General features: G+C 43.0%; 1 protein-coding gene, 1 long non-coding RNA gene and 1 pseudogene across 6 annotated transcripts; 1 reads left to right on the top strand and 2 right to left on the bottom strand.

Moving 5' to 3' along the window:
• Window positions 1-3215: 3215 nt before the first annotated feature.
• JAM2 (junctional adhesion molecule 2) lies at window positions 3216-115945 on the bottom strand. 2 transcript variants are annotated; one of them, XM_077294009.1, is made up of 10 exons: window positions 115669-115826; window positions 49194-49259; window positions 43815-43931; window positions 41356-41505; window positions 31584-31774; window positions 28201-28303; window positions 27249-27356; window positions 14203-14215; window positions 12291-12324; window positions 4936-5106 (listed from the first exon to the last, which is right to left on the bottom strand). In XM_077294009.1, exons 1-10 carry the CDS (start codon window positions 115718-115720, stop codon window positions 5074-5076), a joined length of 867 nt encoding a protein of 288 aa, XP_077150124.1. In that variant the 5' UTR covers window positions 115721-115826; the 3' UTR covers window positions 4936-5073. The 2 variants fall into 2 exon arrangements, with proteins under 2 accessions (XP_077150125.1, XP_077150124.1); XM_077294010.1 differs by lacking the exon at window positions 14203-14215 and having other exon boundaries at window positions 3216-5106; window positions 27238-27356; window positions 115669-115945.
• LOC143815119 (uncharacterized) lies at window positions 65457-113720 on the top strand. Of its 4 annotated transcripts, none has more exons than XR_013223679.1 (4): window positions 65457-65583; window positions 99652-99757; window positions 109272-109341; window positions 113172-113720. It is a non-coding gene; the product is annotated as an uncharacterized LOC143815119 (long non-coding RNA). The 4 variants fall into 4 exon arrangements; XR_013223678.1 differs by lacking the exon at window positions 65457-65583 and adding an exon at window positions 65684-65747; XR_013223680.1 differs by lacking the exons at window positions 65457-65583; window positions 109272-109341; window positions 113172-113720 and adding an exon at window positions 74079-74622 and having other exon boundaries at window positions 99652-99874.
• On the bottom strand, window positions 66998-67781 carry LOC143815118 (protein LBH pseudogene; annotated as a pseudogene).
• Window positions 115946-121896: the final 5951 nt, after the last annotated feature.

Genomic DNA, 121896 nt, shown 5'->3' on the forward strand with positions numbered 1-121896 from the left:
AGTATGACTTTGGAGTGTAGGAGGAAACCGGAGAACCTGGAGGAAACCCACGCAAACACGGGGGAACATACAAACTCCTGGCAGATGTGGTCCTTGGTTGGACCCCAGCGCTGCAAAGCTACACTGCTAACCACTGAGCCACTGTGCTGCCTTTGGATGTCACTTACACATTCACTCAAGTGTAGGTATAAAACATGTGTCCGGTTCTTCAGTAATCCACGCCACGGCCACCATCTGGTTTTATGTGCCTCCTGTCTCACCTATCGCAAAATAAGATAAATGGGGGAGGAGGTCCTGCTGGTAGAAAAGCTCCATGAAAATTAGCTGACTGCAAGAAAGTTTCTATTATATCCACAGAGTAAAAACTTGCTACAATATGCATATAAAATCGTGCCAGACTCAAGTGTTTCGCCATTGCGGTTTCTTCAAAGAGCATGAAACCATCTTCATATAAATACCAAAAATTCTTCCAACACTAAAGGTGTTTACAAACTCTTGTCATGGGACACTTGCTCAAATATTCTAATAACCAACAGAATTAAAAAGGTAGAAATAAAAATAATTATAAAATAAATTCATGTGTATTTTAAAAAAGGATACACTAGAAACAACTTGTTAAATAAGAGTCAGTCTCTCTGCTGACCTATTTGCTTTCCTTGAAGTTCCGTCTTACTGGGATCTAAACTCACGACCTCCAGTCAGGCAGGCAGGCAGCAGCTTTAGCATTGAGGCACACGCTGCACTGATCACCAGCACTTAGTCCTGCAGCTGATCTCACCGTATGTGCATTGTAACGAGTTTTTAGGCTTTGAGTACAATATAAAGCTTTTTTGTGAATAACTAATTTCCAGTGAGCTTCACCATCTAGAGGATGTGTCGCCTTTCATCATCTTTTGCGATAGATGAGACGGGAAGAACCGGAAACTAGATGGTGGATGGGGCGCGGATTAATGAAGAACTGATCGCCTATTTTAGGCTTACACTTGAGTAAAGGTGTGAACGAGATCAAACAAGTCCCAATTACTCGAAAATAGAGGACTGGGAAGATAAGTTCTAATTTGCGCACATTGCATCTTACATTTAATAAGTTTATCTAACTTGAGACTTCTAGCCCCCGCAGTCACAACTAGAGGGTCATTAAAGGTCTAGAAGAGGCTATGGGGGCTCTTCACCTGACATAACAGACTTAACAATGGAAGAACATATGGTGTGGCAGAAGACAACCCCGAAATTCACTGACTGTAAATCGGGTCTGTGTGAAATGAAGTTCTTGTTCTTTATAGTTATAGGTCTAATTTTCAGAGATGGGCCCCAAGTACCCAGTCCAACTCTACACACTTAGCTTGGTTCTGACAACTAGTCGAACTTAAAGAGTAACCCTCGCTTTAATTTTTTTCTAAACCATAAACACATGAAAACGGACGAGGAGGCAATGGGTGGAGGAAAGGCAATTACGGCAACTAAACAGGAAAGAGTTCTTTCCAGTTAGAGCAGTCAAGACTGTGGAATGCCCGACCGTAAGAGGTAGTAATGGCCGACACTGGAACAGCTTTTATACAAGGTAAATCATAAGTTTCCAAACCACAATACACCCACAGCAATATGTTATAGGAGTGCCAGGATAAGTAAAGGTTCGGTGCATCTAACATGAGCAAAACCAAAAAGAACAATGAAGCACCAAGAGAACCAAAATCATAGAAAGTCTTTATTATTAAAAGAGAAATAACAAATGTTGATAAAAACACAGGAAAAGACAGGAACACATCACAGAAAGGGTGGCAAGGTGGACACCATTAGGCAAACAAATGTCAGTGAGCAGATGTTAATAACCATGAGCAAGCATACACAAGTAACCATGGGCAAGTCAAAACTAAAGTGTATATCTATAAATCATTACACCGTGTACTAAGTAAGATATGCCCACAAGTCATAGGCAAAAAAGATGCCAATAGGTAGAAAAAGTGCGCAGCCATGATAAAGAAGGGGGAAGTAATAACTCAGTTTACCTGTAGTGCCACGATGCCACCCACCCCAACGCGCGTTTCGGCGCCGTGCCTTCTTCCGGGGGTATGGCATCATGGGAGAAATGTGCTTTTTATAGTACGAGTGGCCAATCAGATAGTGAACCCAGCGCCGTATATCGGCGCATGCGCAGTCGGATCGCAACCTGCAGCCGGAACAACACCAGCGACGTCAAGGCCAAGAAGCGGAAGCGCCGCCAGTCCCCGCCCACGCAGGTGACGTGAGCGGAGAAGGCGACGCGAACCACAACAGAGTCCTGTGTTTTTATCAACATTTGTTATTTCTCTTTTAATAATAAAGACTTTCTATGATTTTGGTTCTCTTGGTGCTTCATTGTTCTTTTTGGTTTAGCTTTTATACAAGGGCTGGAAGCTTTTCTCAGAACAAAATGGCATTATAGTTCATAAATAATCTAGATAGAGGATATACAAATGGTGGGGAAAGGTTGAACTTGATGCACTAGAGGTTTTTTTTTCAACCTATATATTGCTAAAATTAGAAACTTTTAAATAAATATCTTAAAACTCTGCTTTTTTTTCCTCCTTGAGTGATTTTCATGATCAATATTCTTAATTCATGGGTAATATTGGTACATGGGAGATGCAGTTGGTGCTTATAAAGCTCTATGGGGCTTATAGCTCCTCCTCTCTGGGAAAGTAATCTGCTCACTGAATACAGATGTTGTACCTGAATTGAGAGCGAAATATCAGTCCAAGAGGGGAAAGAAGCAGAGTTTTTTTATTATTTTCATGTGAACTATTGATTTATGAAATAAAAAGTAAAATGACGGTTACTCTTTAAGACTGGGGTTGGGGAACACTGCTCTGAGGGATCATGCACACAACCCTACTGTGGATAGGTTTCATCTGAGGCCAATGTAGGACTGCCATGGAGGCAGCATGTGACGCCTCTACATTGCCCCCAATTTCATATGAAGGCACAAAGAAAATTTTTGCTGTAGAATTCAACACATACGAAACAGAGCAAATGGTGGATGGATACAAGAGTTTTTGGGAAGATCCAAACTGAAGACCAAACTTCAGGTTCTTCATCGTAATTAAACATAGGACTAGTTACATGAAATATTAATCCAAAAAAGTGTAGTTGTCCAGAAAATTGTCATAATGTATGGTCTATACTCCATATTATTTTTTTCACAATGGAACAAAAAAACACAATCTTCATGTCCATAGCAGGTGGGTCAGTCATAATGATGAGCAAATTTATTGCGATGGGTAAAAAAAATAAAAAATAAAACCCAAGGCCCTCGACCTTCTAAAAATCATATATATGTTACAATACCAAAATTCAGAACAGAAATCAAATTATGATCAGACTTTGTTGATTTTTGTTTAGGGTTTTGAAGCCCACAGACATAGGAAAATAAAAATATGAACGACGCCAGTAGGACATTTTTTATGCATATGAGATGGCAGTAAACGGAGGTATAGAAGAGGCCACGTGAATCTCTTTGGACCATCCGTGGTTCTCCTCACTCAAAGTCAACCGTCTCTTAGGTACAATGCCGTAGAGACACCGTGGACCCATGGACTGTTGGTCGGACGTCTGAACTCAGCCAAACCTAAAATGTTTGTTGTGAGCACCGTGGTTATGAATGCACATGGCCACTTTTACTAACACTGTAACAGGGATGGTCTACTACTGCGCCCCGGCTACACCTGCACAGAAGAATCCCAATAATGCACAAGAGCCATTTTTGCGAGTCTCACCTCATAGGCACAAAATTCTTCAGGGTCAAAATAGGAAATGAAAAAAAAAAAAAAATAGTACCACAAAAAAGTGGTGTTGCTAGTGCCGTAGATCCAGGGCAGTCCACATAATCTAGACTTCCTCCCCGGGGCCTCAAGCCTCCAGACAAGGGCTACTTCAAACTTTATAGTCATCAACATGACGCTGATGAAGGTCAGTCCTGAGGTACGGCAGGAAGCTATATGTTCCCTGCCCCACCACTTCCTGTCCGGTAGGCCGCAGTCTTCAGTAGGACTATGGCCTATAAGACATGAACGTCCCAGCGCAGGACTATATTGTACCACATGTAATATGGTTTATTAGCCCCATCACAATCCATCTGATTACTGATTATTTTCCAAAGCAGGAAAAAATGATAGCTGGGTAAGGTAAGAGACGTAGCGACAGAGGCGGAGAGACTTGGCGCCTGAGAGTGCCCAAAGCACTCTTAACCAAACCGGAAAACGGGTGAGATGTATGCAAAACCTGCCCCAAAAAGTGGGCATTACTGGTTGTTTTTGGTGGTCTTGGGGGGGAACGGGTGTAACCTAAATGTCCCAATTTGGGGCATTGAAATGTTAGTAAAAACGTCCACCACGTAAGAAGGCACCATTATTATAAGGGGCACATGGTGGTTGTGGCCTTCACGTCACACTTCTGGAGTTGGGATCTCCATATTTTTTTATTTTTTTTTACAGTCACTTGTTCTATACTTAGGCCCAAAACGTTTTCAGCTATTTTAAGGCAGACAACATTATGTAGAACTGATGTAAATAATGTCATCTTTTTCTAGTAAATTGCCCAGTAAAATATCTATTTTTTTTTTCTTGCTAGGGTTAAACATCTACTACACGTTCAGCGGGGCGTCTGTTCTATGTTAGGCCACACAATATGATATAGCAATAAATTGCTTTATATACACATACGACATTTCCTTTAACATTCATGCACTGTTTAGCCTGTGTAAAAATAGCTACTAGTACAATACGAGCCTAGGATGCCATTCCCGGCAGATACGTTTCCAGGAGACGGGGTGATATCTTTTGCCTCCATAATGGCAGAAGTCTCAGCAGGAAGATACTCAATAGGTTACAGTTGAACTTCTTCAACCCCATCCGGATTAAAGCACAAAAAAAAAAAAAAATCTTTTTTTTTGTTTGTTTTTTTCTCCCCACAGAATATGTTCGATTACATTTCTTTCATGTAAAAATAGATACTTTTTAAAGTCAATCTTTTTCTCAATAGAGTGTGCCATCTAGGCAAAATAGTAGACCAAAAAGGCCACCATCGCAGATTATCTTCTCAGATCACAAACGACTTTGTGTGCTTGAAATCCTGTAAAAAAAAAAAAACAATTGAAAAATACATAGAGAAGCTTTATAAAAATTCATTTTTAACTGTATTTTTTTTACAATTTCTATATAGGAAGTACCGTATTTTCCGGCGTAGAAGACAACTTTTTAACCCGTGAAAATCGTCTCAAAAGTCGGGGGTCGTCTTAGGCCGGTGTCACACTAGCGAGTTTTAAGGACGTATGAGAGGCGCAGAAAACACGGATTGCATACGGTACAATGATTCTCTATGGCCCAGCTCCTATCTGCCGTATTTTACGGATCCGTATTACACGGTCTTGTACGGCCGTAGAAAATCGCAGCATGCTGCGTTTGTCAGCGTATTGCGCAAAAAATCCGCCAATAAAAGTCTATGGGGGCGAGAAAAATACGGATTATACACGGACCATCGTGTGACTTGCGAGAAATACGCAGCGGTGTTCTCTAGAAAAGCCGGTAATTCAGTGCAGTGTACAGTAAAATCACACTGACAGAATAGAATACAATAGGTAGAATAAATGTGTACACATAGAATAGGTATATATATATATATATATATATATATATATATATATATATATATATATATATATATATATATATACACTCACTGGCCACTTTATTAGGTACACCTGTCCAACTTCTTGTTAACACTTAATTTCTAATCAGCCAATCACATGGCGGCAACTCAGTGCATTTAGGCATGTAGACATGGTCAAGACAATCTCCTGCAGTTCAAACCGAGCATCAGTATGGGGAAGAAAGGTGATTTGAGTGCCTTTGAACGTGGCATGGTTGTTGGTGCCAGAAGGGCTGGTCTGAGTATTTCAGAAACTGCTGATCTACTGGGATTTTCACGCACAACCATCTCTAGGGTTTACAGAGAATGGTCCGAAAAAGAAAAAAAATCCAGTGAGCGGCAGTTCTGTGGGCGGAAATGCCTTGTTGATGCCAGAGGTCAGAGGAGAATGGGCAGACTGGTTCGAGCTGATAGAAAGGCAACAGTGACTCAAATCGCCACCCGTTACAACCAAGGTAGGCCTAAGAGCATCTCTGAACGCACAGTGCGTCGAACTTTGAGGCAGATGGGCTACAGCAGCAGAAGACCACACCGGGTACCACTCCTTTCAGCTAAGAACAGGAAACTGAGGCTACAATTTGCACAAGCTCATCGAAATTGGACAGTAGAAGATTGGAAAAACGTTGCTTGGTCTGATGAGTCTCGATTTCTGCTGCGACATTTGGATGGTAGGGTCAGAATTTGGCGTAAACAACATGAAAGCATGGATCCATCCTGCCTTGTATGGAGCATCTTTGGGATGTGCAGCCGACAAATCTGCGGCAACTGTGTGATGCCATCATGTCAATATGGACCAAAATCTCTGAGGAATGCTTCCAGCACCTTGTTGAATCTATGCCACGAAGAATTGAGGCAGTTCTGAAGGCAAAAGGGGGTCCAACCCGTTACTAGCATGGTGTACCTAATAAAGTGGCCGGTGAGTGTATATATATATGTCAGTGAGATATATAGATATATATATATATATATATATATATATATAGATATAGATATATATATATATATATATATATATATATATATATATATATATATATATATATATATATTTCATATAGCGCTAGATGGCATAAAAGCCGGTAATTCAATTGCCGGCTTTTGCTCTCTCCTTCACAAACCTGACAGGATATGAGACATGGTTACATACAGTAAACCATCTCATATCCCTTCTTTTATTACATATTCCTCTTTACTAATGTAACACGTGTCTCTGTGTAAAATTTGGGGTCTCTAGCTATTACATTAAAGGGTTAAATCCTGGAAAAAACTGGTGTGGGCTCCGGCGCAATTTTCTCCGCCAGAGTGGCAAAGCCAGTGACTGAGGGCAGATATTAATAGCCTAGAGAGTGTCCATGGTTATTGGCCCCCCCTGGCTAAAAACATCTGCCCCCAGCCACCCCAGAAAAGGCACATCTGGAAGATGTGCCTATTCTGGCACTTGGCCACTCTCTTCCCACTCCCGTTAATAAGGTTAATAATGGAGAGGTGTCAATTATGACACCTATCCATTATTAATCCAATAGAATGAAATGGTTAATAAAACACACACACATTATTAATAAGTATTTTAATGAAATAAAGACACATGTTGTTTTAATATTTTATTATACTCTTAATCCACCTGAAGACCCTTGTCGCCTGAAATAAAGTTAAACAAAACAAACAACAATATTCCATACCTTCCGTCATTCAGTCTTGTCCCACGCTGTAAATCCATCTGAAGGGGTTAAATCATTTTACACCCAGCTCAGCTAATGCAGCTGTGCTCCTGTCTGTAAAACTTGGTGAATGAATGGAATGCAGGGGAATGTCCTGTAGTTACCTCGAGTCGCGGTGATGCGCCCTCTGCTGGATGAACTCAAGCCTGGGAACTTTTCAGAATATTTTCTCACGCTCGAGTTCATATGAATTCATCCAGCAGAGGGCGCATCACCGCGACTCGAGGTAACTACAGGACATTCCCCTGCATTCCATTAATTCACCAAGTTTTACAGACAGGAGCACAGCTGCATTAGCAGAGCTACTGGGTGTAAAATGATTTAACCCCTTCAGATGGATTTACAGCGTGGGACAAGACTGAACGACGGAAGGTATGGAATATTGTTGTTTGTTTTGTTTAACTTTATTTCAGGCGAGAAGGGTCTTCAGGTGGATTAAGAGTATAATAAAATATTAAAACAACATGTGTCTTTATTTCATTAAAAAACTTTTTAATAATGTGTGTGTGTGTTTTATTAACCATTTCGTACTATTGGATTAATAATGGATAGGTGTCATAATTGACGCCTCTCCATTATTAACCTGGCTTAATGTCACCTTACAATAGCAAGGTGACATTAACCCTTCATTACCCCATATCCCACCGCTACACGGGAGTGGGAAGAGAGAGGCTAAGTGCCAGAATAGGCGCATCTTCCAGATGTGCCTTTTCTGGGGTGGCTGGGGGCAGGTGTTTTTAGCCGGGTGGGGGGGGGGACACAATATCCATGGTCCCTCCCAAGGCTATTAATATCTGCCCTCAGTCACTGGCTTTCCCACTCTGGCGGAGAAAATTGCGCGGGAGCCCACGCCAGTTTTTTCCGCGATTTAACCCTTTAATTTAATAGCTAGAGCCCCCAAATTTGACACCAATACACTTGTTACATTAGTAAAGAGGAATATGTAATAAAAGAAGGGATATGAGATGGTTTACTGTATGTAAACCGTGTCTTATATCATGTCGGGTTTGTGAAGGAGAGAGGAAATGCCGGCAATTGAATTACCGGCTTTTCTGCTATCTAGCGTTGAATTAAAATATAAATACAGTATATATATATATATATATATATATATATATATATATATATGTCTCACTGACAGAGAGAGAGAGAGAGACTGTATATATGTTTTAAAGAATATTTGAGCCCATGGATCCATTGTATGTCGATTTTGCAAGCCTGCGAGAAAATATCGCAGTACGGATGCCGTACGGATTACATACGGAGGATGACATGCGCAAAATACGCTGCCACACCCTGCCTACGGATGACATAAGGATCACTATTTTGGGAACATTTCTGCGTATTACGGCCGTAAACGTAAAAAACGGAACCGTATTTTCATACGCCGGGTGCGGCGTGTGCAGGGAGTGGTCCTGGATGGTTCCCAAGGTCAGGAGGAGAGGAGACTCTCCTTCAGGCCCTGGGATCCATATTCATGGAAAAAAAAAAAAAAAAGACGCTCAATGCATCCTTAGGAACGGAAGCTGCCTCTTGCACCGCTGAGAGCCGGGGGCCGTCGGAGGGTAAGTATATCCATATTTTTTATTTTTATTCTTTTTTTTTTTTTACATGAATATGGATCCCAGGGCCTGAAGGAGAGTCTCCTCTCCTCCAGACCCTGGGAACCATCCGGACCGCACACGCCGTATAAGATGACTGGGAGTATAAGATGACCCCCGTCTTATACGGCGAGTACATCCCAAACTCCATATTTTATATGGAAAAGTTGGGGGTCGTCTTATACGCCCAGTCGTCTTATACACTAGAAAATATGGTAACTCTATTTTTTTGTTGTTTTTATACAGTTTTTGCACTGATAATTGTTTATTATGAACAAAACTGGGCAGAAAGTCATCTATTTCTTTACTACACCACCACAAGGGTAAAGAAGCCTTCCCGACTGAGCACATTAGAATATGCCTGGACATATTGGACCAGATTCATCAGAAATCTGTCATAAAATTTTTTTGAAAAGTTGCAAAATTTTGGCGCAAGGTGAGGATGTGCATACAATTTTGCTGCTTATGGCGATCTCATCCTACTTTAATAAAGTGTTAGGACAAAAGTGTGGCAACTGCTGCATGTCAATTCATGACTAGCAGCAACGTTCCTTAAAACACAAATCATACTCCAGTCCCTGACTGGAGTAGGATTACTGGCGAGGCAAACGCAACTTGTCAGATGCTCCTGATTCAATAAGTGGCGTGTTTCTTAACGTATCAGGAGAGTCTGACTCCAGCACACCCTGTCATCAAGACGGGTATGAACCACCTCAGTCTTGACAAATTGGGGCCATTGGGTTTTCCTGAGCAAGAGAAAAATCATTGGGACCTTCCTCGGAATTCTCTAGTAGAATGTTTGTAAATTGGAATTATAAATCAGACACAGCACACGGTGCTGACGCCCTCCAGTCCTTCACCTAGATAAGCTATAGAATACGCCCACCAGTCCGTCACCTAGATAAGCTATAGAATACGCCCTCCAGTCCTTCACCTAGATAAGCTATAGAATACGCCCACCAGTCCTTCACCTAGATAAGCTATAGAATACGCCCACCAGTCCTTCACCTAGATAAGCTATAGAATACGCCCACCAGTCCTTCACCTAGATAAGCTATAGAATACGCCCACCAGTCCTTCACCTAGATAAGCTATAGAATACGACCTCCAGTCCTTCACCTAGATAAACTATAGAATACGCCCACCAGTCCTTCACCTAGATAAGCTATAGAATACGCCCTCCAGTCCTTCACCTAGATAAGCTATAGAATAGGCCCTCCAGTCCTTCACCAAGATAAACTATAGAATACGCCCACCAGTCCTTCACCTAGATTAGCTATAGAATACGCCCACCAGTCCTTCACCTAGATAAGCTATAGAATACGACCTCCAGTCCTTCACCTAGATAAACTATAGAATACGCCCACCAGTCCTTCAACTAGATAAGCTATAGAATACGCCCACCAGTCCTTCACCTAGATAAGCTATAGAATACGCCCACCAGTCCTTCACCTAGATAAGCTATAGAATAGGCCCTCCAGTCCTTCACCAAGATAAACTATAGAATACGCCCACCAGTCCTTCACCTTGATAAGCTATAGAATACGCCCACCAATCCTTCACCTAGATAAGCTATAGAATACGCCCTCCAGTCCTTCACCTAGATAAGCTATAGAATACGCCCACCAGTCCATCACCTAGATAAGTTATAGAATATGACCACCAGTCCTTCCCCTCGATAAGCTATAGAATACGCCCACCAGTCCTTCACCTAGATAAGCTATAGAATACGCCCACCAGTCCATCACTTAGATAAGCTATAGAATACGCCCACCAGTCCTTCACCTAGATAAGCTATAGAATACGCCCTCCAGTCCTTCACCTAGATAAGCTATAGAATACGCCCACCAGTCCTTCACCTAGATTAGCTATAGAATGCGCCCACCAGTCCTTCACCTAGATTAGCTATAGAATACGCCCACCAGTCCTTCACCTAGATAAGCTATAGGATACGACCTCCAGTCCTTCACCTAGATAAGCTATAGAATACGACCTCCAGTCCTTCACCTAGATAAGCTATAGAATACGCCCTCCAGTCCTTCACCTAGATAAGCTATAGAATACGCCCACCAGTCCTTCACCTAGATAAGCTATAGAATACGCCCACCAGTCCTTCACCTAGATAAGCTATAGAATAGGCCCTCCAGTCCTTCACCAAGATAAACTATAAAATATGCCCACCAGTCCTTCACCTAGATAAGCTATAGAATACGCCCTCCAGTCCTTCACCTAGATAAGCTATAGAATACGCCCACCAGTCCTTCACCTAGATAAGCTATAGAATACGCCCATCAGTCCTTCACCTAGATAAGCTATAGAATACGCCCTCCAGTCCTTCACCTAGATAAGCTATAGAATACGCCCACCAGTCCTTCACCTAGATAAGCTATAGAATACGCCCACCAGTCCTTCACCTAGATAAGCTATAGAATAGGCCCTCCAGTCCTTCACCAAGATAAACTATAAAATACGCCCACCAGTCCTTCACCTAGATAAGCTATAGAATACGCCCTCCAGTCCTTCACCTAGATAAGCTATAGAATACGCCCACCAGTCCTTCACCTAGATAAGCTATAGAATACGCCCATCAGTCCTTCACCTAGATAAGCTATAGAATACGCCCACCAGTCCTTCACCTAGATAAGCTATAGAATACGCCCTCCAGTCCTTCACCTAGATAAGCTATAGAATAGGCCCTCCAGTCCTTCACCAAGATAAACTATAGAATACGCCCACCAGTCCTTCACCTAGATTAGCTATAGAATACGCCCACCAGTCCTTCACCTAGATAAGCTATAGAATACGCCCACCAGTCCTTCACCTAGATAAGCTATAGGATATGACCTCCAGTCCTTCACCTAGATAAGCTATAGAATACGACCTCCAGTCCTTCACCTAGATAAACTATAGAATACGCCCACCAGTCCTTCACCTAGATAAGGTATAGAATACGCCCACCAGTCCTTCACCTAGATAAGCTATAGGATACGACCTTCAGTCCTTCACCTAGATAAACTATAGAATACGCCCACCAGTCCTTCACCTAGATAAGCTATAGAATACGCCCACCAGTCCTTCACCTAGATAAGCTACAGAATACGCCCACCAGTCCTTCACCTAGATAAGCTATAGAATAGGCCCTCCAGTCCTTCACCAAGATAAACTATAAAATACGCCCACCAGTCCTTCACCTAGATAAGCTATAGAATACGCCCACCAGTCCTTCACCTATATAAGTTATAGAATATGACCACCAGTCCTTCCCCTCGATAAGCTATAGAATACTTACACTTTCTGCCTGTGATGCTGAATTGTGTTCCTTCCTGCAAGACAAAAGAGAAAATTACGGTAAATACTAGACCCTAAACATCCACAGTTTGTACAATAGCTAGAAAATACCATTCTACCATTACTACATGAAAGTATTCAGCAACTAGAATTTCCCCGTCTTTTTCCCCTCACCAGAGACGTTTAATTACAATCTTATGGCTACTGATATGTATACACTGAAGACCACCCCAACTCGGCACCTAATCCAAGCCCTCCTTATAGGGAACCTGTCATGTTGAAAATGGTATGTGATCTGCAGGCAGGATGTTGTAGAGGCTGATCAAATTGATAGACTTTTCTGTGGGAACATTTTCAGTATAACTTCCCCCCTTTTTTGTATATATGTATGTGTCCAGTGGGAGTTTCTACTCAGTGATTGACAGTACTCCCCATATAACTGTTGGGAGATAGTTGTCAGTCACTGAGTAGGACCGCCCTCTTGACTCCTATGCATAGTCACTGAGTAGGACCGCCCACTGGATGCCTGTGCATAGAGTCACTGAGTAGGACCACCCACTGGACTCCTGTGAATACAGTCACTTAGTAGGAAAACCCACTGGACTCCTATGCATACAGTCACTTAGTAGAACACCCACTGGACTCCTATGCATACTATCACTGAGTAGGACTGCCCACTGGACTCCTATGCATACAGTCACAAAATAGGACCGCCCACTGGACTCCTATGCATAGTCACTTAGTAGGAACACCCACTGGACTCCTTTGCATACAATCACTGAGTAGGACTGCCCACTGGACTCCTATGCATACAGTCACTGAGTAGGACTGCCCACTGTACTCCTATGCATACAATCACTAAGTAGGACCACCCACTGGACTCCTATGCATACAATCACTGAGTAGGACTGCCCACTGGACTCCTATGCATATAGTCACTGAATAGGACCGCCCACTGGACTCCTATGCATACAGTCATGAGTAGGACCACCCACTGGACTCCTATGCATACAATCAGTAAGTAGGACCACCAACTGGACTCCTATGCATACAATCACTGAGTAGGACTGCCCACTGGGCTCCTATGCATACAGTCACTGAGTAGGACCGCCCACTGGACTCCTGTGCATTCAAACATAAGAGATTTCAATGAATAAAATTGAAGTGATAATACTGAATGTTTTCCAACAAACCTCTATATCACTCTGTTCAGTTTCTTCGCTTTACTGTGCTGTCCACATATCAGATTGCAGGTACAACGTGACAGGTTCCCTTTAAAATATATGTGACCACCACTGCAATCATTTTATTAATTCCTCCAATTGATAAAAAAAAAAAACCCTCTGCAAATAGTCTTTTTTCAAACATACTCGCCATCCACGCCCCAATTTGCTATGCCTGGTTCCTGTCCGTGTCCCAACAAAGTAGGTGTCAAGGTGAGCGGCTTCCTTTGAACAACTGGAAGACTTTTGCCAACTCTTCCAAGAGAGGGGGCAGTGGTTACAAATAAACCATTGTTTGTCTGCAGCTCCTAGAAAAAGGTCTGTTTCCATGGATACAGACTACAAACAAACCTTGTGTTGTCTGACCCTGCAGTCTTTTGTTACTCCCTTCCTTTCATCGAACCCTCCGTTAATGTACATAATGCACTTTATAACCACTGTTCATTGTACTTAGAGCACACAAGCTTCTGTCGTTCATCCCCATCTTCCTCCGCTCATAACAGAGGAATGAATAGCAGCCACATCCACGTTCCTCCATACGTCTAGTATCCTTTTATTTTCACATATCGTTTATACTGTAGACATAGCCTTGGACCATGCACATATAGTGACTGGGGTACACCTTTTATATGGAAGAGTATTTCCTAATTATAACCCAATCAATAAAGGAAATAAAAAAAGAATACTTACTTAGATTTTCCACCTGTAAGGGGACAAAGAAAAAAAAAGTTACAGGGGACAGATGTCACAACCTATAAAACAGCATTATTGATAAAGTATAAATAGTGAAACATTACACAAATACTGAAAAAAAACATAATACCGATATATAAGAATCTGATTATAAAATGTGACAACTCTACAAGTAAGGCAGGGGTCACACTAGACCGTAATACGGACGAGTGCTATGCGATAAAAAATCGCATAGCACTCGGCCCAATGTTAATCTATGGTGCAGCTCCCATCATCCGATATTTTCTCCACCGTATTTCGGATCCGAGGGAACTCGCATCAGGCTGCGATTGTCAGCGTATCTCGGCCGAGACTCGCCAATGCAAGTCTATGGGTGCGAGAAAAAATCGGATTACACACGGACCATGCGTGTGCATTGCGAGAAATACGCAGCGGTGTTCTATAGAAAAGCCGGTAATTCAATTGCCGGCTTTTCATTTCTCCTGCACAAACCCGAAAGGATATGAGACATGGTTACATACAGTAAACCATCTCATATCCCTTTTTTTTGCATATTCCACACTACTAATGTTAGTAGTGTGTATGTGCAAAATTTCAGCGCTGTAGCTGCTAAAATAAAGGGTTAAATGGCGGAAAAAATTGGCGTGGGCTCCCGCGCAATTTTCTCCGCCAGAATGGTAAAGCCAGTGACTGAGGGCAGATATTAATAGCCAGGAGAGGGTCCATGGTTATTGGCCCCCCCGTGGCTAAAAACATCTGCCCCCAGCCACCCCAGAAAAGGCACCTCTGGAAGATGCGCCTATTCTGGCACTTGGCCTCTCTCTTCCCATTCCCGTGTAGCGGTGGGATATGGGGTAATGAAGGGTTAATGCCACCTTGCTATTGTAAGGTGACATTAAGCCAGATTAATAATGGAGAGGCGTCAATTATGTCACCTATCCATTATTAATCCAATTGTATGAAAGGGTTAAAAAAAACACACACACATGATTTAAAAGTATTTTAATGAAATAAACACAGAGGTTGTTTTAATAATTTATTGCTCTCTCAATCCATCCGGAACACCCTCGCTTGGAAAAATAATAAACGCACAAGATACATACCTTCTGATGTCCTATCACGTCCAACGAGGTAATCCATCTGAAGGGGTTAACTAATATTACAGGCACGAGCTGCGATAAACCACTCGCTCGTGCCTGTAATCCCCGGGTGCTGAAAGGAAAGCAGAGTGATCTGTACTTACATTGAGTCGCGGTGATGCGCCCCTGCTGGATGTTCTCATGAACTGCAGCCTGGGAACTTTTTCCCACGCTCCAGGTCATATGAGGACATCCACCAGGGGGCGCATCACCGCGACTGTAGGAAATGTAGGTCAATGACCTACATTTCCTTCATTCGCCGGGGATTACAGGCACGGAGCACAGCTGCATTTGCAGGGCTCCTGCCTGTAAAATAATTAACCCCTTCAGATCATGGATTACCTCGTGGGATGTGACGGTTCAGCTGAGGGTATGTATCTTGTGCGTTTATTATTTTTCCAAGCGAGGGTGTTGCTGATGGATTGAGAGAGGAATAAAATACTGAAACAACCGCTGTGTTTATTTCATTAAAATAATTTTTAATAATGTGTGTGTGTGTTTTTTAACCCTTTCAGACAATTGGATTAATAATGGATAGGTGACATAATTTACGCCTCTCCATTATTAATCTGGCTTAATGTCACCTTTCAATAGCAAGGTGGCATTAACCCTTCATTACCCCATATCCCAGCGCTACAGGGAGTGGGAAGAGAGTGGCCAAGTGCCAGAATAGGCGCATCTTCCAGATGTGCCTTTTCTGGGGTGGCTGGGGGCAGATGTTTGTAGCCAGGGGGGCCAATAACCATGGACCCTCTCCTGGCTATTAATATCTGCCGTCCGTCACTGGCTTTACCACTCTGGCGGAGAAAATTGCGCGGGAGCCCACGCCAATTTTTTCCGCCATTTAACCCTTTATTTTAGCAGCTACAGCGCTGAAATTTTGCACATACACACTACTAACATTAGTAGTGTGGAATATGCAAAAAAAAGGGATATGAGATGGTTTACTGTATGAAAACCATGTCTCATATCCTGTCGGGCTTGTGCAGGAGAAATGCAAAGCCGGCAATTGAATTACCGGCTTTTCACAGATATCGCGCTGAATGAAATATAAATACAGAATATATATATATATGTGTCTCAATGACATATATATATATATATATATATATATATATATATATATATATATATATATATATATACTGTATATATGTTTTCCCGAACATTTGAGCACATAAATCCATTAGATGTCGGTTTTGCAAGCTTGCGAGAAAATCTCGGCATACGAATGCCATACGGATGCCACACGGATGTCACACGGATCATTTGATGCGAGGAAATCGCATCCTCGCACTGCACACGGATCACTGTTTTTGAAACATTTGTGCGATTCTCGGCCGTGAAAAACGGACTGTTTTTTTATACGTTAAGTGTGTCCCCGGCCTAAGAAAGAGGCGGAATGGAGCCATGAAGTGAGCAGAGATGATTGATTCTTTAATACTTTAATGCATTATTTCAGCTTTGTTTGGTGTCATTTATGTGCACTATGTGTAGGTATTATCTTTTTGCACTTTATGGTGTATTGTGGACACTTTAGAAGTTAATTTTAGGGCAATCTATGGTGGTGCTATTGTATTATTTGAACACTGAATGGTGTCATTTATGCACAATATACGAAGGTATTATTTTATTCACTCTCTGGTTTTGGACACTGAGTTTCAATTTTGGGCACTCGGTGGTGGTCCTATTCAGAACTATGTGGTGATATTATTTAGATACTTTTGGCTTGTTTTTGCACATTGTGTGTGGGGTGTAGTATTGTGGTTTTATTTTAACACTGTATGGAAGTATTATATGGCACTGTATATGGCACTGTTATTTCAACATTTTAGAGTTTTCTTTGGCATTATACAATGGGGAAAAAAATAAGTATTTGATACACTGCTGATTTTTCCCACCTACAAAGAATGGAGAGATCTGTAATTTTTATCGTATGTACAAATTCACCTGTGAGAGTCAGAATCTTAAAAATCATATAATGTGAGTTTCTGGTTTTTTTTTAACTTAATTAATTTGCACTTTATTGCATGAAATAAATATTTGATACAATAGAAAAAAGAAACTAATATTTTGTACAGAAACCTTTGTTTGCAATTACAGAGGTCAGACGTTTCCTGTAGTTCTTGACCAAGTTTGCACACACTGCAGCAGGGATTTTGGCCCACTCCTCCATACAGATCTTCTCCAGATCTTTCAGGTTTCAGAGCTGTCGTTGGGTAACATTGAGTTTCAGCTCCCTCCAAACATTTTATATTGGGTTTAGGTCTGGAGACTGGCTAGGCCACTCCAGGACCTTGAAATGCTTCTTTCTGATCCACTCCTTAGTTGCCCTGGCTGTGAGATTCGGGACATTGTCATGCTGGGAGACCCAGCCACGACCCATCTTCAATGCTCTTACTGAGGGAAGGAGGTTGTTGGCCAATATCTCACAATACATGACCCCATCCATCCTCCCTTCAATATGGTGCAGTCGTCCTGTTCCCTTTGCAAAAAAGCACCCCCAAAGTTTGATGTTTCCCCCACCATGCTTCATGGTTGGGACGGTGTTCTTGGGGTTGTATTCATCCTCCTTCATCCTTTAAACACGCGAGTGGAGTTGATACCAAAAAGTTCTTTTTTGGTCTCATCTGACCACATGACCTTCGCCCAGGCCTCCTCTGGATCATCCAGATGGTCATTGACAAACTTCAAACAGGCCTGGACATGTGCTGGCGTGAGCAGAGGGACCTTGCATGCCCTGCAGGATCTTAATCCATGACAGCGTAGTGTGTTACTAACAGTAATGTTTGAAACTGTGGTCCCAGCTCTCTTCAGGTCATTGACCAGGTCCTTCCATGTAGTTCTGGGCTGATTCTTGACCTCTCAGAATCATACTTACCCCACAAGGCGAAATCCTGCATGGAGCCCCAGACCAAGGAAAATTAACACTCACCTTGTGTTTCTTCCATTTTCTAATAATTGTGCCAACATTGGTTGACTTCTCCCCAAGCTGCTTGCCTAGTGTCCTGCAGTGAATCCCAGCCTTCTGCAGGTCTACAATTCTGTCCATGGTGTCTTTAGACAGCTCTTTGGTCTTGGCCATGGTGGAGAGGTTGGAGTGTGATTGATTGAGTGTGTGGACAGGTGTCTTTAATACACGTAACAAGTTCAAACAGGTGCAATTAATAAAAGGTAATGAGTGCAGAGTAGGAGGCTTCTTATAAAAAAAAACTAACAGTTCTGTGAGAGTCAGAATTCTTGTTGGTTGGTCGGTGATCAAATACTTATTTCATGCAATAGAATGAAATTTCATTATTTTAAAAATCGTACAATGTGATATTCTGTTTTTTATTGTTAGATTCTGTCTCTCACAGGTGAAGTGTACCTACAATAACATTAAAATATTAAAACAATAAAAATTACATTCCTCTCCATTCTTTGTAGGGGGGAAAACTTGCAAAATTGGTAGAGTATCAAATACTTATTTTCCCCACTGTATGTGTTATTATATGGACAGTATATCATGTTTTCATTTTAATGCTCTTCTGTTATTTTTGCTTTGTATGTCAAGGCAATTATATTATTTTTCTAAAATGAACAAAAACAGTACAATTCTTTATTTATTTTACATTTTTTGCCCAGGAAGATGTGAAGTAGTCCGGATTTTTGTCTGGCATTGTGTCGTCTCCAGCAGGGGACTCCTGACGGAACGCAGCACCTTAATCACACATTTCTATATTGCCTCGCTGGACTAGTCAATTTGTCAATGAGGTTCATCGCTGTCCAGGATAAGAAAGAAATCCCCTTTTTTATGGCCCTAATGATCATGGGGAGCACTCTACTGTTTATTCGGGGCACATTACTGGCACTTTGGTCCACTGGAACTGATAAGTATCAGGATGCACAATTCTGGCACTGTTAAACCTGATACCAACCAAGTGTCCTGAATGTATGGTGGTGCTTGGTCCTGGGTTTTCACCCCAGGCTCTTGTAAATTTAGCGGGTAACGTTTCTCCTCATGGAGAGTGACATGTGAAGCCTGACATGCTAAGGTGAGGAGACTTAAGCCGCAATACTCCTCTGGGAAATATGCAAATTGTCTCTTCAGAGAGGACGCGGACTAGAACTCGAGTGCCTCCTATCGGAAGTAGAAATCCTACCTGTCAATATCGACTGTCTAACGATCCTTGTCACATGACTTAGAATAAAAGCCAAAACCAAAATCTCAATTTGCACTGTGCTTCGGCATACTGCCTCTCGTCAGTGCAAAGTGTGAGATCTGGTTTTCGCATTGCGGTTTAAAAAAAGTCTCCTCACGTTGGCATGTCAGGCTTGACATGTCACTCAACACAGGGAGAAATGTTACCCCTTGGATCCCGGTCAGACGCCTCTCACACAGCCAAACCAGATCTCACACTTTGCACTGATGAGGGGCAATACCCTGTAACACAGTGTTTGCAAATTGAGATTTTGGCTTTTATCGTAAACCATGTGACAAGGCTCGTTAGAGAATCAATATTAACTTTTAGGATTTCTACTTTCTATAGGTGGCACTAGAGTTCTGGTCCTCTTCCTCTCTGAAGAGACAACTTGTAAATTTATGGCACAGGGTTAATTAAAGCTTCTGTTCTTGCAATGTAGGAGGAGCAGGTCAGGGCTCCGGCTGTAAGACATTTATTACCACTTCTGCCTTCTCTTTTTCTTGCTACATAGCTTCCAATGAACGCTATGCAGAAGCATCAGCAGTATAGGAACCGGCTGATCATATGATCGCATATGACCCATATCAGCATGTCACTGTAGTGGACTCCAGTGGATTTAAAAAAAAAAAAAAAAAAGATGCTCCTTAGAGATCCTTTATGCATTTTTTTTTCAGTGGACAAATAAAAATATAAAAAAGTAATAGAAGTATAACAAATCCCCACTGCAAAAACAAAAAAAATATATTTTTTTAACATGCATACAACAAAAAAACTACATATCTGGTATCGACAAGGCAAAAATAAAGAGGGAAGTTCATTCAATAGGTAAAAAAAAAAAAAATACTATGTAAATTGCACAGGCACCCCACAACAGGGCTAAAAAAAAAAAGAAAAAAAAAAAAAAGTTTGCCCCATATAAAACAAAGCCTCATACACCCACATCAGTGAGAAATCAAAAAAGTTCTCTCTGCTGAGTGGAAAGGAGAAAACAAAAACCACAAAAATTAGCTGGTAATTAAGACTCTTTCAGGCCGCGTCATTAAGGGGTAAAAACTTTGGGAAACTGTTGATATTCCCTGCTTGCTCTGTTCACATGGGGCACTTTGCTGGCACTACTACTACTTATGAGGGGATTCTGCTGGCTGGGATGAAGAGTAAAAACTCTTAAAAAACATTCCACAAGTTACATCCACAAGTCCTGATTGGTGGGAATCGGGCTCCTCGTCGATGCTTTGAGGCTCATTAGGGATCCGCATGCTGAGAAACCATCAATTAAAACTTCTAAGGCTGTAACATGAAAAGTTTTTAAAAAGTTGAGTTACCCTTTTAACTTTTCAGAGTATTTTCTATGATTTTATAGTGTTGGCTGCACTTTGGTACGTCAGCAGACATGATATTTATAGCTTGAATTATGGGTGGACCATGGGGCGTTAGTGATCCTGAGAAGTACCGTAAATCTACGGGATTTTTTCTCTGTAGACAATTAACTGAAACCATGTTTCTGTCATGTACAAGATCCAAACTCTTCCCCTTGTCTGGTAGAAGTATTCCTGCTCTGAGGGCTCGCAGGGCACACACGGACCTCCCTCGTAATGCAGGGGATGCGGCCCGCTGAGCTGACACTCAGTCACTTCCTACAGCACGCACTCATTGACTGCTCGCCTGCCGTTTCCTGCCTTTGTGTTTGGTTTGACATCACTTCTGACTCTCAGGGCGTCAACGTGTTTTGCTTTTTCTAGTTTGCTTTTTTTTTTCTCCAGGAACACAAGCTATGGCCTACGGGCATAGGACATAGTCAGCAGAGGGCCCCTGTTTAACGTGGCTCAGAGCGGCAGCCGTGGGTGAGGTACGCTACATGACAATGGGGGTCCTGGCCAGGTGTCTGGACATTAGCCGTGATGGTGAGACACTCCTGGAGACCACATGGGGTTGTTGTTGTTTTCGGCCGGCCAGGACCAGGTCTTGCAGAGTTCAATGAGAGAGGCCATAGTCCATAATTAAACATATTTTTACTGAAAAATCAGTTCTGAAGAACTATATACAGCAGATGGTAGGCATTCATCTTCATGGACGTTTCAGTTATGACAGGTACATTATCTCACACTTCTTCCCTTCTCTTTCTGGAGGGACTGTAGCTTTCCACTTCTCTTAGCTCTAATGTCTCAAAACAGCCCAGCACACTACCCGGGAGTCTCCGCAGCCCCCAATAACGACACTACAGTCCAGCAACCAGAGTCCTATACTTTCACCCACCGTTCCACATCTTACTCCCCCCCTTAGGAGAGTTTTGATGCCAATATGGCTGCTACTTAGCTTCTCGCTCTATTGACAGCTCTGGACCACAACACGGGGCTTTTCTCCAAGTCTCGCTCGTCCATCCTTCTCTGTCTTGTTATCCGACTGACCGACAACTCTGCATCAGCTCCATAGTACAACTCCCTTCTTCGTAGGAACGTACTATCTGCTCAGTCATTTCTCCCTCTTTTGCCTCAGGACACCCACTGCACGTTTCTGCTGCTCAATCAGACCTGAGGTCTGCTACTGCCACAGACTCCTCCCTATCTGCCATTCTACCCGGAAACTCTCCATTGTCCCGCACTAAGCTCCTCCCGCCTGGGCTAGTCCCACTTGTTAACTCAGTCTCTCCCTGTAGGTTACCTAGTGCTGGGCAGAACACAATAAATGGGCCCTTGATTCACAATAGCTCATCATCAAACAGCTCATTATGTCTTAACAATCCGACTGCATTTAGGAAGCAAATTAAAAGCTTCCAAGGTAATGAACTGCAAAATTAAAGAGTAACTAAATGTTGAACAGGTTTTTTTTCTTAATATTCTTTTCGGGCTTTTTATTTCCCTGTAGATCATTTGGGGTCCAGGTCCTTTAATGCCCACCAATTGCTCAAAAGACCACTGTGAAACCTATGACGTTCTATTGAATCCATACACCACTCTGTGTGCTTCTGCCTCATGGGCTGCTCACTCCTCAGTGGTCTATTGAGGGATCGGTAAGTGTCTAAAGTCCCAGACCCCACCAATCCACAAGTGCATATTGCATGAAAAAAATGTTCAAACTCTAGTTACTCTTTAAAGAAGTACTTCCATCAAAAATGTATTCTCTAAATATATTGCAATCATCATATTATATAGCACTCTGTACTTACAATTGCTCATTTTGCCTTTTTACCCAGCTAATTCTTCTCTTTTCCATTAGGTCTATGACATCATGTGATTAAAAACAAACTAGCTGAATCCTTCTAAACTATGTAGAAACAGGAGATCAATCTTCCCTGCATGAGTCATAGTCACTGCAAAAGTCCCTGGAGGGGTGGAGGCGCAGCAGTTAGTCCAGGAGTTGAAGAGGGGAATGATACATGCACTGACAAGAGACCTGTTTCTACATAGAGCAGAGAAAAGAGAACAATTAACTGAGTATAAAGGATAAATGAGCAATTGTAATTACACAGCTATATAATATGATGGTTGCAATATATTAAGAGGTTAAAAACTTTGTTGGAAGGAGTGCTTCTTTAAGCAACTTTCTAAATGGTTCATTAAAATTTTTCTACCATTTTGCTGCTGCAGAGTTTCTGCTACTCATTGATATAGCGAAGTGATCTGCAAAAACACAACAAATCAGTTAAATCTGCCCAATCCCTTCTTTTGGTGCTAAAGATTACAAGAGAGCAGGTTGTACACATATTTGAGCTACATGGGGAGAAAGTATCCAAAGTTTTTGGGAGAGCAGAAAAAAACAGGCTATAAACAAGGCAGAAAGCAGGATAGAAGATGTGCTGATATCAGCTACTGAAGACAATAGCACCCTGGATACACACAGACCTCACATCCAGCCTACACTACTGGGAAAGACACTCTAATAAGAGAAAGATCAAAAACTTGAAATATCATGGGGAAACACTACCTTCCAAGAGGGTTCAGCATCGCCTACGAAATCTGTCAACTCTTCTGGGAGTCCTGGAGGTCTCTCCTATCTGTAGGAGTATCCCAGAGATTCCAGGAGAGTTGGTAAGTAACATACAGCTGCTTATCACAAAATTAGAATATCATCAAAAAGTTAATTTATTTCAGTTCTTCAATACAAAAAGTGAAACTCTTATATAGAGTCATTACAAACAGAGTGATCTATTTCAAGTGTTTATTTCTGTGAATGTTGATGATTATGGCTTACAGCCAATGAAAACCCAAAAGTCATTATCTCAGTAAATTAGAATACTTTATAACACCAGCTTGAAAAATGATTTTAAAATCCGAAATGTTGGCCTACTAAAATGTATGTTCAGTAAGTGCACTCAGTACTTGGTCGGGGCTCCTTTTGCATCAATGCGGCGTGGCATGGAGGCATCAGCCTGTGGCACTGCTGAGGTGTTATGGAAGCCCAGGTTGCTTTGATAGCAGCCTTCAGCTCGTCTGCATTGTTGGGTCTGGTGTCTCCCATCTTCCTCTGACAATTCCCCATAGATTCTCTATGGGGTTAAGGTCAGGTGAGTTTGCTGGCCAATAAAGCACAGTGATTCTGCTGTTTTTAAACCAGGTATTGGTACTTTTGGCGGTGTGGACAGGGGCCAAGTCCTGCTGGAGAATGACATTTCCATCTCCAAAAAGCTTGTCGGCAGAGGGAAGCATGAAGTGCTCTAAAATTTCCTGGTAGACTTTGGTCTTGATAAAACACAGTGGACCTACACCAGCAGATGACATGGCTCCCCAAACCATCACTGATTGTGGAAACTTCACACTAGACCTCAAGCAGCTTGGATTGTGGCCTCTCCACTCTTCCTCCAGACTCTGGGACCTTGATTTCCAAATGAAATGCAAAATTTACTTTCCTTGTGGACTGTGTCAGTGACCGCCTTCTGGACATCTGTCAAGTCAGTAGTCTTCCCCATGATTGTGGAGCTACTGAAACTAACCAAGGGAACTTTTTAAATGCTTAGGAAGCCTTTGCAGGTGTTTTTTTCTGTTAATTTTTCTAATTTACTGAGATAATGACTTTTGGGTTTTCATTGGCTGTAAGCCATAATCATCAACATCAACAGAAATACACACTTGAAATAGATCACTCTGTTTGCAATGACTCTATATAAATATATATGAGTTTCACTTTTTGTGTTAAAGAACTGAAATAAATTAACTTTTTGATGATATTCTAATTTTGTGAGAAGCACCTGTACATGTACTGCTGAGCAAGATGCCTCCATGATGGAGGAAGGAAATGTGCTATCTCCCCACCTCAGTGTGGCTCCTCTAGGGGGAATATAACAAATCTTGCAAACAGACTTTTTTTTTATCTGCAGATCCATATTTCTTGAGTCTTTGCCCAAAGAGTCTAATTTCTCGGCCAAGTGACCTGTCATGCCCTGCCGCCATCTCCCGAGCCAGAAGTGGAATGCTTACTCAGCAGTTCTGGACCACATCCCAACAATGGAGTTTCTCGGGGCTCGGCCTCTTCACTATCTATTACCAATGATATAGTTAATTTATAGAAAAGAGCAGCCAATTCATTACCAGACAGAGCTCTTCTCTCTCTGGCAATCGGCCATTGTGAAATTATGAATAATGAGGATTCTACAGATGGGACATTCGCATCCAGCTGAACTACTTCTCCAAGTGAGATACTAAGTCTGAAAGGGCTGGAGAGATGTCTGACACAGCTCCAAACCAAATGTGTCCTGAGCAAGGGGTGAGTGAGGACCTCCAGGACACAGATACGACCATCCATCACTGTGATACCTTACAGGCTATGTCCACCATTGCCATTAAATATTTCTAGTGTCCCAGCTCATCGAAAGTGAAAAATGAAGCAACTTTACAATAGACCTTTCTTAGACATTCCTTATCGTTTCCATTATAATAGACGACAAACACAACTTTATTTCATCTTTTTCCAACCTTCTGTTAATATACATTCAGTCGGTTACCAACAAGTTGGGGACTGATGGAAGAAAGTGTGAAATACGGGGTGGGTCAGACTACACTGGGTTTATTTGTTGTCTGTTGCCATGGAGACACAGATATGCCTCCAGGCTGTATGAACAGAATGATAAAGACCAAATCGCAGAGTTACATGTCGACAATTGTAAAAATGTTTGTGAAGGTGGATAAAACCTTTGAAATGGTTTCTTTAGGTTTCTAAAACAGCGCCAATTCCATAGATGCAGGAACACACGAAATCACCATTTCTGAACAATTTCGGCAGGGCCCTGAGGATCTGCCAACACTTCCAGGAACCTGGAAGTTCTTTCCCAATCTCTGGGAGAGTTGGCCAGTGTCTATGTGGGCTTCCGTCTGGGTTTTGGGCCTATTCAGATGAAAAATAAATGGCGCAGTCTGCAGCACTCTCCTAGACGTCAAAAATACCGTGGTTGATATTATACAAAAACTAACATGAAAGACATAGATGTGCCTAGACAATGAGGAGTCTTCCAGGTCTGTGGTGCATTATTTTTATTATTTTGGTTCCCCATACTCTTTATATGACCTCGCTTCATTACAATGCACAATGTGAGTTACACGGAAACCTCTCAAAACACATTTTATTTTCCAATACTATTAATACAGCTGGCCGCACCCTGCTCCCCGGGTAATGCTATCTGCAACTAATTATAGCGCTGGAACATTATGTGTAGCTGCTCCCTCCATACAATAAGTGCCCACCCCTGCCTATCACAGCAGAAGAGGGCTAAGATTATAAAACAATAACTATAACTGAATGTCAGAGTCATGCGATCTAAAGAAAGAGTAAAAGATCCATCTAATTTATTTATGGCACTATCTTTTTAGGGTGTTTGATCTGGGGTCTGTGAGTGTTTGGGGGGTTTGGTGTTCTGTCATTACTTTTTTTTTGGTGTGAGGAAGGTGGTTATATGTGCTATTTGTTAGGGTTTACGTGTATAACTCGGACGAGTGCTATCCAATTTTTATGGGACAGCACTGGGACAAGTGTTCTACTATGGGGTAGTGCTGATCTGCGTTTTTTTTTTCTCATGCCAATTCGAATCACCCGCACCCATTTGCTATGCAAATTGGATCACAAAAAAAACATTCAAGTATATCGGTGCGTGGAAATCATCCCACTGCACTTGGATGACATGTGAGTGCAGTCCGACATTGAGGGACACACACAATGAAGAAGATGGAGAAATCTTGTTCTCCATCTTCTCACTTGTGCTGCAATTCTCTCCTTTGAGAGAATCAGATCACACTATGCTGAAACTCGGCTCAGACTATGATCAATGTGTCATTAGTAGTGATGAGCGAGTATACTCGTTGCTCGGGTTTTCCCGAGCACGCTCAGGTGATCTCCGAGTATTTGTTAGTGTTCGGAGATTAAGTTTTCATTGCCGCAGCTGAATGATTTACAGCTATTAGCCAGCTTGATTACATGTGGGGATTCCCTAGCAACCAGGAAACCCCCACATGTACTCAGCCTGGCTAGTAGCTGTAAATCATTCAGCTGAGGCGATGAAAACTTAATCTCCGAACACTAACAAATACTCGGAGGTCACCTGAAAACCCGAGCAACGAGTATACTCGCTCATCACTAGACATTAGCATAATCGGCCTGATTCTCTCAGAGGAGATAATATATGCTAGTGTTACCCCAGACTTATTCAAATGCTTTATTTGTTTATATTTTTTGGTTGTGAGGGGATTATACTTCCTTAATGTCCAGTCTCAAAAATTGGCAAAAACTTATGACTTACCTGAGAAATATCCCCTCCGGTGTGCGTAGCAGACCCCGCAGCCGCATAGGACAACGACCAGACAGACGATGACTACGGCCGATATGATCCCGGCCAAATTCAAGTCATCTGTGTGACAGAAAAGAAACACAGTGAGGGCCCCTCATGTCCAAATGTTGGGCAGACAGTGAAATCCACACTCCTTACATCTCCCGTACAAATCTGTCAGTGGCCCCCAGGCTGTTCGATGGCGGTCTCAGACTATGGCTGCCTGCAGACTGCTGACAGATTTGCCACACAGAAATAAAACCTTAATAGCCATGAATGTTATTAGTAGAGTGCTACAATAATAGCATCATACCTTCATGGGGGTGTATACTTCTGTCTACAGCTCAGTGCAGACCTTTCTTCTTATAGACTGCGAACGTACCCTGAGTATAGTCTGTTCCTGTAGTCATGAACTTACACTCTGCCATCAAGGGCGGACACAGACAAAGGAGATGGCTCCTCCTGCCCCTGCAACCTTCATCTTTGAATATCTTAACAAAATCATCTTCTCTACCTTGGTAGTCTAAGGTAATAAAAGGGTTAAAAAGGATTCTCCCAATGTCACGAGTTATCCTCTATCCTTTGGCTGATCGCTGGGAGTCCGACTGTTGGATAGGAGCTGTATACACAAACCGGTCAATGTGTAGTCAAGTTGTGCAAAGTCTCTTCAGGTTTTGCTTATTAATATAAATCAGGATTGTCTGTCTATCTATCTATCTATCTATCTATCTATCTATCTATCTATCCATCCATCCGTGTGTCAATTTAATTTGACCTCAATGGGTGCAAAATCATCAGATATTCTGGATTACCAGATACTAATCAGAAAGAGGATAAAATGCACATGTATGAAAAGAAAAAGCTCCAAGGACAATAAAAACCCCCTCCCAATTTACAGACATCGGGCTGGCGGCGGGCTACTTACCCACTTGCATTCTCTTTGCCGGACACCTCTGCGGTTTTCCGATCTTATTACTGGCCTCGCAGTAATATTCTCCTGTATCCTCCTTTGTGACTGTGTTGAAGTGCTGAAAGAAGAGTCAGATTGTGACTTCCACAGATCAATAGTCGCTGGCGCTAATTAATATGGTGACATGTCAATTAGGGACTGTGTATTAACGGCGGATGCTGATGGCTTCCAAACTGTGGCGGTCTATGGATACATACGGTACTTCATAATGGCTTCAGGCTACGCGGATTTTCATTGTGGCTCAGACGTCACCATAAGGTCAGGTGTAGCGGTTATGTGGAGGTAAAATTGGGTTCATTATTATTCTGTTTTCTTCTATTAAATCAACTGAAATGTGTTCCTTAAAAAAAAAAATATTTTTTTTTTTACATTTTGGGGAACAGCACCACTCAAGTGAATGGCTGCTTTTGGTATTGCAGCCTAATCTTGTAAAACTTTAAAAGGATTTTCTGATTTTGGAAAATGCCTCCCCCCAGTTATGGGAACAAGGGTCATACATGATAAAAGAATTTGGCAGATGAAAGTTGTGTGACAACGTCAGCAGGAGAGGAGTCTGGAGGTCACTTATAGGGGGGCTGATGCTGATTGGTCTTTGGGCTGTGTCTCCTATCCCTATTAAAGGGGTTAGACAGTTTCAGAAAATCCTGCCCCCAGCTGCAATCGGTTTCAAAAAGAAAAACAGAATGTCAGGTACTTTACTCACCCTCGGCTAGTCCAGCACGGAGTCTCAGCCGCTGCTCCTGGTGCCTGCTGATGCCGGCAGCTGCAATCAGTGAGTTCAGTGATTCTGACCAAGCAGATGGGCACAAGCCTTCACAGACGCCGAGCTCACCGATTGTCTGCAGTGCTGTCAACGTGACGTCAGCGCTGCAGCCAATAGCGGACACCGGCAGCAGCGGAGGAGACTCAGTGTTCCCGATGTGGGTGAGTAGAGCACAGTCCGTTTTTATTTTTAAAAAAATGGAAAACATCTGTCTCCCTGCTGCAGTTAAACATGTAAAACCCCTTTAATAGGGAAGACAGAGCCCATAGGCCAACTATCCGCAACCCCAGACTCCTCTCCTGCTGATGGTCCCAGAAAGACACAAAGACAGGTAAATCCATCATGTGTGACCTGTGCTCCAATTCTGTAAGCTCACCTGACCAATGTGAAAATTGTCCAGATCTAATACTGAACGTCACTGGCCATCTTTAGGTTATGTTCACACTGAGGGTTTTTTGCTGCATTTTATTTTGTGCAGATCAGCTCCAAAATCCTTCATGAGAACCTGTTCAAGAACACTTTGAAAAAACTCTTTCCTATTCATTTTGATAGGAAATCCAGTTTACCGTCTGTATATTCAGTCTTTTAAAGAGGTTTTGAAAACGTCTGTTGCAGGAAAAAAAAGTGCAGATTACGTCTTTGAAGTGGCTTCTAATAGAATCCATTCCAAATAAAGCACTCCCCAATCAGAAGGCTGCAAAAAGATGAAAAAAAAAAGGAAAAGTTTCAGGAAAAGCCTTGTCCAAAACATTTCGGAAAACAAGAGGATTTCACTTTAAAAACATGTGTTTTTGAAAGCCTTGAAAAAAACTGTGTGTGAACAGAGCCTAAAGACTTCTTCTCACATGGATCCTTGGCGGCTATCCATACCTTTAATCCTTCATAATAAAGTGATTTTCTGTGGCCAGTGTTAGCCAAGCAAGGATACAGATCTGACTTCTGTCAGTGATAGCCTTGCCTTTCTGCTACAGTGCCTACTGCAGGTGGAAATGTTGTATTACACGTCATCCGCCATTCCAGTGATTGGCCATCCATGGAGAACAGGGATAGGTTGGGCCAAGGAGAGAGCTGCAGATACATAGAAAGTCTCCACTGTGGCTCATAGGGTCCGGGGAAGAGACCCCCTCAAGTAATGCAAGGCATATGGAAAAAGAAAAAAAAAAACTCAGTGGGACAAATCCTTTAGCGTTGATTAGTCAGTCAACTACAAGTAACATGAAGAATTCATATCACACTGTGGCTGCCATGGAGAAGACCTGAGAGGAGGCAACTGGCCACATAGGACAAGAAGATCCCAGTTCCAGCACCCTGTAAGCAATGTAATAAATATATCTAGTTATGTGAGTCGCTCATGATATGTTCTTCTCAACTTTGTTCTTTAATTTAGTTCTTGCCAGTTGTTCTGTATCTTCTGCCTCACCCTACCGTCTTCGCGTAGCCGTGGGTGGAGGTCAAAAATAAACTTTTAGATTCTCCAGTGTTTAAGATCTGTATTACCAGTTCCATGATCCGGTCACGCATTTATAATGGTGACGGCCATTCTGTGGATTGTGATAACATTTGTATTTAATACATGGAGTATCGGATGAAAAACTTTATGAAGTTCTTTCCTATGGACTCGGGGAAAAACCATTTATTTTGGGTCATTGTCACAGTTCCCTCTAGAGCCGTAACATGAAGCCACAAGGTCCCGATTCATGATCTGCACTAGAGTTAATGTGAATCAATCCATCGTCCAGTTCTGACGGCCACGTCGGTAATCTGCGGCTGCTGGATGGGAGCCCTGAGAACGTCCCCATACCTGGAGGCATCTGCAGCTCTTCGTTTGGTTAGCTAGTATAGTGGTGACATCACATGTCCATCACACCCCAACGATGTTGATGCACCAGGCCAGCTAACCAAAAGTACAGCCAGGAGGAGGATCTCAGGAGTCCAGATTACTCAGGTGACTGAGGGACTCTGACCTGCAAATCGATTCACACCAACCATGACTCCACAATCATTACATGGTACTTGTAGGACTGATTTCCAATGTTGGATCTTTAATATAGGCCACCAATAACAAGGGACAACCCCTTTCAGGACATTATTGTAAAAAAAAGTCACAGCCCTGACTCCTTAGACACAAGACCTACACAGAAGCCAACATGGATGTCATAGGAAGGTTCAGGACCCTAACAGTTGGAACAGAGATCCCCCTCCATAAGAGCATCTCCCACTTTGGTGGATACAAGCTACGTATGTATTACATGATGGCCGGCAATCTATCTGAACAGGTGCCATGTAACGCTTGCCAGAAAAAGCTTGGCTGGCATCTTGTTGGTGGTGTTGGGAGCAGAACCGACCAAGATCAGCAGACTGCTGCCATCTGAAAGGGCTTTTACTAGTGAAGGGTGCTCCTACACAAACATGGAAAGTGCTCTCCTCAGCCTCTGGTCACTGATTTGGAGAGTTTGGTTAAAATATTTCCACCCACTAATCAATAAGGAGCCTTCCTGGTGACAGTTTCAATCCAGCATCCTAGCCGCCTCTAGTCTGTGAAGATGACAGGTGCATAGGTGACGGGAGAACTTACCAGCGTGCCGGTGGCTTTATCCACCTTGTATGTGGTGTTGGTGGCTTTAACACTTAGTTCTAGGGCGAAGCCATTCTTAAACCACCGGTACTCCGATGCCGGATTTCCTTCTTTCTCTCGACATTTGAGTTCCACCGCACTACCGCTCATGGCGGAGCTTGGAATGTCGCACGCTGGGACGCTAGGGGCCACTGTGCATAAAGAAAATACTGATGTTACTTCTAGTAATATTTTCACATTCTCTACAGGTGATAACTGCATTATTACAGGGGTTGTCCAGGTTTGGGATGAAAGTCTGCAGTCACTATGTGCCCGCTCTCACCGCCGGCACAGGATACTTCTGACAGCGTGCGGTGTGCACACTGTAAGGATTCAGAAGTATGCAGTCACATACAGTGCAGACTTTCATCCCAAACCTGGACAACCCTTTTAGGATAGAGGAAAAATATTAAAACAGAAACTTGGATGTGCGTCCCAGTGGTCGGACTCTCAATAATCTAACATTTATCACCTATTAAATGTTAAAAGCATTGTCTATGCCACTCATTTTTTTTGTTAAATGAGTGGCATATCCCCAATATTAAGCTGATCTCAGGGTGTCCTTAACCTGGGAACCTCAGAAATCAGCTGCAGTCTAGAAAGGAACTGGGCAGCAAGTGTTCAATTTCACTACAGCACCCCCACAGGAGAAGAGAAGCATTACATGATCTTCAAAACGGTGTCCCCCAGGTAATCTGTGGTTACACTGAGCCTCTCTTTTTAGTCAATTTCTGGTCTGGGTAGATGGGTGATTTGAATGACGGCATACCTACTGAAATACCCAAATATATATAATATTATATATATACATACATACATATACACACACACACACATATATATATATATATATATATATATATATATATATATATATATATATATATATTATATATATATTTTTTAAAGCACACAGTCCATGAAAAGGAATCTGACCACTTGAGATGAGATCAGGTACCCTAAAGTCTCCTGTGTGAGCGGAGAAGTAGTGAGCATGTGCGACCATCACTGCTATGGACAATGAATAGAACAGTGGTCGCGCATGCTCAGTACCGCTCCATTCACCAGATGATTTTTGGGATTCACATGACTGGCTGTAGTCTCAGCAGCCAGGCCGCAGTGTTAGAGGGCATATAAGGAATATATTGGTATTATAGTTCAACAAAAGTAGAATACATGTCAGAATCCTGAAATTAAAAGATGTTAAAAAAATGTACATATCGAAAGAGTAAAATGTTGGGAAAACACAAAAAACAGGTGGGATGGAATAATACTGAAAATAAACTGAGCCTTGGGGAATCATGGCCGTAAGCGTTGTCCTCATCTACCTACACTTCTCTTTGCTTTCTATTACAGCGGTCTACCCTAACACCTTAATGCTGTCAATTACTGTGGATTTTCCATCTGGATTTTAATTGGGCACAAATTTCTTGTGGATTTTCCCCATTGAAATCACAGGGGACATATAAAAAAGGGCAAAATTCTCCAGTCCTGAAAAAAGGTTTCTACAAAGTTTATAATAAAGAAAAAAAACTTACTCACTATACCGTGTGTTCACCTCGTCTGACGCTTTCATGGCTTCTCTTGCGCAGTCTCTTTACAACCTGGCCTCCGGCGATCGCCCTATCTGACCACTGCAGCCAATCACATAGGGAGAGGCGTCATTGCAGGAGGCTGGGTTGTACAAGGACAGGCAGAGGAGCCACAAAATCACCAGGGGAGGCAAGTACAATATATATATATATTCTATTTGTATACTTTTCACAGGAAGATCAACAGCAAAATCTGCTTCATTTGGTGTGGATTTGTAGTTGTGGAATTCCCTGAACTTCTTTATTGAAAAGCGGTCGACATTTTAAGACGCGATTCTGCTATATGTGCACATATCAACTAATGTATTTATGCAACTGGTTTAATTAAAGGCGTTTTCCAATAGATCATAAAACAAACAGCTGGAAATACCATAAAAATAACCTGAAAAATACATTACTCCCTTAGGCGTTCCTGTCCGGCACGTGACCACTGTTTACTGTGTTTTTTTCTGACACCGGCAGCTGTTTTTTTACTATTTCGACAATCTGTTATTTATTTTTTATGAATTCACATTTTAAGTGAAATAATTCACATTTATTAATGCCGTCGAGTTCCTGAATGCTTTAGAAATCAGTCAATATTGAGCAGAGTTTTCACATCAGACCTAGCGTACAGACTACACATCCCAGAATACCAATCCCTGCAGACACTGAACCAGCGAGGAGTGCCAGAAGATGTGAGCTCAGAACTAGGAAGAGCAGAGCACAATGTTGGGATAATACAACTTGTAATTCACGATTAAGTATTAGGAATAGAATTGAGAAAATCTCCCGAAAATGTATTTTGGTCAGATTCGCTCGAATCTGTCCTAATTGACGTTTAGTTCATCTGAAGCCTCTCCAGTCCCCAAAGCATGAAAAACAGAGGGCTGGGAAGTTGTTAAAAATGTAATGAAACATTATAGTAGATTGTTACAGGCCCACCACAGACATGTATGGTTACTGCAGGTGTTTCCCTCGCTTCAGATCGGTCTTCTGGCACCGAGTAGACCTCACGTCGTCACTTGGACAACAATGCCCATCAAAGATGTGTGTGACGCCCCTCGTGACCACGTGAGGCCAGAAGATCCAGATCTGTGTGGTGACGAAAAACAGATTGGGGACCAGCTGGGGAGTTGTTGTGGCAACCACACACATACACATTTATAAAATTAAAAAAAAGAAAAGACAAACACTTTCCTGACACTTGAGAGAATAAAGCAAAATGGCTGAACCTGGAAAAATTCATTTTCAATTTTTAATCACAATAGTGTTATCTCAGTGCCCTATGCCATTACTTGCACTAATACTATTTACCTACTACAGGGTATTTGCTCATTGGTTTTTTCTTGGGTTTTGCCTGTGAATTGGCCACAGTGTGAACGTACCCCTACACCATAAAAGTATACCAGCTTATGCCCCAGCGCTGTTCTTTGCTTTTACCCTTTATATGCCAACGTTCCGTCCTGACAGCATTTCCCTCCGTGCAATGATTGCTATTTCTCTCGTTCCGGATGCCGCTCCAAAAGAAAATATTTGTTCATCTGAAAATAATATTTGTAAAAGACCCAAGAGATAAATGACGGTCGGCCCTGTGATGTCTCTGCAGGCTCCCTATGAAGAATGGCCGAGCCTTCATCAGTCTGGTATGTTTAGATTTTCAAAAACATATCTCCCCTCTTTTATTTGTAGAGAATGGCTTCCTCTCCAGCTCATGAACAAGCAGCTGGCAGCATAAATATTTATTGTAAGATGGATTTAGTCAAAATCACACTGAGCTCTATGCCTGTAAACCATCAGTGGGAAAACAATAGATAAAAGTACAAATATGGCAGCCGGCGTACGGTAAGAAACCACTGCCAGCAATGATTAAAGGGATTAGGTAAATTTTTTTAGGGAAAGAGTGCAACCCCCCATAACACCACAGGTTAAAAAATAGCTTAAATAGCGATTCCTTAAAATATTACCCCCCATAGTCTCACTTTTGCCAGCAGCTTCCCCATGTCCTCAATTTGGGCTCCATTCTGGCATCACACAGAGGTTTCAGAAAGACTTGCCAACTCGTCAGGAGGTATTCCCTATTTTCAGGAGACTTCTGGTCAGTCTTGGGCAAGTTGGCAAATATTTGCTTAGTCAGTGAACCCAGCCTAGGTCGGCCCCATCCTGTCTGCTATAGGTCTCCCATTTTTACTTTTTCAAAAAGGTGGTGGGGAATTAGCCACATGGCAAAACCTATTGTTACTACTCTGTTGTCAGGAGACCCAGAACCAGGGGCTCCTTCCCTGTCCCTAATGCTAGGGGACATCCTAGCTCACCCTGTTCCCCGGGTTACTTCTTAAGGTGAAGATGCCGAGGCCGCGTACCTTGCCTTATCTCCTGAATCCGCCCTCTGTCTGTACTTTTCCTCCACCCAGGGAAGAGAGGAGTAGCAGTGCACTGTAGTACACCAGCCAGACGAACAAGGTAACACAAACAGGGGTAAAGGAAAATACCAGGCATACAAATATAAATTTACATATAACAGAGGAATGCACTGGGGAGTGGACGATGGGGAAAAAAGTAGGAGAAGGAAAGGGAACTATCACACTCACAAAACCAAATAGTCACAGATAAATCCACCAAACACCTACTCTTATAACCACCAACTACTACCCTCCAAGCCATGCAGCATAGGCTAGCTCTGACAATGTGTGTCTGTCAGGACCAAAATTTTATAGGTAATAGGAGTAGCGAACAGTGCTTAGATGAGCGCCTTAGCTCCCAGGGCTCTCAACATGGCAGATTAATCCCTGCACTGCCAAAAGAAATTGACACCATTTAAAAAGATGGTGACATGCCTCTATTCAGGGCAGGAGTAGGAGAACTCAGACGCTGCGGTCTTCTGGCTCCTCTCTCTCTGTTGTGGTAAACCTGTGACACCTTATCCCCTTTATGAGGACTCGTGAAGGCTGAAGTTAGCGTATTGGTGAACTTTAAATCTTCTTGCATCACCAGCATTTTTTTCTTCTAAGAAAGGATGATAGGTAATTTCCTTTCTGCTTGAACTGCCAGCATTTCCATTATGTAATGACATGCTCTTCTGTTTTTGGAAGGGTCACTGTACAAGTAACAGATTGTTAGTTGACATCTGTAATTGAATTTAGCATTGTATAGCAGTTACTAAGAACATTGCTTCTTGTAAATATTTATTTAATGGACACTACGTGTCATGTAATATTACTTATTCTCAGTTACATCCTGTATTATACCCCAGAGCTGCACTCACTATTCTGCTGGTGCAGTCACAGTGTACAGACATTACATTACTGATCCTGAGTTACATCCTGTATTATACCCCAGAGCTGCACTCACTATTCTGCTGGTGAAGTTACTGTGTACATACATTACATTAATGATCCTGAGATACATCCTGTATTATACTCCAGAGCTGCACTCACTATTCTGCTGGTGCAGTCACTGTGCACATACATTACATTACTGATCCTGAGTTACATCCTGTATTATATACTCCAGAGCTGCACTCACTATTCTGCTGGTGCAGTCACTGTGCACATACATTACAATACTGATCCTGAGTTACATCCTGTATTATACCCCAGAGCTGCATTCACTATTCTGCTGGTGCAGTCACTGTGTACATACATTACATTACTGATCCCGAGTTACATCCTGTATTATACCCCAGAGCTGCATTCACTATTCTGCTTGTGCAGTCACTGTGTACATACATTACATTACTGATCCCGTGTTACATCCTGTATTATACCCCAGAGCTGCATTCACTATTCTGCTTGTGCAGTCACTGTGTACATACATTACATTACTGATCCTGAGTTATATCCTGTATTATACTCCAGAGCTGCACTCACTATTCTGCTGGTGCAGTCACTGTGTACATACATTACTGATCCTGAGTTACATCCTGTATTATACTCCAGAGCTGCACTCACTATTCTGCTGGTGGAGTCACTGTGTACATACATTACATTACTGATCCTGAGTTACATCCTGTATTATACCCCAGAGCTGCATTCACTATTCTGCTGGTGCAGTCTCTGTGTACATACATACATTACTGATCCTGAGTTACATCCTGTATTATATACTCCAGAGCTGCACTCACTATTCTGCTGGTGCAATCACTGTGCACATACATTACAATACTGATCCTGAGTTACATCCTGTATTATACCCCAGAGCTGCATTCACTATTCTGCTGGTGCAGTCACTGTGTACATACATTACATTACTGATCCCGAGTTACATCCTGTATTATACCCCAGAGCTGCATTCACTATTCTGCTGGTGCAGTCACTGTGTACATACATTACATTACTGATCCCGTGTTACATCCTGTATTATACCCCAGAGCTGCATTCACTATTCTGCTGGTGCAGTCACTGTGTACATACATTACATTACTGATCCTGAGTTATATCCTGTATTATACTCCAGAGCTGCACTCACTATTCTGCTGGTGCAGTCACTGTGTACATACATTACTGATCCTGAGTTACATCCTGTATTATACTCCAGAGCTGCACTCACTATTCTGCTGGTGGAGTCACTGTGTACATACATTACATTACTGATCCTGAGTTTCTTCCTGTATTATACCCCAGAGCTGCACTCACTATTCTGCTGGTGCAGTCACTGTGTACATACCTTACATTACTGATCCTGAGTTACATCCGGTATTATACCCCAGAGCTGCACTCACTATTCTGCTGGTGCAGTCACTGTGTACATACCTTACATTACTGATCCTGAGTTACATCCGGTATTATACCCCAGAGCTGCACTCACTATTCTGCTGGTGCAGTCACTGTGTACATATTTTACATTACTGATCCTGAGTTACATCCGGTATTATACCCCAGAGCTGCACTCACTATTCTGCTGGTGCAGTCACTGTGTACATACATTACATTACTGATCCGGAGTTACATCCTGTATTATACCCCAGAGCTGCACTCACTATTCTGCTGGTGCAGTCACTGTGTACATACATTACATTACTGATCCTGAGTTACATCCTGTATTATACCCCAGAGCTGCACTCACTATTCTGCTGGTGCAGTCACTGTGTACATACATTACATTACTGATCCTGAGTTACCTCCTGTATTATACCCCAGAGCTGCACTCACTATTCTGCTGGTGCAGTCACTGTGTACATACATTATATTACTGATCCTAAGTTACATCCTGTATTATACTCCAGAGATGCACTCACTATTCTGCTGGTGCAGTCACTGTGTACATACATTACATTACTGATCCTGAGTTACATCCTGTATTATACCCCAGAGCTGCACTCACTATTCTGCTGGTGCAGTCACTGTGTACATACCTTACATTACTGATCCTGAGTTACATCCGGTATTATACCCCAGAGCTGCACTCACTATTCTGCTGGTGCAGTCACTGTGTACATACCTTACATTACTGATCCTGAGTTACATCCGGTATTATACCCCAGAGCTGCACTCACTATTCTGCTGGTGCAGTCACTGTGTACATACATTACATTACTGATCCTGAGTAACATCCTGTATTATACCCCAGAGCTGCACTCACTATTCTGCTGGTGCAGTCACTGTGTACATACATACATTACTGATCCTGAGTTACCTCCTGTATTATACCCCAGAGCTGCACTCACTATTCTATGTTGCAGTCACTGTGTACATACATTACATTACTGATCCTGAGTAACATCCTGTATTATACCCCAGAGCTGCACTCACTATTCTGCTGGTGCAGTCACTGTGTACATACATTACATTACTGATCCTGAGATACTGTACATCCTGTATTATACCCCAGAGCTGCGCTCACTATTCTGCTGGTGCAGTCACTGTGTACAGACATTACTGATCCCGAGTTACATCCTGTGTTTAGTAAAAACGCAGAACGTGAACAAGTCCTAGAGTTTTTGCCGCAGATAACAAATGCAGCATACAGTACCAGAAGAGTGCCTGGGATTTGTGAGGTCTCGCGCTCACGCTGCTGATTTTTTCCTTATGGATTTGACCCATTGGAGTGTTTTTTCCATATGTGCTGCATTGTCAATTCTTTCAGAGTTTTTCATCTATTTCAAATGAATGGGAAAAATAATTTCATGTAAATACCGCACACATTTTACACAGCGTTTCTCCTGCAGAAAAATCTGCTACGAATACTCAACGTGTGCACATACTCCAGAGCTGCATTTATAATTCAGTCACAATGCTAGTCTACAGGCAGCTGAGCTCATATCATGTACTCTGACAGTGAGGTCTTCTCTAAACCTAGACTGGGAGATTTTGGCCATGAAGCCGAAATAATGGGCTACATAATAGAGGCTGAAGCTCGGGATCTCTGCTGGACCTATTTACATCATTTTACTGACCAAGAGAATGACAAATGCTGGGAGTTGGGCATGATGGGAGTTGTAGTGTCACAACAGCTGCAGGAACGCACAGGCAGCAGACAACTGTAGGAAGTCATGTGAAGGAATGATTATATTTACTTGTCCAAAATGTTAAAAGGGAGATTAACAACAACAAAAAAATTTCCTGGAAAGGAGGCAAAACGGAAAATTGCCAACCTGAGGAATAAGCCAGATTAGATTTCACATATTTTAAGACAAAAAAAAAAGTAAGCTGTAAAGCCTTTCAGATGTTATAAAACCGGAGAACCGTCATTGTACTGTGTCACATAAAAAACGCGAGAAGTACCGAGGTTTAATGGCGGAACACGCTGTACTCCGACGCTTTTATGGGAAACCTCCGCCGAGTTAACAAATGCAGGATCCAAATAATGCAGAGATGGAGGCGACATAAATAAGCTCGCTCTACAGTCAAAGCAGATCATCACCAGATTCTACCATAAAAACCGCATACATATAATTACTAGAGCTCTTATACCTGATGAAGCTGGTGTACTTACAGAATTGCTGTATAATCCTGCTAGTAATATCAGGTTATGTTTTTTAATACTAGGCAGGGAAATCTGGCGACAGATCCACTTTAAACAGAATCTGTCACCAGGTTTTTGTTAGGTTATCGGACATGATGTAGGGACAGAGACCCTGATTTCAGCGATGTATCACTTACTGGTTGGCTTGGTGAAGTTTCGGTGAAATCCCTGTTTTATCTGTTGCAGATCTAGCAGTTGCTAAGCCCTGAGTAACCCGCCCAGACAACTGATTGGCAGCTCTCTGCCAATCAGTGGTGGGGGCGTGGTTACAGAGAGCAGGAGAACTACCATATATGGCATAAGACGACTAGCCTTGTAGTGATAATCTCCTGGAGATAAAACATTGATTTTATTGAAACTGCAACAAGCAGCCCAGTAAGTGAAACATCGCTGGAATCAGGTTCCCTGTCCCTACATCATGCTGCTCTAAAATTAAATAGCAAAACCTTGCTAATAGATTCTCTCTTAGAAAAATTAGGAATGCCCTTTCCTTAACGTGAGTATTTATTTAATCTCAAGTCATCCTTAAATATTTCGAACAATTTTCAAATTTGATTTCTTTTTTTTCTATGTGAATCCAATGGTGGGCTAATTATTTGCTAAAAGATAGCCCAAAGCATTGGAGGGGCACCAGACTCAAACTGAACTATATAGCAATATGTTCTAAGAAGTCAGAGTTCAATAAAGATCATCTTGTTTTATTTCGCAGTTGTCAGTCGGTATGCGTCCTTAGGAGCCAGTTTGTCCAAGATTACTTAGCTTGAAGGCTCATGCAGACAATCGTATTATCGGTCCGACTGAGATCAGACAAAACATTGGATCTTACTCGGACCAATGTAATTTTATAGGGTTGTGAAGGTCAGATTGCAGCATGTCCGAATTTGATTCAAGATTTGGATCACACTCGGCCGTGCAAGTCAATGAGTCCATAAAAAATATGAAACTGCACCCGGATGGCATCTGAGTGCAGTTTGATTGCCATGGACTAACAATGGAGAAGATGGAGATTTTTATTCTCCATCTTATCTGTATCTGAGAGAATCAGATCATACTCTGATCAAAGTGTGGTTTGCCTAATCTAGCAGATTCTCTCGGATGAGAAAACATACGGTCCTCTGCACCTGCCCTGAGGCAGATTTATCACTAAGCTGGACTGAAACGACTGTTTTCTCTTTTTATACATCGTAGACAGCACTCACCTAACACCGCTAAATTAATGATGATTTCTTGGAAGTTCTTTTTGTCTTGAGGCGCACTGACTTCACAGCGATATTGTCCTGAATCTCCTCTGCTGAGATTCCGGAACCGGATACTGGGGCCCATCATCTCCGCTCGCTTCTGTAAATCAGCTGTTGGCACAAGATAAATGCAAATAATGAATATACTAAAAATAAGAATGTGTTGGTCACAAGTCATCCCATCTGGATTATTTTTATTTTACTCTCCCACCATGAAAGTGCCAATCTTCTGCTTGGCATGTTTTATTGGCCAGTTAGTTGTGCCAGTCCTATATATGGGACTTATGAGATCTTTTCCTTTGCACCCAAGAGATCAAATGGTCTAGCTGACGTCTTGTCTGACTTATCCTGGCCATACCTATGAGATATCTGGCAGATGGCTCCCGACTCCTCCATCCACAGGAGCGCTCAAATCTGCAGAGCATTCCTATACATTTTGTACTGAGAGATGAGAGAGAGGCGCTGCCAGACATCTTTGGCGGCGGCTTATCTCCCCCTGAAAACAAAATGATAGGGCATTGAAATTTCAACTGCTTGATCCTTCTCTCCTCAAGATGATCTGCTGGGAAACCGAAGGAAGATGCCCATACACATTAGATGAACTGGTCAGCTCATCCCACTGAGAAATTAGCAGGATCAGCTGTGTTTTATAGTGGCTGTTTGGAATATCCCTTTAAGGAGGATTTATCTCTAGTTCCAAGATCCCATCCCAATATGTAGAAGGTGTAATAATAATAATAATATTATTAGCAAATACCTCCAAGTAGAGATGTAGTATAGTTCTTCTGATTTGCTATGTTGCTCACCCCATGTGCAGGGTATTGCAGTAGCTTAGGTATCCAAGTTAGTTAGTTGTTTATGGTTGTAACTATGGATATCTAAGCTACCGCAATGACCTGCACATGGAGTAAGCGACATAGCAAATCAGAAGAACTATACTACATCTCTAATTGGAGGTATTTGCTAATATTATTATTATTACTATTACACCTACTACATATTGGGATAGGATCATGGAGATGGGAATACCCCTTTAAGGCCAGGGTCACACTTGCAAGTTCAATGCAAGAAACTCGCGGGAGTCTCTCGCATGAATTCCCAGCACTGCCGCTGGCACTCAGGAACGGAGCGCGTTCAGCTGCATAGAAATACATGCAGCACGCTCCGGTCCCGAGTGCCGGCAGCAGTGCTGGGAATTCATGCGTGAGTTTCTTGCATTGAACTCGCAAGTGTGATCCCAGCCTAAGCCTGTATTACAACCTCGGGTAAGTAAGGATATTAGACACTGGGGTCAATGAGACACAAAGTCATGTTTTCTAAGAGACACAACGGTGATGGTCACAGATAATAATTTACAAAAATAAAAGAGAAAAAAACACGCCAGGAATTCTCCTCCAATAAAGAAAAAAATGCAGAAGACTCCGCCCATGAGTAAAACTCGAGAGGGAGGCTCCTCCCATGAAAGAGAAGACATTATAGAAGATTGCTGTGTGATGACACAAGGCGTTTAGTTAGATTGATAAAGGAGTGTTCTTTATGGAGGATTTATACAGAAAATAGATTTTTCTAGTACTGATAGTGCATATGGCAGTTCTGTGACATGTACAGGAAGGAATAAATTTTTGTTAGGTCTCTGTCACACATCCTGATATTACCGGTACTGGAAAGAAACAGAAGTGGTGCTACCCGTGTCCATGTGTCACATCTGTGTTGCATCCGTCTGCTGCCCGTGTGCACCATCAGTGTGACACGTACTGGCATCTGGGAAAAGGTAGTACAATTAGCGCTGTTCCCAGGCGCTGAATCAAACACTTATCATTGTCGCCTGGTCTCCCTACGATCAGCGAGACTAGGAGACGCTGATGAGACTTGTAGTCAGCGCCAGCAGTCTGTGTATCAGCGTATAAATAAATAAGAAAAACATTGCGAGGTCCCCATTAATTTTCCTAACCAGCTGATGGAAAGCTGACAGCTGTGCTCTATTATTAATCTGGGAAGGGGCCAATATCCATAAAAGTTCCAAGCCCATTAATAACGGCTCATGGCTGTTGGCCTAGCCTTTACTGGTAAAAAGGGGGACCCAAAAAGAAAAATGACGTGAGGTCCCCCTATATTTACTGTCCAGCAAAAGCTAAACAGATGGTGTGTGCCGCCGACTACTACTACTGTCATCAATGTCGCCTGGTCTCACTGACAGCAGGAAGAGCAGGCAATAATGACGAGAGCTGGATTCAGCACCCAGCGCCTGGGAACAGCGCTAACTGTACTGCTTTTCACAGACGTCGGTACGTGTCACACTGATGTCACACAAATGTCATCCATGTGTCATCAGTGTGCACAGGTGGTTCTCTATTGGTCCTAAGGGTGGATTGTGACACATTCTTTTAAATAAAAAAATAAATAAATTATGAAACGTTTACCTGCCAGCGAGTTATTAAAGAAGACAAAAGAAACTTCTCCATTGAGAGCCACTTTTTTCCATTCTAACCGGACGACTTGTTCTTTTTCCAGTCGGTATTTGCAGGTAAGAATTGTCTCTGTGGGAAATAAAGAGAGCCATAGCTAGAAAGAACGATACACAACTTCAACCTAAAATATACAAGGGGGCAAGAACTTTGTAATGCCCTAAGGGCCCCTGGATCACTGTCTTCAGTTGTCTCCATCAGTACCATAGACAATGAATGAAGCACATAGTTGTCAACATTTCTGGTGACGTTTACGCCACACCATACGCTATGACTTGGACCAATAAGTAACACTTTTGGGCAGGTTTTAGATAAGCCACAGCCCCTTGTGGCTTGGGAGATCCAGGACAGCTGCAGAGTATAAGAGCAGCAGGATGCACATGAGACTACGTTGTTGCATTCAATCCTAATTGAAGAAAAGAATAACAGGGGATCAGGACCCCTTTCCTTATCATTGGTGTGGGTTCCGATGGTGGGACCCCCAGCAATCAGACAATTATGCATAATTTTAGATGTGTCATTTATAGGGAAAGCCCCTTTAAAGTCCTACTTATTCCTGTGGCAGCAATGCCTTGTGGCAGTGGGCGCCAACTTGTTCCCCAGAACTAGGGAGTGCTCTAGTCTATACCTGTCCCCTGGATTACTTCTGAATGTGGAGATGTCTGATTCATGTGACTTGCTATGCTCCTATATCAACCCTTATCTGTCCCCTCCTCCACCCATGGAGATCGGAAACCAAAGTGTCTAGGATAACACTAACCAGACAAACAAGAGAAGACTGCCAGGGATAAATGAAAATCACAGTCATACAAAATACACTCATCAAACAACACAGTGGAACACCGGGAAGTAAAAGAAAGAAAAAACAAATAGGAGATAAAGAGGATGTGCAAACAAACAAAACTCCAAGCAACAATCTCCTGAACAAATCTCCAAACACCCAACTCCAACCGCAAACTACACCTCTAACTCCAAACCAGGCAGCAAGAACTAACACTGGCAATTCTTAAATGCCAGAGGTAAGCATATATAGCAGAGGGGAGTGGCCAACTCTGAACAGCTGAGACAATCTAGGTAGGAGAGCTCCAGGAGCTGCAACTGAAGAGATTATATCTTATACAAAAAAACGCACTGTTTAATAATATGGTGAAGTACTTCTAACCAGTGCAGGAGTTCGGGTAACCAGACGCAGCGATCTTTTGTTCTCTCTCTGTCTTGGAAGTCCCGTGACAATGGCAACATAAACAGACCCTGAGCTTTTAGTTTTCAGCTCTTCACCAGAGTCAAGGTTACCACTCCACCCCAAAATGTATACCCTCCTAGTCCTCACCGAACCCGGGATCCACCTTGTAGCACGCTCAGGTCCTGCCCAGGAAATAACTCTGCGCCTCCAGTAACCAGACAAGTGGGAAGAGGGTGAGCGCCTCATGGCTTGTCCACTTGGGACATGATATGATGCCATGGTTTTTATGTTTATTTCACAAGGTTATGACATTTTAATGAAAAAAAGAAGTTTAGATCCAATGCAATGCATGGCAGGTGGGGCATATGATACATAAAATGTAACGCCTCTGTGATTAATAAGAAAATCAATCCAAATATATTAATAATAAGAAGAGAGTAACAAGAACCTCCACACCGTGTCCTATAATTATGTAACCAAGTCCCTGGCGTCTAGAACTGTCTCTCCTGGGTCACCCAGCGGAAATGTGTTCCGTGGAGTTTCTGCGGCAGGCAGCCTGACCTTGCTGTTATATCACTGCTGACATAGAGGAATTGTTCTGCAAGGAGACAACAGAAATAGGCTGAAGGTTTCCTGAAGTATAAATATGAATTAATAAATCTGGACTCCTGGAAAGTGACCCAGCATTCTCGCTGCAGTTCCTGCCTAGGTAAGCGAGCCATGTCTAGGAGTAGGTGTTATGGGGCAGAGGATATAGTCGCACCTAGATCATGGGGCCAGAAGGGCGAGGACAAACGTGTGATTGCCATCAGGGCAGGACAAAGGGTAGGCAGAGGTAGCAATCCACCTAAGGCGCTGCTTCACACCACCTTGAGGGAATGGACACAATTAGGAAAAAAAAAAAAAGAGATCATTAGGGCTCATTCACACGTCCGATTGTCTCGTACGAGTACTATCCTTACTAGGAGTTCCATGGACATCGTAACTATGATATTCTCTTTCGCTGCGAAAAATCGCGGTGTCATGTTGGATTTTGAACCGAGGGTCGGATGAAAAAAAAATCGGCAATGCAAGGCAACGGCCCCATAAAGAAACTTGGATCACACTCGGATAAGATGGACTGTCAGAATGGAGAAGGTGGGGACATTTTTTTCCCCTACTGATGACACTCGGACCATACTGTGATCAAAATAATCGGCTCATGTTTCTCGTACGTGGAAAAATCGGGTGTGTGAATGAGCCCTTAATGTCTGCCCGCACCCCTGGCCGTCACTGGCAAACAGCAGAGCACCCGGGAGTTGGGACATTCTGACAGCTTCTTCTTTACCGCTGGGCAGCACCGGTGAGGCCGGGATCCGGCTCCTGCATCCAAAGTTGCCGATACATTGACTTGCCCCCTACGTACTGACCAGCTGAATAAGTCAGCACGGTGGAGCTGTGCGCTCCATTTTGACGTAGACAGTGAGATGATGTACCCTGGCCGGTAGAGCCCAAGTCTCCTAGAAGACCGAGACGGGTGGGAAGGTCCGATGCCCTCAACACAAGGAGGAACCCTCCCCAGGGTTAGCTTACCAACAAGAACCAGGTCATCCACATTCTCAATGATAGGGGTTACTAGAAGGCATATTTAGCAACCTTTCTAAGCCCCAAAATGGACACCCTGGACCATCGAGGAATGCCCCCCAAATGCCAACGACACATCTCCAAATGCCCCCTTTGGTGCACAGCTTGCATAAGCTCAAACCCGTTCTGAATTGGGTTGTAGGATTGTCCTGGCAGAAAATGGTGCCATTGCCAATAAGGTTTAGATGTGTGCCAAAAAACAAACATACTGAAAAAAAACCAACAACTTTAATATTAAAGTGTTGAGTTTTTTACATTTTTATTCTTCTCCTTCTATCTTATTTTGGGAAAATCTGAGCAATAACCAACATTGGTGCCAATACATCTTCCATAGTACTTTTAATGTCTCCCCAGTTATGTTATGATGCAGGAGCAATATTAATAGGGCACAGTAATAGAAGACTTATAGTAATGGGCATTTTGGTATTTCTTTTTGATAACGCATTTTGGCAGGAGACATATTCCTTGTCCGCACTGTAGCAATAAGTACGAAGCACTTAGGAAATAGAACCTATATTGATTTCCAAGTGGTTGATTTATGGAGCTTAATAAATTGTCTTGAATACTGTAAAGTCAATGCTGTTTTTCCCATAAACACATGTAGATAAACCCTTTATAGTGCACACCCGTGTGGCTCCAATGCTACGAAATATTGTGGGTTTTTTCCTCTCCTTGGATGGTGGGTAAATGGTGTAGGGATGGTAGACTGGAAGAACTTGACTGTCCCGTCTGGTAATCCACTTTTTAGTGTATTTTTTATCAGTACTAAATGTGTAAATACTTTGCTTCACCTATCTGGTAATGAACCTGAGATTAATAATGTATGGTACTCCAGAGCTGCATTTATAATTCTGCTAATTAGAAGAGGATTGTGATCAGACACCACCATAACAGATGGGCTGAGATTTGGGGAGCATTTATCACCTACATCAGATTTCTCCGCAGTAGCTGACGTAAAAATTATGCTCCCAACACTTCATATCACAGAAGGAAGCTCTGAGCGGACACTGAACAAGAAGGGAGTGCTGGAGGTAAGGGGCTGTCCAACTCAGAGCAGTTATCCATAAAATACATTGCTGATTGCATAGTTCTATAGACAGTGAATTTAACAACTGCATGCAGGCTCGACCACCGCTCCGCTCTAGCACCGAAATTAAGGTTGTCTGCATGAGCCCTAAGGGGTCAACCCCATGTTATTGAATGAGGCCATAAACATATCCCCCCAAAAAAATATCGCAGCTGCACTATTTGTCCCGATAATCAGAAGGCACTCGCCCATTCATGTCTCTGGGTTTGTGGAAGATCTCGGACTGCACTTGAATGACATCCGAGTGCAGACCAATTTTCACAGACAGGCGAATGGAGAAACTTTTTTTTCCTCTCCGCCTCTTTGAAAATCGGATTACATTCTGATCAGAGGGGAATCAGAGTTTGATTAGCAAAATTGACATTGTTGTATGATATATCACTGGTGATAAATGTATCTAGTGGAAAAAAAATCATTAAACTCTGAAGCCTGTAGACTTGTGAATGCAGCTCTGAAGTATAACATAAAATGATATCACCTGGGATCTCCAGATGAGGCATGACTATAACCCCAAGCATCAGCACGTTGTGCTGCCTTTAGGAAACCGGGGTAACAAATGATATGGTTGCGATTACAGCTCATAATAAGGTTGTCAATCAGTTTTCCCGGATTCTTAGCTAAATGTTTTCTCTGTTTTACAGCACATAATATGTAAAGGGATAATGAGCCATTGACAATGATGCAAACATTAATCGCTATCTGCCATGAATCTGTTGTTGGGTGACCCTGTAACAGGGGCTTCTTCCCTGTCCCTAACGCTAGGGGCGCCCTAGTTTGCCCAGTTCCCCAACTTACTTCTGATGGTGAAGATGCCGGGGCCACATACTTTGCCTTAGCTCCTGAATCCACCTTCAGTCTGTACACTTTCCCCACCCAGGGGAGAGGGCAGTAGTAGTGTACTGTAGTACACTAACCAGATTAAAAGGTAATAAGACCAGGAATAAAGGAAAATACCAAACAAACAAATATACTCACATAAAAAACAGAGGAATACTCCAGGGACTGGAGGATGGGGAAAAATCAAAGTAGGAGAAGAAGGGGAATTATCACACACTCAAAACCTAGCAACAGTTTCACATAAATCCAACAAACGCCTCCTCAAACAACAACAACCACAAACCACCATCTCCAACCATGCAGCACAATCTAACTCTGACAATGAGTGCTAGCCAGGAATCAGATTATATAGGAGAGGGTAGTGGCTAACTGTGAACAGCTGAGAGCCTTAATGCAGGAAAGCTTCCAAGAGCTCTCATCTGAGCAGATTAACCCCTGCACTGCTAAAAGAAACCTGCACCATTTAATATGAAGGTGACATGCTCCTAAACAGAGCAGGAATAGGAGAAATCAGACGCTGCGGTCTTCTGACTCCTCTCTGTCACAGTAAACCCGTGACACTATCATTATAGAGGTGACATAATTCACAATCATTTTATAGTACCTCCAAATTCAAGTTCCTTTACATCGTAGTTCTCGGACTCCACGGTCACTGCAGACACTTCCCAAACTGTGAAATACAAGAAGACAACAGATGATGAGTTACTCCATACATGTCACACAACCAAGTAGCAATTGTTAGCCGGCAATCACGGCAATAGTGGACATGTGCCAAAGGTGGGGTCTACAGAATTCTAGGTTTGTCAAGCCAGCTAATGATGGATTTATTAAGACCGCAGATAGAATTTGTAAACTATTACCTCTAGTAAAAGGTTATTCCCATCTTTGTGAATGGGTATTGTTGGATAATGCTTGTAAATACTTTTGCAGTTTACTGCTTATTAAAATTTTCATCCATTCTTGAGATATTAACATTTTTTTGTTTGCAGTTTGTTGCCTTGAAGACCGACCACCTCTGCTAAACAGCTAGAACGTGGACAGCGCTTACAAGCTCTACTCTACTGAGCATATAAGCAGTGTTTTGAAGCTTGTCAGGCTTGCTGGACCTCGTTGTTACCTCTTAATCCTGGCCAGCTTCAGCACAGTGTTTACAAGCCAAACAGCAGCGGTGGTCGGTCTCCTAAACGACGAGTGTAAATACACTCCTTAACATTTTCACAACATCTCAGTTAAATCAGTATCAAGCATGAGCACCACGGAAATACCTTAGGATAATAATGGTTGTCTTAAGAATGTTTTGCTGCTCAAGTGCATTCAGTGTAGCAGATCATCAAATTCCTCCTCTGCCAGCTCCTGTGCAAAAAATGCTGAATAATGACGGCCCAGATGTGCTCTATGAGGGACAGTCGGAAACTATGCAGGCCATGTTTTAGGCCACTCAGACTGCCTACAATAGTACGCGCAATATGCTACCTGGCATTGTCCTGCTGAAGAACGGCTCTTGGGACACTTTCATGTTGACAAGGTGGTCTCCAGACCAAACTCTGGCTATCATTGGGTTCCAAGACAAACTTGGGACTCATCGCTGAGCAATAAAAGCGGATGAACCTCATTTCCAGCCTCCATTGTCAACTTGCTCTACGCTATGATAACCTTTGAGTGTGGTGGTGTGAGGTCAATGGAACATCTGTAGGTGGACGTCTGGCTTGTAGGCCATATGTCAGGCAAATGTCTTTAATTATGCAGATACTGTTTAACGCCTTAGGTTTGGTATGTAATGTCCAATTTCATAGAAGGGATCAGCACATGCCATTTTTCAAATCTTATGAGACCACATGGACAACGCCACAAAGGTCTTCATGGGGAGACGCCATACTGGTCCTACTCCAGTGATTATGGTGTGGAGTGGCATAATGTTTGTGCACTGGACCTCTCTAGTCTTCATAATGTCCTAAATGTGCTACCATAGCCTGCAGCGTCTCCAGACTTGTCTCACATCCAAGCATCTGGGATGTCATTGGTCGGCAATTGCAAAAAGAGCTGGCAGCAGTGGATCTTGATGATTTGCCCAAGTGCATTCAGAACATTTCCCAGTCAACCACTGATAACCTCACTGATAGAAACCAAGCTGTGTAAGTGCGGGGATTTCTGCACGTAGCGCTCATACCCCCATCCTGAGTAAATTGAGATGTTTTGGCAACTTTATTTCCATTTTTTTGTCATTTGTATTTCTATAAATCAGTGACTTTTCCTTCTTGGTGGTGCAATTTCAATGTTGAGGCGTGTAACTCAAGAACGGGTGCAAGTTTTATGAAGCAGGACATTGTAAAAGTGATTGTTTTTCCAAGCATGATCCAACAATATCCTTCTATGAAGATCATCTGGCTGTAACAGTTTTAAAAAAAAAAAAAAAATTCAAGGCCATAAGAACTTTACGTACCAGGTCTCATTATGTGGGCACGTTAGCGATTTCGCCTGCTAGCTCCTAGATCAGAATCTGTGAACATAGCGCCAGTAGCCGTCAGCACACGCTGCTATTCTGGACGGCCAACACTCAATGCACAAATAGAGACATTCCATTCCCCCACAACACTAAACATGCCATCTGCCCAACAACAGGTCCCTTCCTTCATACTTGACATTGTACAGCCGCATTTACCCTAATTATGGCCGAAGCACCTGGATCTCCCATAGTTCAGCTGCTTAGTGCAGCCACTATTTGGCCACCTAAATGTCTGGAGAGTTTTCAGTTGTATTATACATAATATTATAGATAGTGATCACTAAAAGGTGATAATAATGTAGGCACAGATATTGCTGTAGTCTGTCTCTTTCTGCAAATACAGCAGCCATAGAAAGTACCGACTCATTGCTTCTCCCGGTGCATAAAGTAGGAAAATGTAGTTCTTCCACCCGGTCTCTCCGGGTAAATAAAATAACCACACTTAGAACTACTCCACTTTTTCTATAAGTAATGTTGCCCCAAACAGTACTGCTTCCTTGTCTCTGACTCCATGTCACAAAGATACACACAGTACTGTCTATTATTAACTGTAATCCATATAGGCACAGATAGTATTGCCTCCTGGTCTCTATGTACATGATATAGGAATATATCGCACTCCCATCCCTCTCTTTATGTAAATTATGACAGTGCAGACATATCTGTACTCAGAGTTTGCTAGTACAGTCCCTGAAAATTTAGGTTTTTTGGGGTCCAAAGGGATAGGGGAATTAGCAGGAGGGTAGTACTTTTAAATTCCTTAGTCCCTTAACAAAAATAATAAAATGTGCAGACAGTCCTGCTTCCTGGTCTCTATGAAAATTTTGTAGACCCAGATAACACTGCCTCATTATCTCTATATACAAATGATGTAGGAACAGATAGTACTGCATCCCTGTCTTTGTGTATATTATGTAAGAGTGGATATCACTGCCTCCCTGTGTCTATGAAACTAATTTGGATAGTACTGTTACCTGTCAGTTCATGTAAATTATGAAACTGAAGATAAAGATCGGGAGGCAGTACTATGTAAATGATGTCGGAACAGAGTACTGCCTTATAGAAGTTATTTAGGGACAGATAGTACTGCCTCTCTGTAAATAATATGGATAGTACTGCCTACCTGTCACTAGCTGTAAATAATGAATGTTTAGATAGCACTTGCTCCCTGCCTCCATGCAAATAATGTAGGAACAGATAGCGCTGCCTCTCGGTCTCTTGAGTAAATTATATGGATAGCACTACCTACTGTCATTACGTGTAAACAATGTAGGCAGAGATAATACTGCTCCCCTTTCTCTTAAGTAAATGATATAGACATAGATCGAGACGGGAAAATGGCTGTCCACCAACGTTCACCATCCAACCTGACGGAACTGGAGAGGATCTGCAAGGAAGAATGGCCGAGGATCCCTAAATCCAGGGGTGAAAAACTTGTTGCTTCATTCCCAAGAAGAGTCATGGCTGTACTAGCTCAAAAGGGGATTCTCCTCAATACTGAGCAACGGGTCTGAATACTTATGACCATGTGATAGTTCAGCTTTTATTTTTTAATAAATTTGCAAAAATGTCTACAATTCTATTATTATTCAATGAAGATGGGGTGCAGAGTGTACATTACTGAGAAAAAAAATGAACTTTTTTGAATTTACCAAATGGCTGCAATTAAACAGAGTGAAAAATGTAAAGAGGTCTGAATACTTTCCTTACCCACTGTAGATGGTACTGCTCCCCTATCTGTAAGTAAAGGATGTAGGCATAGATAGTGCTGCTCCTGTCTCTTAAGTAAAGGATGTAGACATAGATAGTGCTGCTCCTGTCTCTTAAGTAAAGGATGTAGACATAGATAGTGCTGCTCCTGTCTCTTAAGTAAAGGATGTAGACATAGATAGTGCTGCTCCTGTCTCTTGAGTAAATGATGTAGGCGTAGATAGTGCTGTGTTCCAGTAGTCTCCGTCAGGGAGGGCGTATCAACAAATATGATATCTAATAGAATTATGGGGTAAATTGCTTTTCGTTTCTTCTTTTTCATGTTTCCAAGTTCACCCTCTATGACAGAGACTACTGGAACACAGCACTATCTATGCCTACATCCTTTACTTAGAGACAGGGGAGCAGCACTATCTATACCTACATCATTTACTTAGAGAAAGGGGAGCGGAACCATCTATGCCTACATCATTTACTTAGAGACAGGGGAGCAGCACTATCTATGCCTACATCATTTACTGAGGCAGGGGAGCAGCACTATCTATATCTACATCCTTCACTTAGAGACAGGGGAGCAGCACTATCTATATCTACATCCTTTACTTACAGACAGGGGAGCAGCACTATCTATGCCTACATCATCTACTTAGAGACAGGGGAGCAGCACTATCTATGCCTACATCATTTACTGAGGCAGGGGAGCAGTACTATCTATATCTACATCATTTACTTACAGACAGGGGAGCAGCACTATCTATACCTACATCATTTACTTACAGACAGGGGAGCAGCACTATCTATGCCTACATCATCTACTTAGAGACAGGGGAGCAGCACTATCTATGCCTACATCATTTACTGAGGCAGGGGAGCAGTACTATCTATATCTACATCATTTACTTACAGACAGGGGAGCAGCACTATCTATACCTACATCATTTACTTACAGACAGGGGAGCAGCACTATCTATGCCTACATCATCTACTTAGAGACAGGGGAGCAGCACTATCTATGCCTACATCATTTACTTAGAGAAAGGGGAGAGGAACCATCTATGCCTACATCATTTACTTAGAGACAGGGGAGCAGTACCATCTATGCCTACATCCTTTACTTAAGAGACAGGAGCAGCACTATCTACAGTGGGTACATAAAGTATTCAGACCCCTTTACATTTTTCACTCTTTGTGTCATTGCAGCCATTTGGTAAATTCAAAAAAGTTCATTTTTTTATCAGTAACGTACACTCTGCACCCCATCTCCTGCTGCTCCTGTCTCTTAAGTAAATTATGTAGGCATAGATAGTGCTGCTCCTGTCTCTTGAGTAAATGATGTAGGTATAGATAGTGCTGCTCCCATCTCTAAGTAAGTTATGTAGGTATAGATGGTACTGCTCCCCTGCCTCAGTAAAGGATGTAGATATAGATAGTGCTGCTCCTGTCTCTTGAGTAAATGATGTAGGCGTAGATAGTGCTGCTCTCCTGTCTCTTGTGTAAAGGATGTAGGTATAGATAGTACTGCTCCCCTGCCTCAGTAAATGATGTAGGCATAGATAGTGCTGCTCCCCTGTCTCTAAGTAAAGGATGTAGATATAGATAGTGCTGCTCCCCTGTCTCTAAGTAAAGGATGTACATATAGATAGTGCTGCTCCTGTCTCTTGAGTAAATGATGTAGGTATAGATAGTACTGCTCCCCTGCCTCAGTAAATGATGTAGGTATAGATAGTGCTGCTCTCCTGTCTCTTGAGTAAATGATGTAGATATAGATAGTGCTGCTCTCCTGTCTCTAAGTAAAGGATGTAGGCATAGATAGTGCTGCTCCTGTCTCTTGAGTAAATTATGTAGACATAGATAGTACTGTGTTCCAGTAGTCTCTGTCAGGGAGGGCTATCAACAAATATAATTTCTAATAGAATTATGGGGTAAATTGCTTTTCGTTTCTTCTTTTTCATGTTTCCAAGTTCACATGCTAGAACATTTGTCTGCTGTCCATGCTCTAATGGAGCGATTTGTGTTAGTTCAGTAGCCGGAAACATAGCCCCAGGCCACAACAAATCTGGTACTCAATGACCCCACACTATGAGGGGACACTGCTAACTAATGCTGGGGCTGTTATTTAACCCTCTGCACAGTCAGAGAGGGTCGTAAAATCCGCCAGAAGTTTAATTAGGATGTTCAAGCAATTATCCTACAGGGATTAGGCCGGCATGCAGGACTTTGAGTTTTGGCTCTGAATCTCTGTGGTAAAATTTGCAGAGATGTAGATAATTGATTTAAGAGGGACACCAAATAAAATGTTCATGCTTCATAAGCCTCCAAGCAAGCATGTGATCAGATTAACTAGACTCGTCTCTCACAAAATCCGCCGTGTAAACTAGCCATGCATCATCACTTTGGGAACTTTCTTAACATACGAGTTCTTCCTTTTGAAGTATAGCTGTGAGTTAAATAAATGGTAAAATACAAACATGGACGTCATGTAATAAGAAATGATGAAACCAATCTCCATGACTGATTACTGTAGAGGCCTATAGCACAATATAGATAGTTGTGGTAACCGATGAAACGTTACTAAATGATGTATATATATAGCAGGGGTGGCCGGCTAGCTCCATACTTGGCGCTCGGATTTGGGGCTTCTACCAGCAAAAAACAATGGACAAGTTTAGTTTGTATCTACGTCATACTTGGCAACTCTGCCAGTAGGTTTAGGTGGCTCCTAGAAGAAGAAGAGACCTCCCTAACTCCTGGACAAGTTGGCAAGTTTCACAGGCGCCACTGAAACCTCCAATAAAGCAGAGCTTCTGGAAAGTTTCTATCCCCCTTAGAGGGTGTAAAAGAGGGATGCCACAACACAAAAAGTGGGTGGTGTGTTGTCTCACGGAGTGTCTAGATCTGAGAGCCTCAGGCAGATGATTCATTAATACTGATTATCCTCCTCCGATATCTGTTCCTGAATCTTAAGGTACCGCAACACTCAGCGACGCTGCGGCGATATAGACATCGAGCCGACCTAAACTAGATCGCTGCAGCGTCGCTGTTTAGGTCGCTGTAGAGAGGTCAAACACAGCAACTCCAGAACGATGCAGGAGCGATCCAGTGACGTAACGGCGACTCACTTCTCGTTCTCGCTGGTTGTTAGCTCCATGTCAAACAGCCGGAGTGTACCGACTGACTAGAAGGAGACGCTGCGACGCCCCCTATGCTCGTTGCTGGCGTCGTTGCGTTTGATGTCAAACATGACGATACACGCCGACCTGGCGACAAAATAAAGTTCTGGACTTCTAGCTCCGACCAGCGATGGCACAGCGGGATCCAGATCGCTGCTGCGTGTCAAACACAACGAGATCGCTATCCAGGACGCTGCAACGTCACGGATTGTTGTCGTTCTCTTTGCAAAGTTGCTGAGTGTGACGGTACCTTTAGTCTTTCAGTCAGAGTGCACATTGTCCAGCTTCTCCATGTGAGGGTCTCCGCTGCCTTGTCCACTACAATCCCACACATGTCCTAGTCCTGATGCCCCAACATACCTAGGATTGAGATTCCTGGCAAAAGAAGAGGTTCCAATCCAAGAAGGAAGTTCTCTAATCCCATCCATTATTTTTTTTTGGACACAAACCTAAATACATCTGTGTTTTCAGAGGCGAGAAAAATGACCCAGGCACATAAGGAGCCCCTGGATTGTGCCAGTAGTAATACCTCCAAGAAGACATGTTGCCACACTTGTGCTACACAGCACTGCAGCCATTTCTCAAGCCACATAGTCCCAAAATTAATATGCTGACCATGAGGTTCTATTAGCCCATTCTGTACCTTGTACAGTAATGTACGCACTTCCTTAGGATGGGAACAAATCACATCTGTGTCCCTGCCCAGAACGCAGTCTGGGGCTTGCATCTGAATACCCGAAATTTGTGATATTGATGTACCCCCAAAAGAGCCATTGATGTCAATGAGTCTATAAAGATGGACACAGTCAGGAGGGGAGGTCAAATGATGTCCAAAGTTTAATATTTCAGACTACACTGACGTCAATGGCTCTGTCGGGGGTTACGCATGAATCCAGATTTTCAGGGATTTATGCAAAAGTCCCAGAGACAAAGTCATCATTAAGTGCACAGCCAGCTCCATGATTCTGTAATTTATTTTCATGGTGGAGAACATCTCACCATGACTAAAATAAGACATACTTCTATTCCAAATGCAGATACAATATATTAGACCATGGGGGCAATAACGAGTATGACAGACATGGCAGCTGCTATGGAGTCTGGCTGAACCTGGGGCCATCTCTTCCCACAGGTAATAGTTAGTGATCACTGGGAATACTGAGGAAGTGGAATACAGATTGGTGACCAAAACAAAGGAGAACGAAGAATGGAGGAAAGGCAACAGGGTTGTCAGTGAGTGCGGTCATGGTGGAGCCAGGCCCCCTTGACTGCATGACTATGGAGCCCCATTATAACTTGCTATGCCCCTAAATTCAACGTCACTGAACTAAATGTACCCATATATTGGAGCCATTAGGTAGAACTGTTTGTCATTTCTATTGTTTTTTAATGGAAATTTCTCATCTATTTTTGCATTCTCGTGAATTTTCTGGGATCCAAGGGGTAACGTTTCTCCTTGCGGAGAGTGACATACCAAACATGCCGAGGTGAGGAGACTTTTAAGCCGCAATTCTCCTCTGTGAAAATATGCAAATTGTCTCTTCAGAGAGGAAAAGCACTAGAACTCTAGTGCCGCATATAAGAAGTAGCAATCTTAAAGTCAAGATCGACTCTCCAACAAGAATTGTCTTTCATCTCTATACAGAAGCTTCACCTACAGATTTCCCTCCATGACCCTCTCCGTGAATCGCAGATCAATTACACTGTGACCGCGTTACTCATTTACACGTAAACACAAAGGCGCCGGAGCAGATGTTCCAATAGCTGGCAGTGGGTCCGGATAGTGGAAGACTAATCTGCGGAGAACCGACCTGCAAGCACGAGCGAGGGACGTGTTATTCCAGTGTCCTCCCAGAATAAATCCTGTCTGCGCCAGTCCAATGTTCTCATTTTTTCAGGAGCACAGTAAATAAATGCGTACAGTGCGTGTGAGAGGACGGGACACAGACGGGGAGCATATATCAAGAAGAATCCTTCCATATATAGGAACAGAAGCAGGTTCCACCACGAAGACTATGTCCCTTTACATACAGATACCACAAACTGTGATAGATTTAGCAGAGCAGAGGTTTGCATTTCATACAACTAACGGAGATCTGCAATATGGTTTTATATAAAAGTGCAGGTAAAAATTCTGCATTATCTGAAGGTACACAGTAAAGCCCAAAACAGCTAAAAGGGTTGACACATGAAAAAAGAGACACAGGTGATATACAAGGACCTGTCACTTGGCCTTGGCATAAATATGTCTTTTTTTTAACTTGGTGTAAATGTCGTTGTTCTCCTGAATCCGGCGATATTTTTCTTTTCTTCCTGTACCTCTCCATTCCCGAGATATGGCCTCTTTTCCCCTGTATATAAATTTAGTCTTTTCAACCAACTGGGCATGGTCCTCAAAAACACACCCACAAATTGCTAGGGACCACGCCCACTTGGAAAAAATGACTACATGTATATACAAGTAAAAAGGGGGCCATATCTCAGGAACAGAGAGGCGTAGAAACACAAGAAAAACAACGCCGGGAATCAGGAGAACAGCCGCATTACACCAGGTGAAAAAAATATTACATATCTATACCAACTGACAGGTGCTCTTTAAATGACAAATACAGCCCTACTATTCTGTACCTCAACTCTGTGCTATGAACCTTCTGTGTAGTTACTTTGCAGCTGACAAATCAAGAAGTGATGTCATTTCCTAAATTAACCATCTTCTCCTGTTGTGAACTTACAGGGGAGATCTTATTTTCTAACATTTTTCCCAGATGACCTTACCCTAGTTATAAGTCTCCCTACACCAACCTGGAAGTTTTGACAAGGAGAAATAGTTACTATAGACTTCTTATTGTGGAAAGTAAACGCTGCTGTTATAATTGCCTATGCACAATACAGAAACATATGGTAATTGCAAATTAACCAAATTTCATATATCACATGGCTAAGTGATCAGCTCCACAGTCGGTCATGAATGGAGGTCGCTCGTTTTGTGGTGTGTTATTGTATCATAACTCGGGGCCATCCCATGATCGAGGCCAACACGGTAAATATGGCTGATCATAGACTTAGTACAGCAGTATAGTTGGCTCCCTCGCTCTCCAATTAAGACTATCCAGTTGACCAGAGTTGAGCACATTTTGAAGGACCATCGGCCATACTGGTGCTATGATGGTGAGCATGGCAATCTTCCTACTACCTGTCGGCATTCTGGGTGCCTCTTCTGATTATTAGGTTCCCTCAATTTTATGGCTACACCATGACGGACGTTGAGGGACCTACCGATTAGAAGAGGAGATTGCCATCAGGTAATTAAAACACAGCAGTGACCTGTTCCTGGTGCCAATTAGTCCTGGCAGTAGTGTGAACCAAAGTCATGTGAATCGTTTTGTCCAGAGAGATTTCGTTTGAGGACCAACAACAGCAAGTGATGCATATTATTTTCTAAAACTAGGGCCAGGTGGCATCTCCAACTACACTGGCCCAAGACGCATCCTTGGACTTCGAGGAATGCATCAAGATGCTGTGACCGGCTCATCACAACTATGTGGTATGTGGAGAAGGCCAGGAATGCCAGCCACAGAAGGCATCCCAACAATCCGGTCATCTGAAATATGGATTCACTATGAAATATTAGGAGTAAAAAGAAAAATCTGACTGAAGTGTGAGTCCCGGCAGATTATGGTTAGGGTCAGTGTATGTAGGAGCTTCTGCTACAGACTAGGACATTCCTAGTTTTACCTCCCCTTCGGCTTCCTCGGGAGAGGAATGTAACAGCTGGTCCCGGACATATTTGATGTGACACTTTTTTGTTTTGCGTTTAAAATTAGGACCCCTGTGTTATCACTTAGTGCGGAGTACACAGCAATCAGACCTAAATAGCCCTGCATGGTATGAAAACAATGAGGGGCATTAAAAAAGTCACTTTCCTTGGAGCTTAGGATCTCGAGATTTATAATAGAATGACTGTATCGTATCAATAATTTCTAAAGCTCTCGTGAAGTATATGCATATGGGGCCCCATAATTTTTGGCATATTCTTTGACTAGCAGACATCTCTCCGGATTCCACCATGCTAGACTCCTCTTCAGGTGACTTAGCTCACCAAGAACCAAACAATCGGCAGTCTGAAATTGACTGTCATCCAAGCCCCGATTTCGGCAGGTTTAGTCAACGATAATCTAATATTTATGGGGCCCTTTACTCCTCCTGTGAAGCTCAGTCACAGGCTGGGCATCATAGGAGACCTGAGAAGTCAATATATAATGTAATCCTGTCTAACAGCTATCAAACACAGGTTCAACTCAGTAAGGAGGACTAAAAATATAGTAAATGAAATACAATTCTAGGGAAGCACAGGTTTAAGGACTGTTAAAAAAATATAGAAATGGACCCTTGTATGTGGTAAGGTAATTTAATTCCATCTAGATCAGTGTTTCCCAACCTCCAGTCCTCATGGCCCCCAACAGGTCATGTTTTCAGGATTTCCTTAGCATTGTACAGGTGATGGAAGTATCATCGAGGCATCAGGAGTTCTCTCACCTGTCTAACACTGGGAATCCTGAAAACACGAACTGTTGAGAGTCGTGAAGACTGGAGGTTGGGAATCACTGATCTAGATGAATGCCACTGCACAGAGTATGGCGCTGTGGTGTTCAGCGCCATGAACAGCAGATCGGTGAGGTGCTGGTTGTCGGTCCCCCGCCAATCTTATTGAGATAACATTTCCTAAGAATGAGTCATCAATATCATAGTAATGGACAACCCCTTCAACGAATTTAGGCATTACGTGCCTTTTTGGTAGACTGGTCTTAAAGTCGCCATCCAGTTTAGATTAATGTGGGTCAAATCTAATGACTTCCGGGAAAATGGCCAACCAGCTAATCTGTATGGATGTGGCTTTTCTCAATGTCTTTGCCCAATGGCATATATGGTGGAAAAATAAATTAAAGTTGTTGTACTATTTGGATAATACCTACCCCTATGCTCTGTTGGATGAATCTCCCCTCGGTCTCGTGTTTCAGTGCCTGGATGTACGAATCTGGTGGAATCTGAAGACATCCTGCTGGGAGCACTTTGCCGCTGCAGGATCCCATTAGTTTAATAGCACGAGGATGATGACTTCGTTGACCCCTGCGGCAGCTTCATTCTCAGGAGGGCTGTATAAATCAAACAACTCTTGAATACATTTCTAGATCTCCGCTCTACAATCATATTGTGTTGATGGATTAGTACAGACTCCTCGATGAACCTAGCCGGTGGCCTCCAAATAGGCGTTTGGGTCACACGACGTTTATTCCTCAAGGCAAAAATCATGACCGGTTTTTGGAACACTTTGATCCTCGTAATTAAATCAGTTCAAGCGCAAAAGAACATAATGAAATGATGACGGTAATGATGTTATATGGATAAAGCTCTGCCGAATATTAGGAGAAAAGAACACCTAAAACCACCAGACATCGTAATGTTAAAGGGAACGTGGCAACCATTTGATGCCTCCGAACCATAGGCAGATCCTGACCGTCTGCTTCTTTATGGAAAGCGAGGTCTTACTCTGAAACACCATAGCATTAAAGCGAAAAATAACAGCTGGACACGGGGAAAGTTCAGGAACGAGGAGTCCACTTTGTTGTCCTAACGTCTCCTCTCTCGGCTCAGCCCAGTGGATTCCTCTCCCCATAATTTTGTAACCCTTTGACAACATCAGCCATGCATGCACGATGGATGTGTGCACTGCATATAAGGAGCAGGCTCAGGTGCTGAGCAGCAAAAAAGCAGGAGAAAAACTATATCACCTGTATCAACTGTGTAACTATATAAGCACATAAGTAATGGAGTACTACGCAGAATTTTTGTATTATTATTTTCACAATGGATGTAAAACCTAACATGCAGGTAGTTTGTAAAAGAGGCAAGTATCAGCCTGTTTTAGCCGCTGCTGGCTCAGAGCAGACCACTCCGGCTGGCGATTCAGCTGCTCCATAACAACACAGCAGCTCTTCCTCCTCTGCTCTGTCATTGGGGTGTGACTGCCGCCATCATTCTGATTGAAAGCAGGCTCCCCGCAGTTAGGCAGCAGGGAGGCGGCTGTCACTCAGCATGACATTGTTAGTCATGCTCCATTAATAGAGCAGAGCGGAAGAGAAGCAGCTGCTCTGTTGAAGTAACATCAGCGGAAGCCACTGAATCGACGGCAGGAGCGGTCTGTGACTTGTGAAGATCGGCACTGGGCACAAGAGGCAAGTAGTTGGCAACTACCGGCCCGTTATTCCTTAGGCCCATGGTAAAAAAGGGGTTATCCAGGACTATTTAATTTTATGTCCTAAAACTAATACAGGCAGCCGATAATCAACCCAGGAAAATAGTCCAATATGGTCCTGAGCTTAAAAACAACCAAAAGCAGAGCGATAGCTGTGATCTAGTCAGATGTTAGAGATGGCATTGACTACTGTAATGTCCGGCACATGGGGTAAGCGGCATAGCTTATCAGAAGAACTATACTACATTTCTAATTTGAGGTGTTTGCTAATATTACACCTACTACATATTGGGACAGGATCTTGGAGATGGAGATACTCCTTTAACTTTATATCTTGGATCTTATTGAGGATATTTGGCCTAAATAACAGCTGACATCTCTAAGTTATTTTTCTATATTTTCCTATTGATTTCTAGATAAAAATCCTCGGAGACAAAGTTCCCTAGAAGGTCATGAAATGATTACACGATAATGACGGCTATTTTACTATCTCCAAATATATAACACAGGACATCACATCTTCACTTTCACACTGGAGTCGTAACAGCGAGACAAAACATAGACGGCCTGAAACGTGTTCCAAGCTTCTCCATGTCAGTTCCAAGTGGATTTTTTCCACAGCAAGACATTATACAATGTACAGAATACACCAGACCATGCCTGTACGTGGTGCACAACTGCAGATAAAAGGAATGTTAAAAGGAGTCTTACAGCACAAAATGACTGTTCAAACCAAGCACAGGCATTTGGTGCACCATAGACGTGGCCGTGCAGGTCAGTGCTCCGTCCCACTTTCCATCTAGGTCTCCCTCTTTATTGATAGCTCTGACATTACAGGAATCAGAGAATTAATCGATGGGGGGAAAAAAGTAAGTGGGAAGATGCACTGAACGCTTGGCCACACCAAGGATGCGGTAAGTGCCTGTGCTTCGTTTGAACAGTCATTTTGTGCGGACGCTCTGAATGTACGTGCGATTGTTGACTTTCGAAAAGTCATCTATAGCTTAAAGGGGTATTCCCATCTCCAAGATCCTATCCCAATATGTAGTAGGTGTATTAATAATAATAATAATAATAATAATAATAATAGTATTATTACTACACCTAATAGCACCAATTAGAAATGAGGTATAGTTTTTCTGATTCGCTAGGTGTTTTTCCTCATGTGCAGGACATTAGGTATCCATGGTTATGACAACTAGCTGACTGTCACTATATTAGTGGCCATAACCATGGATACTCAAGGTCCTGCAATGTCTGCACATGAGAAAAGAGACATAAACAATCAGACAAACTATACTACATTTCTGACGGGACGTATTTGCTAAAATTGTTGTTATTTTTATTACACTTACTTTGTATTGGGATAAGATCTTGGTGATGGGAATACCTCTCTAACTGTGTAAAAAGGTCCTCTGCTAGTAAAGGAGAAAAAAAACGATATTGACAGCAGGGAACAGACCGGGCAATGGCTTGCTTGGCTTGGACTTTACCAGATGAGTTGACACTTGCAACAATAAGTACTGAATCAACTTATTAATAGGCCCAGCGTCTCCTAGTAGTGACTATACCCAATGACGGTGTGTCCTTAGAGTAAGAATAATGTTCTCATATGAAAGTGGATCCGTCACTGGATTTCATAATACAATCTGCACACGTTATTAAACAGATATTTTAGACTTGATGGAGCTGGTGTTTCTACTCTGAAAATCCATGTAAAAATGGCTGTATAGTCCTTTTTGTAAGTTTTTCAGCCTGATACTAAAATGAGCATTTCGATACACCAACTGGTAATTTGAGGCTCCACAGTGTCCCTCTTCCCTGCTGTGTTCGAGATCTCTCGCTGCTCAGTACAAGCTGCAGCAGTCAGTCATGCTGGATGGATAGAGACTGAATTCACTCGGACTCATCAGCTTGCTTACTTTTAAGCTGGACTTGTAAACATGTTCATTTTAGTATCAGGATTATGTCGCCATTCTAACAGGGATTTGTAAAAGTAAGTATATCAGCCTCATCAGGTCTAGGAGATGAGCTTAATAATGTATACAGATTGTATTGTAAAATCTGTTTTTCACAGATCTGCTTTATACGCATGCCAGAAGAGATCGGGGAGATCCATAACCCATTATCCCCACGAGGCTGCAGCTCCTCAGCAAACAGGAGATACTCATGTTAAAAATTAACTTTAAAAGAGTCTAGTGATAAGAAAAGAGTAACACCGCTCACTCAGCAAAAATGTAAAATCGCTTGATGCACGTTAATGCAATTTATATGAAATCAGTCACTTTTAGTAGTGTTTGCCAAGTTCATTAAATATACAATTTACAGGCCTCATTGTGATCTTTATGCTCCGCTATAAAATACTGACAAATTACTGTAAGTAAAAAAATGAAAAAAAAAAATAGATTGTTAAATTCCAGCAAGTAGGTAAAAAAAGCTGTAGGAGACAAGTCAGACGTCTGAAAAGGCTCCAAGAACTCAGCAAGTCTCCAATTCTTAGGGTTTTCTATCTCTAGCAGTGCCATCACACTGGTGAGCTTTATGGATACCTTTGCACAGATATTTTTATTGCTCCTTTGTTTCCTAAATGCGAAACTAAACAAAATAAAAATCTTAATAGTCTTCATTCAACATTTTGCACAATTTTGCTGTTACAGAGGTGTCTATAAATACAATATCTAACTAGCGATTTGCAAAAAATAAAAAATAAATGAGAGTCAGTTGTACAGAGATCGTAAGTGTAGATCGTCTCAGGGAAGGCAGAGAAATAGGCAGAAACCAAGGAGAAAAGCATGTGAAGATTAAATAAATGCAGGATAGAAGCTCTCCCAATATAGGAAAAGGAAAAAAAGCAGTACCCTTAATAAACACAGACCTCACATTCAGCCTACACTACCGGGTGGGACACTGCCAGAAAAATCTAAAACTTGGATTAGGCTGCAAACCGAATATCAGGGGATCGGAAAATGAATGATAAAACGAAGACTGCAGATGGAAACAGTACAATTTTATTAAAGGGGATCTCTGGGACTTTAAAAAAAAACAAAACATGTTAATCCTAACAGAGGCAACTACCTGTCTGTAGTACCCAGCGCCGGTCATTGTCCGCTCCTGCCAGAGATTCAGCTGCTCCTTGTCAACAGTGGCAGTTTGACTTCCTGTTCACAGGGGGTGGGGACTACTGGTGTCATGCTGATTGACAGCCGGCTTCCCCCAATTAGGCAGCAGAGAGACAACTGTCAATCAGCATGACACCAGTAGTCCCGCCCTGTCAACAGGAAGAGAAACTGCGCTCTGTTGACAGGGAGTAGCTGAATCTCTGGCAGGAGCGGACAATGACCAGCGCCGGGTACAACAGGTAGGTACTCAATTCAACAGATAGGAAAGGCTTGAAGACTACTGGTGTCATGCTGATTGACAGCCGGCTTCCCCCAATTAGGCAGCAGAGAGATAACTGTCAATCAGTATGACACCAGTAGTCCCGCCCGGTCAACAGGAAGAGAAACTGCGCTCTGTTGACAGGTAGGTACTCAATTCAACAGATAGGAAAGGCTTGAAGACCATCTGAATATCTGGTGAAGTCAAGGGCAATGATGGGTCTCAAAAAGGCATTGGGAAAGTGAAATTTACTGAAAGATTGAGGTTTATTTTTAGAGCGGTCACCATCCAGACTCATCTCAAGAAATCAATAGTCTCAAGGGCACAAATAAGTAAATCCACACCTTACTAACACATGGATCATCAGGACATTATTTTTTATATTATTTTTTTTTTTATTTGCCCATTTTCCATTTGGGATAGACCTTTAATGCATCTTTTCAGAAGTTGGAGCCTCACAAACCCAATAAACTTTTGGCAAAGTGTTCTCAACTATTGCATTTCTTCATAACCGGCAACCGCAATCAGTGATGGACCAGGTCAAGATGGTCTACCATGCCCAAGATATTAATTCCAATGACTTGTGAGGACTTCTGAGAGCATAGGACAACGCAGTAAAGCATACGATGTCCACTTCATCCACAAAGGAAGCACAATGTTTGTTTTTTTTCATACCAGAGAACTCTACATACTTGTCTACAATGTTGACTTTGTTGCCGAACCGTACAAAGTTTTACTGTAAGGGTACCTTTACACAGTGCAATTTTGATCGCTACGACGGCACGATTCGTGACGTTGCAGCGTCGTATGATTATCGCTCCAGCGTCGTAGACTGCGGTCACACGTTGCAATACACAGCGCTGGAGCGATAATTTCATGACGTATTTGCGATGTAGAAGCCGTTGGTTACTGTGCGCACATCGTATACAACCTGTGTCAAACGATGCAATCATGCCGCCACAGCGGGACACTAGACGACGAAAGAAAGTTTCAAACGATCTGCTACGACGTACGATTCTCAGCGGGGATCCGGATCGCAGTAGCGTGTCAGACACAACGATATCGTAAATGCATCGCTGGAACGTCACAAATTGTGCCGTCGTAGCGATCAAAATTGCACTGTGTAAAGGTACCCTAAGCCAAGGAACACAACATCTCAGTACAGAACAAATACATGACACTATTGCTTCCCTGTACACAATTGAACACTGGAATTAATACTACAGAGACAGATTCAACTTTTTGATCCAATTATAAATAGTTACAACACATCGACGACATTTATAAAGTTGTCGAGAGTGACGCCAAGATGTACAACAGTTCACAAGATGACTGCTTGGCATGAATAATAATGACAACAGTTACCAGATTTGGTTCAACTAAGACTCCAGTTGGTGGACAGCTTGACGTAACATTCACACGGAGAAGTGATGAGTTGACTTTTTTGCTGACAAGGCGTTTTATTAATGGTCGTTGAGTCTGTGCCTCTGTCCAAAGAATTCCTTCTTGCGTTAATCTAAGATTACATCACTTGCATCTAGCCTTAGAAAAACCTCAGATTGTATTCTAATGATTGAAATAAAAAAAAAAAAAGCAAACACTTCTTCCAAGACTTCGGGGCTTTTAAATCACAACGAAGGCCAGATTATTCCACCGATAAAAAAAAAAAAAAAAAAAAACTAGACTCGTCACATGTGCATCTTGGAATTTGTCATTGTTCGCAAAATCCTTCCTAACTGATTCATAGCTTGCCCGTTGTTGGGCAACTTTTCATCCAAAACGACAAGGGTTGTCACATGTTTACTGTTCCTTGTCGTCTTTTTGTGTATCGCAGTTTGATTCCTTTTCTTCTTCCACCAGGAATTCTTCTGGAGGCCATCTGAGTTCTCCACTCTCCACATCTCCCTCTGTGGGCTCCACCACAAAGGAGGGAAGCCGATCCTTCAACTTGCAGCATCGTTCAAAGTCTGAAGGGTCTGGGAATATCTGATAAGAATCTTTGCGATTTCGTCCATGGGTTGAGTGTTCATTATAACCTCAGTCATTTCAGCTGATCTCAAGTAATCAGTGCAAGGAATAGGGTAAAATACAGACATGAAGTCCCGAGAAGCTGGGGGGAAAGTCCTGGCTTAAAGAAGTCACACAAAAGGGGTCCGAGTGCAGTCAGGGGATCTGCAAACAAAGGGGGAAAGACCTGCCTCCCTGGCGATATCACAGGTATGAGGGACCAAATTCAAAAGTGATTATTTCTGCAGTGCAACGAACAATAACTAAAAGAGCCACCTTGTCTGAATGCAGCATTAGTGCTGCACAAGGTGGCTCTTTTAGTTACAAACGCCGGGGGGTGACAGGTTCCCTTTAACTATAGTGAGCAACATGTAAAAATATTTTTTTCCCCCCATCTCAAAAAAAAGTGTCCGTAGGCCAAAGCAGCTGAACTACATATGTTCATAATATAAATTTCTGCCACCTATTATGTTGAAAGAGCATTAAAAAAAAAAACAAAAAAAACAACCTGAAGTTTGCTGCACCTCTGGTGCAAGAAATTTCACTAATAACTTTATACGATTTTTTATGCTTTTCATTACTATATTACTTAATGAGGACCATATTGAACTGGACACAAAATGTAACAGAGCATAATAGAACGCTTTTTTTTCTAATTATTATTATTTTACCTCTCTGCTGGATAATAGAAATCAAAGTATTTGACAACTAAACAGTTAATGTTTTGTTTGTTTTTTTTTTAATCTAAGTGGGCATTACCAAAGAGACTTCACTGGGGAGGAGAGGGGTGTTTTTTCCCCCTCTTTCTGCTGCTGCCCAAACATAAGCAGGCAGTAAACACAATGGGGAAAGAAGAACATGTCCTCACAATGGTGCTGACAGTCCGCTTCCTACCTGCAGAGTGATGTCACTTGCTGGAGCACAGCACACCAGAGTGGGACTAAATAACACTTCCAGCTCTGGTCTCTGGCAGTCAGTGGGGGGGGGGGGCAGTGCTGCACAGTTGGGTCTCATTACAAGCACTTCTAGTAGCTCAGCCAATCATTTCCAGGCATCCACATACAGGGGAAAAAAGACCACACCCCATTATAGCTTAGAGCAGTTAGAACATAATGACAGTCTACTCTCTTCACTGCAGAGTGATTACATGTGAAAAAGCACAGCAGACCTGAGAGTGATTAACAGCTTACATCTGCAGCAGTCAATGTGGGGGTCGGACAAGCAGTACACTTGCTTTGGCAATGCTAATGTGTGTTTAGTTGTGCCAGTAAGGCTCAATTGAATTTTAAAGGAGCGCTAATAGAAATATTTGCAATGAGACACTCACTCACTGTAGACGAGAGCTGAAAGCTGTCAGTTAATCACACTCAGGTCTGCTGTGCTCCAGCACCTCATCACTCTGCAGTGAGAAGAAGAACAGACTGTCATTATGTTTCACACTGAGCCAGGTCTAAGCTATTGTGGGGCAAAAAAAAAAAAAAAAAACGCAAAAAACAATTACCGCAAGGATGATGCCACTCCGAGGAAGGTGCTCACGAAATGATGTATGGCGCCATTCCGGAGTGTCCACTTTCAATCTCAACATGGGTATGTAATTTGTACTTTTTCTGTCACGCTGCTGCAATGCAGGTAGGTGCAGGCTCCACTAGATGGCAGTAGAGTGGAAGCAGGATTGCATCTATACAGAGCTGGCCTGCAGTGCAGCTATTCCAGGTGGCAGCAGAAAGTCAAACAAGCCGAGTCAAATCCTAGACTGTAGCGCAGTACCAAAGGAATAAGCAAACTCACGGTCAGAAACAAGCCAGGGAGTCAGTAACGGTGAGGAGCGGATAAGCCAAAAGGCAAAAGACAGAAACAGGTCAGGATACAAGCCAAGTCAAAACCAGGGAGTCAGCACACTAATGGGAAACACGGAGTCAAGATGGGAATAGGGGAAAACAGAGACGGGTTCAGACAGCAACACAGCAGGACAAATCAGGGCAATCAGACAGAGGCTGAGAAAGGTTAACTCTAGACATGACCAGACTGGGAAAAGGGGAAAACAGGACTCAAAACCCGGTCTGGATCATAACATTTTCCACATTGTTTCTACATGATTTCTTATAGTTTGCTTGATAGGGTTTCTACCATAGGGCATTCATATTTACATGTCCCATTCACGCATGTTGCTCCACTCCAATATATGTCTACATCCTTTCTATACTGGGACTACAGGCAGCTATTTTTATAAACACTCACATGTATGCATTATCAGCCTTATCAATTGCATTCTATATACATGTCTTTTTGTGCCCCATGTCGTTCCTCCAGCTTTGCCACCATCTATTATGTGCCCATTTTTAACTTTCACACGACATGCTCATCTAGTGATCAGAGACCCCCAGCGTCGTAGGACCAAGGCAACCCCTACAGCAATCGATCCCATATGGACTCCACGGCCCAAAAATGATCAGCCTGTTATTCCGGATTTCATCGGCAGCTCAATAATCCAATTTGACTTCACAGGACTCACTGAAATTGACTTCTTCAAATTATTTTTCAGTGAGGAAATAATAAATGCAGTAAATGAAGCAGAAACGATATTTTGGCGCATTGTGCTGCATATGGGCATAGTCCAGGACTTCGTCAATACTGGAGAACTGATATACTCTACAGCACACCGGTATTCCGTATGGCCATGACAAAGATACGATTTGAAGCGATCCAAAAATGTTAGTGATCATGCGCAGTGCCCTCTCAGAGACGATCCTAACTTTGATCACTTATATAAAATTTCGGCCAGTAGTTGACCACTTCAGCAGAAAATTTGCTGAGGTGTACAACCACCATAGGGACATCTCTATAGATGAATCTCTGGTTCATTTCAAAAGGGAGGCTAAAATTTCGCCAATACCTGCCCAGTAAGAGGTTCAGGTATGGTATTAAACTGCACAAGCTGTGCTAGAGTACCTCAGGGTACACCCACAGATTTAGGGTCTGAGAAGGTAAGGACACCCGGATTGATCCCCCTGAATGCCACCGGTCATGGGGGTGAGTGGGGAAATTATGTGGGAATTGCTGCACCCACTGCTGGGTAAGGGTTATCACCTCTACATTGATAACTTTTACACCGGCATCCCGCTCTTCAAGACCCTCTGTCAGAGCTACAGTTACATGTGGCACCGTGCAAAAAAAAAATAATAAGACAGGTTTCCCTAAGCCGCTAATTGAATGAGAAAGGGCGACAGCACAGACGCAATGCAGCAATAAAATGTTGGTGGTCGGGTATAAAGACGAGGGATGTCCTTATTTTGACCACCATACACCGGGACAACAGCTCCTTGTAACTGTCCGAGGTACCACAAGTCCCAAAGCCAGAGTGTATCCTTGTTTCTAATAAGCACATGGGGGGGGGGGGGTGTAGATCTCTCCGATCAGGTCCGCAAACCATACAGTGCCATGAGAAAAGCTAAAGTATGGTACAAAATAAGTTGGCCATGCACATGATACAGATGGCAAAGTACAATGCTTTTGTGATGTTCCGATCTGCAGGCAATACAGGGACCTTCCTTCAGTTTCAATAGTCATCAAGACCGTAATGTTTGGCATAGGGTCTCTTGTGGGGGATGGTCACTGTTCAGGCACATCAGGGGCTCTCCAAACGCGACATTGGGTGCGCAGACCATTCCATTAAAGTCTACGCTTTCACATGTCACTCCTTCCCTTCCGAGCCCTGCTCTGTGCCCAAACTGTAGCTTTCCCCCCCACATATGCGCTTGTCAGCGTACTTAGGAGAAATTGCAAATAAATTGTGGGCTCCATTTTCTCCAGTTACCCTTGTGAATATAAAAAAATTTGGAACTAAATTCCTTGAGGGGTCCAGTTTCCAAAATGGGGTCACTTGTGGTGGATTTCCACTTTTTAGGCACATCAGGTGCTCTCCAAACGCGACATGGTGTCTGGCGGGATCCTAGAGCAATTTTGCATTCAAAAAGTCAAGTGGTGCTCCTTCCCTTCTGAGCCCTGCTGTGCGCCCAAACAGTAGCTTTCCCCCACATATGAGGTATTGGCATACTCAGGAGAAATTGCGCAACAAATTTTGGGGTCCAATTTCTCCTCTTACCATTGTAAAAATAAAAAATTGGGGGCTAAAGTAACATTATAGTGAAAAAAAAAAAAAAGTAAAAAGGTTCATCTTTTTTCCTTCAACATTGCATTAATTCCTGTGAAGCACCTGAAAGATTAATAAACTTCTTGAATATGGTTTTGAGGACTTTGAGGGGTACAGTTTTTTAGAATGGTGTCACTTTCGGTTATTTCTGTCATATGGACCCCTCAAAGTCACTGCAAATGCGATGTGGTCATTAAAAAAAAAATGGTTTTGTAAATTTTGTTAGAAAAATGATAAATTGCTTTTAACCCTTATAACTTCCTAACCCCAAAAATGATGTTTGAAACAATGCACTGATGTAAAGTAGACATGTGGGAAATGTTATTCATTAACCATTTGTGTGACATGACTTTTTGGTTTAAGGGCATAATAATGAGTATAAGCTTTATTATTTTATCGGGGGTCGAAAATTTAGTTTAAGAAGGGGCTGTCCTAGTAGTGGACAACCATTTAAAAGCCTACTGCTGCATTGCAACACTGAGCCTCTGATCTCATCATTCGCATTATGTCGGATTTCCTCTGGTTACGTCACACTCTAAAAACGTACCGAGGGGTTAAATTTGGAATCCAGTTTATAAGCTCCAACATCTGTGTACTGTGCTGCCAAATATGTTGGCGCTATATAAATTAATATATAAATCATTAAGTGACTCATCCCTTTAAAACTTGATCAATTCTGGACACTAGAGGAACCAAACATGTAATAAATAATTAATGCAGAAGATGCAGAAAACAGATGAGATTATACATTGTATTAACGGGGTTAAACGCCGAGGTGGAATTTCCATTACCGGGTTTCATGAATCAAGCAGAGCGATTTGTGCCACGTGTTTGGGATATACGGTGAATTAAGGCTCACATGTCAAACAGCTCTAAGTTTGTTATGACAGGGGAAGTATAAGTGTTTACTCTGCGAGTGTCTCTATGCATCGCGACCACGGATTCTGCAGTGCGCTCCCAGAAGAGGCAATAACAATGACGAGTGGGCAGCCTGTGAAATCCGATCATCTCCTCTTTACCAGCAGGATCGGGTTTTATTTCATTTTCTGACATTGACGACTACTGTGTATAGGATTGGGCCAATAATGGTGCAAACATTATAGTGCTCTCCATATACCTTGAATGCGAGGCCTCATCACAACGAAGTTCAGTCCAAAAATCTAATGTTTTATCATTGTAACTTAGGAGAAGATGCTCTTATGCATAACTTCATGAACACCCTGGAAATTACCGTAGTAATTAATATTAAAAGACTTGTTGGGAGCCTAAAGTGAAGGCCTATACTGGGGATGAACCTACGTGTGATCAGTGTGGACCCAATGTTCTCAGCAGAACTAAAATAGCAACTGAAAACTACAAAGTGAGTGTCAGTATAAAATGAAGCATTGTTTAATTCAGGTTGGTTTTTTTTTTAAATGTTGGTAGTTTTCCCCCCAACTTTCCATAGCACTAGAAAATAAAAAAATAAAAATTCAGAAATCCTGATGTGACAGATATGTGACAGATCCGGAACTGTCACCCAGGTTTCAAGGGGGAAAGCTTAAAGCCCCGGACCGACCTCTGAACCTAGGAGTAGGGGACATGGCTAAAGGTACCTTCACACGAAACGACTTTGTAATGATATCGTTAGCGATCCGTGACGTTGCAGCGTCCTCGCTAGCGATATCGTTTCGTTTGACACGCAGCAGCGATCAGGATCCTGCTGTGATGTCGCTGGTCGCTGAATAAAGTCCAGAACTTTATTTGGTCGTCCGATCGCCGTGTATCGTTGTGTTTGAAAGCAAAAGCAACGATACCAGCGATGTTTTACACTGGTAACCAGGGTAAACATCGGGTTACCAAGCGCAGGGCCGCGCTTAGTAACCCGATGTTTACCCTGGTTACCAGCGTAAAAGTAAAAAAAACAAACAGTACATGCTCACCTGCGCGTCCCCCAGCGTCTGCTTCCTGACACTTACTGAGCGCCGGCCCTAAAGTGAAAGTGAAAGCACAGCGGTGACGTCACCGCTATGCTGTTAGGGCCGGAGCTCAGTCAGTGTCAGGAAGCAGACGCCGGGGGACGCGCAGGTGAGCATGTAATGTTTGTTTATTTTACTTTTACGCTGGTAACCAGGGTAAACATCGGGTTACTAAGCGCGGCCCTGCGCTTAGCAACCCGATGTTTACCCTGGTTACCCGGGGACCTCGGCATCGTTGGTCGCTGGAGAGCGGTCTGTGTGACAGCTCCCCAGCGATCAAACAGCGACGCTGCAGCGATCGGCATCGTTGTCGCTATCGCTGCAGCGTCGCTTCGTGTGAAGGTACCTTAAGATAAAAGGGCCACAGCACGCAGCAAATCAGTTAGTTGCCGTGGGAACGTGCATCGCGGAGGGCAGCGTCAGGGCTTCTGCGGGGGGTCAACTGCCAGAGCGGGCAAAAACTAGCAGAGGCTAAAAGCTGTTAACACAGACTGCCGACTACAACGTACCTGGTCCCCGCTGACCATGACTGACAGGACGCCCAGTCAGGACATAAGCCTGCGCACGTACTAATGGGAGAATTGGGACACCCGCTGTGAGGGGTTTCCCTTTGTACCTGAATCGAGTTGCTCGTGGTCCCTGTACGCTGACAGGGGGAAACACTGTGCTCTGTCCGGCTTATCGTTTCCTGACACATCGATCACCGACCGGACCACAAAGAATCACCGTCGGCGCCAGGAGCCAAGACGTCATCTTTTCAAGGACTACACTGGACCACGAGGAATCACCGCCACGACGCCATCTTTTCCAGGACCATACTGGACCCCTTATGCGCCACTGCTTTTTAGCCAACATCCACATCCTGAACTACCTGCATTCTGAAGTCGTCAGACTGATAAGTTTGGTATCCTTGAACTTCCTACCCTATGCTTCACACCCGCTTCCCCTGTTTTACGTCCCCTGTGTTCCTTTATCCTGTTTTATCTGTTTTCTCCATGCGAGGAGTATACCAGTTAAATTAAACCCCTCGTTAACGCTTGCTCTGCCTCCGACCAGTTACTGCATCTTCCTACCTGCTCACTTCATCACCTATTGTGAATGGTGGATCCTGTGTTATCTGCTGTATATAGAGGTGTTATCAGTCATTGTACAGGAGGAGGAGGTGAGCTGTGACATCACCTATTGTGAATGGTGGATCCTGTATTATCTACTGTATATAGAGGTGTTGTCAGTCACTGTACAGGAGGAGGAGGTGAGCTGTGACATCACCTATTGTGAATGGTGGATCCTGTGTTATCTACTATATATAGAGGTGTTGTCAGTCATTGTACATGAGGAGGACGTGAGCTGTGACATCACCTATTGTGGATGGTGGATCCTGTGTTATCTACTGTATATAGAGGTGTTGTCAGTCACTGTACAGGAGGAGGAGGTGAGCTGTGACATCACCTATTGTGGATGGTGGATCCTGTGTTATCTACTGTATATAGAGGTGTTATCAGTCATTGTACAGGAGGAGGAGGTGAGCTGTGACATCACCTATTGTGGATGGTGGATCCTGTGTTATCTACTGTATATAGAGGTGTTGTCAGTCACTGTACAGGAGGAGGAGGTGAGCTGTGACATCACCTATTGTGAATGGTGGATCCTGTGTTATCTACTGTATATAGAGGTGTTATCAGTCATTGTACAGGAGGAGGAGGTGAGCTGTGACATCACCTATTGTGAATGGTGGATCCTGTGTTATCTACTGTATATAGAGGTGTTATCAGTCATTGTACAGGAGGAGGAGGTGAGCTGTGACATCACCTATTGTGAATGGTGGATCCTGTGTTATCTACTGTATATAGAGGTGTTATCAGTCATTGTACAGGAGGAGGAGGTGAGCTGTGACATCACCTATTGTGAATGGTGGATCCTGTGTTATCTACTGTATATAGAGGTGTTATCAGTCATTGTACAGGAGGAGGAGGTGAGCTGTGACATCACCTATTGTGGATTGTGGATCCTGTGTTATCTACAGTATATAGAGGTGTTATCAAAATTCTCACTATAATCACAGAAAGTATTACAATTACTGAGAAGTCACCTATAATAGAAAAAAGTGCCAGTCCAGTTATTTATTGTTATTCTGATTATAATTACTTATAATATTACTCCTAGTAAAATTGCAAAGAAAAACATTGCAAAAATGTGATAAAAAATACATGTATCATAAAACCTGATATAAATAATACGTAATCTCCTGATGACACATTCCTATTAAGGTTTGAAAAAAAAAAAAAAAGTAAAAAGCAGTTGTGACTTTATAAGTCAGGAAAAGGCAAATCACCAGTGGCCATTTTATTTTTTCCACATCACAGCCAGCATTGGCACGGCTCTACAATGTGAGGATTTTACCACATCTTAGCTTCCTGGACCCCTACTGCAGTGATCGGTGAGGAGTGGTCTTGAGTTAGTTGCACCTGATTTTCCAAGCTTTGAATGATTTTAGGCATTAAAGGGTAATCATATGCTAATTACAAAGTAGGATCACCAGTGATCAGCTACGATTTGTAACGAAACCTGGTAACAAGGATTATATTTTCCTGCAGCGCCACCACAGGCAGAGTGGAGTATTACAGAGATACCATTTAAATCAATGAATTATGTACTGCAGGACAGGATAGGTCCTCCAAAGATACCCTGGATAGGAGATGAGGATTTTGAACAGAAATTTATTTTGAATGGGGTTTTCTAACCCGGGCAACATTTTTGTGAAACTTAGAGCAAAGAAATTGTTGCTCCCTGATTCCAAGAAACTGGAGGGTTCGGCAGTCCTTTTGCTTTGACATACAGGTATCGGTGGCCTTTCCTCCATGGATATGTTCAGTTTTGGTCAGTGCATTCAATTTGAGAAAGACCAGTGGAACTTGGGGGCAGATATTTCAGCAGCACCTGTTATCTTAGGGCCCCCAAAGTTTCCAATACTACAGATGACAGGTCATAGTTAGAGGGCCCGTTTACAGATCTTTTTTGGGACTAGTGCCCAGGAGCATCATGCTACACCTGTAGCTATGTCTCATGTCTGATCTATTCTTGTACTTATTGTTAGTGACTGCCAGTGTTTCAGCTTTGTTTTTGGATTTCAACCAGGATACAATAAAAAAAAAAACGATAAAATAAAATGTTTGAGAGCGAGCCAGCACATGACTCACTTACAGTCCACGTTATTCCCGGTTTGGTCAGGGAGCAGGATTACCGCCGAGATAGAAAAGCCGAGGGCGACACTTCAGATCCAGGATTGTTCCATTAGGTTTAGTTTTCTCAGTAGACAAAGCCTGGCTTGTAGATTCACCATCATCATCATCATCATCTCCAAAACCCTATCTATCTGAGTACAATTAAAACCTGCTCAAAGCCCCAATGCCCATAATTCAAATTAATATTTTAGTTTGAGCCAATAAACAGGATTCTTCTGTCTTACGGTTAGTTCTCGTATATAAAAGTTCTTTATATTACAATTGCAATCAAAATTATTCTACTCCCAAATACAAATTAGGTTTATTAGCAAAAAAAAAAAAGTTACAAACTTTCTGCTGATTGCAATAAAGCAATGAACCGAAGAATAATGTAACATACGGTCGCCACAAAATGCAACTTTTACCGATCACTGAGCTCTCCAAATTATTCATCCTTTCATGACAAGAGTCGTTAGTAGAGATGGAAGAACAGTTTTGGAGGACTCTCCACCGGCCGGGACTATATTTTGTGACTTGCGGTATTATCGGCTCCTCTTGAATAACCAGTGCGCACATGACGTTGCGTCAGCCCGACCAGTCATGGACCGGAGTCCTGCGAATCAATTCTCCCATCTCTTGTTTTTAGTACTTTGTAAAGTCTCTTTGGCTGTTACGACCTGTTACAGATACATAGACATGAGATTCTCCCGAGTAGGGAGGAGCGGACCCGTGGAAAGTGTACCGTACCACGGTTCGTTACACTACTGAGCGTGTTACAGTACAGTAAGGCTAGGTGTACTGTGTGGCGGAAAAATTCATTTGGTTTTTCAACTCCTCTATGTTAAAAGTGATGAAATCTTCAATCAGAATGCGTATGCTGTAGGTTTTAAAATCCACAGCATACTCATTTCTGCAGGAAAACTTTTACAGCTGCTGTAATACTCCGTGGATTTTAGCTGAGTAATTCCATTGGTAAAATCTTCAGACCGTGAATATTTTTGCCTTTAAGGACACACGAGGATATTTTAATGGGGGGAAAAAAATGTTGGAGAATAACAAAAACGTCCATCGTACAAATATTTGCTGACATTACAATACACTTTAAGTTGCTGATGTTAAAGGGGTTGCGTGGTCACTGTGTAAGACTGGGCGGCCACGTGACCGTAAGTAAGCTAGTCACAGCCTTCTGTCCACGGTCCGACTAGACGTGCTCAGCCTTACTCAATTCACCAAGTATATGCAAATCGTATTCTTGAGGTTGTGTGACCGCCTGGTCTCGGCCGTGACACCCGAGAATCCTGACACTGTAGAGTGAGCGTTGAGATATAAAGTGACTGCAGACTTTCACTGTAAGACTGGGTAACCCCTTTAAACTAAATTTCATTCACACCTACAATTTTTGGAACCCACTGGTAGAAATTTATAAAGTTGGGTCTCTAAAATAGTATCTGCCACTGTTCAGTTGCAGTGGTCATATGTTGACTGATAGCATACAGACCTAAAGCACCACCGGAGAATTACTGCTTTATGGCCGGGGGAGAGAATGGGTGAGAAGAGCATAGGAGGAGGCTAGAGTTCATTTAATTTTTCACATTTGCAATTATTTTTACGTTTTACAAGTTGGATAACTCCTTTAAATCATTATTTATTACATTCCCTTCTTTAATCTAGTTGCAGCCATAACCTGCTTCTCCTGGAACGGAGCCGCTCCCTGTGGTTCTCCTGTTGTGAACTCTCTCGGGTAGAACTTTCTAGTCCAAGCACTTTATAAAATGAATATTATCATTCAAGTATTCTACAACATCACGGAAAGCCTAGAAAATGTTGTTTTAGGAGTGACCGCATGAATAACACAGCAGGCCGAGCCGATCATTGTCAGGGCTAAATTTGTGCAAGTTGGCATTTTAATTGTAGAATTTGTAGACAAAGGAGAAAAAAAAAAAAGTTTTGTCAGACCAGTCATCCTTTGGACAGTCATTTTTTTTTTTTAAAGTGCTATGGCTTTTTGTTTATTTAGCACAATTACATTTTTTCCATCTAGGGAAAAGGAGTGGTTGGAAATGATCTGTGGGGAGGCTCAAAATTCATTGACAATTGTGTAACCCGGAAGAGGACCTGATTTTGTATCCCGAAAGAGGACCCAATTTTGTATCCCGCAAGAGGACCCGATTTTGTAACCAGGAAAAGGACCCAATTTTGTATCCCTGAAGAGGACCCAATTTTGTATCCCAGAAGAGGTCCCAATTTTGTATCCCGGAAGAGGACCCAATTTTGTATCGGGGAAGAGGACCCAATTTTGTATCGGGGAAGAGGACCCAATTTTGTATCCCAGAAGAGGTCCCAATTTTGTAACCGGGAAGAGGACCCAATTTTGTATCCCAGAAGAGGTCCCAATTTTGTATCTCAGAAGAGGTCCCAATTTTGTATCCCGGAAGAGGTCCCAATTTTGTATCCCGGAAGAGGTCCCAATTTTGTATCCCGGAAGAGGTCCCAATTTTGTATCCCGGAAGAGGTCCCAATTTTGTATCCCGGAAGAGGTCCCAATTTTGTATCCCGGAAGAGGTCCCAATTTTGTATCGGGGAAGAGGACCCAATTTTGTATCCCAGAAGAGGTCCCAATTTTGTAACCGGGAAGAGGACCCAATTTTGTTTTCCTGAAGAGGACCCAATTTTGTATCCCTGAAGAGGTCCCAATTTTGTAACCCGGAAGAGGACCCAATTTTGTATCCCGGAAGAGGTCCCAATTTTGTATCCCGGAAGAGGTCCCAATTTTGTATCCCGGAAGAGGTCCCAATTTTGTATCCCGGAAGAGGTCCCAATTTTGTATCCCGGAAGAGGTCCCAATTTTGTATCCCGGAAGAGGACCCAATTTTGTATCGGGGAAGAGGTTCCAATATTGTAACCCAGAAGAGGTCCCAATTTTGTATCCCAGAAGAGGTCCCAATTTTGTATCCCGGAAGAGGACCCAATTTTGTATCCCGGAAGAGGACCCAATTTTGTATCCCTGAAGAGGTCCCAATTTTGTAACCCAGAAGAGGTTCCAATATTGTAACCCAGAAGAGGTCCCAATTTTGTAACCCAGAAGAGGTCCCAATTTTGCATCCCAGAAGAGGTCCCAATTTTGTATCCCGAAGAGGACCCAATTTTGTATCCCAGAAGAGGTCCCAATTTTGTAACCAAGAAGAGGACCCAATTTTGTATCGGGGAAGAGGACCCAATTTTGTATCCCGGAAGAGGTCCCAATTTTGTATCCCGGAAGAGGACCCAATTTTGTATCCCAGAAGAGGTCCCAATTTTGTAACCGGGAAGAGGACCCAATTTTGTATCCCTGAAGAGGTCCCAATTTTGTAACCCAGAAGGGGAACACCATCTAAATCAGTGAGGTGCATTACTTTGTCAAGTGCTGAGAAGCCAGAGTTATTGTTCCACTTACCCAGAAACGCACCTTTATTGCAGCTCTCACCATATAGCCAGGAGTTTGTTCTTCTGTACAGGCATCAGGTTAGAATACATTATGGTAATGACATTATAAACAAGCTAAAAATACTCGCCACCTCTCCAATGTCATTGTAATCTGCATATTTAGCTTTTATTACACTTCGAAAACAAGGATGACACACAGATCTAGAGTCCTTAACAAGGCAGCAATCACCATCATAAAAACAGTGTTTTTCATAACGATGTGTAAATGTCTACAACATACGAAAAATGAAACTTAATAAAAATAATGGAATCTGAATATTCGGCATTTGTGAAACCAACACAGAAAATGAAGATTTTAAAGAAGAAATATTCATTCCTACAAGAACATTTATCAGAATAAGAAATTGTTGTGACCTGTAGTGCCAAAAGAACAAAAAATTATTTGGAAACCTTCAACTCCATCTCTGAGAATAAGGCGACCAAGTCAACATGTACGAAACCTTCAACTCCATCTCTGAGAATAAGGCGACCAAGTCAACATGTACGAAACCTTCAACTCCATCTCTGAGAATAAGGCGACCAAGTCAACATGTAGGATCAAATATGCATCAGAAGCTCAAGTCAGGATCCTCCATCACAGAATCCATCACAACTGATGGAGAAAAAAAATAACACAAAACTTATGTATCCCATTTTAAGCCAATAGGGTCCATCAGGAAAAATTAATAGGCAACTGAGTATTTTGACCATATCATCATTTTTATGCAGATTTCCCAACTCCATGCTCTATAAACTTGAATGCTTATTGGATGACACAAATCAGTATTGTTTGTATTGATGTGTATTTGTGTAAGGAAGGCGGTGAGGTCTATACAACATCCTTTATCGGGTGTGAAACGTTAGACAGCTTGTTTTCCTCATGCAAAATGGCCCAAAAAAGAAAAGTCAAAGATTGTTACAAGTCTTACAGAGGGATGCAGCGCTCATGAAATTGATAAGCTATTGGGACATGATGACAAAACCAGCAAAAGTTTTGTTGAAAATAGTCAACAGGCTCATAAAACTTGTTGAGAAAAAGAAAAATGACACATTTTGACTGTCAAAGATGTGGGAAGAATCGAATATGAAGCAACCAGGAAGCCATTATCCTCCAGTGCTGTCATATTCCAGAAATACAACCTCCCAGGAGGCCACAAGTACAAGGTGTTTAGTGCTCAGAGACACAGGCAAGGTGAGGAAGCCGAGACCCAACACTACTGAACAATATATGGAAGGGGAAAAGTCAAGACTAGGCCAAGAAGTATCTGAAGAAAGATTTTTTTTAAAGGTTTTATGGACAGATGAGATGAGAGCGACTGTGGCGGAGCAGATGGATGGGCTTGTGGCTGGATCAGTAATGAGCCCAGGCCACTTCCACTCCTCTCAAACATCAGATGAGCAATGTGGAGGTGGGAACCGCTATGAACTTGTATTACTAAAGTTGAGCTAGTTGGACCTTTTCGGGTGAAAGATGGACTCAAAAATCAACTCCCAAACCTACTGCCAGTTTTTAGAAGACAATTTCTTCAAGCAGTGATATGGGAAAAAGTCTGCATCTTTCAAGAAAACCATGATATTTTTGCAGGACAATGTTCCATCGCAGCATCGAAGTCTCCAGCTTTTTCCTCACCTGACCTAAACCTATTGAGAACTTATGGGCCCTTCTTACATGGGAGATTTATGGTGAAGGAGAACAGACGCCTCTCTGATCAGTTTCTGGAATTCTGTGGCTGGTGCCCTCCAAAAAGTTGACCATTAACAGATTAAGAAACTGACAGTCTCCATGGATGGAGCTTAAGACTGGCATTGAACAGAAGGGCGGCTAAATCACTGTATTGGTCACTGATATTTTTTTAAAATTGTCAAACTTTTCAATCCATTTTGAGCCGTATATTTTCTCTGTTAAAGGGAGAATAATAACCAAACGATTAATATGGGGAAATTTACATTTTTCTTTCAGTTGCATAATAATTCTGCACACAGATACTCTCCTAAGAAAAGGCAAAACCTCACTTTTGTTCCTTAAATATTCAGGTCTATTAACCTCTTGGAATGACCGACAGCCCTGGAGTTGGTCAACGATAAAATACAAATTCCCTAATAATTCTGCACACAATATATTATGGATATGAAACACTGTTGTTGATGTGGACAAAGCCTTAGTTATCAGTAGAGGAAATGTACTAGGCCATCAATACTCACAGCCGAAACAGGCTGGTCCACTAAAGTGTCAGAAATGTACCGGTAGACAAAAAATGGTCACCAATCATCCAGAGGAACACAACCCCATCTGCAAGTCCTCAAGTCAGAAGACACATTGGCCCTAAGAATGGTTCAGGCACCTCTTGTACTCGCATCAAATTACTTGTGGCACTTATCACGTTCTTCGGCCTTGATCCCTCTTGGCCGTCAGATGGATACTGGTCCAGATAAAGTTTAAGATCTCAATTTCCTAAGTGATTATTTCTGAATACAATTTCCTACTTGGCAGAAATTTCACGATGGCCCTCAAAGTGACCTAGGCGTATTTAGCACCATGTCGTTCCTTAATGCCCCCACCCTCTTTGAAGTACAAGAAAAGCCACCAAGACTTATTTCGATACACGATCACAACTCTTAATATATGTGAGATACATCTGAGGGTCAAGAAAGGAGGCGGATGATGAGCAGCACATTCAGAGTTAATCAGCTGTCGTGCCGATGTACAAGACATAAGTGTGACCTTACATGGACACATAAGAGTCCAACCTCAACCGTAGGCACGGAAAATGTAGCACAGCTGTCTTATGGGTCCTCAGGACACATCACGAGGAGGCACTACAAGCAAAATATTCATTAAGGAAGATGACGCTTTGTACAGATTCCATTAAGTCTAATGATCTACTGGAAGCCAGGACAATGAGCATATTTGGCCAAGAGGGGGTAACCATCCACTTCCAGTTTCATTAATTAAAACCTAGAATCCAAGTTAGATTCTGGATTTGCTGAGTAAGAGGAGCCGCATAACAACCCGTCGTTCATTGAATTATTGCCACTTTGCGTAATTACTGCAGAATTTTTCTTGAGTTACTGTCTCTCTAGCAAAAGCCTGGAGACTGGGCAGTAAGAGAATATCTTCAGATCAGGAATGGACCCAAATGACCACACAGATAGTGACAGGATAGCACAAAATCAGCTCTATATAAAGCATGGATCCTTGAAATTCATGGAGAGATTATCTGCTTAAAATGTTACCGTATTTCACTTTGTAAATACTTTTCATTACTAAACTCATACCAAGCCCGAATTACAACTCCGGAGCTGCATTCACAATGCTGCAAACTACATATCTTTCTAAATTACCTCCCGGCTCAATGTCTTAATAGAGATTATTCTGATGATTTACACTTGGCACTGTACAAAATCTGATATGGGAACTAATCAATTTGGCTGTATTCACATGGAAATATTTGAGATGGATTTTCATCTGAAAAATCCTCAACAAAAAAAAATCATCATTTTTTGGATCTTATTTATTTTTTTCAGTTTCTGTGTATGGGACTTTCCTCTGTTTCAATTGATCCAGTAGTCAAATTAGATATTTTAAGCAGAAATATCTCTATAACTGACATGTTGGAATATATTTGGACTGAGGGTTTTTTTGTTTGTTTTTTTTAGGTCTTGATTATACATTTTAAAAAAGTGTGAACAGTGCATTGCTTCATTTTCCACATGAAAAGAAAAACATCACCATGTACACTATAGACGTGTTATCCCATTGAAATGAATGGGAATTTTATTCAAAGAGCAGGTTTCTCATGTGGATTTTGTAGCAGAATCCGCTCTGAAATCGACATACTAAAATCTGTGTGAACATAGCTCTAGGGTGTGGTCAGTTTTTCCACTGAGTTTTAAAAGTACACTCACAGTTTTGATTGGAGAGCTCTAAAATTTCAAACACATACCCTAAGGCCGGCGTCACACTAGCGAGTTTTACGGACGCAAGAGCGCAGAAAATACGTCCGTAAAACTCGCCAAACAAATGGCACAATTATTCTCAATGGGGCTGCTCCTATCAGCCGTATATTACGGTTCAGTATTATACGGCTTTCTACGGCCGTACAAAATCGCAGCATGCTGCGTTTGTCAGCGTATTGCGCAAAAAAACGGCAATGAAAGTCTATGGGGGCGAGAAAAATACGGATTCCACATGGACCAGCAGTGTGACTTGCGAGAAATACGCAGCGGTGTTAGTGAAAAGTCGGTAATTCAATTGCCGGCTTTTCATTTCTCCTGCACAAACTCGACATGATATGAGACATAGTTTACATACAGTAAACCATCTCATATCCCATTTTTTTTTGCATATTCCACACTACTAATGTTAGTAGTGTGTATGTGCAAAATTTGGCCGCTGTAGCTGCTAAAATAAAGGGTTAAATGGCGGAAAAAATTGGCGTGGGCTCCCGCGCAATTTTGTCCGCCAGAGTGGTAAAGCCAGTGACTGAGGGCAGATATTAATAGCCAGGAGAGGGTCCATGGTTATTGGCCCCCCCGGCTACAAACATCTGCCCCCAGCCACCCCAGAAAAGGAACATCTGGAAGATGCGCCTATTCTGGCACTTGGCCACTCTCTTCCCACTCCCGTGTAGCGGTGGGATATGGGGTAATGAAGGGTTAATGTCACCTTGCTATTGTAAGGTGACATTAAGCCGGATTAATAATGGAGAGGTGTCAATTATGTCACCTATCCATTATTAATCCAATTGTCTGAAAGGGTTAAAAAACACACACACACACATTATTAAAAAGTATTTTAATGAAATAAACACACAGGTTGTTTTAATATTTTATTGCTCTCTCAATCCACCTGAAGACCCTCGCTTGGCAAAATAATAAACCCACAATATACATACCCTCAGATGAACTGTCACGTCCCACGAGGTAATCCATCTGAAGGGGTTAACTCAATTTACAGGCAGGAGCTGCGCTAAAGCACTCGCTCGTGTCTGTAATCCCCGGGGAATGAAGGAAAGCTGAGTGATCTGTACTCACTACTCACATTGAGTTGTGGTGAGGCGCCCTCTGGTGGAAGTCCTCATGAACTGGAGCCTTGGAAAAGTTCCCACGCTCGAATTCATATGAGTTCATCCACCAGAGGGCGCCTCACCGCAACTCAATGTGAGTAGTGAGTACAGATCACTCAGCTTTCCTTCATTCCCCGGGGGTTACAGGCACGAGCGAGTGCTTTAGCGCAGCTCCTGCCTGTAAAATGAGTTAACCCCTTCAGATGGATTACCTCGTGGGACGTGACAGTTCATCTGAGGGTATGTATATTGTGGGTTTATTATTTTGCCAAGCGAGGGTGTTCAGCTGGATTGAGAGAGCAATAAAATATTAAAACAACCTGTGTGTTTATTTCATTAAAATACTTTTTAATAATGTGTGTGTGTGTTTTTTAACCCTTTCAGACAATTGGATTAATAATGGATAGGTGACATAATTGACACCTCTCCATTATTAATCCGGCTTAATGTCACCTTACAATAGCAAGGTGACATTAACCCTTCATTACCCCATATCCCACCGCTACAGGGAGTGGGAAGAGAGTGGCCAAGTGCCAGAATAGGTGCATCTTCCAGATGTGCCTTTTCTGGGGTGGCTGGGGGCAGATGTTTTTAGCCACGGGGGGCCAATAACCATGGACCCTCTCCTCGCTATTAATATCTGCCCTCAGTCACTGGCTTTACCACTCTGGCGGAGAAAATTGCGCGGGAGCCCACGCCAATTTTTTCCGCGATTTAACCCTTTATTTTAGCAGCTACAGCGCCCAAATTTTGCACATACACACTACTAACATTAGTAGTGTGGAATATGCAAAAAAAAAAAGGAGTATGAGATGGTTTACTGTATGTAAACCATGTCTCATATCAGGTCAGGTTTGTGAAGGAGAAAGAAAAAGCCGGCAATTGAATTATCGGCTTTTCAACATTATCGCGCTGAAGTAAATATAAATACAGTATATATATATATATATATATATATATATATATATATATATATATATATATATATATATATATATATACAGTGGTGTTCAAAAGTCCTGCATAGGCATAGGATTAATTGATTTTTCAAGTTTTAAACGTTTTCTGTCGAATATCTTCGATGCTAATATGAGATATTATATATGGTTTTGTTCAGAATACAATTTTGCATTCTCTCCCTGTAATATTTTTAGCTTTTGAAGCAGTTTTGCCTGAAATTATTGCAACAATATAGGAACTGAAAGCACAACTAAATATTGTACAGCTTCAGATCCAAAATTAGCCAATCACAGATGAGGTTCTTGTGACCAATCATAACCTGGATATGGCAGCCGATCACATTGCATTACATTGTATCACATCTGCTGCTTTGTTTGTTTGTTTTATCTGTTGGTCTATCTAGTGAATCATACTGTAGAGTTTTATGATGGGAGCCTTCAGATTTTTGTCAGCGGAGGATCGTGTGCGAGTTGTGGTGCTACATGAAGAGGGTGAACTGGCCCCCAGATCGCAAGGAAGGTCGGCTGTAATCATAGTACAATTGTAAGAATTTTGCAGAAACATAAGCAGCTTGGAATTACCCAGGACAGGCCCAGATCTGGTCGGCCCAGAAAGTCAACTAAAAGGGAGGATGGGGCTGTATGGCAGCCAATGGTGTTGGAAGGCTTCATATTGTGGAGGGTATAGTTAATGCAAAAAAATACATAGACATCCTTAATAAGAAAATGCTGCCTTCTGCTCAACACCTGTTTTCAGGGGATTATATCTTCCAGGATGATAATGCTCCTTGTCACAGAGCTAAGACAGTAACGGAATGGTAAAAAAAGAACAAGGTGGCTACTATTGACTGGCCAGCTCAGTCCCCGGACCTCAATCCAATTGAAAATTTGTGGCACAAGGTATCATTAGAGATATCTAGAAAACAGTCAAGGACCAAGAGTGAGTTGATTGAGGCTCTGATACAGGCCTGGAACCACATCATCACTCGTGAACATCTGCAGAAGCTTGTTCACTCAATGCCACAGAGATGCAAGCTGGAGCTCAAGAGCAAAGGCTGGCCAATAAAGTATTAGAAGCTAAAGATGCACTCAAAAGGCCCTTGTCAGGACTCTGAATTAAATAAAAAATAATAAATCTTAAAAAGTAAAATTTAAGTCTGTGTTACCTTGCATTGGAAGTTAATGAACTTGGAAACCTGTTCACCATTCTACACACTGTACTGGTGTAGGTATGGTTATGCTGAAATTTTTTTTAATCAAAAATGCGCATACCATAACAATTTATACACTTGGGACATTCAAAAATGAGTATGGCATACAATGAGGGATTACAAAAACATATATGTTCCACCAGTTTCACTGTAGAGATGCAGAAGTATGAAACATATAGTTGTCTTCACGCCTATGCAGGACTTTTGAACACCATTGTATATATATATATATATATATATATATATATATATATATATATATATATATATATATATATACTGTATATATGTTTTCCCGAACATTTGAGCACATAAATCCATTAGATGTCGGTTTTGCAAGCCGATTACATACGGATGATGCCATGCGCAAAATACGCTGACACACCCTGCCTACGGATCACTATTTTGGGAACATTTCTCCGCATTACGGCCGTATTACGGACGTATAATACGTTCCGTATTGTCTTACGCTGAGTGTGACTCCAGCCTAAGTGTGAATACACCCGCCGTCCCAGCGGTATCGGCACTGGCTGTCCCTGTGATCGCGTGACGCAATAATGCTGGCCAATCAGCAGCGCTCACTTCCTCCGGATGAATGTGATTTGTATGAAGGAGCGGAGAGTGAATGAACATTCTATTCTACAATCTGCCTGTTTGGCGACATTTGACTTTTCTTGGGTGTGGATTACGTGTGCTTTGTGTGCAGTACATTTTTAATACAGTTAATTTTGTTCATCAAAATCATTTGTTGCGGGGTTTGTTTGTTTGTTTTGCAGCTTTTTTTCTCCTCAATTACTCATTACTTTCTATGAGTGAAAAAAACTGCCAAAATGCAGTTCTCCAATTCAATCAGGAAAAAAGAAATCATGCAAATCTCATAGCTTTTGCTAGTAGTGTAAGAAGCAGCTTTAATCTGCATAAATAAAGCAGAATTAGGGTAAGTTCACACAGGGCATTTTTGCTGCTTTTTTTTCTGCAGCAAAACCTGATCTTCTTGGCAGGAAAGAAGCCGCGTCAAAAACGCAAGTTCAGGTGCGTTTTTTTTGTTGTGCATTTGGTGCGTTTTTTTGTGCGTTCTTTTTTTCTCTTTGTCCATGCTAATGTCCTTGGATTTTCAGCAGCAAAAACGCAGCAAATAATGATACCTACGTTTTTGCTGCGTTTTTTTCGACACCCATTCAAATCAATGGGTGAAAAAAAGCAGCAAAAACGCTGAAAGAAGTGACATGCCCGATGTCCAAAAAACGCAGCAAAGCACAAAATACTGAATCACACAAAAAAACAATGAGTGTGCATGAGATTTCTGAAATCCCTTAGGCTTTGCTGGCATTGTAAAAAGCAGCTGAAAATTAGCATTAAAAAAATGCAGCAAAAAAAAAAAAAAAACGCAGCAAAAACGCCCTGTGTGACCTTACCCTAAAAAAGCAGCTAAAACGCTGCATAGGTACACAGCCTTAAGATGTGGTAACACTTTTTTTTTTTAAAGTTTTCGTGTCTTAGGCTACTTTCACACTTCCGTCTTTTTTCCCTCCGTCGCAATCCGTCGTTATGGGCAAAAAAACGGATCCTGCAAATGTGCTTGCAGGATGCGTTTTTTGCCCATAGACCTGTATTAGCGACAGATGGGCACACAATGCATCCGTCGTGCAACGGATCCGTTGTGTTTTAGCAGACGCGAAGCACAAAAAAAGTTCAATGTAACTCCGCCCCTCCTCCCCGCTCATCACAATGGGCAGCGGATGCGTTGTAAAACTGCATCCCCTGCCCACGTTGTGCTAAATTTAGCACAACGTCCGTCGGGCCGACGGTTTGCGACGGCCCCGTACCGACGGAAGTGTGAAAGTAGCCTAAGACTTTGTTTCTTGCTTCAACTAATTCAGTACCCCAACTGCGGATCTTCATTTCGAGCAGAAATTACCTGTAGTTATTTTTATTTCCACACTGAAGAAAACCTTAGAGTAAAAACCTGTGCACTAAGGATGTACTTTCCCATGAACATCAATAAAAAGGGGGGAAACACCTAACAGAATGGGAAGGGTGCAGAAACTTGTGCCTGAGCAGACAGTTTCTTGGCGACACGAGTCATATGAACCTATCCTAAGCGTTGGTCCTTTCACTACCACCATCCGCTCTCCAAATGATATCAATGCAGCCGACCGCTGGAAGGAAAAGCTATTTTTATTTATTTTTTAGAGGAATGAAAACAAATCCCTCCAAAAAAATAATTGGTCAAAAATATTTAAAGAAAAATAAAGTTTCTTTTTAACTGTTAACGGAGTATCATACTTTGAAATCGGCCTCCCCACTCTGTACCGTGCACTTAGGGATTGGGTTACGTTACAAGGGTCAGACTATGGCAAGGCTGCTGAGCGCTGACACGTTTATGAGGGTGTTGGCCATGCCTCTTCCCAACCTTGAACACATCCATAAACCTCTCTATGGATTTTGAGTGACGCAATGCTACAAAAGTGGTTTATGTAAGTGCCTCTAATAAAACAGCACTCCCAATTATCAGTCCATGTCCTAAATGACCACGGCTGACAGCTCGCCCCGACGCATACTCCCTCGCCACCGTATATCATGTACAACCATGTGACCGACCACACCGCATTTCTTAAATGTTTCCCCATCCCCAGGAATCTTTTTTGGAGAATCCTACCGGTTATATATACACTTCATATATATAGACGTGTCTGTGGGCACTGGTAGCAGGAGTCCTATATATAAATGTCAGTGTATCAGCATGAGAACGGCACGGCATTTCATGTGCGGACATGCTTGGCGAGGACGAGATGCCGCTGTACACAAGTGATATTCTACAATGATATCCAATATGTACTAAACCGAGGAGCGAGAAGCGCGCTTACTGACGACAGGATTCCTTATTGCGGTTGGAAAATAATAAAAAATATGATTATAAAGAAATGTGCGGCCTTTATTAGAAAGATAGATCTCATCATTCATTGAGCTAAATACGGAAGTGATGGGCACCACTAATACAGTAAAATGGGGCGCAGCAGAAATACATTAAAGAGGATTTGTTATAAATATGGAATTCGTTTATCTGGTGTGAATGTCGCTGTTCTCCTGAATCCGGCGATGTTTTTCTTTTGTTCCTGCTCCTTACCGTTCCTGAGATATGATCCCCTCTTTCCTCTAGGTAAACCTAGTCATTTTTTTACTAAGTAGGAATGGTCCTTAGGACAGAGTTGAGGACCACACCCACTTGGCTACTTGATTAATATACGGATGGAAGTGAGCGCAGTATCTCGGGAGCAGAGAGGTGCAGGAACAAAGGAAAAAATGGCGCAGTCAGGAGATCAGCGGCATTTACACCAGGTTAAAAAAAAATGACATATTTAAGTGACAGGTCCTCTAAGACCACCCACAAGGAACAGAATAGCCCACCCACAAGGAATAGTCCTACAGCCTCAACCCTATAAATAGGAAGCAGAGAACCCAAACGGTCCTACAAAGACACAGCAAAGAATCGTATAAAGCAATAAACATACAGTACGGTGCAAAAATTAATGCACTAACTAGCAGTTAAAAAAAAAAGTGTGAAAACCAAAAGGAAGAACACATTTATAAAGAGAGGGACGACACTACAGGGCCTTAGTGCAAGAACCTCCCATGAAGAGCGGCCTCCTGGAGCAGCTTCATCAGGACGAGCGAGGCCGTGCTTGTCCGTGTTTTTGTTTATCTAATGTCTTTATACAGCAGAGGTCTCGAACACGGGGCCCCTGAGGATGCATTATGTGGCCACGAAGCTCCAGAGACCAGGCTCATTATTACAGGGTGGAGGTCATTACTACTTGATGGGGGACATGCCAAAAATGTAGGTTTCCAATTATAACAACACCAAATAAACTGAATAAGAGCGATCAAAAAGTCATATAGAAAAAAATATAAAGTCATCGTGTTCTGTCAAATTAATTTTTTTAAAGGCCAAGTTAAAGACCCGCTGTTCTACAGTATCAGTCTTATTTACCTAATGTCTATCTACAGTAGATATCTATCTATCGATATCTGTCCTTCTCTTGCATCTATCTGCTTAACTAATGTTTATCTGGAAAAAAAAAGTCTGGTGAGTAAACTAAAGAGCAAAAATGGACGCAGCACTCAAGGGGCAATAGTGAACAATACATGGAGTTTTAGTTACCCATCTAGGAGCAAATTTCAGCTCCCCAACTAGAGACTTTTTCAGCTTCAGCAGTGAATCTAAAATGTCCCCTTATAGGGTATTCCCATCTCCAAGATCCTATCCCAATATGTAGTAGCTGTAATAACAATATTAGCAAATTCCTCCAATTAAAAATGTAGTATAGTTCTTCTGATTAGCTATGTCGCTTACCCCATGTGCAGAGCATTGCAGTAGCTGAGAGAAAAATAAAAAAAGCACTCATTGAATAACATTGGTCCGAGTGCAATCCGATTTTTCAATCGGATTGATTTCGTCCGTTTTTCTTACAGATTAGTATGAGCACTGAGGCTAAGTTCACACTAGGTGTTATTGCAGCTTTTTTCATGCAAATTTTCAGCTGTGTTTTACAGTGCCTACCAAGTCTATGAGGTTTCAGAAGTCTCATGCACACAGCTTGTTTTTTTTTTTTTCAATCAGTATTTTGTGTATGCATGGTTTTTTGGATATAGAGCGTCTTTCAGCATTTTTCATCCGTTTTGGCACCAGCCAGGTTGAAAACTGTATACTCCCCAGATATGGATTACTGCGTGGGACACAACGATGGACATTTATGGGTATATCGTTGGTTTGTTATTTTACTTTTATGACAGGAGATCGAGGGCATCGGGGGAATAGGTGAGGACTTATGGTTTAAATAAGAATATTAAAAGGAGTCTGTGTCTTTATTTCAATTAAAGGATTTTTTTACTGGGTGTCTGCGTTTTCTTAACAATTTGACTATGGCGTGACGCCTCTCCATTACTATCCTCAGGAGTTGATGTCACAAAGGGGACATCAGCCCTCACAACTATTACCCCACTTGCCACCGCTATAGGGCAAGTGGGAAGAGCAAAGCTAAGTGCCAGAATTGGCGCATCTTGGAGATGCGCCTTTTCTGGGGCAGCTGAGAGCTGATGTTATTAGCTGGGGGAGGGCAGTATCCATGGCCCCTTCCTACGCTATTAATATCAGCCTGCAGCTGTCTGCATAGCCTTTGCTGGTTATTAATTATATGGGGACCCCACATCATTTTTTTGGGGGGGTTCCCCATTTTAATAGCCAGTAAAGGCTAAGTTTACGGTTGTGAGCTGATATTAATAGCCTGGGAAGCTCCATGGGTATTACCCCCTTCCCAGGCTATAAACATCTGCCCCCAGTCGCTGGCTTTCCCTCTGGTCTTGCAAATTGTGCGGGAGCCCACGCCATTTTTTCCAGAAGGAAAAAAAAAAAAAACAACATTAATTAAATACCTGTAATTTGCACACACACTGTACTAATTGTATTTGTCACAGATATCTATACATCTACCTATTCTACATGTATTTACTGTATGTAATCCATCTCTTCTATCCTGTCGGCTCCTGAAGTGATTTTACAGAACTCGACAGATGTATTACCGGCTTTTCTTCTATCTCTCTTTGCAATATACATCTATACACTGTGTGCAGAATTATTAGGCAAGTTGTATTTTAGAGGATTATTTTAATTATTGATCAATAACTATGTTCTCAATCAACCTAAAAGACTCAAATATCAAAGCTTAATATTTTTGGAAGTTGGAGCGGGTTTTTTTTTAGATTTGGCTATCTTAGGAGGATATCTGTTTGGGCAGGTAACTATTACTGTGCAGAATTATTAGGCAACTTAATAAAAACCAAATATATTCCCATCTCACTTGTTTATTTTCACCAGGTAAACCAATATAACTGCACAAAATTTAGAAATAAACATTTCTGACATGCAAAAACAAAACCCCCAAAAATTAGTGACCAATATAGCCACCTTTCTTTATGATGACACTCAGCAGCCTTCCATCCATAGATTCTGTCAGTTGCTTGATCTGTTTACGATGAACATTGTGTGCAGCAGCCTGTTATGAACTGGTGGCCTAGGAGCAGCATGGACGAGCTCTGGAGAAGGTGGCCTCTATACTGACAACAGACCCTGAACTTAACACCGCAACTAGAAGTGCCGTGGGATGTTCCTGTCACTCCCTAGACACCTCGTCACAGCCTGAGGACTAATTACCCCTAAAGAAAGAAACGGGAAAACTATCTTGCCTCAGATAAAATCCCCAAAGGATAGACAGCCCCCCACAAATATTGACTGTGAGAGGAGAGGGAAATTACATACGCAGACTGAAAACAGAATTTAGCAAAGGAGGCCACGCTAGCTAAAAAGATAAGACAGGACAGAGTACTGTGCGGTCAGTATTAAAATACTACAAAAATCCACCACAGAGAATACAAAAATCTCCACACCTAACTAAAGGCATGGAGGGTAACTCTGCATCTCCAGAGCTTCCAGCTTGGCTGAATAAATCCTTACACAGACAAAGCTGGACAAGAAAAAAAACATAGAAATGCACTGAGCTATAAGGTCCACAGCAAGTGGACTGCAAAAACAAAGCCAGGACTTATCTTTGATGACTTGGACAGTCTAGCAGGAGAAACCAAGCAGAGATGTGAATCCTCCAAGAAACAATGGGCAACTGGCACTGACTAAAGAATCAAGCCAGAATAAATAGCCTAGTCAGAATTGGTGGTAAGTGAAAGCACCTGATGACTGCTGAGATCCAAAGGAGCAGCAGTACCACTTACAACCACCGGAGGGAGCCCAAGAGCACAATTCACAACAGCAGCCACCACGGCCTCCCAGACACTGTTCCGAGAGGTGGACGGTTTTCCCTCCCTGTAGGTCTCACATTTTATGAGGGACAACACGTTCTTTATGGGGTTCACATCAGGTGAACAAGGGGGTCATGTGATTATTTTTTCTTCTTTGAGACCTTTACTTGCCAGCTACGCTGTGGAGTAGTTGAAGGCATGTGATGGAGCATGAAAATCATGTTTTTCTTGAACGATACCGACTTCTTCCTGTACCACTGCTTGAAGAAGTTGTCTTCCAGAAACTGGCAGTAGGTCTGGGAGTTGAGCTTCACTCCATCCTCAACCCGAAAAGGTCCCACAAGTTCATCTTTGATGATACCAGCCCATACCAGTCTCCCACCTCCACCTTGCTGGCATCTGAGTCGGAGTGGTGCTCTCTGCCCTTTACTGATCCAGTTTCTGGCCCATCCATCTGGCCCATCAAGAGTCACTCTCATTTCATCAGTCCATAGAACCTTTGAAAAGTCTGTCGTAAGATATTTCTTGGCCCAGTCTTGATGTTTTATCTTATGTTTCTTGTTCAAAGGTGGTCATTTTTCAGCCTTCCTTACCTTGGCCATGTCCCTGAGTATCGCACACCTTGTGCTTTTTGTTACTCCAGTAACGTTGCAGCTCTAAAATATGGCAAAACTGGTGGCAAATGGCATCTTGGCAGCTTCACGCTTGATTTTCCTCAATTCATGGGCAGTTATTTTGTACCTTTTTTGCCCAACACACTTCTTGCGACCCTGTTGGCTATTTGCCATGAAATGCTTGATTGTTCGGTGATCACGCTTCAAAAGTTCGGCAATTTCAAGACTGCTGCATCCCTCTGCAAGACATCTCACAATTGTGGACTTTTCAGAGCCCGTCATCTCTCTTCTGACCCATTTTGCCAAAAGAAAGGAAGTTGCCTAATAATTAAGCACACCTTATATAGGGTTTTGATGTCATTAGACAACACCCCTCCTCATTACAGAGATGCACATCACCTGATTTACATAATTGGTAGTTGGCTCTCAAGCCTGAACAGCTTGGAGTAGGACAACATGTATAAAAAGTATCATGGGATCAAAATACAACTGACCTAATAATTCTGCACACAGTGTAATATAACGCTGGGAGCGTCACTCTGTCCCACCACTTTATAGACTGCGCAAGCGCCTGCGCAGACGCTCCCAGCGTTACATTAGCTACTGTCCGTTAAAGAAAAATAGCGCCGGAAAGCGCAGACTGCCCTGGCACCGATTTCGGCGCCACGATAACTCTCCGATTCCGCCGCATGAATGTCCCCCTGCTCCCGGAATCGGCGCATGCGCAGTCCGAGCTTTCCGGTGCCATTTTCTTGAAGAGACACTGCAGTGTGTCTTCAAGAAAATGGCGCCGTAAAGCGTGGACTGCGCAGGTGCCGATTTTTGCTTCACGATCCCGCCCTCTCATGACGTTGCGGCAATCGGCGCCTGCGCAGTTCGCGCTTACCGGTGACGCAGCCCAGGAGATCGCGGTATGCGTAAGCACTGAACGCCTACCGGGATCTCTGACGGAGAACCAGAGACGTGCCAAGAGGGTGAGTATATGCTATATTCACCTTTCCCCGTTCCACCGCTGCGCACTGCTCTGTCTTCCGCATCCTCTGTGACGTTCAGGCCAGAGGGCGCGAAGACGTGAATAGTGCGCGCTGCCCTCTGCCTGAACAGTCACAGCCACAGGACCCAGAAGACGGAGCGGTGGAACGGGGAAAGGTGAATATAGCAAGTGCCGGGGGCCTGAGCCAGCGGCGACTCTGGCACCTGAACCCCATAGCACGCCGGTGTTCCCGCCTGCTCAGGCCCCCAGCACTCGGCGCCCTGCTACGAGAGGTGAATGTCATTTTTTTTTTTTTTTTTTAGTCGTAGCAGCATACGGGGCATATTTTACTATGGAGCATCTTATGGGGCCATCAACCTTTATAGAGCAGCGTACAGGGCATATGGATGGGAGCAGTACATGACAGAATGGGGGCGCAGGAATGGGAGCAGCACATGACAGAATGGGGGCGCAGGATGGGAGCAGCACATGACAGGATGGGGGCGCAGGATGGGAGCAGCACATGACAGGATGGGGGCGCAGGATGGGAGCAGCACATGACAGGATGGAAGCAGCACATGACAGGATGAGGGCTCAGAGAGTGGCACATGACAACATGGCGCACAAAACAGGCGCAAGATGGTAACAGCACATGACAAGATTAGGGCGCAGGATGGGTTCAATAGCTAATATATATATATATATGTATGTGTGTGTGTTTTGATTGTGTGCATTGTACTCGCATGACACCTGTCCGTTTTTTTTGGTCCAGTTATCGGAACTTTTTTGTTGCAAATGGGTACGTACCGTAAAAGTGATTAACAATAAGAAAGAAACAAAATGACATGAAAGAAAAATAAGGGCTTTGTGTAGTTAAGGTGATCAACTTAATAAGGAACTACAAAAAAAACTTTTTCTGGATTGTTTGTGACATTTGTTGATCGTGCGTTGCCCTTCCAAGTTATATGGAAGATTGTGCCATTCTTAGGTGGAAACACAAAATGGAAAGTTCTTGCTATCGATCACCGCCTAGTTCTGCCTGGCCCTTTACAAGGTAATATACAGGTCCTTCTCAAAAAATTAGCATATAGTGTTAAATTTCATCATTTACCATAATGTAATGATTACAATTAAACTTTCATATATTATAGATTCATTATCCACCAACTGAAATTTGTCAGGTCTTTTATTGTTTTAATACTGATGATTTTGGCCTACAACTCCTGATAACCCAAAAAACCTGTCTCAATAAATTAGCATATCAAGAAAAGGTTCTCTAAACGACCTATTACCCTAATCTTCTGAATCAACTAATTAACTCTAAACACATGCAAAAGATACCTGAGGCTTTTAAAAACTCCCTGCCTGGTTCATTACTCAAAACCCCCATCATGGGTAAGACTAGCGACCTGACAGATGTCAAGAAGGCCATCATTGACACCCTCAAGCAAGAGGGTAAGACCCAGAAAGAAATTTCTCAACAAATAGGCTGTTCCCAGAGTGCTGTATCAAGGCACCTCAATGGTAAGTCTGTTGGAAGGAAACAATGTGGCAGAAAACGCTGTACAACGAGAAGAGGTGACCGGACCCTGAGGAAGATTGTGGAGAAGGACCGATTCCAGACCTTGGGGAACCTGAGGAAGCAGTGGACTGAGTCTGGTGTGGAAACATCCAGAGCCACCGTGCACAGGCGTGTGCAGGAAATGGGCTACAGGTGCCGCATTCCCCAGGTAAAGCCACTTTTGAACCATAAACAGCGGCAGAAGCGCCTGACCTGGGCTACAGAGAAGCAGCACTGGACTGTTGCTAAGTGGTCCCAAGTACTTTTTTCTGATGAAAGCAAATTTTGCATGTCATTCGGAAATCAAGGTGCCAGAGTCTGGAGGAAGACTGGGGAGAAGGAAATGCCAAAATGCCTGAAGTCCAGTGTCAAGTACCCAGTCAGTGATGGTGTGGGGTGCCATGTCAGCTGCTGGTGTTGGTCCACTGTGTTTCATCAAGGGCAGGGTCAATGCAGCTAGCTATCAGGAGATTTTGGAGCACTTCATGCTTCCTGGCACCTGCTCACAGTGACAAAACCACTGGTAAATGGTTTACTGACCATGGTATTACTGTGCTCAATTGGCCTGCCAACTCTCCTGACCTGAACCCCATAGAGAATCTGTGGGATATTGTGAAGAGAAAGTTGAGAGACGCAAGACCCAACACTCTGGATGAGCTTAAGGCCGCTATTGAAGCATCCTGGGCCTCCATAACATCTCAGCAGTGTCACAGGCTGATTGCCTCCATGCCACGCCGCATTGAAGCAGTCATTTCTGCCAAAGGATTCCCGACCAAGTATTGAGTACATAACTGAACATTATTATTTGATGGTTTTTTTGTTTGTTATTAAAAAACACTTTTATTTGATTGGACGGTTGAAATATGCTAATTTATTGAGACAGGTTTTTTGGGTTATCAGGAGTTGTAGGCCAAAATCATCAGTATTAAAACAATAAAAGACCTGACAAATTTCAGTTGGTGGATAATGAATCTATAATATATGAAAGTTTAATTGTAATCATTACATTATGGTAAATAATGAAATTTAACACTATATGCTAATTTTTTGAGAAGGACCTGTAAATATAATACTGTAACTTGCACTTCTTGTGGTTCACAGTGTAGGCAAAAGGACAGGACATTCCCAGCAGGAAACCAGTGAGAAAACACTAAACTTCATGGACGTGTTCTATAGCGTCCAAGGAAACACATTCCCACTGAGTGTCCTCCTTTACAAGCCTCAAAAAGACACAATACAATGGAGGCAGCCTAATCATTCATTCATCCCCTTGTTAAGAGGCACAACCAGGGGGATTAACACACTAAACATAAGCGACAAGTCACACAATGACTTCCCCGAGACTCTTCCACCCTTTCCTGGAACAACAGAGAAACGTGAATACAAAAACTTTTCATGCAACATCAGCTAAAAGTAATATGAAAATAAAATGCTTCTCTTCTATATTTTAGTAAATAGTCACTTCATTATATGGTATATAGAGCACATCAAAGTGCACATTAATATTTTACCTTTATTTTTGCATTGCATTTTATTTTTGGGGAAAAAAAAAATGTGGGGATATTATTTTCTAAATCTAAAAATACAATAAAATAAATAGGAAAAAAAAAACAGTGCAGGGACCTTATATTGTATCCCAATGGCATATTTTCATACAATAAAAAATAAGAATTATGTTTTTATATATTACAATAAAAAAAAGTTAGCAAAAAAAATGTTTTTTTTAGAACTATTTTCCTAAAAAAGTGTTTGTTTTTTTTACTAGGAATAATATGGTAACAAAAAATAACATTTATTCATGTAAATATTTACCGTATGTTTATTTTTTCATTTAGAAAATAGCAAAAAAACATTTTTTTTCTTAAAGTGTCAGAATTTTTTTTAGAATAACTGTAAGGTAAAATATGTAAGAAAATAAATGACATTTTTTTTAACATATTAGTTATTTTTTCAAACAAATAATTTAACTAATGTGTTTAAAACATAGGCATAATGTGTGAAAAAAGCCACAAATTATAACTTACATTTACCATAATTGTTATTTTGTTTTCTGTAGGAATGTGGGCTTGGGAAGAAGAAATGCTCTAATTAAAAGCAAAATATGCAAGACCACGGCAGGACAAAATGAGGCTGAGGGCAGTGTTCTTCAATGGGATGATGTGGTAATGAAATCGAGGAGAATCCCTGCCCCCACGATCACTACCTTACCTCACATATCCCCCATGAGCAGCTGGTTTTAGAAGCTGCATTTTTATAACCTGACGTAAGGTTTAGTGGTAAATGAAACATTTTAGAAATGTCAGGAATACACTTTTATATAAATTGTCATCTAGCTATATAAAGTTTAAAGAAAACTATACTTCATGCCCAGTGACTCCTTTTCCCAACCATAGATGTAGCATCCTAAGGCAGTGTGAAGATTGATGTCACCGGACAATACAAAGGTGACATCAACCCCACAATTATCAACCCCACTTTCCACAGCTACAGGGCAAGTGGGAAGAGCCAGGCAAAGAACCAGAATTGACGCATCTAATAGATATTCCTTTTCTGGGTAGCTGTGGGCTGCTATCTTTCGGCTGGTGGGGGTCAATATCCAAGGCCCCTTACCAGCCTGAGAAAACCAGCCCCCAGCTGTCTGCTTTAGCAAGGCTGGTTGTCAATAATGCACCCCTCTATTCTTGATAACCAGCCTCGCTGACAGCTGAAGGTTGCCTGGCTGGTTATCAAAAATACAGAGGAACCCACATAATTTTATGTATTTATAGTGCAGGCAGCGGGTGTCGAATAATCCCATCAGTTGCCGCCTGCACTCACTGTTATTAGCAGCAGCAGGTGTAGGCCGATGGGAGCAATAGTCCCATCAGCCGCCGCCTGCTGTCACTGTTAGTTGAATATAACTCATCATTCTCCCCTGCTCGCGCTGACCGGCAGAGCAGTGAATGATGAGAGCGGTCTTCAGCACCCGACGCCGGTGAACAGCGCTTACTGTACCGCTGCTTCTCAGGCGCCGACCGATGCTTGTGGTACTGATGCGGCACACGGTTGCCACTAGTATTACGCACATGGACATTGACATCTCCAGTATTGTATTTTTCTGGTACCGGAAAAAAATGGATTTGTGAAACTGGCCTTAGTCGGGGAGGTCTTTTCAAAGAGTTTTGAAAGTGAAATGTTCATTTTCTCTTAGTAGAGACGTCAGTGGCAGAGCTGCCCTGGAAACGATGGCAAAACCGCTACCTGATCCCGATTGATCCTACTGACAGATGGCCAAAGAGAAGTCCCATGCACTTTTTTTTTTTTTTTAAATCACCAGACGTTTTTCAAAAGGGAAGAAACATGTATAAAAATCCCAACTGCATATACCCACATAGGCCTCATTCAAACAGGTTTCAAAATTCCAAAAAAATTCAAACATGGAATTATTTTTAAAGAAGCCCTCCTCCTCCCATCTAAGTTATTATCTACTTAGTATATTGCAGTCATCATATTATATAGCACTGTGAACTTACAATTGCTCATTTTGCCTTTCTACCCAGCTAATTCTTCTGTTCTCCATTAGGTCTATGACATCATGTGGATTAAACACCGACTACCGTAGTTAAATCCTTCTAAGCTCGGTGTAGAAACAGGAGGTCAATTTTCTCTGCACAAGTCATTAGTCATCACTGTAAAAGTCACTGGTTGGGTGGGTGGGGGTGAAGGGTAGGAATTGAAGAGGAGAATGATAAATGCAGGGACAACAGACTTCCTTTTTCTACACTGAGCAGAGAAAAGAGCAAAATGAGCAATAGTTAGTACAGAGTGCTATATAATACGATGACGGCAACGTTGATGGAGGAGGAGTGCTTCTTTAAAGGGGGCTTTGGTGTTTGGCTTTTGTTCAAGTGCATTGTTTCTTTAGCTCAGACAAACAAATAAAATCTGAATAATGCAGCTGTTTTTTGGCAGCATCGCTCCCTTGATGTCTCTACCGCACGCTGATCCAAGCAGACTAGCAGGGGGCGTAACGCGGCCTTCCAAGTGGTAATTATCAATTTTTGAAAATACATATTTTTCACCATCCTGGACCCATTAATGAACTACTGTATGTTGCTTTTTAACACTTAGATCTCCCTCTCCTCCCCTAGTTAAGCAACCATAGAAATTGATGGGGCAGTAAAACTTACAGGGTCACTGTACAGTACACTGTATGTAACTGCAGACTAGTGAATCCTAACATTGTGTGCAGTGCAAGGATTCTCCGGTGCCGGGAGCGGATGGTCATGTGACCACAAGTGTACAATTTGCATACTCCCAGCCACATGCCGACTAGACTTGTCCAGGACATATATACAGCATTCTAGAATGTTGTGTATGAGGCCGTACAGGTGCTGGCCCTACTTTTTATGAGGAATACCTGGTGGCAGCTTCCCTTTAAGCAATACAACCTGGCAATTAAAATCTCATTTCTCTATTCACATCACGTTTGTGGTCCACACAAGTTACGGTAACTTGGCAGCGTTTAGTAGCCTGCACATTGTCCCTCACAATTTGGCATGTGCCGCACTCTGTCCATGGGAACACTGGCGAGGCTGAGCCTCCACGGGCAGCCACCTGTCCAGCACCCGTGTCAGGCTCCTTTCTTAGCCCAGTCTGACAGGACATCTGCTTGCAAATAGTAGCTATAAAAACACTTCCACCCCCCTACGATTGCCAAAAATGTCTAACTAATTCAAAGGAATGTCAACCATCTCATACTCACGGTATGTGAAGAGGGAAGCCAGCGACTGGGCCAAATGGTAATTATTCATATAGAATAAAGCAGGTAGCTTCATAAAGGCCAAACGTTGAATTTGGTGATTCCTTTTTTTATATATATATTTTTTGATTCATTACATTTTTGTAGTTTCTCTCTAATCCAGGATCCCTCGTGTGTGACCGATATCCTCACCCATCCCTTGTAGACTGTGAGCCCTCGCGGGCAGGGTCCTCTCTCCTCCTGTACCAGTCGTGACTTTTATGAAGATTATTACTTGTTTTTATTATGTATACCCCTCCTCACATGTAACGCGCCATAGAATAAATGGCTCTATAATAATAATAAAAATAATAAATAGCTGTGAGACAGAATCTTAAAAAAAAAAAAAAAAAAAAGTTATATGATTTTTACATATTTCATGCAATACAATGCAAATTAATTAAGTAGTTGATACAATAGAAAAGTAGAACTTAATATTTGGTACAGAAACCTTTGTTTGCAATCACAGAGGTCAGACGTTTCCTGTAGTTTCTTGTAGTTCCGGCTAGGCCACTCCAGGGCCCTGAAATGCTTCTTATGGAGCCACTCCTTAATTGCACCAGACCGTGTGTTTTGGGTCATTGTCATGTTGGAAGACCCAGCTACGTCCAATGCTCTTACTGAGGGAAGGAGGTTGTTGGCCAAAATTTTGCGATACATGACCCCATCCATCCTCCCTTCAATGTGTTACACTTGTCCTGTTCACTTTTGCAAAAAAGCACCCCCGAGGTATGAGGTTTTCCCCACCATGCTTCATGGCTGGGACCATGTCCTTTGCGTTGTACTCATCCTTCTTCCTCCAAACACGGCAAGTGGCGTTGATATAAAAAAGTTCTATTTTGGTCTCATCAGACCACATGACCTTCTCCCAGGCCTCTTCTGGATCATCCAGATGGTCATTGGCGAACTTGAAATGGGCCTGGACATGTATTAGCGTGAGCAGGATTTTAATCCATGACGGCGTAGTGTGTTACTAAAGACCGAGGGACATTGACAGTCATCTTGTGTTTATTCCTTTTTCTAATAATTGTGCCAAGAGTCGTTGCCTTCTCACCATATTGCTTGCCTATTGTGCCGTAGCCCACCCCAGCCTTGTGCAGGTCTACAATTTTTGTCTAAGGTGTCCTAAGGCTATGTTCACACGGTGCGGTTTTTGCTGCGGATCCGCAGCGGATTTGCACTGCGGATCCGCAGCAGTTTTCCATGTAGGTTACAGTACAATGTAACCCAATGGAAAACAGGACCCGCTGTGCCGACGATCCTTTTTTCCACAGGCAAATCCGCAGCGGTTTTGCCTGCAGAAAAAAGAAGTACCATGTCAATTCTTTCTGCAGATTCCGCTGCGGGTTTCCAGCAGCACCAATAGGAAACTGCATTTGGAAACCCGCAGTGGAATCCGCAGAAGAAAAAGGATCAAAAACCGCAGCTAAAATCAGCGCTGAATTTAGCTGCGGTTTTTCAAAACAGGACCTGAAAAAAAAAGGATGAAAAAAAGGATCGTGTGAACGTAGCCTCAGACAGCTCTTTGGTCTTGGCCATGGTAGAGAGCTTGGAGTATGATTGAGTGTGTGGAAAGGTGTCTTTTATACAGGTAACGAGTTCAAATAGGTGCAATTAATACAAGTAATGAGTGCAGAGTAGGAAGCCTTCTTAAATAAAAACTGACAGGTGTGTGAGAGACAGAATTCTTGCTATTTAGTAGGTGATCAAATACTTATTTCATGCAATTTGGTTCTTAGAAAAAATGGTACAATGTGATTTTCTGGTTTTTAGTTTTACATTCTGTCTCTCACAGGTGAAGTGTACCTACAATAAAAATTACAGATCTCTCCATTCTTTGTAGGTGGGAAAAATTGCAAAAGAAGGATGAGTACAACCCCAAGAACACCATCCCACCTGTGAAGCATGGTGGGGGAAACATACTTTGGCGGTGCTTTTCTGTAAAGGGGACAGGATGACTGCACCGTTTTGAATGGAGGATGGATGGCGTCATTTATCATGAGATTTTGGCCAACAACTTCCATAGTAAAAAAAACCAATGCACAGGCAGAGATGTTTACCTGTCTGAGGCCTCCAACTAATTACACTAACCAGAGTGCAGCAGACCCAAGTTAAGATGGTGGATGACAGATGCACAGGTGCAATAATACCGATACTGCAGCCAGCCTACAATCAGGATTTGGCCGCCTGGCACACCTGTGCAAAAATGATCTGTATGTGGCATGTTCACACAGAAATACAAAGCATATGGCTCTGGCCTATTAGTAACGCCATATAGCGGGCCCGCCATTGCTATCATGCATCCTGTGTGAACAGAGGCCACAGTATACAGAGCCATCTAGGGCCCAGCTGCACCCTGAAAAAATGACGTGTCCAAAAACATAACAATGTATGTAAGGTATTAGTTGGTATTATATTATGCCATATGCTTTGTATTTCTGTGTGAACATGCCACATACAGATCATTTTTGCACAGGTGTGCCAGGCGGCCAAATCCTGATTGTAGGCTGGCTGCAGTATCGGTATTATTGCACCTGTGCATCTGTCATCCACCATCTTAACTTGGGTCTGCTGCACTCTGGTTAGTGTAATTAGTTGGAGGCCTCAGACAGGTAAGCATCTCTGCCTGTGCATTGGTTTTTTTGTCTTGAATAGTGGAGTTTTTTTTGTCCTCTTATGGTTTTTTTTAACTTCCATAGTAAGACCACTGAAGATGGGTTATGGCTGGGTCTTCCAACATGACAATGTCCGTAAACACACAGCCAGGGCAACTAAGGAGTGGCTCTGTAAGGGCTCATTTCCACGTGCGAGACATACGTCCGTGTCTCGCAGGTTAAAACCCTCCTCTGGCGCCGGCACTCCAGTGCGGCGCGTGCGGCCGCATAGCAACACATGGAGCTGCTCGCTCCGCTCCCAAGTGCCGGCGCCAGAGCTTGGTTTTAACCTGCGAGACACGGACGTATGTCTCGCATGTGGAAATGAGCCGCAAGAAACATTTCAAGGTCCTGGAGTGGGCTAGCCAGTCTCCAGACCTAAACCCAACAGAAAATCTTTGGAGGGAGATGAAACTCAATGTTACCCACAATAGCTCTGAAACCTGAAAGATCTGCAGAAGATGTGTATGGAGGAGTGGGCCAAAATCCCCGCTGCAGTGTGTGCAAACTTGGTCAAGAACTACAAGAAACGTCTGACCTCTGTAATTTCAAACAAAGGTTTCTGTACCAAATATTAAGTTCTGTTTTTCTATTGTATCAAATACTTATTTCATGCAATAAAATGCAAATCAATTATGTACAAATCATACAATGTGATTTTCTGTTTTTTATATTCTGTCCCTCACACTTGAAGTTTACATACGATAAAAATTACAGACCTCTCCATTCTTTATAGGTGGAAAAACTTGCAAAATCGTCAGTGTATCAAATACCGTACTTATCTTCCCCACTGTATGCATTTTTTACAATTCTATGGGGAAAATCCGCAAATAAAATGCAGCGTACCCACAAGTGAGAAACTGACAGGTTGTGGTCTTCAAAATTGGAGTTTATGCACAAAAAATTTTTTTTTTTTTTTTAAGGTGCAGTAGACATGAGATTTCTATAAATCTCATCCACTTTGCTGGAACTGTAAGACGCTGCAATTTTTTGCTCAGTGAAAATACGCAGCATAAAAATGATGGGAGGTGGAGCTGCATATTCATCACTGTAATGAGCGGTACCACGTGACCGCTCATACAGGAAGAAGCTGCGGCGCTGACAGGAAGCATCGAGGGAGCCGGGTGAGTATTTTATTTCCAGCGGGCGCACAGGGGGTGGGAGGGGGGTGGTGACAAGGATCTTTATTTTAAACAAAAAAAAAATTAAAAAACAATGATTTTTCATTTCTTCTCTCCAGCGAACGCTGCTGGAGAGAAGAAATGAATGGCGGCTTCAGCACCACACGCAGGGGGGACAGCGCTTACTGTAGCACTGTCTCCTGCAGGGCACACGGACTGCACAAGGACAGCATCCGTGTGCGGTACGTGTTTTACACGGACCCATTGACTTTAATGGGTCCGTGTGATCCGTGCGCTCCCACGAACACTGACATGTCTTTGTGTTTTTCAAACGGACACACGGTCCGTGAAAACACGCTGACATGTGCAGCGACACATTGATTTTAATGTGTCTACGTGTGTCAGTGTCTTCGGTACGTGAGAAAACTATCACCACACGTACCGGAGCCACTGATGTGTGAAAGCGGCCTAATAGGAATCTGCAGGTGTAAAACCGAAGGTGGAATCCGCACAAAAACTGCAAAAAAAAAAAAAAACACGTGGTAAATCCGCGTTAATTCCGCGGGAAATCCGTAGTGCGGTTAACCTGCAGATTTACCAAAATCAGTCCGGAAAAATCTGCAGAGTAATCCGCAGCGTGGGCACATACCCTAATTGTTTTCCATTTATCTCCTTTCCCTTGACTGACAGCTCTGGCTTTACAGGAGCAATTGGTGGGTGGAGATAGATGGAAAACAAGTAGGTGGAAAGAAGGTGCACTGAACGGCTGCACCACGGCAAGGGTGCAATGAGCGCCTGTGCTTGGTTTGAACAGTCATTTTCTGCTGCCAAGCTCCATTTTTAGTTACAGGTCAGTGTCTCCTAACATTTATCGCTCGCTGTTGCAGAACATGCTGAAGCTATAAGTCTTTGAAAAGGTGAAGAACCACAAGTTAGAGAATGTGTTTTTGATAATATGTTGGCGCACACAACAAAGGGCAAGGCAAGCTTTATGAGGTGACAAAGCAATAGCCCCGAGCTTCTTTGTTTCTAAGTGGCCCGTAAAGACTGGATCTAAGGAAGAAACCTGTGAGCTGAGCGTGTAAACCTTTACATTTCTCGATGACCAGGGAATTTATCAATAACATTTTAAAAGGGTTTTGCTACCTAATCTGAGAGCAGCGTGATGTAGGGTCAGAGACACCGATTCTAGTGATGTGTCACTTACTGTGCTGCTTGCTGTAGTTTGATAAAAATCACTGTTTTATCATCAGAGGACTCAAACCTGCTGCCATGTAGTCCTCCAAATTCATGAGCTCTGATTGACAGCTTTCTGCCTATGCACAGTGTACACAGAAAGCTGCCAATCAGTAGTGGAGCGAGAGGGGGGGGGGGTAGATACAGAGCTCAGCGTTCAGGGAACTGCTAGATCTGCAAAAGATATAACTGATTTTTATCAGAACTGCAGCCAGCAGCCCAGTAAGTGACACATCGCTGCAATCAGGATCTCTGCATCATGTAGCTCAGGTGTGTTAGGAAAATCCTGGTGACAAATTTTCCTTTAACTACCCTTGCCCACATGAGGCCTTCCAGTTAATTATGTAGGCACTGTATGGCGGTATAATTTGATCACTGAACATTACATATCAGTATTTTCTGGACATATATGTCAGGGCACTATGTAGGAGTATTATTCTGATACTGTATGGAGATATTATTTATTACCTGTATGATGGCATTATTTGGGCCCTGAATGGCAGCATTATAAGTGTTTTATGGCAGTATTCAGGGATACCCGGGCATTCGTCATGTTAGTTCTGGAGACAATAGTGCAAATATCTGAGCTCTTCACATCTTCTGCATGCCACGGTCACTGCTCTGCGGTTATAAATAAATGCACACCGCAGTCACATATCTACCTCCAGTATCGTCCTGACGAGCCACATGTGAGACGCTCAGCATTCCACATTCCACACATGGTTAGGATACAAAAAGGTGACAACGGGACAATTGCCGGCTCGGAGCAGCTGCTTCAGCCGCTGCTGGATGCGAGGCTCTGCCATGTGCAGTGTGTGGGACACACTCATTATTTGGGAATATTTCATTCCATGTATTGGGATCCCGCAGACGGCGTTAAGCCAAGAGTGAGGGTCATATTTCCAAACCGCATATTTGGGATCAGACACGAGAGAGCGGGAAAGCTGCAGCCAACTGTGTGATCAGACGATATCAATGCCATCATTTCCCTTACACATTAGGAGTAGCACATCGCTACTATAAGGGGGCTCCAGCCTTCACCACAGCTGAACCAGACAGCCAACATTCAACAGGCTGCTTATAAAAAGGGGATTCTGCTAAATTCTGTCCCAGTTAGCGCCCCCCCCCCACTATTAAATGGGATGCTGCACTTGGCTAGGTAGACCAATGTTGGCTGGATCCACCGATATCAAAGCCAACATTTAATGTGTATAGTGTCACCGGTCAAGTGATGGTCGGGAGAGATCTCCATGTGCTATTTCTGATTACCGATACCACTGTTCTCCCCAGAAAAAGGCCGGCGGCCAACGTGTCAGTCGGCAGCTTCCCCATAGACAACACAGGAGCGCACAGCCAGTCGCTCCTGTGTATGGGAGAGACGGCGGTTGGACCAAGCATCGTTCGTCCATGAAACATATAATAATCCTTACTTAAATAGCTAGTTAGATAGATACTTGTGACCAGTAGAAGCGCCACTGCAGCGCGAAACGGCTGTCATCCATTCCACTCCTGCTCCCATCACCGATGTTTTAAAGTATTGGAATAAAGAAGGTTTTTTTTAACCGGTGAGTGCCATCCGTTCCTTTCAATTTTTAGAATCTAGTTTTTCCAATCTTTCGTGCTACATGGGGGGGGGGGGTATCTACAGCTTTACAGAATGCTGTAGATAAGCCCCTAATGGCGGTGGCCTCATCTTATATGTGAAAAATGAGGTGTCAGATTCCCTAAACAAAAAATAAAAAAAATAAATAAAAAAGGGGGACCTTCTCTCGACCCTGCCCTAATAACTACAAAACAGTCTCAAGTCTCCGTGTCATCTCTAAACTCTTGGAGCGCCTGGTCTACTCCTGCCTTACCAGTTGCCTCTCCACTCATTCTCTCCTAGGTACATCACAGTCCGGCTTCCACCACCTGCGACGCCCATCGGATCCGGACCGCAGCGGGACCGCCCCTGGGTGAGTATAATCTAACCTCGTTTTTTCCATCTTTCAGGTTACATCAGGGGCTTATCTACAGCATTACAGAAGGCTATATATAAGCCCCTAATGGCGGTGGCCTCATCTTATATGCAAAAAATGAGGTGACAGATTCCCTTTAATAATGGAGTAATGATAGAGTGTTTTAAGGAGGAGGGGAAGATACCGGAGGAAAGGGAGAGACTGAAGATTTTAGTTAAACAAGTAGTGGAGACTGGAGTAGGTGTGAGGGAATGTGGTCAGTAGTGCACGTAGTAGGGGAGCAGAAGAGACGAGCCTGGAGACTTCTGTGACCGGGTCAAATATCAAATTTCCTGACTGATATTTTCTATTTTCTCTGGGAGCACAGATGTCTGTAATGGGACTGTGCTTTAGGACTGAGTGAAAGGTGTCAGTTTTTGGGTTGTTGGATAATGAGGAGATCAGGGTGGCGAAATGTGTATGGCCAGCCTTACCCAGGATGGTAGTCCATAAGCAGGCACATGAAGTACAGATGCTTCTGACAAAATTAGATCAAATAGTTAATTTATTTCAGTTCTTCAATACAAAAAGTGAAACTCACTATATAGAGTCATTACAGACCGAGTGATGTATTTCAAGTGTTTATTTCTGTGAATGTTGACGATTATGGCTTACAGCCAATGAAAACCCAAAAGTCATTATCTCAGTAAATTAGAATACTTTATAACACCAACTTGAAAAAAATTATTTTAAAATTTGAAATGTTGGCCTACTGAAATGTATGCTCAGTAAATGCACTCTATACTTGGTCGGGGCTCCTTTGGCATCAATTACTGCATCAATGCGGCGTGGCATGGAGGCGATCAGCCTGTGGCACTGCTGAGGTGTTATGGAAGCCCATGTTGCTTTTGTAGCAGCCTTCAGCTCATCTGCATTGTTGGGTCTGGTGTCTCTCATCTTCCTCTTGACAATACCCCATAGATTCTCTATGGAGTTAAGGTCAGGCGAGCTTGCTGGCCAATCAAGCACAGTGATACTGTTGTATATAAACCAGGTATTGGTAATTTTAGTGTGGACAGGTGCCAAGTCCTGCTGGAGAATGACATTTCCATCTCCAAAAAGCTGGTGGGCAGAGGCAATCATAAAGTGCTCTAAAATTTCTTGGTAGACGGCAGCGCTGACTTTGGTCTTGATAAAACACAGAGGACCTACACCAGCAGATGACATGGCTCCCCAAACCATCCCTGATTGTGGAAACTTCACACTAGACCTCCAGCAGCTTGGAATGTGGCCTCTCCACTCTTCCTCCAGACTCTGGGACCTTGATTTCCAAATGAAATGCAAAATTTACTTTAATCTGAAAACACATTGGACCACTGAGTAACAGTCCAGTTCTTTTTCTCCTTGGCCCAGGTAAGACGTTTCTGGTGTTGTCTATTGGTCATGAGTGGCTGGACACAAGGAATGTGACACTTGTAGCCCATCTCCTGGATACATCTGTGGGTGGTCGCTCTTGAAGCAATGACTCCAGCAGCAGTCCTCTCCTTGTGAATCTCCCCAAAATTATTGAATGGCCTTTTCTTAATCTTTTTTGAAAGCTGCGGTTATCCCGGTTGCTTGTGCACCTTTCTCTACCACACTTTTTCCTTCCACTCAACTTTCCATTAATTTGCTTGGATACAGCACTCTGTGAACAGCCAGCTTCTTTAGCAATGACCTTTTGTGGCTTACCCTCCTTGTAGAGTGAGTCAATGACCACCTTCTGGACATCTGTCAAGTCAGCAGTCTTCCCCATGATTGTGGAGCTAATGAAACAGTCTAAGACATTTTTAAACGCTTAGGAAGCCTTTGCGGGTTTTTTTTGTTAATTATTCTAATTTACTGAGATTCTGGGTTTTCATTGGCTGTAAACCAGAATCATCAACATTAACAGAAATAAACACTTGAAATAGATCACTGTTTGTAATGGCTCATTATATATGACTTTCACTTTTTGAATTAAAGAACTGACAAACTTTTTGAGGACATTCTATTTTTGTGAGAAGCACCTGTATATGCTTGCCAACATTTAGAGGGGTTGTCTCGAGTTTTTGAATAGGGAAAATTCAGTTCAAGCAACTTTGCAATTTACCTATTTTTTACCTAATAATTTTATTTTGTACAGCTCGTTGCCTAGGTTACCAGCCCCCTATGCAGTCTCAGAGCTGCCGGTTGCATAGGTACGGAGTAAGCGCTTCTTGACGGCTCTATGCTTTACAAACTGTTCATGCGGCTCTGAAGCTGGCAGGACTGCTCGTTCTGACCAACCTTAAAGGGAACCTGTCAGGTCCCTCGCGGCCCCAGCAGCTGCACCGACACATTGCCTAACAGTCCCTTTACTACATTACATGCATATACAGATCTTAAGAAAGAGTATTTCTAAAGTCTGCGTATGATATGTAAATGAGGGCTTTGACAAATCGATGGGGAACTAGTGTCAGATTAGTGGGCGTGATAACAGAACTTAAAGTGACGGCGACATCGCAAGCACAATAAGCACCTTGCACATGCCCGCTGCCCCTTCCCCTCGCATCATTGATTATCCGAAGACGTGTGTATGCGTGCTGGCTTCAGAGAGGCGCACGGAAGTGCAGAAGACCCCCAATCACGGGAGGCGAGTATAGCGCTTGTGATGACGCCGATGCTTACAACTTATGTCATCACGCTCACAGGAGCGTGATAACATCTAAGCAGGCCGATTAATCTGGGACTAACGCACCACCGACTAGTCAAAGCCCTCATTTACATATCATAAACGCACTTTAGAAATACTTTTTCTTAAAATCTGTTTATATATGTAATGTAATAAATGGACTGTTATGTAGACACACTGCCTATGCAGACGCCACTGCTGGTGGTTCTGGGGGCGCGGGGGACCCGACAGGTTCCCTTTAAGTGCTTCTGCGAGTCTCCCATCCTAATCTGCCTGTGCTAGCAGTCAGAGAGCGCTCTCTTCATAGAAATGGCAAGACCCCGTCAATTTTCAGCAGCGCACCATGAAGCTTCTGCGCTCCTGAAGATAGAACAGCCCCGTTGCACAACCCTGCGCCAATCCTGCAAGGAAACCTCCCACTCCTCCCGAGACCGGTTCACCGGGGAATTCGATAAACCAGACCATATTTCGGCTAAAGTGTCCCAAGAAATTTAGTTGTAGAGTCCACAGTCTATAGGTTTCAGATAGGTGATAACTTTCTGATCTGTGTGGGTCCAACCTCTGGGACCTCCACCGATCCTGAGAATGGAGCTTTGAAGGCCTCATCAGAACGTACCCATCAGTCACAGAGAATAATCGAGGCGGGGGCTTCATTCCAAGAGGGGCATTTCAGATTTCCTTTGTCAGAATCGGTGAGGGTCCAAACAGGCGATCCCTGCATGTATTGCAGCCATCGAACAGCCGCGGGGACTCAAACATATTTTTCGAGCACACCGAAGACCCTCGGTTAGCGCCAGAGCATGGTCGGAGAACACCTTATCCCAGCACGTTCGCTCATCACTAGCGCCTATGTCTCCATATCACACAAGCGTAGTATTGTGCCGTATACAAGGCTGTTTCCTGTGACCCTGATGATTTTGTCACAATGTATCAGGCTCGGCATATCATCATGTGAGTCAGATTAAGGTTTATCGCTAGTGTGGGGGGCCGGAGGAGGAAAGCGTTTACTGGAAGTGCACAAAATATCCGGGGCTACAGAAAAAAAAAAAAAAAAAAGTGTGATGTTGCAGCAGCTCAGCATGGCGATCTGTGCCAAGCAAGGCTGGCGCTGGACTCTGGGCAGCGTTCCTGGTAGACTGCATTTCTATTTCTGCAGAAATAACGTATTTTGAGGAGCCCGGAGCAGTAAAATCCAATTCACTGATATGAAAACCTGCCTGGATTGTGCTGCATCACCCAAGTAGTAAATCAAGGCACAAAGCATCAATCTAGAACCACGGACAGCTGGAGAAGTTAACCCCATCGCTGCCAGTTTAGTGCATTTCTTATATAGGTCTTGATTTAAAAGAAAAAAAAAAAAAAGTTTGTGACACAGTCATTATGGATCCACTGAGTCATAATACTGAATTTAAAGGAATTGTCCAGGTTTGGGGTTCCAGTCTGCAACCTGTATGACTGCTTTTATTAGAGATGGGTGAGTAGTTCCATAGGATCCGGCTCCAGCAGCCATGGCAGGATTCTGTGGCAGCCAGTCGGGAGCCCAACAATCCACCTCCTGCATTCCCGGCTCCTCCAGTGTCATCACTGGCGCCCTGACACATAGGACGTTGCTCCAGACCCAGGGATGCTGCCAGAACACAGGGCTACCATCCAGCGGGCACCAAAGAACGCAAAATTTATTTACTCATATCTAGTTTTTATACATCAACAGGTAAAAATTACACAAAGCAAAATGCATCTTCCTCGGTTAATTGTAAAGGATCCATTAAACTTATTGGTCAGAGAAAACTGAGCATACAGGGACCAATGTGGGGTATGGTCAGTGGTCACACACTGCTCCAGGTACGGTCAGTTTTCCATATGGACAGCGCTCTGACCAATAAGTTTGTATGGACGCACCGGGGAGGGGACATATCTTTGGTGCAACCTGAACCCAAGAGGACGAGGGGCCACTTCTGTCTCCATTGGAATTGTGCATTACTGTGAATTATTGGACTGCAAGGGGCCCATATACTTTTCTTACACAGGGGTCTCGTCTCTTTGGAGTCCGCTGGTGGATGGAATATGCTCTGATGACACTGGATGTCAACTGAAGCACAAGGGAGAAAAACAGTTGCAAAAATAAAGTTGCACAAAACCCCCCCCCAAAAAAAAACAAAACAATATTGCATTAAGAGAATCCAGGAGTGAATAGTGGGCACACGGCTTCTATTTAACCCCTTCTCGAGGGGTCTGATTACAGGGCATGGCACCAGGCTGTTATGAAGAGGAGGCCTCCCCACAACTTTGGACTTAAATGTTCTTGGGACCCAATGAGCCAAATCTGATGTCACGGACTATAAAGTAGATGTCACTTCTGTGGGACTGAGGAAAGTTGCCCCAGACTAATCTACCGCTCGGGATACTGAGACAATGCAGTGTTTGTGATGTGATGAGCGGCAGCGCAGCCCTGACAGCCATTACTCACAAGGACACCTGTACCGGGAGGGCAGAGGGTGAGGTACAATGTTCCCATGTTCCAGCAGGACACAGGTGACACAATGTAGCAACACCCCACTATGAGGGGCTGCTGTGCGCCACTTCCCTCCCTGCAGCCCCCTATCCTGGACGCTGGGACAAACACCTCACTATGAGGGGCTACTTCCCTCCCTGCAGCCCCCCATCCAGGACAATGGGACTAACACCTCACTATGAGGGGCTGCTGTGCTCCGCTTCCCTCCCTGCAGCCCCCTATCCTGGACGCTGGGACAAACACCTCACTATGAGGGGCTGCTGTGCTCCACTTCCCTCCCTGCAGCCCCCCATCCAGGACAATGGGACTAACACCTCACTATGAGGGGCTGCTGTGCTCCACTTCCCTCCCTGCAGCCCCCCATCCAGGACAATGGGACAGACACCTCACTATGAGGGGCTACTTCCCTCCCTGCAGCCCCCCATCCAGGACAATGGGACAGACACCTCACTATGAGGGGCTACTTCCCTCCCTGCAGCCCCCCATCCAGGACAATGGGACAGACACCTCACTATGAGGGGCTGCTGTGCTCCGCTTCCCTCCCTGCAGCCCCCCATCCAGGACAATGGGACTAACACCTCACTATGAGGGGCTGCTGTGCTCCGCTTCCCTCCCTGCAGCCCCCCATCCAGGACAATGGGACTAACACCTCACTATGAGGGGCTGCTGTGCTCCACTTCCCTCCCTGCAGCCCCCCATCCAGGACAATGGGACAGACACCTCACTATGAGGGGCTACTTCCCTCCCTGCAGCCCCCCATCCAGGACAATGGGACAGACACCTCACTATGAGGGGCTACTTCCCTCCCTGCAGCCCCCCATCCAGGACAATGGGACAGACACCTCACTATGAGGGGCTGCTGTGCTCCGCTTCCCTCCCTGCAGCCCCCCATCCAGGACAATGGGACTAACACCTCACTATGAGGGGCTGCTGTGCTCCGCTTCCCTCCCTGCAGCCCCCCATCCAGGACAATGGGACAGACACCTCACTATGAGGGGCTGCTGTGCTCCGCTTCCCTCCCTGCAGCCCCCCATCCAGGACAATGGGACAGACACAAAGCAGAGACCTGTGCACAGCTCAGGAGCAGAGCCCAAAGTGAAAGAAACCCTGGAAAATAGAGAAGGAAATCCCAAAAACTTACAGCAAAGAGCAACAAAGTGTCCCAGAAAGAGAAGCCGCGCCGGGAGCCACATCTTCTCCACAGGAAAAAGTGAGGAGAGGAGCGGAGAGTTCAGAGCCAGGGCAGCCGCCGGCACCAGAGTCTGCGCCCGCTATAACGCTGCTCCGACTGATAACGGGAGGTCTGAGCAGCGGGACTGGGGAAGGCTGGGACTGCGGCTCCGCGGCGCCCTCTGCCGGCAGCTCTCTCCATGTGCAGGCAGCCGGCAGGAGGTCGCTAGAGCTGCTGCCAGAGCTCTGGGCATAGGAGCCGGGGAACCTGGGATATACGATCTTTAACCAATTAATGGCCAAGCCACTTTATTTTTTTAATTGGCTATGTGATGATAAAATTGAAATGAGTGATTTAACCAATGCAATTCCTGGCCATTTTCATTTTTTTCCTTTTTTTTGGCGGTGTTAGGGTATGTGCACACGTAGAACAGAGCTCTGTGGATTTTTCCGCCGCGGATTTTAGAAATCTGCAGGTAAAAGGCACTGCGCTTTACCTGCGGATTTACCGCGGTCTTTATGCGGATTTTGTGCAGATTCCACACAAAGAATTGACACGCTGCAGAAAAAACAATGCAGCGTTTCCGCGCGGTATTTTCTGCAGCATGTGCACTGCGGATTTTGTTTTCCGTACGTTTACATGGTACTGTACACCGCATGGAAAACTGCTGCAGATCCGCAGCAAAATCCGCAACGTGTGCACATAGCCTTACACTGCAATATTAAGCTTTAGAATTATCGCGCCATACCTTTAGTCAGTCCGGGGGGCACAGAATAAATCAGAACACACTGCGGGCCGGGATCTCGGGCCTCGGCTACACACAGGCGGGAGATGAATACATCAGGTGATGTGAGCTGAAGGGCAGCACAGACGGCGCATGCCCGAAAAAGGAAAGCACAGCGCAGGCGCCGGGTACACGACTGAAAACGGAGGAGGCACCCGGCGCACTGAGGGGCTGACTGATGGCTGGGAGGCGGCTGTGTCCGGGGGAAAAGACCTGCCCCATCAGACTAAAGCTATGTGCACATATTGCGGATTTTGTTGCGGATCCACAGTGGTTTTCCCCGAGTTTACATTACCATGTAAACCTATGGAAAAAAAATGCGCAGTGCACATGCTGCGGAAAAAAACGAGCAGAAACGTAGCGTTGTTTATTCCACAGCATGTCAATTCTTTGTGCAGATTCTGCAGCAGTTTACACCTGCTCCATAATAGGAATCCACACAAAAACCGCAAAAAAATGGCGGTAATTCCACAGTGCGGTTTACCTGCTTAATTACCAAAATCAGTATGGAAAAAACGGCACCACTTTCCACAACGTGCGCACGCTGCAGATTCCATTGCGGAATTTTTCGCAGCATTTTTGATAAATCCGCAGTGCAAAACCGCTGCGGTTTTTACTGCGGATTTATCACAGTTTTTATTGCGGTTTCCGCTGCGGTTTTTCCCCTGCAGCTTCCTATTGGAGCAGGTGAAAAACCGCTGCGGATTCCGCACAAAGAATTGACATGCTGCGGAAAATAAACCGCAGCGTTTCCGCGCGTTTTTTTCTGCAGCATGTGCACTGCGGATTTCATTTCCCATAGCATTACATGGTACTGTAAATGCATGGGAAACCGCTGCGGATCCGCAGCTGCGGAAACACTGCGGATCCGCAGCAAAATCCGCAGCGTGTGCACATACCCTAAGTATGTTTTCTCAGCTGGTTATTGAAATAATTTTTGAGGTTTATCTTGAATTTTTATTACATTTTTATATATGTTTTTAAATATAAAGAAAAAAAAAATCAGAAAAACGTGTGTTATTTTTTCCCTTAACTAGCACAAAGACCAAGAAAATACGTTTTAGGCCGGCGTCACACTAGGCGTATGAAAATACGGTCCGTTTTTTATGGCCGTAATACGCAGAAATTGTCCCAAAACACTGTTCCGTATTCAAGGCGAGGATGCGTTTTTTACGCACAAATTTATCCGTGTGTCATCCGTATGGCTTCCGTACGGCGATTTTTTTCACGCAGGCTTGCAAAATGGACACATCATGGATCCATCAGCTCAAATATTCTTAAAAACATATATACAGTCTATATATATATATGTCAGCGAGACACACACACACATATATATATATATATATATATATATATATATATATATATATATATATTTAATTCACCCCTAGATAGCAGAAGAGCCCATAATTCAATTGCCGGCTTTTCCTCTCTCCTTCCCAAACCCGACATGATATAAGACATTGTTTACATACAGTAAGCCATCTCATATCCCTTCTTTTATTACATATTCCTCTTTACTAATGTAACAAGTGTCTCTGTGTAAAATTTGGGCGCTGTAGCTATTAAATTAAAGGGTTAAATCGCGGAAAAAATTGGCGTGGGCTCCCACGCAATTTTCTCCGCAAGAGTGGTAAAGCCAGCGACTGAGGGCAGATATTAATAGCCTAGAGAGGGTCCATGGTTATTGCCCCCCCCTCCCCCGGCTACAAACATCTGCCCCCAGCCACCCCAGAAAAGGCACATCTGGCACTTGGCCACTCTCTTCCCACTCCTGTGTAGCAGTGGGATATGGGGTAATGAAGGGTTAATGTCACCTTGTTATTGTAAGGTGACATTAAGCCAGATTAATAATGGAGAGGCGTCAATTATGTCACCTATCCATTATTAATCCAATAGTACGAAAGGGTTAATAAAACACACACACATTATTACAAAGTCCTTTAATGAAATAAAGACACATGTTGTTGTAATATTTTATTATACTGGTAATCCACCTGAAGACCCTTGTCACCTGAAATAAAGTAAAAAAAAACAAACAACAATATTCCATACCTTCCGTCGTTCAGTCTTGTCCCACGATGTAAATCCATCTGAAGGGGTTAAATCATTTTACACCCAGGAGCTCTGCTAATGCAGCTGTGCTCCAGCCTGTAAAACTTGGTGAATGAGTGGAATGCAGGGTAATGTCCTGTAGTTACCTCGAGTCGCGGTGATGCGCCCCCTGCTGGATGAACTCATATGAACTCGAGCCTGGGAACTTTTTTAGACTTTTCACGCATGGTCTGTGTGTAATCCTTAATTTTCTCGCCCCCATAGACTTTCATTGGCGGATTTTTTGTGCAATACGCTGACAAATGCAGCATGCTGCGATTTTCTACGGCCGTACAAGACCGTGTAATACGGATCCGTAAAATACGGCAGATAGGAGCTGGGCCATAGAGAATCATTGTACCGTATGCAATCCGTATTTTCTGTACCTCTCATACGTCCGTAAAACACGCCAGTGTGACGCCGGCCTTATATTGTGTTCCCCTTACCATAACAATTATTTTTACATATAAGTGATATGTTTTTTTTGTTTGTTTTTTTTGGGGGGAGGGTACTGGGGCTAGAAATAGAAATTTTAAACAGCAGTCTGTCTAAAATAAAAAAAACTAAACAAAAAATACCCTTTGTACAAATATTAAAAATAAAAAAAATAAGCTCAGGAGGCAGATTCTCAGAGATCTTAACAGCTCATTTGCATATTATGAAAAATGTCGTTTTCTTGGGCATAAGACATCGGATCCCAGATATCGAGGTATCATTTTATTCAACTTTCTATGACCAGTATGGACATATAGACGGCTTAGGGCGTTGACCCTAATAACAGACCCTTCAATTAAAAAAATTGATTTGAGGTCTGACCATTGTGGGTAATGTACATGTGTTGTTTCCTGAAACGACAGTAAGGGAAGAGTCACACTGTATAACTCATACAAAGATTGCAACGCACTGCTCGGACTTACAGTCATTGTGAACACCACTTACAGGAACACTCATGGACTGACGCTGCTGGTATTTGTTGCCGTTTTTTTGCCAAATTTTTCCAAAACTGCACACGTGGTTCATGAATTTTGCACAAAATGAAAACTGCTCTTTATTTTTTTATTTTAACTTTTTTCCGTGACTTTTTAGAACAAAATGTTCCTTTAAAATAGAATTTAAAAGAGGTGTGAAGTAAAAGAAGCATAAGGCACAAATGAAAAACAGTTGAAAAATACTGAAAACTAGACAAAAAAAGGCACAAGTGCAACAATGGATCCGACTCTTTACTGTGCGGAAACTGACGTCCCCGGTTATTGTTCATGAGAGGTTTCGCTCATTTACTTCTACATCCCGTTTTATATGTTAGATAGCACAGTAATTGGGTAACTTTTTATTGTACAAAATTAATAACTATACAGATCAATTACATTACTTCTCTTGTGCCGCAGTCCGGAGCTGCATTATGTTGGCTTCTAATGGAAGCAGTCAACAAGTTGTCAGATACCCTTGTACTTAGTGAGCTCCTATAATGCTGTGGAACCAGTAATGTTAATCAGATTAATGTACCGACTGCATTTCCCCAAAATAAAGTCCCTAGAGCAAACACTGGGCATTGATCCAGCAAGGAATATTGGAAGATTTCAGCTCTGAAGCCTGCAGAATTGTGAATGCAGCATTATTTAAAGAAAATATATCATTGGATGAAGAGAACCTGAGTAAATTTACAACTCAAAATCTGAATTAAAGGGGTTGTCCAATTAGGAGAGAATCTTTTCTGAATGGTCAGGTGATCAGTTGATCTCTTGATCTCTGTAGGTTCCGTTACAGAAACTCCTAGAAACTAACTGATGTTACCAAAGAGGATGCTGGCAAAAGAAAATGTTTACAGCTGCTGATACATGTGACAGATAGGTGAGGGTCAATGCTCTCCAGTGATTGACCACTGATGGTCACTCTTCTTTCACTAACCCACGTCGCCGGCCGTAGATCTAGTGCAAGCGCCATTATTCCTTGGGGTGGAGTATGCACAGTAAGGTGCTCATGGAGAAGACTGTCAGTGTCTGGTGCCATCTGCCCTAACTAAGGTCACCATTGACCTCTTAACCGCCATGAGCAAGCGACACTACTCTGTCCTCCTCCTCCTCGACCTGTAGGCTGCCTTTGACACAGTGGACCATTCCCTATTATTACAGACCCTCTCATCCCTTGGCATCACAGACTTGGCCCTATCCTGGATCTCCTCATACCTAACAGACCGGACATTCAGCGTCTCCCACTCACACACCACCTTCTCACCTCGCCCCCTATCTGTCGGAGTCCCGCAAGGTTCAGTTCTAGGGCCCCTGCTCTTCTCCATTTACACCTTTGGCCTGGGGCAGCTCATAGAATCTCATGGCTTTCAGTATCACCTCTATGCTGATGACACACAGATCTACATCTCTGGACCAGATATCACCTCCCTACTATCCAAAATCCCTCAATGCCTGTCCACTATTTCATCCTTCTTCTCTGCTAGATTTCTAAAACTTAACATGGACAAAACAGAATGCATCATCTTTCCCCCATCTCACGCGACCCCCCCAACGAACCTATCCATTACAGTAAATGGCTGCCTACTCTCCCCAGTCCCACAAGCTTGCTGCCTCGGGGTAATCCTTGACGCTGATCTCTCCTTCAAACCACATATCCAAGCCCTTTCCACTTCCTGCAGACTTCAACTCAAAAATATTTCACGGATTCGTACATTCCTCAACCAAGAATCTGCAAAAACCCTAGTCCATACCCTCATCATCTCTCGCCTTGACTACTGCAACCTCCTTCTCTGTGGCCTCCCCTCGAACACTCTCGCACCCCTCCAATCTATTCTAAACTCTGCTGCCCGACTAATCCACCTGTCCCCCCGCTATTCCCCGGCCTCTCCCCTCTGTCAATCCCTTCACTGGCTCCCCATTGCCCAGAGACTCCAGTACAAAACCCTAACCATCACATACAAAGCCATCCACAACCTGTCTCCTCCATACATCTGTGACCTCGTCTCCCGATACTTACCTACACGCAACCTCCGATCCTCACAAGATCTCCTTCTCTATTCCCCTCTTATCTCCTCTTCCCACAATCGTATACAAGATTTCTCTCGCGTATCACCCCTACTCTGGAACCCTCTACCACAACACATCAGACTCTCGCCTACCATCGAAATCTTCAAAAAGAACCTGAAGACCCACCTCTTCCGACAAGCCTACAACCTGCAGTAACCACCGATCAACCAAACCGCTGTATGACCAGCTCTATCCTCACCTACTGTATCCTCACCCATCCCTTGTAGATTGTGAGCCTTCGCAGGCATGGTCCTCTCTCCTCCTGTACCAGTTATGACTTGT

The sequence above is a fragment of the Ranitomeya variabilis genome, chromosome 3, assembly GCF_051348905.1.
Source record: "Ranitomeya variabilis isolate aRanVar5 chromosome 3, aRanVar5.hap1, whole genome shotgun sequence".
Taxonomy (NCBI): Eukaryota; Metazoa; Chordata; class Amphibia; order Anura; family Dendrobatidae; genus Ranitomeya; species Ranitomeya variabilis.

What these genes read in the sequence shown, in the direction of transcription:
- JAM2 (XM_077294009.1), bottom strand. Translation starts at nt 115,720, where the DNA reads ATGTGGCTCCCGGCGCGGCTTCTCTTTCTGGGACACTTTGTTGCTCTT. An exon ending in GGCAAAGAGAATGCAAGTGG is followed by an intron (nt 27,357 to 28,200) that starts GTAAGTAGCCCG and finishes TCTGTCACACAG; the next exon opens with ATGACTTGAATTTGGCCGGG. An exon ending in CAGCATCACAGGCAGAAAGT is followed by an intron (nt 5,107 to 12,290) that starts GTAAGTATTCTA and finishes TTTTTTTTACAG; the next exon opens with GATTTCAAGCACACAAAGTC.